The sequence below is a fragment of the Cajanus cajan genome, chromosome 4, assembly GCF_000230855.2.
Source record: "Cajanus cajan strain Asha chromosome 4, NIPB_CcT2T_4, whole genome shotgun sequence".
In the NCBI taxonomy this organism is placed as follows: domain Eukaryota; kingdom Viridiplantae; phylum Streptophyta; class Magnoliopsida; order Fabales; family Fabaceae; genus Cajanus; species Cajanus cajan.
The window spans coordinates 6,636,582-6,759,275 of NC_138520.1; the positions used below are offsets into that span (position 1 = coordinate 6,636,582).

A 122,694-nucleotide genomic window follows, 5' to 3' on the forward strand; every position below is an offset into this window, starting at 1 on the left:
TTGTATATATGTGTTACTTGTATATATTGGATGGGTTGGTTTGGGTGAATCTTAGAGTAAAGGGATCACATTGCCCTATACTCGTGAAAGACAAAAAGGTAGAGAAATTTTTAATTGTATTAATTGAAACGTATTGAAGTACATACAAATAATAGTGGTTTATATACTAAAAAGTAAACCAATATATGTAACTAATTAACTAACACACTAATTAACCCATAAGTCTATAACTAATATCTAACTAGAGCATATATTTCTAAAACTACACTTTTTTTTCTTTTCTTTCACTTCTCCAAATAAATAAGTAAACTTTTTTTTTTTCTATCCATATAAATAATACTGTTCTTTTCTATTTCTTTTTTTTTTCTTCTACTTATTTTATTTCTATCTTTTTTTTTTGTTTTTTTGTTTTTTTGTTTTTTATCTCAATGCTGTTATTATGATCTTTATTGATGATACGTGTGAAAGTTTCAGAGAGAGAAAAGTAAAATGAATTCTGTTCTGTTATTATTTTCTATCAGTCTCTAAAAATGACAGAGAGTGAATTATATAGACAAACAAAGCTTATAAAGGAAGCCACACTCGTAACTAATATGCTGACGTGACAAAGCCACTCAACTTACAACAAAATACAAAACATACAAATAAAGCAATGCTACCTAATACTTTATTACTCCCCCATAAACTTAGGTTGGGACGAACCTAGAACCTTGAGTTTGTCTCTAAAACTGCAGAATTGTACTTTAGAAAGAGGCTTGGTAAGTATATCAGCAACTTGAGCTTGAGTTGGCACATAGGAGACAATTAAAGATTTATTGAGAACTTTTTCTCTAACAAAGAAAATATCAAGTTCCATATGCTTAGTTCTGGAATGAAGAACTGGATTATGGCTGAGAGATATAGTACTCTGATTATCACAGTAAAGAACTGGAGTTGGAATCTGAACTTGTAATTCATTAAGCAAAGATTGAATCCATAAAATTTCAGAAGTAGCCAACGCTAAACTGCGATACTCAACTTCAGCAGTGGAGCGAGCTACAAGAGTCTGCTTCTTAGACCATCATGAAATAAGGTTAGGACCAAAAAATATACAAGCCCCAGATGTAGAGCGTCTATCATCCACGTCAGATGCCCAATTAGAATCTGAAAAACCCTGCAAAGATAGAGGAGCAGTAGTAGAAGCAGATTAAAAATGCAGGCCAAAATCAACAGTTCCACGAAGATATCGCAGAATATGTTTTACAGCACTCCAATGACAAGTAAGAGGTTGTGCCATAAATTGACACACTTTATTAACAACATATCCAATTTCTAGCTGAGTAATAGTAACATATTGAAGAGCACCAACTATGGATCTGTAAGCTACAGGATCATCAAAATAATCAGACCCATACTTTGAAAGCTTAAGTTTGGCTTGTTGAGGAGTAAAGATGCCCTTGGCATTATACATATCAGTTCGCTGCAGAAGATCTCTGATGTACTTAGCTTGATTAAGAATAATAGAACCTGAATTTGTGCGTTTGACTTCAATACCCAGAAAATAATCCAAGTCACCAAGTTGCTTAAGAGCAAAAACACCATTTAGCTTTGAGATAAAAGACTGCACTAGAGAATGAGAATTTTCAGCGACAATTATATCATCAACGTAGATCAACATATAAATGCACACTTGAGATTGCTTGTAAATATGTAAGGAGGGATCACAACGACTTTGAACGAAGCCAAAAACAAGTAACGTTTTAGTCAGCCTATCATACCAAGCTTTAAGCCATAAATGGCTTTATTTAACTTACATACAAGAGTTTTATCTGAAACCTCAAACCCAGGTGGTTGCATCATATAAACATCTTCTTCCAAAAATCCATTAAGGAAAGCATTGTTGATATCAACTTGTTTAATAGGCCAATGATATGTGACAACAAGAGTTAGGATAACTCGAATAGTAATTGGTTTAATGACTGGTGAAAAAGTTTCACTATAGTCAGAACCAAACTTTTGATGAAATCCTTTAGCTACAAGGCGAGCTTTATACTTATTGATAGTTCCATCATGATTTTCCTTTATACAATAAACCCATTTACAACCAATAAGAGTACGGTTAGAAGGTAAGGGAACAAGTTTCCATGTTTGGTTTTTTATTAGAGCATCATATTCAAGAGACATAACAGTTTTCCATGATGGAGATGATAAAGCTTGTTTAAGAGATGTAGGTTCAGCAGTAGTAAGTAAAAGTGTGGGATCCAGTTTAGGTCTAACAATTCCAGACTTGGATATAGTTTGCATAGGATGAACATTGGAGGTTGATGGCGGTAAAGTATGAGCAGAGAGTGGTGACGAACTAGACGATGAGTTTGAAGTAGAAGTAGAGGCAACATCATTAGAGGACAAAACCCCAAGTGGAAAATTAGTGGAACTGTTTGAAACAGATGTAGTAGATGGTATGAGATGTTGATATGGGAAACGCTGCTCATTGAAAATAACATCTTTGGAAATAAACAAAAGACCATTGGTATCAAGACACTTATATCCCTTATGAGAAGAAGAGTATCCCAAGAAAACACATTCTGTTGACCGAAAGTGAAGTTTATTTGTGTTATATGGTGTGAGTAAAGGATAACAAGCACACCCAAACACCTTAATAAAGGTGTAATCCAGATCTTTACTATACAAAACCTGATAGGGAACAATTTTGTTATGAGATAAAGATGGTAATCTGTTAATAAGATATACAGTAGTGTGAAAGACATGATCCCAATATTTCATAGGCAAGAATGCTTGAGAAAGAAGAGTTAATCCCATTTCAATAATATGTCTATGCTTTCTTTCAACAACACCATTTTGATGATGTGTGTGAGGACAGATTAATCTATGAGTTATACCCAAACTGGTTAAAATTTGAGTAAATGGTCGAAATTCACCACCCCAATCAGACTGAAAAGATTTGATTTTATGATTAAATTGAAGTTTAGCCATGGCTTGAAACTGTTTGAATATAGTAAGAGCCTCAGATTTATTTTTAAGAAAATAAATCCATGTAAAGCGACTGTAAGCATCCACAAAAGACATATAGTAATGATATCCCATAGATGAAAGCATAGGTGTTGGTCCCCATAGATCACAAAACAACAATTCCAAAGGAGTGGAATAAACAGTAGTAGAAGGAGAAGAAGGAAGCCTATGAGATTTTCCCATACAACAAGCCACACAAAATTGAACCTCATTTTTATTAGAGACAGGGATTTTACAAAATTTTAGTACATTTTGTAAGACAGAAAAACAAGGATGACCAAGCCTATTGTGCCATAAGGACAATGTAGTGGGAGTGGGTGATTGTACAGTGTCTGAGCAAACTCTAGAAGTACATGTAGTGGATAAAGCAATAGAACTTGAAGGCTTGATTGATAATGGTAGATGTTGTGGTTGACAGCAACTAAAAGACAAATGAGGGAAAGAATAGAGGCCATCAGCAGTGAGATGACCTTCAAGCAAAACAGAGTGATCAACCTGAGATTTAACAAGACAATGAGTTGAATGAAATTCAAAATAAACTTGATTATCATGAGCAAATTTGCTAACACTCACTAAGTTCTTAGTGATATACGAAACATGTAACATATTGTGAAGATGTAAAATAGTGTTTGGATTTTTAGGAGAAGTAAAAGACACCGAACCAACAAATTTTATGGGCAAACCTTTACCATTTCCTAAAAACACATGTTCAGGAGCAGTCAATGGGACCTCTGTAGCAAGATTATTTGGATCAGTGGTAACATGATGAGAAGCTCCTGAATCGACAAGCCAGTTTTGTGACTGTTGTGGAGGAATTACATTAGTAACAAATGCTTGAGGTGATGAGGTAGGAGTAGAAGAAGTAACATTCTGCTGTGGTCGAACATATTGAAAATGATTCTTCATAAAGCCAACAGGATAAGGCTGATAGTTATAATTCATTTGTTGAGGCATGAAGGTTGATTGTTGAGGCATAAAATTTGGATAACTAGGTGCATAAGTCGGATTAAATCTGTGATAACAGTAGGAAGCCTCATGACCAAACTTGTAGCAAACTTGACACTGAATATTTCCTCTACCTGAACGTCCGCCTCTACCACCTCTACGACTAAATCTACCACCTCGACTTGCTTGAAATCCATGAGAGTGTTGAGAAACATCACTTGCAAATTGAGGTGCATTACCGGTTACATTTACCTGAGGTGTAGTATTTGATACTAACACATTCTGTAAAGAAGCTGATTTAGGTAATTTGGATTGTGTTAAATTCAAAGTGGAAACAGAATCAACAATGTCCTTCTGTTTATTAACACGAGATTCTTGAGCTAAAAGCAAGGATTCAACATCATCAAATTCAAACCACTCAAGCTTGCTATTCACTAATGTAACCAAAGATTCATACTCAGTAGGTAAACCATCAAGAAGCGCATCAAGTTTCTTGTAACACCCCAGTTTTTATTTCACTTATTTATTTATTTATTTTAATTGAGGGTATTTTGGTAATTTTATAAAGGTGTTAGGGGTGATTCAGTAGCTTGGAACGGGCTGTTCCGGAATTGGAACGGGCCGTTCCAAACTACCAAATTGTATGTGAGGTAATAGCCCAGAACCGACCGTTCTCAAGATGGAACGGGCCGTTCCGGACTATTAAATATGCTATTAACCCTAAATGGGAACGGGCTTGAAACGGGGTGTTTCCAAAATTATGGCCGTTGTGAGTAATTAATGCACACCAGAACGGGCCGTTCTGGTTTGGGAACGGGCCGTTCTGGATGTGATTTTTACCCATGGTTTAAGAATCCGGAACGGGCCATTCCGGATTTGGAACGGGTCGTTCCGGCGTAGAAGGCCTATAAATAGAGCTGTTTGCCGCTCCCAAAAAGCACACCTCTCATTTCTGATTTCTTTTCTTCTTCTCTCTCTCTTCTTTCCTCTACTTTCTGCTTCAGACCGAGGGGAACCCAACGAGGGAGACCAACCAAATCTAGTGTAGATTCAGCTTCTACATATCCAGGTACGGGGGAAAAAGGGAATTATTTATATATAGAGTTACATGAGGGAATTGGGTAGAGGAAGAATCCCTTAGGATTATGAGTAATTTTATAATTATTTCTGTTTGAAGAATTATTGGTATTATTTGATTCTGTATATATTTAGGACAAAAAATATATGGTTTGTTTGTAAAAATGATGCTCTAGGAGAGAGAACGAAATTATAGAAAAGTGCCTGTAGGTTAGGTTTTGGAAAAATTAGATTATTTCTGTTTGAGGAATTAATTATACCATTAGATTCCGTATGTGTTGAGGATTAGAAATATATTTAAATTGTAAGAATGATGATCTGGGAGAGAGAACGAAATTGTAGAAAAGTGCCTGTGAGCTAGGTTTTGGAACAATTGGAGGTTTTACTGTTTATGCTAAAATTATATTAAATTGCTAATTCTATTGATTATTATATTAATTTATGAATATCATTGTTATATTATTGATTATTTAAATGTGAATTGCTTGATATGTATGAAACCCATTATTTTGGACTTATATGATATGTGTATGGAATTGAACTATGAGATGTTGTGTGGAATGTGAATGAGATTGGTTGTGGTTCTTCACACCTATGACTAGGGGTGAGCACGGCCCGAGATTGTTACATGAGTATCGTGACCTTGGTTAACATGTCAGGGATGAGCACGATCCTAGGTTAGGGGTAACGTGACCTTGGCACAGTGTTATATCAGGGGTGAGCATGGCTCTGGATTGTTATGTGGGTATCGTGACCTTGGTTAACATGTCAAGGGTGAACACGGCCCTGGGATAGGGATAACGTGACCTTGGCACAGTGTTATATCAGGGGTGAGCACGACCTGAGATTGTTAAATGGGTAGCGTGACCTTGGCATAGTATGAAGTGCAAATTAGTGTGATTGAGAATTATGACGTGATGACGATGCATGGTTGATTGAATTACGTTATGTGGAAATATGTATGAATATTAAGTTAATATGTTGTGTTTTCTTATGTGCTATATATATAGATGTTTTCTTTTCTCACCGTACGATTTGTGGATGTTTTAAGTGAGAAAGATCCGGCTTCGAGTGGCATCTAGAATGCCAACAAGTGGAATTGTGGGTATGCTCTAATATTTGTGACATCAGGGCAGAGAATTTTTAGGACATAGATTTTTATATGGTTTTGGAATTGTAATTATTATTTTTAAAAATAATTTGTAAACTCCTGCGTTTCATTTTTATTATTATGGTTATCAAAGAATAATTTTGAAGATTCTCATGTGAACCCTTTTACCACAATTGAAAATTTTATTTTTTAAGTTTTCATTATTACAATATATGTATTGGGGTAGTAAGGGTGTCACATTTCTCTTGTGGTGAAATAGTTTCTCCAATTGAAAGAAGAGAATCAGAGATCGATTTGATGCGAGTGAGAACATGTGAAGCTAATTGATCACCTTTTTTTTATGTTTCGAAGCTTAGAACGTAAATGTCGAGCTTGAGCTTTTGTCTTTGAATGAAAATAATGATGAACTTTCTCCCAAAGTTGCCATGAATATCGACATCCAATAACTTTCAGTAGAATCGACGACGAAAGCGAAGATTGAAGCCATGCAAGAAGTTGATCTTGCAACTCCTAGGCTACGAATGCAGGATTCTCATTATCAGCAAGACGATCTTATTCAGTAAGATAGCGACTTGGAATTTCTGGTGATGCGCAAAAACTATGCAATCTATGCGCGCGAAGAACAGGTTCAATTTGTTGAAGCCAGACAAGATAATTGTCATCTGATAATTTCTCTGTAATCGAAAACGAAAAAGAAGCAAAGTGCAACGAAAGAGATGTGGAAGAGTTAGGTTTTGGGTCGAAAGCCATGTGAGACTTCAGGAAGCTCTAGATACCATGTAAAAGTTTTAGAGAGAGAAAAGTAAAATGAATTCTGTTCTTTTATTATTTTCTATCACTCTCTAAAAATGACAGAGAGTGAATTATATAGACAAACAAAGCTTACAAAGGAAGCCACACTCGTAACTAATATGCTCACGTGACAAAGTCATTCAGCTTACAACAGGATACAAAACATACAAATAAAGCAATGTTACCTAATACTTTATTAATATGAACTCACTTTTCCATCAAATTTATTGGCACCGAAACTGCAGTCATAAAGTCCTTGTCCGATTCGAGAGCAGTCATTACATGTGGTAGAAGGCACAGTTCCAAATCAATGCTTCCCCCTCCCTCTTGACCTGGATATGAACTCACTTTTCCATCAAATTTATTGGCATAGCCACTTCTGACTGCTATTCCTTTACCCATTCCAAATTCATTCCCATACATGTTGAACCTCGGCGAGCAACCCATCAGCACACTGTACGGATCGTACAACTTACCAAATTGAGGTATAAAAGGACGCTCTAGCCATCCTTTCAGCGATTGCATCACCACTTTCTCGTTGTGGTTGGCAACTGCCACGTGTAACTGCCACGCTGCCCATCCTAGATCATTCTCAAGCAATTCTCTTGCTGTCGTTTCTGCGCCCACTACTTGAACTAAGTTCCCAAAGTACTCCTCCGCCATACGCGGTTCCATTCTCGCTCGATTGTTTATGGCCATCTTGCAACTTGTTCTTCCATCGTACGGCATGGAGCGCGCACGAGTTATGGATCTCCATACAAGTGCTGATAGTGACTGGAATGAAGAGATTTTCGTGCTGTTCGACTCTGAGTTCGCCTTTGCTTTCAGTTTCGCTATAGACTCTGCTGAAAAGTGGAAGATTCTCTCCCTCACCAAGGGTGTTTCAAAGTTGCTTATAAACTCGTCATGGTGTTTGTAAGGAAGATTGACTGATCGACCACAGTCATTTGGAAACCAACGGTCGTGTATAGGAGGGTGCGAAATGGGAACATCATGTTCATGTCCTAGGGATTGAGCTTGAAAGATGTGAGACCATGTGCTGAAGAAATTCCAATAAGAAGTGCCATCACCAACAGTGTGGTTCATGGAACAACCTACGAAAACACCATCCACTAGTTCAGTGACTTGGATGGACAACAGCGGCATGGTGTGGCCATCATGGTTCACTGCTTTGTGGTGATCAAAGAATGAGTGAACAATGGGTGGAACATCAATGGGAGAGAGTATATCAGATACAGTCATGTCCAGGGTTGCATGGATGAATCTTGCTCCATCACTATTGTTGCAATCAACAAAAAGGGCATAAGAGGGAGGGTCTTGTGTTTTGTGGGTGACAAGGCGGCCAGACAATGGATAGAAAAGAGAGAGAGTGTGTGAGAGAGAGGTCTTGAGCTTGTTCAGCAGATTCTCTATGAAATCATGTTGATCGCCAAGTGTTGAAGGCTTCTTGTAGAGTAAACCCTTCTGGATATAGTGATGAGACAAGAGAATCATATCCCAAGGTGTTAATTGACATATTTGATTGGATTCTTGGATTGGACGATGTGGCTTCACGAAGCATTCTGAAATGCGTCGAACGGATGGTGTACTCATCATGCAGATACAGTAATGGCTTAGGAATGTAGTATTCACAGTAATTTCTTCTATGTAGTGTGAATGATGACATCGTTACTGTTTGTATAAATATATAATATGGTTGGCATTGCCGTTCCCCGATTATCCCTCCCATTAAGTTTTCTATTTCACATTTGCTTCGAAACTTCTACCCATTTAGAATAGTATGGGAAAGGCATCTAGAGAATAGAATAATGCTTCTTCTTCTACTTTGTGCCGTTAGAAGAAACAAGAGAAGGACGTACGAAGGGAAAAAGAAACAAAGCAAACGCGTCTTTCAGATTTGCTAGGAACCTTCGCTGCATCGGAAATGTAAGGTTTTCGAGAAGTTTTTAATTTAATACTAGTATTATTTAAATATAAAATAATTAAAACCGAATATATTATTTTATATGCATAAATCTTAAAATATTTATCAAAACAAAAATTATAAAACTCATTTCGTTTTTGTTTATACACAAATTTATTTTCTTTTCATTTTAATGGGAACAAATGAAAGAACGTATAATATATAAGGTTAAATGTAACGACCCGCCATGGTCTCTACACTTAGTGGAATCGCACTACTACTAGTGAACTAAGGAAAATATTAAATTGGATAACTCATACATACAGGTATAGATAAGAATAAAAATAACCAAATTCTTTAAATACAAAATAAAATGCCATATATGTACAGTCATCCCAAAAATAATATTTCCTAGTGCCGGTCAAACAGACAAAAATCGTTACCCAAAATGGTAACCCTAACACGAGGATCAAACTCCCCGTCTCGCAGCGGTCACCTCGACTCCAAGCTAGCCCTGATCTGCTCCCATACCAAGTATGATCATCGCAGTTCCACCACATGGAAACAGAAGGGTAAGCTAGAATTCACAAATGAATCATAATAATCTATACTACACAATCGTATTCATAGAGTCACACCATACACTCTATCCAATACTACTCATGCATAAAATAGAATCCACCAATCATGAAGTCAAACACCACACTTCATCATATTAATAATCATGCAATAAATGCATCTCATGACAGATATCAATGCATATCAATCATCTAATGCGTCGTCACGCATACACCTAGGAGATCTCCACAACAATAGAGCTGTATAAGTGACATTCCATCCTACCGAAACCATCCCAACCGTTTTCACGCCCAATGCGCCCGCTCGGTCACAGCTAAACAGGATATATAATCCTCCCTCGGGTTTACTCGGATGATGTCACTTACACAATTGGAAGTCCAGATCCACCGTCAGGTATAGCACAGCTGGGTACGGGCTTACCACGACCTTGGCATGCATTAACCAAGTCAATTGTGGAGTTCGCCCACCGACTATCCACAAGGATCCACGCACCTTCCCGAGTACTTGGTTAAGGGAATAACCCTCGACCTCATACCCCGCTCCAACACTAGCTAAGGACTTAGAGGAGACTCACCCAACCCAGTGGCCTATCTGAGCACCACTCTCCCAAATCCAGTGGCCTCCCAGAGCACCACTCTCATATATCAGTGGTCTATCCAAGCACCACTCTCAAGAGACTCTATGTGAGCTCTTCCAGTTCGAAAATATTTTTCCTCTCCTCAAGTCCTAGGCTAGACTCATGCCATAGGCATCACATGCAATCATGCATCATACATCATAATGGTCTGCCCACCATCATGATCAACAATCATACACATGTCATAAGACATCACATGCAATAATGCATCATACATCATAATGGTCTGCCCACCATTATGATCAACAATCATACTCATATGAACATATACGCATGTCATATCATATTCAAACATTCATACGTATCATCACAAAGCATACATATGAATCACACCTCACCATACATCATATATCATACATACATGATCTAAAACTTTAACTTTAAACATGCATAAGCATCAATTCATTCATAAACTTATTCACGCTCGGCGTAGCCTGAGCTCGCCCAGCCTAATCCCAGCCTGAGAGTCCCAAGACTCATCCACGCCTAGCGCATTCAACCTGCGCCCGACCTAAATTCCAATAACAGAGTTCACAAACTCTCATCCACACCAACAAATCCAGCCACATGCAAACACAAAATACAATGCTTAGACTCCATACAACTTAAATAAACCTAGAATCAACATGCACCCATCTGATGCATCAAATTCACCAGAACCCCCATTTTTCCAAGACTTTGAACAATTAGCGAATTCTCCGATCCAGCCATGGATCCTCAACTTTCATGCATCAATTGAGTTTTTAAACTCACATGCAACTTAAATAACAAACATTCTAGCTTCCCTTACCTGAAGATTGGCTCAGATAGCCAAAGACTGAACAAAAGTATAATTTCCCCTCGAGGCTCAACTCGGAACTTCAGTCCTCCCAAAACAAGCTTTCTAATCTGAATTTCAAGAAAAGTCAGAAGGAGTTAGTGATCTAGAGGAGAAAAGGAGTCAAACAGAGAAATTTGGGAGAGAAAGGAGCTCACTGACCCAGAGACCTTCTCTCTAAAACTTCTCTCTAAAAACTTCAAAACTCCTGAAGGCCCCCAATCCCCTATTTATAGACTTTCGAATTGGCCCAGAACGGCCCGTACCGAATTCGGAACGGCCCGTTCCGAACTCCCAAATCACGCACAAAATTAACGCCCAGAACGGCCGGTTCTAAAATCAGAACGGCCCGTTCCGGAACTCATCCGGAACGGCCCGTTCTCCTTCCCAGAACGGCCCGTTCTCAACTACAATATGTAGTTCAATTCAGTAGCTTGGAACGGCCCGTTCCAGTTTGGGAACGGCCCGTTCTGGGCTACTGAATCAGCCTCTTCTTTTTTTTTTTTTTTTTTTTTTTTTTTTTTTTTTTAACAATGTTACATTAAACATCCTTTTCGTGGTAAATATATAAAACTTCGCTTCAATCTCCTATTTCGTCGACTTTTTCTTCTCTTTTTTTAAAATATGTTAAAATTTATTTTAAATTTTAACTCCGTTGATTTAATAGTATGATAATATTTAAAAAAAAAATAGATTAGTAAAACAGTAGAGGAGATAAGTTTTAACAAATTTATATATATATATAAAAATCAAAATTCAAACGTTTCAAAAAAATAAAAAATTGAAATGAATATTTATATATTTAAGAGGAGCAAAATCAAATGTTTAAAAAAATAAAAATAAATAAAATCAACTTTTTATATATTTACTTAGATAAAAAGATGTTTAATCCTAATACATATTTATGCCGTTAGTTTTTTTTTTTTTTTTTTTTTTTTTGTATCTTCAAATTGCCACTCCCGCCTTTCATGAAAACAAATAAGATGATTTTTTCCCCTTTTTATCATACGAAAGATAGTAGGGATAGTTTAAAAAAATTAAATGTATGATAATATTATTATTGAGAATAAATCCTACATGTACCATGATGTCTCTTGATAATATTTTATTTTTAAAATGTTATACAAAAATTAAGATAACAGCAGTAACTTTTTATACGCGTTAATTTTAATTTATTATTTGCTCATATAAATACACATGGTAAGTAAAAAAAAAAAAAAAAACTTTTTCTTTAGTTTAAAACTTGACGTTTTTAACTAAATAGATTATAAAAAAAACTAATTTATTCAATAAATAAATTTTTTAAAACAAATATTTAACGTGAATTAGGTTACGTCGTCCTTTGACAAGTTGCATAATTTATTTATATCATTGACAAACGTGTTTGAATATTAATATTTTTTTGGTCATGAGTCATGGTCGTATAAAGAAAGACAACAAAATTCATTGATTCAATATCTTTTTGGTCAAATATGTTTGCTTGTAGCGTCTCATCTTTACAAGACAAGTAAAAGATGGCTGGAAACGTCAATAACTTCTTTTCACAATAAAATAATTTTTCTGTGACATATTTAAAATACTTAATTTTAATTTTTTATAGATAATTTGATAAATTAAAAAAAAAAAAGTTTTATAATACAAGTATCTTTTGAACAAAAGAGTTTATAAATATCATAATTATTCTAATGATTCTTTTAATGGACAACTTTGAAATTTTTAATTTTTAGATGATTTGAAAATTAAAATAAAAGTTTTATATTTAGTATTTAAAATTTTAGAGTTTATGAATTAAAATTTAAGGTTTAGTTCAAAAATTTTGTTTTATTGTAATAAAATTATCTTTGTTAAAATTATTTTAGTGACTTTGACTTTATTTTCTTATTATAGATCGATTAAGCATTTTCATATAAATTATTTTAAATAATCTTTTGTTTAAAGTCACCATCATGTTTCATTACATTTTTTTAAAATATATTTTATACTTTAACTTTAAGTCAAACATAATCTTTTAAATTTGATAAATTTTTAGTATTTTTTTAAAATCATTATTAATCTTTATTAGAACGTACTTTCTAACTTTAGTTAATAATTCTATTCTTTACTATCACAAGAATCTCACATAGCTAACATTGTAACAAAAAGGAAGTGCTGCCATATCAAAATAACATTTATGAATAATTCAATAAAATAGAAAGACATTACAAAAATAAAAGATGAACAATTTTTTTAATACAATTAAAATAATAACATCTAAATATAAAATTCCAACTAAATTATATTTCAAAATATACATCTTAAATATATCTAAGAACTTAAAGCGGTTTAAAAAATTAAGAGTTATTTTGATTAATGATAATAGTTATCATTTAAAGAGTATCAAAATGTCGTCATTAATCCTTATTAAATAACTCTTTTTTACTTCTTATATAACAATCTCCTTATCGAACTCAAGTTGATCCGACATAAAAAACAACAACTTTAAAATAGAAAAATACATAACAACAATTAAATCATGAACTACATGACTCTCATGACAAAATTCAAGAAACCACTATAATAATCCTCTCATTGCCAAGCATAAAAAAAATTAATAAAGGTAATTTTCTGCTAAACAAACAAGAAAAGTTGGTCAGAGAATATCAATTATAAAGTGCACAAATTAAAAAACAATTTATATGCATTTAAAGAAAAATCACCTAAAACGTGAGTTTTTTTTTTTATTTTTATGTTGGTTATTTATTTACAACAGTGCAAAAATCATATTGTGGTTTTGAGCCAGGTGTTATGCCTTCGATTATTTCCAAGAGAGACGATGATACTCTAGAAGATGAGATTTGAAAGAACCATGAGACAAAACTCCAAAGAAGTCAATAAATAAATAATGAAAATGTAACTAAAAATAAAAATAAATAGATAATAAAAAATTTCAATTAAGATAAAATTAAAAAAAGTTAAATAAGCTAAAGAGAAAGTGTCGGTAAAAAGACTTTAATTAATAACCTCAATTTTTACGCATGGCAAAATAAGAAAGTCTAATTAAGTAAATTTGTTAGCCAGATTTATATATATATATATATATATATATATATATATATATATATATATATATATATATATATATATATATATATATATATATATATATATATGTGTGTGTGTGTGTGTGTGTGAGACCCCTTCTCTGTTTCTCTCTTCTCCTCTCTCTTACACTCACTCTCAGTCACTTTGCTGTCCACTCTATTCTTCCCTCCTTTTTACTTTCATTTTGCCTCATTCTCTCCTTGTCTTTGGCCTTGTCGGGAACCATTAGGTGGAGGTGCTGAGTAGTAGTGTTGGAAGCTAGCTGAACCGTGCGGAGATTTTCTTCAAGTCTTTTCTTCTCCTTCTCCTCCATTTTCTTCTTCCCGGAGCTCGGATTCTTCACCGAGGTAAGGGAAGTTAGTTTTTGCTGCATTTTGGCTGAAAATGAGTCTAGAGACTCATTTGATTGTTGATGATTGATGATTTGAGCTGAGATGGATGAAAATTGAGTTTTTGGGGTTTTTCGGTTTTGGGTGAAATTTTGGGGTTTTCCCTTGATTCCGGTTGCATGTTGAAAAAGCTTACATTTTTGAACTCTTTGATGAATATGAGAACTTTTTGATGGATTGCATGTGGGTTTGATGGCTGTGTTGGCAGGTTTTGGGGCAAAATTTCAAACTTGATAGGTTGCTGCTAAGCCTCGCGCTGAGCGCGATTCTTCGCGCCGGGCGCGTGACCACCTGGGGGCTCCTTTTTGACAAGCCCGTCGAGCGCAAAGATGTGTGCACCGGGCAAGCTTGAGAAGGTGAGCATCTGGTTGGCCCACACCGGGCGGGTTAGGGATCGCACCGAGCGCGCAGGTAGTATGTTACTTGTTTTTGGGTGGTGGGTGGTTGGGCGCGAGACTCCTTGGGAGTCTCTACCAAGAGGGCGCTGGGCGCAATTCAAATTGCGCTGGGCGCGAGATCAAGGGAAGGTCTCTGCCTTCCCCGCATTGAGCGCGGGCCTAGGCACGCTGAGTGCGTGAGACTCCATGGAGTCTCTGCCTGGCAAGCGCTGGCGTGAGGGGGTCACGCCGGGCGCGAGAAGTCTTGCGCTGGGCGCGCTGGCCCCTGGTGCCCTCTGGATGTGCCGCGCCGGGCGGAACCATGGGTGCGCTGGGCACGCATGAGGATGTTAAATTGATGTGCTATTAGCTGTTAAACTTTGCTGAAATTGCTGAGAGAGGTTGTTTTATGCTGAACTAAGCTGTAATGGATGTTTATGCTGTGCTGACTAGTTGTTATTGCTGAAAAATATGATGTGAAGCTGTGATAGATGTATAATGCTGTGCTGAGCTGGGCTGTTATTGATGATTTTAAATGTTGTATTATAATTGATGAATATTGCTGTGCTCTAGAATGATGAGCTGAGTTGTGAGTAGTAGGCTGTGTTGAATACTACTAGCCGTGCTGTATGCTGATTTGCTGTGCTGTGCCATGAAATGCTGAGTTGTATGTTGTGTTTGGCCACTATGGTGGTGCTGTTCTAGCCGTTATATCGGTGTTGTTATTAGCCACTATCGTGGTGCTGTTATAGCCGCTAAGTCGGTGCTATTATTGCCGCTAAGCGGTGCTGTTATAGCCACTTAAGTGGTGCTGTTATAGTTGCTAAGTCGGTGCTGATATTGCCGCTAAGCAATGCTGATATTGCTGAATTGCTGTGGTGTAGTATAAGATGTGCGGATGTACTGATAGCTGTAGCTGTTTTCTATCATATTGCTGTATATGTATGTTGATTTCTTTACACTAGCTTACCCTTTGTTGTTTCCATGATGTTTGGACTGTGATGATCATACTATGTATGGGAGTAGATCAGGGATAGGTTGGTGGCTGATGGTGAGTCTGTAGGCGGGCAGGCGGAGTCGATCCTTTAGATCTTTTGTTGTTTAGCTACCCAGTAGTGTAGCCTTTGATGTATTTTTACATTTTAACTCTATCCAGACTTGGATCATGTATATGTATATATTCTAGATCCTATATGTATACACTTGTTCCTTTCTGTGTGGTGTTTCTAGTGTGCCGTGCTGTGTGTAGTGACTAGTCGGGTCGTTACAATATATATATGATTAAAAATCTCATAATTATTGTGATGACTTTTTTGTAACTTAAATATTTTAAATTTTTAGAAGATTTGATAAATTTAAAAGAGATTTTATATTATAATTATGTTTTGATAAAAATAAAAATTTACAAATCTCGTAATTATTCTGGCGATTTTTTTTATAAACGACTTATTTAAATTTTTAAGTTTAAAATTTAAGATAATTTGATAAGTTAAAATAAATTTTATATTTAAAGTTTAGGATTTAATGTTTAGAAGTTAATGATTTTATTTTCTTATGATAGAATTATTTTCTAATAAAAAAGATACGTAAATCTCATAATTGTTGGGGTCATTTTTTTTGTGACAGGCATATTTAAAACTTTTAATTTTAATTTTTTAGATAATTTGATAAATTAAAAAAAGTTGTTTTATATTTTAATTTAAGTCAATCATAATATTTTTAATTTTATATATGTTTAGTAAACTTTTTAAAATCATTTTTGTATATCTAATTTATTTTAAATTCTAATTCTAATTATTTATAGGTTTAAATGAGTTTTAAAAAGAAATTGACATGTTTTAAGTAATAAGTATCCATCTTATTAAAAAGTTTTTGTTACATGTCTCAATCTTACTGTAATCATGATTAAAAATTAATATATTTTAAATTTTCAAATAATAAAGATTTTTTAAAATTAATTACTTATATACTAAATAATTTAAAGATTTTATTTATAAATTATAGGTTAATTGATTATAGATTATCTGGTTCTTAAAAAAAATTAAAGCAATAAAACTCTTTTAATCTTTATTAGCACATGATTTCTAACTTTAGTTAGTAATATTTCATTATTTATTATCATAAGAAGCCCGTATAGTTAACACTGTAGAAAAAGGAAGCTTTACCATATCAAAATGACATTCATAAATAATTCAATACAATAAAAAAACATTAAAAAAAAAGAGATTTTGAAAAATATTTTGATAACATTAAAATAATAACACCTAAATATAAAATTTCAACTAAAGTATATTTCAAAATATTCATCTCAACTCTATCTAAGAAGTTACGAGGTCTAATAAGTTAAGCGGTCTTTTTGATAAATGATAATAATTATTTAAAGAGTGTCAAAATGTTGTCATTACTCCTTATTAGGTAACTCTTCTTCCACTTATGCAAAAATTTCCTTACCAAACTTAGGTTGATTTTGTACTAAAAGTAACAACTTAAAATAGAAGAATAACAAATAAATATATACTATTCAAATTGTGACATGCATGAATTGCATGATTCTGTTGACATAAAATTTAAGCAAACACCATAATAATCCTCTCACTAATAAACATAAAAAGAAAATTTTTTTAAAAAAAATTAGGAAAACTTAAACAGAGAATGACAATTATAGAATGCACAAATTAAAAAAAAAAGTGTCCGCATTCAAAGAAAAATCACGTTCAGTGAGTTTTTTTTTTTTTTTTTTTTTTTTTTTTTTTTTTTTTATATTGGTTATCTATTTACAATAATACAAAAATCAAAGTGTGATTTTGAGCCAAATGTTGGTGCAATGCCTCTATTGTTCCCAAGAGAGGTAATGATACTTTAGAAGATGAGGTTTGAAAGAACCATGGGACAAAACACCTAGAAAAGACAACAAATAAATAAATAAAAAATAAAAATATAATTTAAAATAAAGATAAATAGATAATAACAAATTTCAATTAGGATAATATATGTTAAATTATTTTATGTCTCAAATTTATTTTAAAATATAATTCTAATTATTTATGAATTTAGTTATGAAACAAAATATTTCATTTTTATTATAATTTCAATTAAGATTTTAAGAAAATTTTATTTTTAAATTAAAAAATGTTAAAATAAGCTAAGGAAAGTCTAATTTTGTAAATTTGTTAGCCTATTTCATTTATATATATATATATATATATATATATATATATATAACAGATATATGTAACAATTTTTTTAAATATAAATATATATTTTTAAATTATTTTATTTTATTTCTTATGTATTTGTTTAAATCATTGCATTTTAAAGTGGACCGGGTTCAATTTCTAATCGTTACTTTAAGTAAGTGTGGAAAATTGAATGTTTGTTGCTTGATTTTATTGTGAGTGATGATCCATTGATTAAAGACATGACATTGCAAATGAATAAGAAGTTTAGCAAGTATTGACATGAGTATTGTGAGATTATTCTTGCTACTAGAGCCGATTTAAAAAGTAATGTCATTATTTACAAAATTGTCACAACGTCTGTAACGACCCGGCTGGTCACTACACACTGCACAACACACTAGAAACACCACACAGAAAGAAACAGGTGTATACATATAGGGTCTAGAATATATACATATACATGATCCAAATCTGGATAGAGTTAAAGTGTACAGAATACATCAAAAGCTACTACACTAAGTAGTTAAACATCAAAAGATCCTAGAAGATCCACTCCATCTGCCAGCTGCAGACTCACCATCAGCCACCTACCTATCCCTGCTCTGCTCCCATACGTAGTATGATCATCGCAGTCCAAACATCATGGAGACAACAAAGGGTAAGCTAGTGTAAAGAAACAACATACATATATAGCAATATGACAGTAAACAGCTACAACTATCAACACACCAGCACAGCTTATACCACACCACAACATTCAATAATATCAGCACTGCATAGCAGCAATTTCAGCACCACTCTAGTGGCTATAACAGCACCGCATAACAACAATAACAGCACTGCCTTAGCGGCTATAACAGCACCACAATAGTGGCTAATAACAGCACCGACACAGCGGCTAGAACAGCACCACAATAGTGGTCATACACAACATACAACTCAGCTAACACAGCACAACCAAACAGCTCACAGCACAGCACAACAAATCAGCATACAACACAACTAAGTAGTATTCAACACAACTTACTACTCACAACTCAGCTCATCATTCTAAAGCACAGCAATAATATAATTTTAGCATTTAAAATCATCAATAACAACCCAGCTCAGCCCAGTAATATCAGCATCCAGCACATCTAAACAACCTACAGCACAGCAATATCAGCATACAGCAATTAGCAGCTTACGGCTCAGCTAAACTACTTACAGCACAACCTAAACATCCCTAATCAGCAATAACATCTAACAGCACGGCATATTCGTCAATTTCAGCTCAACAGCATAATTCAGCGTTATCAACTAGTTAACACAACAATATTTAACAACTACAGCTCAGCTCAGCATAAAACAACCTCTCTCAGCAATTTCAGCAAAGTTTAACAGCTAATAGGACATCAAGTCAACATCCTTCTACGCGCCCGGCGCACCCATGGTTGCGCCCAGCGCGGCTCAACCAGAGGGCACCAGGGGCCAACGCGCCCAACGCAAGAGTTCCCGCGCCCGGCGTGCCTCAGCAGAGAGCCCAAGACTCTCACGTGCCCGACGCAATTCAAATTGCGCCCAGCGCATACCAGGCAAAGACTCAAAGGAGTCTCACGCGCCCGGCGTGGCCTAACCCGCGCCCAGCGTGGGGAAGGTAGAGACCTACCAAGGTCTCGCACCCGACGCAATTTGCATTGCGCCCAGCGCCCTCTTGGCAGAGACTCCAAAGGAGCCTCCGTGCCCAGCGAGTCTAAACGCGTGCCCAGCGCGGCACCAGAACACCCAAAACAGATCACCATTGATATCGCGCCCGGTGCAGCTCAAGTCACGCCCGGCGGGGGCTAACTAGAGACTCTCATTCTCAAGCTCGCCCGGCGCACACACCTTTGCGCCCGGCGGGCTTGCCTAAATAGAGTCTCCTGGTGGTCACGCGCCCGGCGCGAAGAACAGCGCCCAGCGCGAGGCTCAGCAGCAACACTCTATTTTCGAAAAACTTCACCAAATCCTGCAAAGATAGTCAGAAAACCAGCATGCAATCCAGCCAAGAGTTCCCATTTTCATCAACCATCTCAAAAATCCCAACTTTACCACATTCAGCTACAATCAAGAAAACCTCAAGATTTTCATCAAAACCCCGGAAACCCCGAAAACCCGTTTTCATCAAAACAGCTCAATATTATACAAGACGACGTAAATATCATGATTCAACATGAACATCCCACAGCACAACTCATCATTAATCAGCTCAACAACGAAATTCAGTATTAGCATCATACAGTACGGCTCAGCGTTACATCATTAACAGCATAAACAACATACTTCACAACCCGACTTTTCATCATACAACATTAACAATATTAATCAGCAAAATCAACCACTTTACAACATAAACATGTCCACACCTATAACAACTTATCAACTTAACCTCAACTAGCTTCCCTTACCTGAAGATTGGATCAGGATAGCCAAGAAGCGGAATCCCCTTTCCGAAGCTCAGCCCGGAACTTCAATCCTTCAAAGGTCAGCTTCTCAATCCAGAGCCCTTCTCTCTAGAACCTCTCTCTAAAAAAACCTCTTCCGCTCAACTGCCCACAGCCCCTATTTATAGACATTCCGGAGTGGCCAGAACGGCCTGTACCGAAACCGGAACGGCCCGTTCTGCACCCCCTCAACACGTACAAAAATTACATGCAGAACGGCCCGTTCTGAAATTGGAACGGCCTGTTCTGGAACTCATCCAGAACGGCCCGTACTCCCTTCCATAATGGCCCGTTCTCCCTCCGGAACGGCCCGTTCTCCAACCAGAACGGCCCGTTCTCCCTCCAGAACGGCCCGTTCTCAACTACGACTTTCTGGCCATTTTAATAGCTTGGAACGGCCCGTTCCAGATTGGGAACGACCAGTTCTGGGCTACTAAAACACCAACCTGCTACGTCACAGCGTCACTTTTAAAATCAGCTATCTTATAACCGATTTTAAAACCCCGATTTTAAAAGTGATTTTTGTACAAGTGTTTGGAGCAATTGAGTTTACTTATAAAAATATTGATGCTTCTAATTGTGAACAAAGATTAACCATCTAAAGGAGAAGCTTTATGAATTGTTTGGTGAATATGTGAAATCAAAATCAAGTGAGTCAAATTCTTCAACTTCTCAAATTTATCATCCAATACAACAAGTTTCTTATGTTGAAGACTAACAAGTGATTGATGCCTTTGATATAAGTTAGTTTTTTAATTGAATAAGAATTAGTTTCTTTAAACATGTCACTTTTATTTGATATTTATCATTGAGTATTATTGTGTTTCATCTATTTTTTAATGTCTTAGGAATATGTTGATTATTTGAGGTAACATGCTAATACTAATGAAACTGAATTGGATCTATACTTGGATGAACCCAATCTTGATCCAAATTTTTTTGATAAGCTGGATTTGTTGAGTTATTGGAAGGATTGTCATCCAATCCTTTCCCAAAGGGCTTATGATATTTTGAGCATTCTAATCACTATTGTTACTAGTAAGTCCGCATATAGTCTTGGATCTCGTGTGCTTACCAAGTACCTTTCTACCATTCTTCTTAAAAAATGTTGAGTTACTTATTTTAACTCAAAATTAGGTGCATGATTTTGAAGAATCAGATAATTGTTATTATTTATTAATTACTACTTCATTTTTTAATTTTTTTACCACTTAACTATTTATTGTTATATATGTAGTATTAATTTTAATAAGGTATCATTTTTTCGTAGATGAAGATAAACTTGAGGTTAACCAAGATGAAATTGTTATAAACTTATTTACGTACTCAAGCCTTCAATGAAGTTCAATATCGATAGGCAATCACTTTAATGACAAGGATTTTTTTTAATGTTTTGTTTTGATTATTCAATGTTGGATATTGATGATGAAGTTTAATTTTCATGGACAAACTTTTTAATTAAGTTTAATATTGTATACATGATGCTTATTTTGATAATTTTTTATTTTAGATTGGAAGATATTTTATATTGAATTATATTGAAAATTAAAGTTTTTTGGAAAAAAAATGGTGAGTTGGCAGATTAGCCTGTTTATTAGTTTATCAACCTGTAAGGAATCCAAGCAAGTTGAAAATTTTTAGATAATAATGCATGTGAGTGAGATCGAATCAATCCACTTATAAAATGATTTGAGACGGAACATATCAAATAGGTTAAACCGTGACAATTCTAAATAATATTGAACTACCATCCATCCCATCCCTATTTTGGACTATCAATTTATTTAAAAGTTTTATCTAACAGTTATGGAGAAGGCTTTTGCACGCTAGCTCTTTTCTTAATTTAATTGATACGAGCTTATCAGTTGAAAGTTCAATCATGTTCTCAACATGTGTAGCGGAAATAAAAAGATCTACTTTATGTTAAAATCACACATGATAATTAATAGGATATTTATGAAAGCAAATAAAGTTTACTCAGTTGAAGTCTGAAATTTAAAAATTTTCCTTCAAAACTATGAAGGTCTCACGTATATCCATACCGAGACTAATCTTTGCTTGTCAACCTCTTGACTGAGCAATTTTTTAGCACAGGATATAAGAGAGAAAAGAACCAATTTTCTTATAATTTCTCTGTGTCTCTTTCTCCACAGTGGAGCTGTATATTTATAAATATGTAAACATATCTATTCACTTAGCAACAACTTCCATATCCTATCTTCTAAAAAATAGGAATTATCAAATATCCAAAAGAAATTAGTTTTTTTATCTTTTCTTATCAAAACCACTTTTAACTAGGTCAAAATTCAAATTGAATTTTTCAATTTAAAATTGAAAAACTGACGTGCTTTTCTATTTAATAGAAATAAATACTATTTATATTTTGATGCTAGTCAAAAATATAAAGAAATAATATTTTATTTATAAGAAAAATAATTATTTGATAAAATCAAATTCTTTAATTTAATTATCAAATAATAAATTTTCATGAGCAAAGATTAGAACACTCGTTAGTGTGTGACACTGTAGGTTCAAAACTAAACCGGTAGTAAATTAACTACATTAATTTACTAATCAAGGTTGGTGTCTAGCAACACTCCTTAATGTCCGGATAGTATGAAATAATATTTTTAAGAACCTTTAGAAGATTAACATAAAATTTCCTTCCATCAATTTACAGCTCTAAATTAACTTTAGAATATGGTTTAGTTGTCAAATTCTAATCAGTTAACATATAATGAAAAATACAAGAAAACCCCTTTTTCTTTATTATTTCAATTGCCTTGGCCAATGTCCTTATTTTCATTATAAAGTTCAAACTCATTATCAAGAGTCGATGGATCCCTTCTTGATTAATCATTTAATTCTACAAGAATTTAATTACACGCAATAATCATTCAACTAACACTAGTACAAAAGAGGTATTCCACGTCGGATATTTTGAGTTTTTTACGTCAGAAAAAATACTGACGTAGATGCAGGAGACGTAAATTTACGTCGGTCCTGTAAAACCGACGTAAATTTACGTCGGACATTCCAAAAATCCGACGTAAAAAAGTAGTAAAAAAAACAAAAAAAAAATTAAGAATGCAAGCAGAACGGCCTGTTCTGCTTGCAGAACGACCCGTTCTCCATTCAAAACGGGCCGTTCTGCAAGGAGAACAGGTCGTTCTACAAGGAGAATGGGCCGTTCTGCTTGGAGAACGAGTCGTGCTGCTTGGAGAACGAGTCGTGCTGCAAGCAGAACAGGCCATTCTGCTTCGTAGAACAATGCAAAAGAAAAGGACAACGACCTATACAAATAGAACAACCAAAAAATCGAATAGAACAGATAGCCACAATAACAATGCGAAGCAAAAAAGTATTAACGAAACCTTGATTCATACCTCCTGAGCTGCAACAGTGTGCGAATGAGTAACAAAGAGTTCACCCCTCTGCAAAAGACAAAAAAACGATTTAGTAACAAAGGAGAGGGAGAGGGTTTACAGAGAAAAAAATGAAAAGTGATGAAGAGTGAATGCGCGCAGTGTGCCTCGCGCTCTCTTATTCAAATTTCGCGTCCTTTTTTACGTTGGACTTGGTAGGGTCCGACGTAAAATGTCAAATCTACGTCGGACACAACATACATCTGACGTAGATTTGACTTTTTACATCAGATCATACCAGGTCCGACGTAAAAAAGTTCGCGAAAATTACAAAAATGTCACCGCGTCTTTTTTACATCGGATTTTCGTATTTCTGACATTAAAGAGGTGACGTAAAATCCTAATTTTCCACTAGTGTAATACCTTTAAGGTAATACATAACCATTAGGAATTCTCCTTTATAGAGTCTGTTCAATAGTCATATCCCTATATGCACTATTTATATGAGTAATTTAATAAATGAGATCTATTAATCTCTATCCAATAAAGACTATTACACATATATTGATCTATGTGGATTAATGATATCCTATCCTCAATAATCCTATGATAAAAAACAATTAAAATTAAAAAAGACTTGTTTTTCTCATTATTATAATCTCTATTATAAAAAAGAAGTCTTTAATTTTAGTCAAGGACTTTATGATATTAATTATTTCTCATAATCAATAAACATGAAAATAAAGTACAATCTTATTAATGCATATAAGATAGATTGGATCTTGGGCATACATCTTATTCCCAACAATCTCCCACTTGCCCTAAAGCCAATCTGTCATGTACTTCATTCCAACCTCCCACTTGTGTTTATCAAACTCCTTGATGCCAAGTGCCTTGGTGAATGGATCTGCTGCGTTCTCCTTTCCATATACCATTAAAATCTTGACGTCACCATGTTCAATTCAGGTTGTGTCATGTACACATCTTCCTTTATCTCACCATTAAGAAAAGCTATTTTTACATCCATTTTCCATATTTCATAATCATAGTATGCCGTTATAGCAAGAAGAATCCGAATTGATTTGAGCATCGCCACAAGAGAAAAAGTTTCGTCATAATCTATTCCTTCCTTTTGACGATATCCTTTGGCAACAAGGCGAGCCTTGTAGGTCTCAACCTTTCCATCTGCTCCAATCTTTTTCTTGTAAACCCATTTACAACCTATTGGTTTTATATCTTTTGAAGCTTCAACTAAAGTCCATACTTTGTTGATCTTCATTGATTCCATCTCGGATTCCATGGCTTCACGCCACTTCTCATGGTCCAAGCTTCTTATAGCCCTTTCATAACTATTAGGGTCATCATCACTATGATCAACCTCATATGTCGTGTCATCATGGACTAATAAATTCAATCTATTTGGTGCACGATGTTCACGACTAGACCTTCTAAGAGGCACTTGAATTGTACAATCCCTTTGTACTTCATTAAGAGGTTATTGATCTTGTTCTAAAGTTGGTTCATTAACTTGTTCTTAAACTATAGTTGGTTCTTCAACCAAATTTGTTGAAGAAGGTAACCTTTGCGTTAATTTCAAAACATCAAAGAAAGGTTGCTCATTTTCCATCTCATGTTCTTGAGCATTAGTTGTTTCACTGGCTTCTTGAATCTCATCAAGATCTATTTCCTTACCATTACAGCCTTCTGCAAGAAATTCCCTTTCCAAAAAGGTTGCTCCTCTTGCCACAAACACTTTATGGTCAGAAGGGTGGAAAAAAATAATATCCCATTATTTCTTTAGGATACCCAATGAAACGACACTTTTGTGATCTTGCTTCAAGTTTATCTGTTTGCAATTTCTTAACATAGGCGTGACAACCCCAAACTTTAATATGCTTAAGGTTTGGTTTATGCCCTTTCCATATCTCATATGGTGTTGTTGAGAGTGATTTTGTGGGAACTTTATTCAACAAATATGCCGATGATTCTAATGCGTAACCCCATAAGTTAATTGGAAGATCAGTGAACCCCATGATCGATCTTACCATATCTAATAAGGTCCAATTTCTTCTTTCAGATACACCATTGTGTTGTGGTGTTCCTAGAGGTGTCCACTGTGAGAGAATCCCATTCTCTTTTAGATGATCAAGAAAATCATTACTAAGATATTCTCCTCCTTTATCAGATCTTAACACCTTAACATTCTTACCAGTTTGTTTTTCAACTTCACTACGAAATCTTTTGAACATTTCAAATGATTCGGATTTATGTTTCATGAGATACACAAAACCATATCTAGACATATCATCAATGAAGGTGATAAAATAAGAATATCCACCTTTGGCTTGAATTTTCATAGGCCCACAAACATCTGTATGAATCAATCCTAATAATTCAGAAGCTCTTTCTCCTTTTCCAGTAAATGGAGATTTGGTCATTTTTCCTTTGAGACAAGACTCACAAGTTGTATATGATTCATAATCATACTGATCAAGGTACCCTTCCTTGTGCAACTTGTTAATTCTTTTCTCTCCAATGTGACCAAGCCTACAATGCCAAAGATATGTTTTGTTTACTTGATCATCCCTTTTTCTTTTAACATTAGAAACATGCATAATGGGATTAAGGTTTACATCAGGCAAAACATAAATACCATGTTGGAGATAACCATTCACATATAACTCATCGCCATGATAAATTGAGCAAATGTTATTATTAAAAATAGTAAGAAAACCATGTTTGTCCAACATAGAAATTGAAATAATATTCGAAACAAATTTTGGAATATAATAACAATTGTCTAACACTAGCACTTTCCCAGTAGGCATTATTAACGAAACTGATCCTAAAGCTAAAGCAGCAACATTTTCTCCATTCCCAACTTGAAGATTGACTTCTCCTTTCTTCAACCTTCTAGTTATCTGTAGCCCCTGCAACGTATTACATATGTTAAAGCTACTACCAGTATCTAATACCCACATTGAAGAATCAGTAACAGTTAAAGAGATCATGAAAACATTTTTCATCAATGTCATACCTTGTTTGTTTTCCTTCAGAGAATCAAGATACTTCTTGCAATTCCTCTTCCAGTGTCCCTTTTGTTTGCAATAGAAGCATTCAGCATCACTTTTGTCAACCGTAACTTTCTTACGATTGGGTTTGGTCACACCACCCTTAGCTGCAAAAGGTTTCTTTTTGGGCTTAGTCTTACCTTTACCCTTTTTTTTGTTGGATTTACCAACTACCATCACAATTCCTTTGGATTTTTCAGAGGCAATTTGATTCTCATAATCAATTAATATGTTCAGCATCTCATGCAAATCACAATCCATTTTGTTCATGTTAAAGTTAACAATGAATTGTGAGAACGTCCCAGGGAGTGACTGTAAGATCAAGTCTTGGGATAACTCTTTTCCAAGTTTGCACCCCGACTTCTCAAGCTGTTCTATAAGACTAATCATCTTTAGAACATGGGGTCCTACTTCAGCATTAGCAGTCAATGTGGACCTAAACAAAGTTTTAGACAGCTGGAATCTAGCAGTTCTACTTTGTCCACCATACATCTTCTTAAGATGATTAATAATGTCAACTGGGTCCATGTCCTCATGTTGCCTCTGAAGTTCAGAACTCATATATGCCAAAAGGAGGCATTTGGTGCTCATGTAGTCTTCCAAGTACTTTTTATAAGCATTGGTTGCCTGTTCATCTCCATTAGCAGGTTGAGGTACAAAAGGCTTATCAATCACATCAATAAGCTTTTCATGCATGAGAACGATTCTCAATGTACGGTACCAATCATCAAAGTTGGATCCAACCAACTTTCCATCAGCAAGTATAGAACGAAGTGATATAGTAGACATTTCAAGATATCTAAATAATAAATATGTCAGATCATATTCAAAAATTTCAAATAAAATAAAAATTCTTCCACTGACTATAAAAGCAATTTTAAGAAATTATTATTTCTTCTCATGAAAAATAAATATCTTAAATTTATGAATAAATACTTGGTTGTCAAGTCATTTTTCCATACATCTTTTAAGTCATATAATTTTTATTTTATTTTGTAATATACTAAATAGTCCCCTAGTTGTCAGGTCGCTCCTATTAGTATCCTTAGATTAATTTTATACTCTCCTAGGTTGTCTAGGCACTTAGTATAAATTAATTCCAAATTTGCATCTTATGCAATAATTAATCACAAGTCCCCTGGTTGTCAGGTCGCTTCTATTAGTATCCTTATATTAATTTTATACTCTCCTAGGTTGTCTAGGCACTCAGTATAAATTAATTCCAAATTCGCATCTTATGCAATAATTAATCACAAGTCCCCTGATTGACAGGTCGTACTTAATAATTAATATACACCTAATATACTTTATAAAAGGTTTAAAAAAAATAGAGATCCGAAACTATTCCAAATAATTAATTTGAACTATCAAATTTCTCATAATAAAATATTAACTAATTAATATTTTACGATTCTGAATATGTCATTGAATTGGAAACCCATGAATTTAAAATATGTTAACAAACTGTTTGTTAATTAATTCCTAATCCGTGGAAAGCAATTTCTTAACTCGCAAACGGAAAACATGATATAACAAACATCTTATGTCCCATCTCATATCAATCATACGCTATGTCATTAAATTAATGCCTAATCCATGGAAAGCAAATTTTTAATTTTTAATTCGTAAACAGGGAACATGATATAACAAACATTTTATTATTATTCAATTCGTGAATTCAATGCAGGCATTATGCGAATTGTGTTACATTCACTTGCAGTATTCAATCATAAATAGATGCTACAAAAAATATGCAATTTAGCGACCACCAAAATTGGTCGCTAAATTGCAAAAATCGGTTGCTATTTACCTTAGCGACCGAATTTAATCAGTCGCTAAGCTATTAAGCGACTAAAAAATTTTTGGTCGCTAATTCGGTCGTTAAATGGTTGAAATGATTTTGGTCGCTGAAGTATATGAGACCAAATTAGTGATCGAATAAATTGGTCGCTAAATCGGTCGCTAAATATTTATTTTTTATTTTATTAAATTTTATAGACGTCGCAAATTTGGTCGCTATGAACCACTCATATTTGGCCTCTTAAGGATTTTATTTCACAATACTTAAGTTTTTAGCATGTTATGTCATTAATTACACAATTTTTGGAAACTTCCTAGAAGGTCACTCATCCCTACATTACTCCAAGTCAAGCATGCTTAATTGTGAAGTTCTTATGAGATAAGCTACCGAAAAGCAAATGCATGTTGTTAGTATAAGTAGTACAAATTAATTCATTTAAGTCATCCTCAACTATCCAATCTCATTCTTATATTATTTTTGAATCCTTATCATTTTGGTATATCCGGACCGTTATAAATATATAATAATATATATAATAATTATATTACTAATAATAATAATTATATTATATTTAATTAATCTTTATTTATATATATACTTACTTTTATAATTAACAATCTACTTATTTCTATTTAAAATTAATTTTATGATACAATTTAAATTATTTATTATAAATTTAAAAGTTTAAGTAATAATTTATATATTTTAAAATGAGAAGGGTTACAATAACACTGATATAACTTTTATACTAAGTGTGACACCCTCTACCCCAACATACATATACAGTAATTATAAAAAAAATATATATAATTTTACATAAATAAAAATCAAATTTCCAACTACGTAAGGGTAAAGAGTTTACATTCATAAACTTAACATAGAAGCCTAAGCTTCATCACCAACATCCTCAGCCTCACACTGATGATCACCTGTATAATAGTCACAGCAAAACAACACGAGAAAAGGGAGTGAGAAACATCTCACTCTAGCTCACAGTGTAGAAATGTACGCCGAATAGCCAAACACAAACAAAACAGGTATAATATAGATAAATTAATAATAACATCACACTCATCCAAGACATAAACCATTACTTTATCACATAACATTAAAAATGCATAAGTATGGACACGGACTACATATTATCATGCATGTGGCGCCAGTAAAACATCACATGGCATATTGCCGCTAGCAATACACGAAGAGTAGTCTAGGAGTACATGCCGGGTCACACCCTCTGCGCACTCTCACTAGAAGGATATACTACCAGAGTCTCGTCGGGATAGCTAAGTCGCGCAAGATACATCCCATGCACACAATGGGCGAGACTGGGACTTCCAAACCGAGCTATCCCCAAGGACTAATCCCCAAAGCTTTTACACTAGGGGGTCTTCTCTGGCGGTGTATTCCATATCGTACCCTTAAAACATTTATGCAAATGATGCATGTCAAACAAGACTCTATGCATTAACACATATCACATTTTCATGTCTCATTCCCATATCACATTATCATGTCTCAACATATCTCATCATCACATCTCCACATTATATTTCATCATCACATCTCATCATTACATTCCATCATCACATTCGCATTATCACATCACATTCACAAAGCCTCCACAGAGCACTTTTATTCATATCAGAACTCATCTATTTGCAAAAGTAAACATATATTCATACATCTCATACAACAATGAATACAACAGAACAACCAGAAGCTAAAACAGAAACTATTAGAAATATGTCTGTTTCTCATAGGGTTCCCACAGGAACCCACAGAGCACTTTAATTTATATCAAAACTCATTTATTTATAAAATTAAATACATATTTTTTCATCTCATCAAACAAGAAATATAACAGAAAAATCAGAAATCAAAACAGAAAATATTTCATATTTTGCCTATTTCTCATAGGGTTTCCCGGAGGAACCCATAGAGCACTCTAGATCATATTAAAACATATTTATTTTCAAAATTAACCACATACTCATGCATCACATCCAACAAGGAACACAACAAAGTAATCAGAAGGCAAAATAGAAAACATTCATATTTTGCCCGTTTTCTCATAGGGTTTCCCATAGGAACCCATAGAGATCTCAAGTCATACAATTAATTGCATATAAGAAAAATAATAAGCAAAACAGATACAATTGGGAGAAACCCCTCATACATGAGCATACATAAAAATACAGCAAACACAGGATTGGGGGCTAATCCCACTACCCAGCATACAATCCCACACCCAGAGCAAGGTTTCTCACTCCCCCTTAACTGGATGAGCCACTACTACAAAAATACTATTTAACATCGCCATATTTACATCGGTTCTAAAATAACCGATGTAAATGCTCAACGCGGTGGCAAACTTGTAAATAGATAGAAAATACAAACATATTTACATCGGTTTTGCCTGTAACCGATGTAGAAATGAAATCCAGGGAGTTATTCTACATCGGTTTTGCTTATGACCGATGTAGATATGGGACCCAAATTTTAGTGCTCACTACCCTTTCACTCCAGACGTAAACCTAGCCGCCTCCTCCCACTCCCACTCCCAATCCCTCTCCTCTCCCCCATCCACCAAACCCTAAACCTCATGCTCTCCTCCGGCCTCGCCCCCGACGCTGCCACCGCCGACATCTCCATCCTCCACCTCGAGGGCTTCAAGCCCGATTGCGTCGTGCGGCGGCTCCGAGACGCGAACTCGTCGGTGCGATCCGCGTGCGTGAGTTTCGTCGCGGCATAGTTGCACCACGTCAGCAAGCAGCCGTTAGGTTCGTTCGTGAAGCTGTTGGCGGAGGTGCTGTTCACGGAGCAGGACCAGAACGCGCAGGCTGGCGCGGCGCTGTGTCTCGCCGTCGCGATTGACGGAGCTCTGGATCCCTGCTTGGTGGTGTCGCTGAGCAGCGACGATTGGTCAATGCGGAAGGCCGCGACGGAGGCTCTCATGGTTGTTGCCAATGTGGAGAGGGAGTTCTTGCCGGAGTTCAAGGCTGAGTGTGTGAAGGTTTTTGAATAAATCATATATTCTGGGAAGCATACAAGCATCCTTTTTGTTTTTAGTTATCATATTGTTTCATTCATCAGTGTAAAATATGTATGAATTATACATTTTGCATAAGAATATTGTAACTTTCTTGAGTATATTCTAATCCATGTGCTTTTTACCATAATATCTTCACGTGATACTGGAAAGACAATGGTAAATGCCTCTTTAAGTGAAATAATGACAACATGTGAGAAGATAAATTGGCTACTATCAGAGGGTGAGAAGTGGCTAAAGCCTGATCAGGTGCCTTACTCAATCTTCTTCTTCTTCTTATTTTTCCCTTTGAATTTAGATCTAAAATGCAGTAGATTTATACAGATATTTTTTCTGTCGCAGTTTATTTTATTTTTTTAATGTGTTATTTTTTGGGTTCTAGCACCGAAATTGTAAAATTTTATAATTTTATCATACATTATGCTGATTATTTTAGAAAAGAGAGGCATTTCATTTTTTATACACTGACTTTTTATGGTAAAATTACAAATTTTCTAAATTCACTTTCATGATTACTTTGTTTTTTTGATAAATAAAAAACTTACAGATCCTCTGGAAGAGCAATGCTTCATAAAAGAGCCAGAGTAGAATTTCACCCTCTGGGTGTTATCGGTGCCATTGTGTCATGGAACTATCCTTTCCACAATATTTTTAACCCTATGTTGGCAGCAGTTTTATCTGGAAATGGCATTGTGATTAAGGTATAAAATGACATACATCTGCTATCTGCCTATCTAGAATTGTTCATTCCATGAATGCACCACATTTTTTAAAGAATAGACATTGTTGACTGATGCAAAATGGTGTTTTTCGGCTAGGTGAAGTTTCAACTAATGTGGTTGCACCTCATGGCCCGGATACGGATCAAGTGTCTCCCAATAATTCGCTGGAAGGAATGTCTCCTTTGGAGGATGATTTTGTTCATCATGATTTAGCCTTGTTGGCTGAAGCCATTACACCATATTTTCAGCCATTCTTGAGCAAGAATAATAAGAAAAAGACTGGTTCTAGTGTTTAAACCTACAGCTGCCAAGACCAAATCTAAAGCATCTAAATCAAAATAATTGTTGATGATACTTGATTATGTTTATGATGTTTTTAAATAAATTTTTCAGTACTAACGTGTCACTTATTTTCTAGAAGATTTCATATCTAGTTTTTAATATCCAGCTGGTTGCATTTTCATCTTTGAAGCATGCCTCTGAACCAACTTTTATTTTTCAACTGTTTGCTTTTGCTTGGTGGCAGCTTCTGGGTAGTTTGGCTAAAGAAATTACATGTGTCCTAATGACTCAACCAATCCGGTTTATTCTCTTCATATAACTTTCAGTTTTGTTAAAAAATTTTCTGCACCATATTTATTAATCTTTAATATTAGTATATTGAATTGTTTTAAGCTTATCCAAACTTTTACTGTTGATATTGGCATGAATTTTTTCCAACCCTTTAAAATAGGATTTTGTGATGTAAATATTATTGTATTAATCAATTCAAAATTTTAAACATTAAATTTTTATTCTGGAACATTCGGGGCTTTGCCTTTAAAAAAGTTGCACTTAAATCCTTTTATTTTAAACATAAACCGGATTTTATTTTTATAGCTGAATTGTTAAATGGGAGAGAATTTCTGTTGAACCAAGCTCTAAAGACCTATAGACATTCTGTCATAAGTTATCTAGGGAGCACGAGCTATGCATCTGGCTTCTTCAGAGGTAGTTCTAAATGAAACAGGTGATTAATGTATAACAGTGCCAGAATGCTCCATTTAGTTATTCAATTCTTTAATTGTTGTTCTCATACATTGTAGTTCCTTACTTCCTTTAGCATTGTTTGGCAACACTGTTCTAGCTTTCAAGTCTTACAAGGCTTTGACTCATCTTTGTCTTCATTATGTAGGCTCAATTCAACCTGCAATTCCAATGCCAGCTCATATTTTGCTTAATGCTTTAAAGGAGTCTGTGTTAAGGCGTACATCATTGTATACTATTTATCAGGTATGCAACTTAATTGGAACTGGCTACAAGTTTTGTATTCATATGTCACTGGTAATATGTATATTTTATTATTTTTGGAATATTTTTGTATTGATAAGCTAGAAGCAAGGTTTTAAATTGCAGTCCTAATTTTGTGGCTCTTGATAATTGATATTGTGTGGGACATTGTGGATAAAAGCACTCTCAATTGCTGCTTCGTGCAAAAATCTTATGTTTTGACTGAAATTTCAATTGTGGACTGGTTTACTGCTTTTAAAACCTTGGCTAGAAGTTAATGCTTTTATAGTGAAAAAGGATTGTAGGATAAACACAAGGTAGGCTAGAAGTTATACAAACTCTAATGGTTAAAGAGTTGTTGTTGTTCCAAACAGGAGCACTAGAATTGGTAGTCCAAAATTGATAGTTTGAACCTACTATAGTATGAGTTGTGTATATGAATATAAAAAGTGGTGTTTATAGTAACAGAGAGTTAGAGTAACTTATATAAGATTTTTATGTTTGAATATTATATAAATTATTTATATAATATTTATTTTTCTTTTTCATTGTTTAGTTGCAATGTTATATGTGTAAATTTATCTTTAACATATAATTATTAAATTACCATTATTTATCCTATTTTGCTGATCCATTACCGTTTTTCAATAATTATATATTTGCTTCCATTTAGGCATTGATCTCATCATCATTATTATTATATAGTAATAAGATTGACAACAAATAGTGTCTTGAAGCATTTGATTGTTCGTTAACTGTTGTACTGGTGTTTGAGAGTAGAGTTTCAGGAGCTGTTTGCCCTGCAACTAAGCATGATTTTTTTTAAAAAAAAAAAATCAATCTACATCGGTTCTCAAGAGAACCGATGTAGATTTAAGCTTAAATCTACATCGGTTCCCTGGAGAACCGATGTAGATTTATGCTTAAATCTACATCGGTTTTTCAGAACCGATGTAAAAAACTATACATTTTCTACATCGGTCTATTCTACATCGGTTTTAGAACCGATGTAGATGGCATTAGAGAACCGATGTAGAATGTGCATATTGTAGTAGTGAGCAGAAGACAAAGGTGTGATCTAAGGTCGTTCCTGAGTACTCTTCCTCAGAGCTCTTTGTTTCTCCTTTTTTTTTTCCTAACCCTTCAGAACGCAAATGAGGTAGATAGGATTAACGCAAGCTGACTCCTTAAAATTAATCCATTGGGCTGGGTCAACCCAACCCATTTTCCTTCTCTTCTAACCCACTTCTCTTTTTCTTCAAAATAATTAAATAAAATAAATACATGTATATTATAAAATATTTTTCCTCTATAATAATAATATATTTCTGTTCCAAAATATAATAATATAATTTCAATAACAAAATATCATATAAAATCAACCTTCTCTTAAAACATATAAATATTTATTTAAATATGCTAATAAAAAATACTTATTTAATACGTACAAAATAATTGTCCAAAAAAATAATTATTTAAAACGTACAAAATAATATTCTTCTATAATTATTAAAATAATTATGACCAAATACCATATAATAATAATTATTATTATAATAATAATAATAATAATAATAACTTTATTGAAAACTGGGGTGTTACAATTCTCCCATCCTTTTAAAAATTTCGTCCTCGAAATTACCTGAAGTAAATAAAAATGGATATGTCTCCTGCATTAGACTTTCTAATGTTCCACCTTAGGCTTTTGGAATACTACACACGAGTCCACAACTTCCTCTACTCCTCTCTTCTCCTTAGACCACCACACTTTCGCTACGTCACTCTCATACATCCTCCTAAGGTCCTAATCCATCTAATAGCTCCTAAGTGAATACTAAGAGTACTCTTATTGCCTTTTTCTAAGATCATCTTCCTTAATTCGGGATTATTAGACACATAGATTCTATCCTGAAACCACAAAACACCATCAACTTCCACTCGAAAAGGGCTATCTATACCCTTACCAATCCTCTCCACTTGGTTCACTAAGAAAGGATCTAACTCTTAGGCTCCTCTAATCTCATCCATTAATTCACTAGTCACCTTCGACATACTCAATTCAATGCTTCTAAGGGTAAGCTCACAAATCAAGCTTAAATCTCTAAACTCTTCAATCAAATTTAACCTTTAAATCATCAAAATGATAAATGAAAGATCATCCTACTCAAGGCATCTGTCACCACATTGCCTTTACCTAGATAGCAACTGAGATTAAAATCCTAGTCCTTAAGAAATTTCAACTATCTCCTTTGGTCAAAAGATATTTAAGACTCTAACAATCGCTAAATACCTCAAACTTAGAATCATATAAGTAGTGTCTCCAAATATTAATGTAATATCATAACCACTAACTCATAGATAAGGTAGTTCCTCTCATGAATTATCAATTGCCTAGAACATAAGCTACTGCCTTTCCTTCTCGCATCAACAATGCATCCACATTCATCTTATAAATACTACTATATACCACAAAAGGCTTACTAAAATCCAATAATATTAACACTAGTCAATCTTGCCTTAAGAGTTGGAACTACTCTTATACTTACTATCCCACATAAAGACAATACTCCTCCTAGTGAATGTAGTTAAGGGCAATGCTATCTTAGAAATTCCTTCAATAAATCTCCAATAATAATAAGCTAACCTCATAAAACTCTTATCCTCACTATCTGGTTTAGATATCTCCCCACTTAAACACAACTTCTACCTGAGATAGATCCATGTTTACCTCAACTGGAATTTACAGGAACTAGAAAACTTATCTCATACAATAAAAAAATAATAATAAAATAAAATAAAATAAGATAAAATAAAATAGTAATACTTAGATAACTTAACATACAACCGTCTTGAATATATCTCCACCCTCAACTACAATATGATCATATCACACCCTAAGATCAATCTCACTAACCACACGACATTCACCAATTGATCCCTAAGATCATCTATCCACATATCAACATACATGCATATTAAATCATATTAGAATACCTACTTTAAACCTTCAAATATACCATCCATAAGCATGTACATGAACAACCCTTACCACATAGCATCATACAATCTTAAACAACCTCTCAATCCACATGAAAACACCTCAAAACATCTTAACAAAATCAATTCTTATCCTTGCATTGCCTACTAACCCAAAAACATTATTACAGCCTACTTCTCCTTTCAACAACTATCAAAGAAAATAACACACAGAGAGTTCTACTCATCCAAATGATCTCAAACCTATCTCAAACGAAAGCTAAGAGAATAAGCTACAACTCCTATGAAGACATAAGATTCTAAAAAGATCATCTTCTTAGCTAAAAATCTCAAAAACCGCAGCAGATATACTCAGCGCTTACAGCTAGACCTTTGATCACCAAAGTAGCTATAACTAGAGTTATAGACCTCCGTTTTACCTGATTCCAGTTCCATTGGAAAGATAACGTCCAAGGCTACAACTTTTGTGAAGACCATAAAATCTTAATCTGTCAATATGGTACTCATACTGGAACAACAAGACTGCAGCGAAAATATCCTCTACACCAAACAGCAATAGTATATCAATATATCTAAGCCCACAAAAATACTTCAACCCTTCCAAACTCACACCTCAACTTCATATTCAAGCTTTCCACTACAATCCTAAACCAAAACAACTCACATATTCAGTATAAAAGGCTTAGAAAATAAAATTCACATGCTACCTAAACCATAAAAGGTCAACATGCAACCATCAAACTCTAGAAATCATCAACACTTCAATCACTCCTTAAGAATACCAAAACTCCAATTCTCAACATACATCATCCTTAGATTCAATCGCTACAACTATAGCTTTAAAAAATTTCACCAATCGTAAACTCTTAATACACTAAAAACAATCAATGTCTTACCCAAGTCTAAGGCCTCAATAGTTCCTATAATATTAGCACAATATCTCGTCTACCTCTACTCGCACATATGCTTGCAACACAAGCGATATCACTCAACCACTACTTCTTCCGTAAGCAAGAAGTATCAAACAAATAAGCAATAATAAGAATGAAGAAGAGAGGTCATAATGGTATTAGCTAACACTATCATGACTATCATTCCTCTAATTACAAAATAACAATATCAAACTCAACAATATCAACACAAGAAGAACATCATCATCAAAGCAAAACATCACCATAGTACACAACAAACAAGACACAGTCAGAGTACACAACAGAGTCGTGATAAGTACATAACTCACTGCCGATTGGATCGACCTGCTCTGATACCACTTAATGTGACACCCTCTACCTCAACATACATATACAGTAATTATAAAAAAATATATATAATTTTACATCAATAAAAATCAAATTTCCAACTACGTAAGGGTAAAGAGTTCACATTCATAAACTTAATCCAAATAACATGCCAATAAAATTACAAAGAAATAAGACTGAATTTTCCAAAATAATTTAATAAGAACATTTTAAACAATCCTATCTATGTCCCAATGTCACATGTCCTATCAGAGCAAAACCCAACATAGAAGCCTAAGCTTCATCACCAACATCCTCAGCCTCACACTGATGATCACCTGTATAATAGTCACAACAAAACAACACGAGAAAAGGGAGAAACATCTCACTCTAGCTCACAGTGTAGAAATGTACGCCGAATAGCCAAACACAAACAAAACAGGAATAACATAGATAAATTAATAATAACATCACACTCATCCAAGACATAAACCATCACTTTATCACATAACATTAAAAATGCATAAGTATGGACACGGACTACATATTATCATGCATGTGGCGCCAGTAAAACATCACATGGCATATTGCCGCTAGCAATACACGAAGAGTAGTCTAGGAGTACATGCCGGGTCACACCCTCTGCGCACTCTCACTAGAAGGATATACTACCAGAGTCTCGTCGGGATAGCTAAGCCGCGCAAGATACATCCCATGCACACAATGGGCGAGACTGGGACTTCCAAACCGAGCTATCCCCAAGGACTAATCCCAAAAGCTTTTACACTAGGGGGCCTTCTCTAGCGGTGTATTCCATATCGTACCCTTAAAACATTTATGCAAATGATGCATGTCAAACAAGACTCTATGCATTAACACATATCACATTTTCATGTCTCATTCCCATATCACATTATCATGTCTCAACATATCTCATCATCACATCTCCACATTATATTTCATCATCACATCTCATCATTACATTCCATCATCACATTCGCATTATCACATCATATTCACAAAGCCTCCACAGAGCACTTTTATTCATATCAGAACTCATCTATTTGCAAAATTAAATACATATTTTTTCATCTCATCAAACAAGAAATATAACAGAAAAATCAGAAATCAAAACAGAAAATATTTCATATTTTGCCTATTTCTTATAAGGTTTCCCGGAGGAACCCATAGAGCACTCTAGATCATATTAAAACATATTTATTTTCAAAATTAACCACATACTCATGCATCACATCCAACAAGGAACACAACAAAGTAATCAGAAGGCAAAATAGAAAACATTCATATTTTGCCCGTTTTCTCATAGGGTTTCCCATAGGAACCCATAGAGATCTCAAGTCATACAATTAATTGCATATAAGAAAAATAATAAGCAAAACAGATACAATTGGGAGAAACCCCTCATACATGAGCATACATAAAAATACAGCAAACACAGGATTGAGGGTCAATCCCACTACCCAGCATACAATCCCACACCCAGAGCAAGGTTTCTCACTCCCCCTTACCTGGATGAGCAGAAGACAAAGGTGTGATCTAAGGTCGTTCCTGAGTACTCTTCCTTAGAGCTCTTTGTTTCTCCTTTTTTTTTCCTAACCCTTCAGAACGCAAATGAGGTAGATAGGGTTAACGCAAGCTGACTCCTTAAAATTAATCCATTGGGCTGGGTCAACCCAACCCATTTTCCTTCTCTTCTAACCCACTTCTCTTTTTCTTCAAAATAATTAAATAAAATAAATACATGTATATTATAAAATATTTTTCCTCTATAATAATAATATATTTCTGACCCAAAATATAATAATATAATTTCAATAACAAAATATCATATAAAATCAACCTTCTCTTAAAACATATAAATATTTATTTAAATATGCTAATAAAAAATACTTATTTAATACGTACAAAATAATTGTCCTAAACAATAATTATTTAAAACGTACAAAATAATATTCTTCTATAATTATTAAAATAATTATGACCAAATACCATATAATAATAATTATTATTATTATAATAAATAATAACTTTATTGAAAACTGGGGTGCTACACTAAGTATTACACCGCTCAATAAATTTATATTAAATGTGAATTTTGTAAATCCAATCGATAGATTAAAAGTTCATATCACTTTATATGTTTATATCAATATGTTTGTTAAAATTAAACAAAAACTTAAAAGTAATCAAAGTGCTCATATTTTATTTGAAATGAATATATTACGTCAATTTTGTTTTACAAGAATGAAGTATCAAATCATCTTGAATTCATATAAGATTCTGTATATATGATCCAAGAGTAAAAACTTTCAATCTAATGGTTGAATTTATAAAATTCACATTTAATATAAAGTTATTGAGCGATGTAATACTTACACTACTAGAAAAATTAATATTTGTGACGAATTTTGTGACGGAAAAAATAGCATCGCTAATAGTGACGCATTTTGTGAGGGAATTTTAAGTTTTGTGACGGACTAGAATTTATTGAATTTTGTGACGGATTTTGTGACGGAATATATTCCTTCTCTAAAAATCCGTCACAAAGTTCGTCACTGAATAAAAAAAAAAACATTTGTGACGGATTTTGTGACGGAAAAATTTCTGTCTCTAAAAATCCGTCACAAATTTCATCGCTAAATAAAAAAAAATGCTTGTGACGGATTTTGTGACGGAATGTACTTCGTCTCTAAAAAATCCGTCACAAATTTCGTCACTAAATATAAACAAATTTAGTGACGGATTTTTCCCTCTCAAAATTTCGTCACAAATAGGTTAAAATATTTTGTGAAAAAATTTGTGATGAATTGTTCCCTCTCAAAATATTAAATTTTATTTATGAAACTTTTATATTTAAGAATTATGCATAATTAAAGAAAATATTATAAATATTTTTTTAAAAAATAATAAAATTAAAAATATTTTATTTTATTAAAGGACTGAAAAAATTATGAAATTTATTTGATTAAAAAAAAATTGTCAATTTTGAGCATAAGAAATTAAGACATTCATTAAAAATATTTTAAAAAAAACTTGTGAAATTAAAAAAAAAGAGTATTAATTTAATTTTGGCTTAATTACATTTTTGATCCCTCAAGTATTGTAATTTTGCAATTTTGATCCTAAAGATTTTAATTGGATAATTTTAGTTCCTAAAGAATTGTAATTGTGCAATTTTAGTTCTTTAATTTTTAATTGAACAATTTTAGTCCTCAAATATCATAATTGTGCAATTTGAATGTCTCCCATTAAAAATTTAATAATTTTAAAATTTTAATATATATATATATAATAATTTAAAATTATATAATTATTTACTTATTTAAGTTAACATATACTATAATTTTTATTAATGTAACAAATGATATATATTTATTATTACTAAATAAATAAAATGTATATATTATTAATAATTTAATATTGCTAATAAATTAATATCAATAATATTTTTAGTATATTTATAGATAAACTCATAATTTGATAAATATAACTTAGTATATGTTAATATAATTTTACAAAAATATAAATATACTAGATAAGATATGTATATTTTTAATTAATATACTTATAATTTTGTAAAAGTATATTAATATATAATAAGTTATATTTATCAAATTATGAGTTTATCTATAAATATACTAATAATATTATTGATATTAATTTATCAATAATATTATAAAAATAATAATATATAAATTTTATTTATTTAGTAATAATAAACTATTATACTAATAGAAAATTCGGGATGTTACAATTTGTTATATTAATGAAAATTATAATATACATTGATTTGAATAGACAAATAATATAATTTTAAAATATTGTATATATATATATATGTATGTATATATAGTAAAATTATTAAATTTTTAATGAGAGAGACTAAAATCACACAGTTATGATATTTAATAGACTAAAATTATTCAATTAAAAATTGAAGGACTAAAATTGCACAATTGCAATCTAAAATTACTCAATTAAAATCTTAGGAATCACAGGACCAAAAAGTCTTAACATGGTTCCTCTGCGTATGCAACTTCTTAATCTAATAATCTCCTTCTACGGGCTAGTGTTGTACTTCTATTATTTGTTATCAAGCATTGGTGCCATTGTGATTTGGTGGGTACACGAAGGAAAAAAGCAAAAGAGATTGTGTAGTTAAAATGTGTAGTTACATTTTTTAAATATGAGAGAAGTGGTTTGAACAAAAGAGAGATTTTAGCGAGAGGGTTAGTTAAAATGTGCAGTTACATTTTTTAAATGTGAGAGAAGTGGTTTCAACAAAAGAGACATTGTAGCGAGAGGGGTGTAATTTTTGAACGTAACATTTTTATTTTCCATTTAAGCCCAAGATAGTCATACAATTAAGTAAAAGCATATGCAGTTAAAAAAGGATATAAATGTCTTAAAAATAATGGAAACCAAACTCATGTATTCCCTTTATTTATTGTTATAGATAATGATATAACTAAAATAAAGTATATATAAATAATAAAAATTCATACATTACAAATCACTTATATATATATATATATATATATATATATATATATATGTGTGATTAAATTAAACTTAGATTCATATAGTTAAGAGAAAACTAAAGATTGTGTAAGGCTTAAAAAAGTGTTTAAAAGGATCGACTAATATTTTAAATATAAAATTAATAAAATTTATTTGAAATCATCAACGTTACAAGAAAATTAATAAAATCTATTTATTGAATTATATTTTAAATCATCAACGTTGATAGTAGCTAGCTTTAACAATTTTATCTATATGTGGATAAAAAAATGTTGAAACATATTGATGTTAGTAATATTATTTTTAATCGCTTTGCTTCTAGAACGCTATAAAGAAATTTCACTTTGTGATAATTTCTATATATTTTTTGTTTTATAAGGAATAATAAGTGACATATTTAAGAGCAAATTAAAATATTTTATTGATGATAGATGATAATATAAAAGTATTTTGAATGAAAAATATAATTATATTTTTTTATATTTGTTAAAACGCTATCTTGAATTAAAATTAAGACTTAATCACTTACTTCATCTCTTAATTTATTTATTTGTTTGGATTTGGTATTTTTTTATTATTAATAATCGTTGATTTTTAAAACTAATATAATATAATCTTTTCTATCCAATTAAGTTAGCGTCGTTAACTCTATAATTTCTAGTGATTTTAATTTACACTTGATGTCCATTTTTAACCTCCACTATTAATTTTTTTTTGATTTTAAACCATGTAAGTTTTAATTAGAAATTCAACGAATCATATTAATATTAAAGATTTTAACAAATTATATTATTATTAAACATCCGATAAATAAGGATATATTTTAAGAAATAACTTATTTAAGATATTATATAATAAGTTATTGTATATGTTAGAAACTAAAATAAAATAAAAACATTTATTTAGGCTAGTAAAAAAAAGGAAACACTTGATACCTCTTAATTTTTAAAAAATAAATAAAAAATAAATTAAAATAATAGTTGTGAGTAATTACTTTAAAAAAATATATCAATGATTATTATTATTTTAACGGACCCATTTTGGTGAGTGGAGAGAGCGCCAAAACAAAAATTTTACCCCTCTTTTCTCTCTTCCTAGGTTTCTCTCTTCCTAATTTTAACTCTCTCTTTTTGAAAATTCTAATTCCTCCATTCTCACTCCATCAGGGCAAAGACGGAGACGAATTCGAAGCGGGAGGCGGAGGAGCCAGGTGTGGCCGTACTCTTGCAGCTGGTTCTTGTGGAAGGTTTTGGGGCTTTTCAACTTCTTCACACTGTCCTCCAACATGGCCAGCGCGCCCAAATCCTCCTTACCACCGGAGAGCATCAAACGCGGTTGCTGGGAGCCGGAGCGGCTCGGAACGGGGTAGGCCGAACCGGAACCCGAACCGGAAGGGGAAGTGGTCGTTCTCTTGCGGTGGTTGTACTGCAAAGCTGCCGCTGTGGTTGTAACCCTAGTTACTCTAAGCCACCTCTTGGCTGTACAACACTTACCCTTTTTCTATCTCATTCTTTAAACCCTTTTCTTCATCACTCATTCGCCTCATCTCTAACCTCTTCACAGTAAGTCTTACTTCAGAATTCATCAAATTTCTAACTTTTTACATGGGTCTTCTTTGTTTTTCTTCATTTTTTGTTCTCTTTCAGGACACCCAATTGGATAAAGATTTGATTTTTTGTTATTGGTTTCTTCAATTATCGACCCATCTTATTTAGGGTTTCAGAAGTCAGATTTTTAGGAGTTGCCACCATGTCGGACGATGAAAGGGAGGAGAAGGAGTTGGATCTCTCTTCTCATGAAGTTGTCACCAAATACAAGACTGCGGCTGAGATCGCTAACAATGTGTTTCTCACCCTCTTAATGTCTTTATTTTCTCAAGAATTTTTATTTTTAATTTCGTATCTTGGATGAATTTTTTTTCTGGAATCTTGATGAAGTACACCTTTTTTTTTATTTGCATTTTTGGTTTTATTGATGATTTCATTTTTTTTCACCTTTTATTGTTTGTCTGTTTATGATTTTGCAGAGGCCTTGAAGTTAGTTATTTCAGAATGTAAACCTAAGGCCAAAGCTGTGGACATTTGTGAGAAAGGGGATTCATATATTAGAGTGTAAGGTTTTATTATTTATATATGAAGAAGCATTTTTTTGTGAATTGTGTCTTGCTCGATGCTAATGGTGGGTGGGTGGTGGTGTTTCACTTCTGCTGTCGATTTGGTTTACTGTCGCTTTCTCTCAATGGAATGTGTTTGGTTTATCTGATAATTTTTAGCTTTTTATGGAATTCGACTTTGAAAGAATTGGTGTTGAGAAAGTTGAGTTGTGGTTGGGAATGGTGTTTTAGTCAATTATACTTGCAGTCTGGTTAGATAAATTTCTCCATAAGTATTTCTAGGAGAAGAAAATAAGAACATTACATGAAATGAACTTCTCTAAAAACTAAAATTTGTTTTAAGTTTAAGCTAATTTGTGGAAATTCTCGTGTTAGCTTCTTCCAAATATGATACAAATTTAATTTGTGAAAGATTTATGATACAAATTAAATTTAGTCTTTCTTGATTGCATGAAGCTCTAGTAGTCTTGGCAGGTCTGCGATAGTTCACCTAGACAAAGCACATATTTTAATGGCTCTGTCATGTTTATAAATACATAATCATAGGTAAAATATGGCTTATGCAGCCAAATTGCAGTTGCAGGGTATCTTAAACCACAACATTGTGGTGAAAATTGCAGTTATGGACTTTAATTTCAAATCACAGTTCTTCTATCAATGAAAAAAAATTGTCAAAAGTTCCTACCTATGTCAAATATCCCAGATTCTCAAGTATGGGATAAAATTCCTCGGCCCAAAACAACCTGTTTAAAGAACGCGATAGAAATTGCATAAAAAATGGAAGACAAACAGAATTTATTTATTGATTAAGTGTATCTATACAAAGAAATCCCTGGATATTTGAGTGATCCAGGCCTCTCCCTTGTCTCAATTCTGTTTTCACCAAATGTTCCACGTCAATGTTTTGGATGTTTGAACTTCAAAACTTCATGTTCAACGCAACAAACAGGACCTCTACAGCCCAATTAACTTTCAATCCTACAGTGTCAAACACAATTATGTGAGTGGTGCTGCCTCCATTCTTCTCTTTTGCTTGATTTTCTGCAGTATTTTTGGCCATGAACAGAGCATCTAAACCTCTATAGTTTCATAGGGTGTTTTAAAATTCTTTTTTATTTTCTAATTCTGTTTTAAAATTATTTTTTATTTTCTAATTCTTTTTTAAAATTGTTTTTTTTAATTCTATAACTATTAATTCTGTTGTATTTTTAATTATATTTTATATTACTATTTTTATTGTTTCCTTTTAAATTATAATTTTTAATTCTATTCTTTTTTGTTATATTTTAAATTACATTTCTTCATTCTGTTTTTTAGTTTTCTTACTTAATTAATTATGTTTTTTCATTTTGCTATTCTTGTAATTCTGTTAAACATAATTTCTTTCTGCCATTGGCAGGAAAATTTAGGAAAGCACCAACTGATGTCACTTGAATGTGCTAACCAGGTAGCAAATGAACGGGTAAGGTTTTCCTTCCGATATGATATCCTAGAGTTGAGCTTGAAAGAACTAATAAAGTTCGGTATTTCACATGCCAAATGTCAATGCCTGAATCTTGTTTATGATTCCAAATTTTTCTCTAATTCTTTTTTTCAGAACTAGAATGGCTGGTGTTCCAGGTCCATCACCAAGTTCAGCACCATCAACACCCTCAACTCATACGCCTGGAGATGTGATATCAATGCCTTCTCTGCCTCATAGTGGTAGTTCTTCAAAGTGTATGTCTGAATTTCCCTCACTCCAATGTGAAAGTTTGTAGTCATCTCTTTGAATAGATTAATAGATAATCTGTTGTTCTTATGGTGATAATCTGCTGTGTGATACAGGGCTTGTGTTCGTTGAATAATTTGGTGCAATATTGATATTTAAAGACCCTTTATATTTTGAGAAGGCTTTGTATTTGATGAATAATTAGTCTAGCTTTTGTTTGGATGATTGATTTGAATGATGATTTTCAAAAAAGACAATTTTTATTAAATAAAAAGAGTTTAATACATTACCTAATTCTATTTAGTTTTTTGTTTCAGTGGAATGAAATCAATTATCTAGTTCATTTACTTTCATTTTTATAAATAATTATATAAACTAAATATGTTGTAAATCTGCTATATAAGTAATCTGCTATAGTAAATATGCTATATAGACTAAGTAATTATCTTTAAACTTTCATGTGTTCATAAATATCCTTTTTGTGTATAATATTCTTATAGTTCTTTCCTGATTTCATTTTAGAATTTTCTTAGTGGAAACATTATTTAATCAGTTTGGTGATGGCTTGGATGAAGCTATTCCAGCTACTCTTAGGTCTCAAACATGTGAAGCTGGTGCTGGCATGTTGGAGCAGCCTTTTGCTGCAGGAGGAACCACAACTCAGCTGGAGCTGGATGCAACATGTGGTATGCTTTCTCAGAATATGTCCGATTGAATGTGTCATTTGATTTTTGGCTTTGCTAGTGGGGTGTGGCACGAGGGAGAGGGGTCACTTTGTTGAAAATGAACGAGTCTTTGATTATTTAACTTTGCTACCTCTATAGAAGTTGAGATTTTGGAATTATGTAGATCTGTGTTGTGTAAAAGGAACTAGATTTGGATAATAGAATTATAGAATACTTGTTTGTTAATATTTTTAATTACATGTCAGATGGAATATGGCTATATACTACTATATTGTCACAGTTATTGTTTGAAATTATCTATGAAACAGTACAGAAGGGTAAATTGGATTATGGATTTATAGACTAGATCTTCATTCAATGGGTGCTGTTATGATTGATTTAAGGATTATTTGTGGAATAGAATCTTCTCTTATTTTAGTTATTGAAATGTGACAGAAACTGTTACTTCCAGCATTTAGTTGTTATTAGTGTTTGTGCTAAAGAAAATGTTTTAGTGAGTACTAGAAGTTATTATTGGTTTTAAAATGTTTTAATTAGGATGGACTACACCTTTAGTGATAATAATTTTCTAGAATGACTTATCAATTAATATCAATGCTTAATTTTTAACTGTTAGTCATTGAATAAGGGTGAATGCATTGGAATTACTCATTTATCATGCCCATTGTTCTGGTAATCGATTACAATAAATGGGTAATCGATTACCAGAGAACCCTTTTAAATAAGTAAATTTCGAACATATGATTTTTCAATTGTCTGGTAATCGATTACATGTATAGGTAATCGATTACCAGAGAACCCTTTAAATAAGTAAATTTCGAACATATGATTTTTCAATTGTCTGGTAATCGATTACATGTATAGGTAATCGATTACCAGACTCTTAAAAACAATGGTTTCCTCAAATTTAGTCATAAACAGTTAGTGAGGGATTCATCCCAGTTAGTGACGGATAAAATCCGTCGCAATTTGTGACGGAATTTTGGCGTCGCAAATTGTGACGGATTCTACTTAATTAAAGTCATCACAGTTTGTGACGGATTTAATCCCTCACAAATTGCGAGGGATTTAATCCCTCACAAATTGCGACGGATTTTTATTAATTTCTAAACATTTATTATTAGAAATTAGTGACGGAAATTATACTGTTTGTGATGCCTTAATTCCGTCACTAATTGTGACGGAGAAAATAATCCGTCACTAAATATTTTGTGACGCCAAATTTTGTGACGGAATCATTTCCGTCACAAATTCTGTCACTAATTGATTTGTGACGGATTTTATCAAAATTAGTGAGGGATTTGTTCCCTCTCTAATTTTAATTTTTCTAGTAGTGTTAGTAAAAGTTACACCGATGTTATTATAACCCTTCTCTTTTAAAATATTTTTTTTATAAATTAAATTTTAACATTTTAAATAAATTATTAATTAACTTAATATATTTATTCATCTTAAATCTAAGATATAAAATTCAAAAAATGTATTTATCCTTGTTTTATTTTCTAATTATCAACCATTAATAAAATTCTAATTTAAAATTTAAATATAAAAATTCATTTAAAAATAAAGTTATCATAAGTTAGAAACATATATTATAAATATGGATCAAAATAAATAAGAAATTTTAAAATTCATATACTCTAATTAAAAAACTGCCTAAAAATCCAATCGTAAAAAAAACTACTAAATATTTTTTCACATAAATAACTATTGGTATTAATTATGTAGGAGTGCATATAAATATTTTTTTTAATATAAATTAATGTCTTGCTCTTACAAAAAAAAGAAAATGTGATTGATACTCAACAAAAATATTATCATCACTTTTAAGCAATTTATAAATTTTTTAAAGTTTTACATAGTGACCGAATAGAATTTCGTCGCTAACTTTTACTAATATTTAGCGACCGAATAGAATTTCGTTGCTAATTTTAACTAATATTTAGCAACCGAATAGAATTACATCGTTAATTGTAACAAATATTTAGCGATCGAATTTAATTTTGTCGTAAAAAATCAAAATTTCTTATTTAGAGACCGAATTCAATTCCGTCACTAATTTTAACTAATATTTAGCGATCGAATTTAATTCCGTTGCTTAAAAAATCAAAATTTTTTATTTAGCGACCGAATTAAATTCTGTCGCTAAATTTAACTACTATTTAGCGATCGAATTCAATTCCGTCGCTAATTTTAACTAATATTTAGCGACCGAATTAAATTCTATCGCTAAAAAAAATCAATTTCTAATTTGGCGACTGAAATAGCGACTGAATTCAATTGTCACTAATTTTAACTAATACTTAGCGACCGAATTCAATTCCGTCGCTAAATTTAACTACTATTTAGCAACCGAATTCAATTTCGTCGCTAATTTTAACTATTATTTAGCGACCAAATTAAATTCCATCGCTAAAAAAATCAAAATTTATAATTTAGCGACCGAAATAACGACCAAATTCAATTCAGTCGCTAAATTTAACTACTATTTAGCAACCGAATTAAATTCCGTCGCTAAAAAAAATCAAAATTTATAATTTAGCCACCGAAATAGCGACCGAATTCAATTCTGTGCTAACTTTAACTATTATTTAGCGACCGAATTCAATTTCGTCGCTAATTTTAATTAATATTTAGCGACCGAATTCAATTTCGTTGCAAAAAAAATTCAAAATTTATGATTTAGCGACCGAAATAGAGACCGAATTAAATTATGTCGCTAAAAAAAATAAAAATTTATAATTTAGCGACCGAAATAGCTACCGAATTTAATTCCGTAGCTAAAAAATTAAAATTTCTTATTTAGCGACCGAAGTAGCGACCGATTTTCTAGCGACAACTTATTTTGGTCGCTAAATCGGTCGCTATTTTGATTTTTCATAATGGGTGCTAAATCAGTCTCTATTTAGCGACTAATAAATTTCGATCGCTAATTTCGGTCGCTATTTTGCAATTTTCTAGTAGTGAGAAACTATTCGCAAACACAGAAAAATGAAATTGTTGTATATGCAAATCGTAAAAACAACAATATCACATATAAGGTTTCAAAAATCTATTAACTACTAAGAGTGTAATATATAGCATAAAAACAAGCTCTGATACCAATTGAAAGTTCAATCATGTTCTAAACATGTGTAGCGGAAATAAAAAGATCTACTTTATGCTAAAACCACACATGATAATTAATAGGATATTTATGAAAGCAAATAAAGTTTACCGGGTTGAAGTATGAAATTTAAAAATTTTCCTTCAAAACTATGAAGGTCCCACGTGTATCCACATCGAGACTAATCTTTGCTTGTCAACCTCTTGACTGAGTAATTTTTCAGCAAAGGATATAAGAGAGAAAAGAACTAATTTTCTTATGGTTTCTCTGTATCTCTTTCTCCACAGTGGAGCTGTATATTTATAAATATGTAAACATATCTATTCACTTAGCAACAACTTCTATATCCTATCTTCTAAAAAATAGGAATTATCAAATATCCAAAAGAAATTAGTTTTTATCTTTTCTTATCAAAACCACTTTTGACTAGGTCAAAATTCAAATTGAATCTTTCAATTTAAAATTGAAAAATTGACGTGCTTTTCTATCTTAATAGAAATAAATACTATTTATATTTTGATGCTAGTAAAAAATATAAATAAATAATATTTTATTTATAAGCAAAATAATTATTTAATAAAATCAAATTCTTTAATTTAATTATCAAATAATAAATTTTCTTGAGCAAAGATTAGAACACTCGTTAGTGTGTGACCTTGTAGATTCAAAACTAAACCTGTAGTAAATTAACTACATTAATTTACTAATCAAGGTTGGCGTCTAGCAACACTCCTTAACGTCCGGATAGTATGAAATAATATTTTTAAGAACCTTTAGAAGATTAACATAAAATTTCCTTCCATCATTTTACAGCTCTAAATTAACTTTAGAATATGATTTAATTGTCAAATTCTAATCAGTTAACATATAATGAAAAATACAAGAAAAACCCCTTTTTCTTTATTATTTCAATTGCCTTGGCCAAAGTTCTTATTTTCATTATAAAGCTCAAACTCATTACCAGGAGTCGATAGATCCCTTCTTGATTAATCATTTAATTCTACAAGAATTTAATTACACCCAATAATCATTCAACTAACACCTTTAGGTATTAGGTGTCCGAAATTAAAGTATAATAAATATCTTGTTAATTATTATGATAATCTCAAGTCTAAGGAAATTATATATTTCTTCTTATGAATTTCATGTTGACAAAATTTTAAGGTAATACATAACTATTAGGAATTCTCTTTTATAAAGTCTGTTCAATAGTTATATCCCTATATGCACTATTTATATGAGTAATTTAATAAATGAGATCTATTAATCTCTATCCAATAAAAACTATTAGACATATATTGATTTATGTGAATTAATGATGTCCTATCCTCAATAACATACTTAAATATAATACTAAAATTTATTATATATATAGAGAGAGATATGACATTATTCACTTTCATGTGTTTAAGTTATTGACACAAGAGGGAGTTTGAAAACTATTCAATTTTCAAAGATTCAGTAACCTCCCTTCCCTTATCTTATTTCAATGATGACATGTAGTCAACAACATGGCACATTAGCAAACTAGTAGACAACATTGGACTTGGAAACTGCATTCATGAACTCCTCATCTGATTCGAGCGCGCTCATTGTGTGTGGTAAAAGGCACACTTCCAAATCAATGCTTCCCCCTCCTTCACGACCTGGGTACGATGTTACTTTCCCATCAAATTTGTTGGCATAACCACTTCTAACAGCTATTGCTTTTCCCATTCCAAATTCATTCCCATACACGTTGAACCTGGGCGAGCTACCCATCATCACACAGAAGGGGTCAAAGAAACGACCCCTTTGAGGTACGAAAGGGGATCGTAACCAGTATTGGAGAAATTGCAGCACCACTCCATTGTTATGGTTTGCAACAGCCAAGTGCAACTTCCACGCTGCCCATCCTAGATCCTTCTCAAGCAATTCCCCTGTCGTCGTTTCTGCACTCACTGCATGAATTGAGTTTCCAAAGTATTCCTCAGCCAGAGGCGGTTCCATTCTTGACCGATTGTTGATGGCCATCTTGCAACTTGTTCTTTCCTCGTACGGCACGGACCGCGCACGAGTTATGGATCTCCATACCAGTGCTGATAGTGACTGGAATGAAGAGATTTTCGTGGTGTTCGACTCTGAGTTAGCCTTTGCTTTTAACTTTGCTATTGACTCTGCTGAAAAGTGGAAGATTCTCTCTCTCAGCAAGGGTGCTACAAATCTGCTAATAAACTCGTCATGATGCTTAAAAGGAAGATTAATTGGTGGACTGCAGTCATTTGGAAACCATCGATTGTGAATGGGTTGGTGCAAAATGGGAACATCATATTCATTCCCTTGAGCTTGGGCTTGAAAGATGTGAGACCATGTATTGAAGAAATTCCAATAGGCAGCACCGTCACAAACAGCGTGGTTCATGGAACAACCTATGAAAACACCATCCACTAGTTCAGTGACTTGGATAGTCAACAGCGACATGGTGTGACCATCGTGGTTGACTGCTTTGTGGTGATCAAAGAATGAGTGAAGAATGGGTGGAACATGAACGGGAGAAAGAAGGTCAGATATTGTGATATCCGAAGTTGCATAGATGAATCTTGCTCCATCAGCGTTGTTGCAATCAACAAAAACAACATAAGAGGGAGGGTCTTGAGTTTTGTGGGTGACAAGGCGGCCAGACAATGGATAGAAAAGGGAGAGAGTGTGAGAGAGAGATGTCTTGAGACTGTCCAACAGATTCTCTATGAAATCTTGCTGATTAACAAGTGGCGTAGGCTTCTTGAAGAGGAGACCCTTTTGGATATAATGGGCAGACAACAGAGTAATATCCCAAGGTGTTAAATTGCATATTTGGTTTGGCTCTTGGATGGGACTATGTGGCTTCACGAAAAATTCTGAAACACGTTGAACAACTGGAACCGGGGCACTCATTCTGGAGCTAGTCAGTCACACTCACACAATTTAGATCTGTGTTGCAGTATTTCTTCTGTGAATTCTAAATCAAGGCATAGTTACTCTTTATAAGCAATTAAATGATATGAATAATGCAGTCAATTGCCGTTGCCGTTCCGCAATCTATAATCTGTCCTTCACGTGAAAATTCTCTACCCAAGATTTAGCCATTAGAATAATGCAAATGTCTGACAGAGTGATGAGAAAAAATTATTAAAAATAAAACGGGCAAATGCAAATACAGTAGGGATGGCAAAACGGGCCAACCCGGCCCGTTTTGGCCCGGCCCGCCATTGGCTCGCCAAAAACGGGGCGGGCCGGCCCGGCCCGCCAATGTAAAACGGGCTGGAGATGCTGGCCCGCCCTGCCTAAGGGTGGGCTGGCGGGCTGGCGGGCCAGCCCGCTTACAAAAATAAAAAATAAAAAAAAATGAAAAAAAATTTTATTTTATGGTTAAATAAATTTTTTTTTGCTACAAATAAATAAATATAATCATATGAAATTAAAAATGCATACATATTGTACTTAATATATGTTCAACAAAAACAAATTACAAACTTAAAACAAAATCAAATAGAAATTAGTCCATTTACACCAAAATCAAAACTAAATTATAAACTTACAAATTATTTATACACTAAATTTTTTGATAGTCCACAAACAAGTTTAAATACAATTAATTAACTTTAAATTTTTATTCTAAGAATATTAGAAGCTCTCTTTAAAGAAGATGTCTCTACTTTTTTTCTTAATCATCTTCATCCTCATCTTCTACATCAAAATAAAATAAACATAAAAATAATTAAATTAAAAAATATATATATATGCGGGCCGGCGGGTTGTGGCGGGCCGGCCCGCTATTTGGCCCGGCGGGTTGGCGGGCTTGGCGGGGCGGGCTTGGCGGGTTGGCGGGTTGAAATGCTTGGCCCGGCCCGCCAATTTTTGGCGGGCCAACGGGCCGGCCCGCGGGCCATGGCCCACTTTGCCATCTCTAAAATACAGTGAGTTTCGTGGGTCAGGCTCCTCGAGTAACAATATCATTAAATCAGAACAATTATTTAATTAAATAGATTTTTCTAAAAATATTATCCTATTCATTTAAAAAAAATAAAAAATAAAGTGACTCTTAACTTAAATTTAACGTGTACGACGTTCAAACACGTGGTATAATTTTGTTACCATATTCAAATGGAAGGTCTTGAAATGTTATATTATTATATGTACATAAAAACATTTTTAATTATTAAATAAGATTAGTTCTACTTTTAAATTTAGTTAAATAGAGGTGGGATACGTAGATCCGCTTTTTAACTGGTTGATGGCGAGAGAAGTTAGTGATTTTGTCACCTTTATTTTTAATAACTTTTTATATTACTCATAAAATTATTCAAAATATTATTTATAAATTATAAATATTTAAAGATAATAATTCTCTGTCTTTATGATTGTTCTTGTTACAAATTCCACACTATTTATTTGATCCTCCATTATTTCCTCTTTTGCCATAGTAGCCTCTTTCCTTCCTCTTCCAAACCTACCAAAAACACTACTATTTTTTATTTTTTATTTTGAGATGATAGCATGAGTTTGGATTGAAAAACACTTTCAACTAACTTTTCAACACAAATTAACAACCTTTGCCCATAGAATCTAAGACCCCAACAACTCTTGAACAATCATGATTGACAAGTCCTTGATTTCTTCTATGATAGTCACCATAAGATCAAAATGTTTATTCAAACTAATAAGAATTTTATCAACATTCTTTAATCATCAATTGTATCTCTATGAGAATTCATTTGATTTACCAATTCAAGCAATCTATTGAAGTATTCTTTCAAACTTTCCTTTTCTTTTATTTTTCATTCTCAAAATTTCTTTTAAGAAACTGAAGTTTGATTATCCTCAACTTTGAATCTCCTTAACTCTTGTTGAAGAGTTTGATTATTCTCAATTAATAATAATAATAATAATAATAATAAATATTTCATTTAAAAATTTACACGTTCTACAACATGAACATGTAGTTTGCTCTACCTTCTCTTGTTGTTTGACTCGTAAAGATATATGTTAGTCACTTATGTCATCTTATATATCGTGTAATATAAATTATATAAAAAATTTTACTAAAAAGCTCAGCTCACAAATATTTTTCTAGCAGAGTAAGTATATAACTTTTAATTTTCCAATATGCCTACAAATACAGAAAATAAAAAATCATCTTGAATTATAATAAATAGTATTTTAATCTGTGTATTACACAAATATATTTATTATATATAGTTAAAATTTATAATAAATAATATATATATATATATATATATATATATATATATATTTCATTTAAAATTAGTATACATAAATAGTTTTAAACATATAAATTATATTTGAGATTTATGATAATTAATTTATATTATAAAAGGAAATTATTCTTATTTATTAAATAATTCATTTTAAAATATTAATATTTAATTTATAAATAATTTTGATAAATAAAAAATAAATTAGATAAAAAAAATTTAAAAATCCTTACAAACTCCCTCATCGAAGAAAAATTTTATAAATATTTTCACATAAGATAGATGTTAGTATTTAATATATAGGATCTGATATTAATAATAATAATAATAATAATAATAATAATAATAATAATAATTTATTATGTTATTAGATAATATGAAAATACATAATTTATTGTACTTTCCAATTTTGTTAAGATAAATAAATTTCTTTTCATAAATCTTATTTTATTTTCATTATTATTTTCAAAATTGACTAAAACATCTAGTTCAATTGATATAAACATGTTAGTTCCATTAAATTAAAAATAATTGGCTCATATAAGGATTAATAAAAATTTATCAAACAAATCTAAAATTGATAAATATAATTAATGTTCCATTAGTTTAATAAATAAAAATTATAAAATAAATTATATATATATATATAAATATATACACCAATAACACATGAGATTAATTACTTAAAATACGTTATACCATCTATCTTCGATTATGCTCGTACTACTTTGGGGGTAGATATCGCTTCTTTGAGGAAACATGATTCTATTATTATATATGAATATGATCCCACTATGGGAAACTGATTCAAAAACAACCATATTTTGAAATATTTTTATTTTGTTTAATGATAAATTAATTTTTAATATAAAAATATTTATTTAAAATATATCTAATTATACATATATATTTTAAAATTATATTAATTAAATATGTATATAATAGTTTATCTTAAAAATCAATTCATTTAGATATTATAAAATATTTTATTTTAAACATCAATTAAATAATACTTGCTACTTATAATTTATTTAAATATTTATAAATGAATATTACATTAACTCCATTCATTATTTTAATCCTTGTCTTTAATTTTATTATATATAAAAAATTATTTACCTAATATATTTTGAAATTATTTTCATGAATCTTATTTTATTTCAATTGTTATTTTAAAAGTTAGGCTTAATCATTCAATTCAATTGATATAATCGTGTTAGTTTCATTGTTTAAAAACAATTGACTTATACAAAAATTAGTAAGAATTTGTGAAACAATTATAAAATGAAATATTTTTTAGTAATTTAAAAAAATTATTATCCTTTGATTTTAATTTACTCATAGATGTTCATAGTATTTAACTTATGATATATACACCTCCTTTTTATTACAATTACACCTGCTTTGTTTAAAAAGGCTAAAATTGCTGACAGTAGAGCTCGAATCCACACACATACTTACGTGTAGAAAATCTTAAGTCTTCTCCCTTAACTAATTGGTTAAACCACCCACTGGTTCTTTTTGATCAGTTTTTAATACATCACAACGCGTTTCCTTGCTTTTTTCTCTATCAAATAGAATATGTGACTATTTTAACGAAGTTTTTTTTATTCGCACATTTATTTTAAAGTTTCATGTTGAAATAAAATTCCAACACAAATTAACATATTTTATAACTAATATCTGGTTTTAAACTTAATATGAAAATATTATGATATAACTTGATAAGATTTTAAATTAGTATTTTATTAATGGTTGATAATTAGAAAATAAAACAAGGATAAATATATTTTTTGAATTTTATATCTTAGATTTAAGATGAATAAATATATTAAGTTAATTAATAATTTATTTAAAATGTTAAAATTTAATTTATAAAAATAATATTTTAAAAGAGAAGTGTTATAATAACACAAGTGTAACTTTTACTAAGTATTACATCACTCAATAACTTCATATTAAATGTGAATTTTATAAATTCAACCGTTAGATTGAAAGTTTTTTACTCTTAGATCATGTATACAAAATTTTATATGAATTCAAGATGATTTGATACTTCATTCTAGTAAAATAAAATTGACGTAACATATACATTTCAAAATATATTAAAATATAAACACTTTGATTACCTTCAAGTTGTTGTTCAATTTTAACAAAACTTGATATAAACATATAAAGTGATATGAACTTTCAATTTAACGGTTGGATTTACAAAATTCGCATTTAATATAAAGTTATTGAACAATGTAATACTTAGTAAAAGTTATACCAGTGTTATTATAACCCTTCTCATTTTAAAATATAAAAATTATTATTTAAATTTTTAAATTTATAATAGATAATTTAAATTGTATCATAATATTAATTTTAAATAGAAATAAGTAGATTGTTAATTATAAAAGTAAGTATATATAAATAAAGATTAATTAAATATAATATAATTATTATTGGTAATATAATTATTAAATATATTATTATATTTTATAACGGTTCGGATACACCGAAATGAGAGGGATCCAAAAATAGTATAAGTATGAGATTGTATATTTGAGGATGACTTAAATGAATTAATTTGTACTACCTATACTGACAATATGCATATGTCTTTCTGTAGCTTATCTAATAAGAACTCCACAGTTAAGCGTGCTTCACTTGGAGTAATATAGGGATGGGTGACCTTCTGGGAAGTTTCACAGAAATTGTGTAATTAAGGACAAAACATGCTGACTTGGAGTAATATAGGGATGGGTGACCTTCTGGGAAGTTTCACAGAAATTGTGTAATTAAGGACAAAACATGCTGAAAAGTGAAGTATTGTGAAATAAAATCCTTGAGAGGCCAAATATGAGTATTTCGTAGCGACCAAATTTGCAACGTCTATAAAATTTAATAAAATAAAAAATAAATCTTTAGCGACCGATTTATTCGGTCACTAATTTGGTCCCCATACACATCAGCGACCAAAATCATTGCAACCATTTTGCGAACAAAATTTTCGGTCGCTAAACCAAAATTTTCGATCGCTAAATAGCGACCGAAATTTTTTTGGTCGCTATATAGCTTTGCGACTACTTAAATTTGGTCGCTAATTCGGTTGCTAAAGCAAATAGCGACTGATTTTAGCAATTTAGCGACTGATTTTGGTGGTCGCTAAATCCAATTTTTTTTGTAGTGAGATCAAATTGTTTACTCAAACTAATAACAATTTTATCAACAACTCTTCAATCATCAATTGTATCTCTAAGAGAATTCATTTGATTTACCAATTCAAACAATCTATTGAAATATTCTTTATTCAAACTTTCCTTTTCTTTTATTTTTCATTCTCAAAATCTCTTTAAAGAAACTAAAGTTTGATTATCCTCAACTTTGAATCTCTTTAACTCTTGTTGAAGAGTTTTCGATGCTTCCTTTGCTATTTTTGCTCTTATGATCCTTGGAAATATGACCAATGAGACTCCTTTCTAAATCATCCCAAGAACTCCAACATTTGTGATTTTCTTTTTCTACAATGTTGAGTGTTTGTAGTTGTAGTGACTTGATCTTCATACCCTATTTATATTAACTCTCTGACATCCAAAGAGGTAAACAAAGTCTCCATTTTATAACAAAAAAATCATAATTTTCTCCTTTGAAGAGAAACTTGGACATCGCTATAAATTGTATTGTTAACTATTATAGTGTTGTTTGTGACCATAGTTCTTTATTGTGTTTTGCTACAAGGATCTCCGGCTCTAATACCACTTTGTTGATGGTACTCCAAAGGTGATGTTAATATCTAATACTCAAGGAATTTACTTTCCACATGATTGTGCATAGAAAATTTAAAATAAGAAAGAGATAATTTAAGATTAAATTTTTCTCAATTTTATTATTATTTTTTACAAATTTCATGCAATACATTCATTGACATTTATAGATTAAAAATAACTATTAGAATGATATAACAATTACAAATATAAATAGTCATAATGTTATAACAATACAAATAGTCACATAAATACTACTAAATATAACTTATGAGAGGAGGAATAACATTATATTATAAATAACAATACACACTTATGATAGCATATTACTCAACAAGATTAGACACCGAAACTGCATTCATAAACTCCATGTCTGATTCCAGCTCGCTCATTGTATGTGGCAAAAGGCACACTTCCAAATCAATGCTTCCTCCTCCTTCACGACCCGGGTATGATGTAACTTTCCCATCAAATTTGTTGGCATAGCCACTTCTAACGGCTAATGCTTTTCCCATTCCAAATTCATTCCCATACATGTTGAACCTCGGCGAGCTACTAATCAAGACACAGTACGGGTGACCAATTTGTTGTATCAAAGGAGACTGTAACCACTCTTGGAACGATTGCATCACCAATCTGTCGTTGTAGTTTGTAACAGCCAAGTGCAACTTCCATGCTGCCCATCCTAGTTCATTCTCAAGCAATTCTCCTGATGTCGTTTCAGCACTCACCCTACCAACCGAGTCTCCAAAGTATTCGTGAGGAAGAGGTGGTTCCATTCTTGATCGATTGTTTGTGACTAACTTGCAACTTATTTTCTGATCAAATGGCAAGTGGAGTGCGCGAGTTATGCATCTCCAAACATGTGCTGACAAGGATTGGAATGAAGAGATTTTGGTGGTATTGGACTCCATGTTGGCCTTTGCTTTTAGTTTCGCAATAGACTCTGCTGAAAAGTGGAAGATTCTCTCTCTCAGCAAGGGTGCTTCGAATCTTCTAATAAACTCGTCATGATGTTTAAAAGGAAGATTGATTGGTGGACTGCAATCATTTGGAAACCAGCGATTGTGAATGGGAATGGTGCGAAATGGGAACATTATATTCATTCCCTTGAGCTTGAGCTTGAAAGATCTCAGACCATGTATTGAAGAAATTCCAATAAGAAGTGCCATCGGCAATAGCGTGGTTCATGGAACAACCTAGGAAAACACCATCGACTAGTTCAGTGACTTGGATGGACAAGAGTGGCATGGTGTGACCATCATGGTTGACTGCTTTGTGGTGGTCATGTTAGAAAAATAAATTTAATAAAGCACAAGAAAAAAATAAATATTTAGATTTATCAATAAAACCAATGTCAACAACATAATGAATACCAAAAATTAAAAGCAAAACAATCGGTAACAACTATTTAAAGAGCAATTTAAAATATTAAGTAATAAGTTTAGAATAGCTTGAGTTGAAGAGAGCACTATCTTTAGAGAGAAAAAGTCACAACTGCACTGGTAATTTAGAATCTTATAGTGCGCTCCTCTCCTAAGATACGTCAACTCATTAGACTGTTCGAGTGCAGCGAAAGATCCCCGAACCAAAGAACACTGCTCTAAAATTGTAATTTTGTAGTAGAAAAAATATTGAGGGAGAGATAAAATGAGCTTGCTGTGTAATTTTCTAATCTTTTTCACGTACCAGCAGGGTCTGTATATATAAGCACAATATATTTTACATAAAGGATGTGCACCCCATTTTTTTCAAGTTTTTCCGGTAACAACAAAGGTGTACGTTGTGTGTGGATGTGCACTATTCTTTAGCTAGCTTTTCGGTAACAGCAAAAGTGTACGTGGTGCACTTTGCTAACTAATTAGAAATTGCAGGCTTGGTCAAAGTGAAGAAGGTTATAACAGTTTTTGGTTTTTTTTTTTTTTTTGCAAATTACAAATATTAAATAAAACAAAGATTAATTAAATTAAATATTTAACTTAAATTTTAAATTATAAGATAATTTTTCAACAATCTCCCACTAATTTAAAATTTAAATATGAAAAAGAATGATATATATATATATATATATATATAACTTAAATATTTTAATGGAGCATGATATATTATATTTTCAGTACAAGGAACCTTCCGGGTTTGAGTCTTATACCTAGTGCATATGAACTTCCATCTGAGAGAATATGGAGACATGATTGTCTTGAGCCATATCTCTTTTGACCAAATTTTAGAACATAACACGTATAATAAAGGTGTTCATTTGAGTTCTAATCAGTGGAGCGCATTACGGCCTTGTGTATGTATCTTGTTTCGTGAGTGTCACTAAGAGATTGTCCATATCTCACAGTAGTGGCCCCACCACCACACTCACTTGGTGTACCCTTCCAAGGGTGGTCTATGACACCCACCCCTACAACAATTGTCATTGGGTCCATTAAGAGGTATTTTTAATTTTAACACAATAAATATAAATATTTGAATACCTCAACCTTATTACTGTCACAGTTTACTTTAGAGTACATCTCGCCATAGGAAAGGAACATACAATAATTTTGCAATTTACAAAGGTGAACTTAGTTAACAAACAATTTCGTTATTACTCATTGAACTCCATTTATGGGATTGCCATTTATGTGGAGACGAGTGTCCATTAATATTGTTGCAACTAGATGATGGACTTTAGTCCCATTCCCCTCGACGATATAAGTACTTGTTGACGCATCAACCCTTTTGTGAGTGGATTCGCAAGATTATTTTCAGACCTGATAAAATCAACAGAAATAACACCATGAGTTATCAAATTTCTGATAAATTTGTGTCTTATTTTCAAGTGCCTTCTTTTTCATTAAAGTTTTTGCTAGTAACTTTAGCAATGGCAACTTGACTATCACAATGCATTGAGATTGGAGGTATAAGTTTATTTAATAATGGCAAGTCATATAATAAATTTTTAAGAAATTCAGCCTCACTACTAGCAGTATCTAAGGCAATTATTTCAGCTTCCATAGTAGAACGAGAAATGATGATTTTTTTTGCAGATTTCCAAGCTACTGCACCTCTAGCTAAAGTAAATACATAACCACTAGTAGATTTAGTTTCATCAGAGTCAGAAATCCAATTTGCATCACAAAAACCTTCAATTACCGCAGGATAACATGCATAGTGAATGCCATAATTAATAGTTCCTTTAAGATATCTAAATAACTTTTCTAGAGCAAGCCAATGTGAATGATCAGGATTATGAGTATATCTTCCTAACCTACCAACAACATATGCAATGTCTGGTCTTGAGAAATTAGACAAATGCAACAAGGAACCAATAATTTGAGAATATTTAAGAGGAGTGACACTTTCACCAATATTTTTCTTCAATTTAATACTAGGATCAAAAGGGGTAGAAACTGGATTCACATCAAAATAATTAAACTTTTTTAATATTTTTTCAATATAATGTGATTGTGTCAAAACAATTCCATCATGATTCTTAACCAACTTAATACCTAAAATAACATCAACAAGACCAAGATCCTTCATTTCAAAATTACTAGACAAGAAAGACTTGACATCATTTATAACATGTAGATTACTACCAAAGATTAAGATATCATCCACATAGAGACATAAAATAACACATGAATTATCACCAAATTGTTTCACATAAACACATTTATCACTATTATTAAACTGAAATCCATATGAAGAAACAACTTGATCAAATTTATCATGCCATTGTTTAGGAACCTGTTTTAAACCATACAAGGATTTAACAAGTTTGCAAACTTTATTTTCCATTCCTGGTTCTATAAAACCTTCAGGTTGATTCATGTAAATTTCTTCTTCTAAGTCACCATTTAAGAAGGCAGTTTTTACATCTATTTGATGAATTTCCAAATTAAAAACACAAGCAAGTGCAATTAAAACTCTAATAGTAGTAACTTTAGAAACAGGAGAGTATGTATCAGAGAAATCTATACCTTCTACGTGTTTATAACCAATAACAACAAGTCTTGCCTTAAACTTATCTATAGAGCCACCTGTTCTTAATTTTTTCCGAAAAACCCATTTACAAGCTATACTCTTGCAGCCAGGAGGAAGGTCAGTCAAAAACCAAGTTTTATTGATTTTAAGAGAATTTATTTCATCATTAATAGCTTCTTTCCAAAAAGGTGCATCAATAAATCTCATAGCTTCACTATAAGTTTTAGGATCATTTTCAAGTAAAAAGGAATAAAATTCAGGACCAAAAGCTGTAGCTTTTCTAATTCTTTTACTAATTCTAGGTTCAAAATCCTTGTTAACAGTACTACTAGAAGGTAAAACAGAGCTAGAAGTATCATAAACAGATTTAGACAGTTTACTCTTCAAAGGAAAAATATTTTCAAAGAAAATAACATCTCTAGATTCCATAATTATATTATTAGAAATTTCAGCAACTTCAGAATTAATAACTAAAAATCTATAAGTAGTACTATGTAAAGAATATCCAAAAAAAAACAATCAACTGTCTTGGGACCAATTTTTCTTTTCTCATTAATAGGAATATTCACCTTTGCAAGACACCCCCACACTTTGAGATATTTCAAATTTGGTTTTCTATTTTTCCAAAGTTCATAAGGGGTTTTATCGGAATTTTTATAAGGAATTCTATTCAAAATGTGACATGCAGTAAACAAAGCTTCCCCCCACAAATTATCAGGTAAACCAGAACTTATAAGCATAGCGTTAATCATGTCTAATAAAGTACGATATTTTCTTTCAGCAATTCCATTAGATTGAGGAGCATAGGGAGGAGTGACTTCATGAATAATGCCATGTGTTTCAAAAAATTCACCTATTTCATTAGAAGAATATTCTCCTCCTCTATCAGAACGAAGAACTTTAATACTCTTTTCTAATTGATTTTCAACTTCTGCTTTATAAACCTTGAATTTTTCAAATAACTCACTTTTATGAATAATCAAATATACATAGCAATATTTTGAGAAGTCATCAACAAAGGTAATAAAGTATTTCTTTCCACCACGAGTAATAACACCATTGATATCACATATATCACTATGAATGAGTTCAAGTAAGCAAGTTTCCTTTTGGACAGAATTTTGAAAAGATTTTCTAGGTTGTTTGGCTTGAACACAAACTTCACATTTTTGTTTCAATTCATTAACAGATTTAGGAATAAGATCAAGTGTCATCATTATTTTAATAGAATTCAAGTTAACATGTTGAAGTCTACCATGCCAAATGTCACAACATTCAACATTTGAAACAGAAGATGAAGAAATGCTAGAATTTTTATTAATAAAGGAAGACATGATATTAAGTTTAAATAAACCATCACAAATATATCCTTTCCCAACAAAAGAACCATGTCGAGAAATTACAACTCTATTAGATTCAAAAACAACTTTAAAACTTTGTTGAACTAACAAAGCAGCACTAATCAAATTTTTTCTAATTTCATAAACATGAAAGACTTCATCTAAAACAAGACAATTTCCTGAAGATAATTCTAATTCTACTCGGCCTAGACAAATGACGCGTGCTAGGCTCCCATTCCCCATGCTTACAGTACATGTGCCACATTCCTGATATGAAGAAAATAATTTTTTATCAGCACACACATGAGCATTAGCTCCAGAGTCAATCCACCAATCATTTGAGTTATAAATAAAATTTAACTCTGGCTAGTGACATGATACCTGTTAGATGGGGAATCCGAGCTAGCATTAGCGGTAATAACATTAGCTTGAGGCTGAGACGATGATTTGGGATCAAATGTAATGTCTTTTGGTTGACGACGACGATGAAAACAATCTTTAGCAAAATGATTGTTTCTTCCACAAACAAAGCAGAATGACTCATTTCCTTGAATTTTACTCTTTGGTTTGTAATTGTTATTAAAAGCCTTGTTTTTATTTTTGGAGAAATGAGAGCTTTGACCAAACTTATTATTATTGGAAAAACCAGATTTTTTGAAAATTTTTTGTTTAGGCTTATTAGCGTTTTTCACTAAATGAGCCTTAGCTTGAAAAAGGGGTTTACGAGAATCCTTTTGTGAAATACGATGCTTATCTTCAATTCGCAAGGTAACCAATAAATCAGATAAAGTGAAGTGATCAGGTTTATGCTTAAGGCTTCTTGCAAACTCGGACCAAGAAGGAGGCAATTTAGAAATTAATAAACTAACAAGCATTATGTCAGACAAAGTAATTTCTTTCATTTTCATATCATAAATAATATTTTCAAATTCATGAACTTGGTCAGAGAAAGGTTTTCCATCTTCCATTTGAAAATAAATCATTCTTTCACAAGAGTATTTTCTTAAACCCTTTTCAGCAGAACCATACTTTAGTTCAAGAGTGTCCCATAACTCCAAAGCAATTTTTGTATGACAAAATATTTTATAAATATTATCAGATAGAGCACTCATAATACGACCATGACACTAAATATCTTTATCACTAGAAGAACCAGCTTCAACCAAGGTACAATCAGGACAATTTTCAGATTTTCCATTTAAAATAACAGAAAATAAACTCAACTCTGTAAGCCAAAATTTCATCTGTTGTTGCCAACATAAAAAATTTTCACCATTAAATTTTTCTGGCTTACTACTCAAAGAATTTAAAATGTCCATTGCAGACATGTTGATATTGAACAAGAAAAGAAGTTTTTCTCTCTAAGATTGTTAGAAAAATAAATTTAATAGAGCACAAGAAAAAAAATAAATATTTAGATTTATCAATAAAACCAATATCAACAACACAATAATACCAAAAATTAAAAGCAAAACAATCAGTAACAACTAATTACACACAAAGAACAACTTAGAATATTAAATAATAAGTTTAGAGTAGCTTGAGTTGAAGCACGCTAAACGCTATCTTTAGAGAGAAAATGCCCCCACTGCACTAGTAATTTAGAGTCTTATAGTGCGTTCCTCTCCCAAAATACGTCAACCTGTTAGACCGTTCGAGTGCAGCGAAAGATCCCCGAACCAAAGAACACCGTTCCAAAATTATAATTTTGTAGTAGAAAAAATGTTGAGGGAGAGATAAAATGAGCTTGCTGTGTAATTTTCTAATCTTTTTCACGTATCACGGTCTGTATATATAAGCACAATATATTTTACATAAAGGATGTGCACCCCATTTTTCAAGTTTTTCCGGTAACAACAAAGGTGTACGTTGTGTGTGGATGTGCACTATTCTTTAGCTAGCTTTTCGGTAACAGCAAAAGTGTACGTGGTGCACTTTGCTAACTAATTAGAAATTGCAGGCTTAGTCAAAATGAAGAAGGCCATAACAGTTTTTGGTTTTTTTATTTTTTTGCAAATTATAAATATTAAATAAAACAAAGATTAATTAAATTAAATATTTAACTTAAATTTTAAATTATAAGATAATTTTTCAACAAGTCAATGAAAGAGTGAAGAATGGGTGGAACATCAATGGGAGAGAGTATGTCAGATATGGTCATATCCAACGTTGCATAGATGAATCTAGCTCCATCACTGTTGTTGCAATCAACAGAAACAACATAAGAAGGAGGGTGTTGGGTTTCGTGGGTGACAAGGCGACCAACCAATGGATAGAAGTGGAAGAGGGTGAGAGAAAGAGATTACTTGAGTTTGTCCAACAGATTCTCAATGAAATCATGTTGATGAACAAGTGTTGTTGGTTTCTTGAAGAGTAGACCCTTTTGGATATAGTGTATGGACAATTTAGCAATATCCCAAGCTGTTAGATAGCATGTTTGCTTCGACACTTGGGTTGGATGATGTGGCTTGACGAAGCATTCTGAAATGCGTTGAACGGCAGGGATACTCATTATGCAGATAGTCACACACGATTTAGATTTGTGTTGCAGAGAACATAGAGAAGTAGTATTTAACTATTTCCAATGTGAATTTTGAATCAAGAAATCTTTACCCTTAGCACAAATAAATAATATTATGTTATTAACCACGATACAACAATGCCTGCTGGATACAATAAATAATAGAATAAATTATAGTGACATCAAGTTTTTGAAATTGTATTATCACTTTATTTTTTATGGGTTACACTAACTCTTTTGAGAGTCACAATGTAATGTTTTATAAATAAAGATAATTAAAATAATATGTATAAATGATGTTAGTGTAATATTTCTTAAACAATTAAAAGAGATTATTATAGGATAAAAAAATAAGAGATGTTAATGAAATTTTGTAAAATTTTAGAGATGACCATGTAATTTATTGCGACACCCTTGCTACCCCAACACATAAAGTGTAATAATGTAATTAAATTAAGGAAATAAATTTTTCAACACTGGTAAAAAGGTTTACATTAAAAACCTTCACAAATGTTTTTCAATATTCAAAATGATTGAAAATGAACATTGGAAAATAAAATGTAAGAGTTTACAAATTGTTTTTAAAGTAATAAGTACAACTCCAAATCCATATAAAAATCCATGTCCTAGAAATCCTCTGCCCCGATGTCACAAGATCAGAGCATACCCACAATTCAACCGTTGGCATTCTAGATGTCACTTATAGCCGGATCTTCCTCACTTAAAACATCCACAATTGCACGGTAAGAAAAGAAAATATCTATATGTAAAGAACACAAGGAAAAACACAACATAATCTCATCAATTATTGGAGTCTTTACAAACATATTCATACATTCTAATTCTATCAATCATGCATCATATTCACGTCACAATTTCACAATTACACCAGCCTATCACAAATCTTGCAATTAACACTATGTCAATGGTCACGCTAACTCAAGGTCGTGCCACTCTAGACATAAGTGATACGTATTAAATGTCTCACTCATCCCACACCATGCCAAGGGCACGCTCGTCCTTGTAGCATCACTTACTCAAGGTTCGTCTCACTACAAGAAAAAGTTAAATTTCTCACGGACAAAAATCCGTCGGAAATTTCCCACAGATTTAGATCCGTGGGAAATTTTTGACGGAATTTTAAATGATGGAATTTCCGACGGAATTTCCGACGAATTTAAATCCGTCTGAAATTTCTGACGAAATTTCCCACGGATTTAAATCCGTCTGAAATTTCTGAGAGAATTTCCCACGGATTTAAATCCGTCTAAAATTTCTGAACAGAATTTTCCACGGATTTAAATCCGTCTGAAATTCCTGAACAGAGTTTCCCACGGATTTAAATCCGTCTAAAATTTCTGAACAGAGTTTCCCACGGATTTAAATCCGTTTGAAATTTTTGAATAGAATTTCCCACGGATTTAAACCCGTCTGAAATTTCTGAACAGTTTCCCACGAATTTAAATCCGTCTGAAATTTCTGAACAGAATTTCCCACGGATTTAAATCCGTATGAAATTATTAAATAAAATTTAAGGCAATTATTTTTCAAATGCAACCAATCCTAATCGCATCGATACACACAACAATGCACTATATAATTCATTATTATATGGGTGTTTTCAAAATATAAATAAGATAAATATAAATCAAAGTGTGTGAGGTATGACTTATATTATATTACCTATATATAATTATATGTTTAGGTTATTATAAATTATAAACTAATTAGCATAAATGTGTTTGTTTTACTTAAAATACTAACACATGACGTCCAAATTTAAGAATACCATATCTTTTCTTTAATTATTAAAAATCACTCATCTCTTTGAAAATAACGTTATTAATTAAATAAAGTTAAATTATGTTATGCAAATATCATATATATGTATCTATCATTTATTTCTAAATTACATCCAATACTATGCATGTCATTTTATGAAAACTTTCATTGATCTTCAATTTTGAAAATAAGATTTTTTTCAATTCATTTTCAAAATTATTACTTAAATTTAATATATTTTTTAAATCACAGTGTGCATGATATTTAAAATAAATTTCAAAAAAGTTGAAATAATGAAATAAAAGATCAAATCTCATTTAATTAATGATATTTGTATTAATAAATTATTTTCTCTTATTAGTATATAAATAGTATTATCTTTATGTTCCACTTAAATAAATAAATAAGAAAATTAATACTCACTTAAAAATTTGAGAAGAGATATACGTATGACGTTATTGAGAAAAACTTCAAGTAGGGGTTAATGGAATTTTTTCTAGATTAAATCTTCTTTATTTAAAACTTAAAACATTAACGTTTAAAATAATTACGCTAAATAATTATTTTTGTTCCTAATAACTGATTAATTTAAAAATCTCTCTTTAAGTTGTAGTAATTTCTTAAATTTACATTTTATTGATTTCTGAATTTTATATTTAAGTAAATTAGTAAAATACAAAGTAACGAGTATAAATATGAGTATTTAAAACTTCAATGAATCTATATATAGAAAGTAGAGATAAAGACAGAGAAAATGAATGGAAGAAAAATAGTTAAATATATAGTTGTTTGATTATCTATAGTAATAGATAAAGGGAAATATATGTCATCTTGTAACTGATTTTGTCTAAAAAATAATAGATAATCATACCCTTAACTGATTTTTATTTTATATATTCTAATTTTATTTGTAATAATATGATTATATATTTAAATAGTTTAATTTTAATAATTTTTTAAGTATATTTTTGTCTTTTCACTTAAAATATTTGAATTTCTATATTTTAATTTGAATTTTTTTTTAAGTATATTTTTGTCTTTTTGTCTTAAATTTTTGAATTTCTATATTTTAATTTTAATAATATTTTATTTCTATTATTTATTAATTCTTTTATTTTTTAATGTTTTATAACATTATTAAAATTTTATAATTTTATTTATAATTTTATCTTACTTTTTATTTTATAAATATAATTTGGATTATTCATTTTATAATTAAATTTTTTTATGAGTTTACATTCTAAGAATGTATTAAAACCCCTCAATCTTTGATTATTAGATAGCAACAACATGAATATTCTGATTATTAGACATTATGTTATAATTCTATTGATCGTACTATATGTTATTTTTAAATTTGAACTCCTAAACTTTATTTGTTATGTATGACATTTTATTTTGTATGAATGAAATTGTTTTGATTTACATAATTATAATTAATTTAATATTTTTAAATAGGATAATTATTTAATACAATTTTTGAATTAAAAAAAAATTTCACAGAATTTCCCACGGATTTCCCACGGACAAATCCATGGGAAATTACCCACGGATTAGTCCGTGGGAAATTACTCACGGATTAGTCCGTGGGAAATTACCTACGGATAAATCCGTGGGAAATTCTGTGAATTTTTTTCTTAATTCAAAATTATATTAAATAATTATCCTATTTAAAGATATTAAATCAATTATAATTATGTAAATCAAAACAAGATCATTCATAAAGATTGAGGGGATTCAATACATTTTTATAATGTAAACTCATAAAAGATTTTAAAAAAATTAATTTAATTATAAAATGAATAATCCAAATTATATTTATAAAATAAAAAGTAAGATAAAATTAGAGAGATTAAAATTATAAAATTTTAATAATGTTATAAAACATTAAAAAAGAAAAGAATTAATAAATAATAGAAATAAAAATTTATTAAAATTACAATATAGAAATTCAAAAATTTAAGACAAAAAGACAAAAATATACTTAAAAAATAATTTAAATTAAAATATAGAAATTCAAATATTTTAAGTGAAAAGACAAAAATATACTTAAAAAATTATTAAAATTAAACTATTTAAATATATAACCATATTATTACAAATAAAATTAGAATATATAAAAGAAAAATCAGTTAAGGGTATGATTATCTATTATTTTTTAGACAAAATTAGTTACAAGATGACGTATAACTTTATATTAAATGTGAATTTTATAAATTCAACCGTTAAATTAAAAATCTTTTACTCTTAAATCATATATACAAAATGTTATATTAATCAAAGATGATTTCTTATAAAACAAAATTAAATCTGTTGGAAAATTTATATTTTCAATGAGAAAATTTTTGTAGGAAAAACTATATTATTGATAAATATTTCAGACAAATTTATATTTGTCGAAAAATGTAAGAACTGGTTTTAAATTTGATATGAAAATATTATGATATTATTAGATAAGATTTTAAGTTAGTATTTTATTAATGGTTGATAATTAAAAAATAAAACAAGGATAAATATATTTTTTGAATTTTATATGTTTGATTTAAGATAACTTACAAAATAACTCTTGGTAAAGTTATTCCGCTCAATAACTCATGGTGTGTGTTGAATTTTATCGATCCAATTAATTGTTAAATTAAAAGTTATTAAATTTTACTAATAATTAATATAAAAAATTAATTAGTTTTGAAATAAATTATTTGCTAATTAACAATATAATTGAAACATTAATTATTTTAAATTATTTAACTAGAATCTTATTGACAATTTACTATATGATCTTAATATTTTTGTATAACTAATATCTGGTTTTAAATTTGATATGAGTGTAACATCCCAAATTTTATTCAATGAAAAGAAATATTTTTTTTATGTATTTATTATGTGAATAAGTATTTATTTATGTATTTTACTATTTACGTATACGTATTTTTACTATTTATGTACACATATTTTTACTATTTATGTATACGTATTTTACTATTTACGAATACGTATGTATGAATAGTATTTTACTATGCAATTGCACAGTGAAGGGCGGCTGAAACGTGGGCTGCGGATTCTTTACGTTTCAAAATTTTAATTAATTTAAATATAATAATGAATAGTGCATAGTGCATAGTAATTTATAATATTATTTTAATGAATAGTGCATAGTGCATAGTAACTTCAAAAATTCTATAAATAGGGGCCTAAGGTTTTGAAAATTTAGAATTCTAGAGAGAAGGAAATTCTGGAGAAATAGAGAGAGAAAGTAAGAGAGAGAGAAGGAGAAAGAAAAGGAGGTTCTGCTCTAGTGCCTTGTTTAAGGAGAAAGAGGAAGAGATTCTGCCCTAATTCCGATTCCTTTTAAGGAAAGATAGAGAGGAGGAGATTCTGCCCAAATTTCTGTAAACCCAGGTAAGGGGGGAGTGGGAAACCTCGCTTGGGGGTGTGGGAATAATTGTTAAATAGTTTGTTTGTTGGATTGGCTCCCGATCCCTTGCCTGTTGTTTATTTCTTTGAATATGTATTATTGATGTGTTTTGTTTTATATCTTATTTATTTACATATTAGAATCTGTTATTTGAATGGAAGGCTAAGCCTCCTAAGTATTTATAAATTTGTAATCTATTATTTAAATGGAAGGCTGAGCCTCCTTATTATCTTATATTACCTTTTAAGCTTCCTACTTTACTTAAAAGATCTTAATATATTATTATTGAAAAATATGATACCTAAGCAACCTCTGGACTGTTGGATTGTTGGACTGTTGGACTGTTGGACTGTTTGGACTGTTGGACTGTTTGGACTGTTGGACTATTGGACTATTAAATTGGATTATTGAAATAATTCTTAATTATGAAATATGAATATGATATGTGTAACATGCTAAAGGTTGAGTCTGTGAATGTATGACATGCATCATATGCACATATTACTCCAGGTGTGCCGCTGAGGCCGCATACCCACGACTAACAAGGTGTACCTTTGGGTCACCCACGATATGCTAACGAGGTGTATGAACACCAATGATAGGTGTACCTTAGGGTCACCGACAATTGTATAGGTGTGCCTTCGGGTCACCAATGATGATATGTGAACTTCCGTATGACGCCACATGCATACATTAGTGAGTCAAGTCAAGAAAATCATTATACATAAGCATATATGTGAGATTGATTATATATGTGAATTATATTGCGTGTGTGTGTGCTATTTAACTTTTATTTCTATATCTGCAACTGAGTGAGAAGTTTCTCACTCCCTTGTCATTTTTGTGTATATTTAAATTATGATGCAGATAATTAGCATGAGGCTGAGGATGTTGGTGGTGAAGCTTAGGCTTCTGTTTGGGTTTCGCTCTGATAGGATGTGACATCGGGATTAGCTAGACTTATTGTTAAATTATTATTATTTTTCTTTTGTAATTTTTATGTTATTTATGTTGAAAGTGTGTATTTTTGTCATATTATAATTTTACTAAAAGATTATAAGTTAATTCCTAACTAGGAGGCCCTGCCACCTTTACTGGGATTAATCTATAATCTTTATTTTATTATTTCTTGACAATTTGATACTTACAGTTGAAAATTATGAATGTGCATCTTTTACCCAATGATACTTGAGATAATTATTTTATATTAGACTAAGAAAGAATTTATATATAGATGGTTTATATCTATTGTAATTATGTTGGGGTAGAGGGTGTTACATTTAGTGGTATCAAAGCAAGTCGATTTTATCAACCGTGTGTGTTATGTGCTTATCATGACTCTGTTGTGTACTCTGACTATGTCTTGTTTGTTGTGTACTATGATGATGATGTTCGTCCTGTGTTGATATTGTTGAGTTTGAGATTGTTAAGTTAGTTTGTAATCAGAGGAATGATAATCATGATAGTGTTAGCCAACTCGAATTATTAGAACCTTGGATGGGAGGTGATATATTGAGTGTACTAAAAGTTTATGATTGGTGAAGTTTCTGACATCTATAGTTATAGCAGGTTGAATCTAAAGGTGGTTGTCTCTTTGGTGAGAGATCGAAATGATGTTAATTCCCTTAAGTGTTATTATTGGTATGTTAATTATTTATGGTTTAGGTAGCATGTGAGTTGTTTTGATTGAGAAAAGTAAGGAGAGACTTGAATGAGAAATTAAGTAGTGAATTTGGAAAAAGTTGAGGTATTTTGTGGCATTAGATATATTGATACATTATTGCTATTTGGTGTCGAAAATATTTTCATTATAGTTTGTTATGATAGTATGAGTATTATATTGACAAAATTTATATTTTGAGGTCTTTATGAAGAATATGGCTTTAGATATTATCTTTTCAATAGAACTAGGATAAGATGAAACAAAAATCTAGAACTTCAAGTTATGACTGCCTTGGTGATTAGAAATTTAGTAAGCACTGAATTTATTAGTGGTGATATTTGAATCTTTAGCTAACGAGATGATCTCTTGGAAATCTTATGTCTTCATAAAGAGTTGTAGCTTATTCACTTAACTTTCGTTTGAGATAGGTTTGAAATCACTTGGATGAATACAACTCTGTGTGTCAGGCAGATATATGCTATCATGATATTTTGAGTTGTTAGGCATAAAAATAGATTTAAATATGATATTTTGAGGTTTTGTATTTGATAGGTCTATTAAAATGATATAATGCAAAGTAGTAAAAGTTGGTTCTTGTACATGTTATAGGATGTAAGCAATGATCAATTCATACATGCTTAGGAATGATATTTATGAAAAAGGTATTCTAATATGATTTGATATACATGTATGTAGAAATAAGAATAGATGACTTTATGGATCAATCAGTGGAGGGTTGTGATAATAAAATGTTTTTGACCTTAGGATGTGAGATGATCATATTAGAGTATAGATTTAAACTAGATTGTCTAAGTATGAATTTGGATTGTATGAGGTGAGTATTTTAGACCATGAAATTTCTTGCGGAGGAAGATCTACCTAAGTTGTGCTTAAGTGAGAGATACTTGAGTCAATTAGTAAAATCAGGAGTCTTGTTTGATAGTTTATATGAAAATTCAGTGAGTAATTTTTTTTTAACAGCTGTTCATGGTTTAAACTGCTCTCACTATAAAAATTGCTTTTGCCTTCGTTTCTTTGGTTATTAAGATGTTTCAGTTCACTAGGTTGTTTCTTGCCTACCCTTGGAATCAACCGTAAGGATAATCTATATCAGGAATTCTTGAACCTATGTATATTTTTAACTACCCAAATCATTTCGTTGCTTACTTCTTTGAATTACTTACTATTACCTTTGATTGAATTGACTAGAAAGGAGTTACATTAGTATGGGATAACAATTGAGGAAGTAGTTTTCAAACTCTTAAGGAAAGATTGACTAGTGTTAATATTACTAGATTTTAGTAAGATTATTGTGATATATAAATATGTCTCTGAAAATAGGTTTAGGAAGAATATTGTGGCAAGAAGAAAAGATAGTAGCTTATGTTTCTAAGAAATTGAAAATTCATGAGAGAAATTACCTTACCTATAACCTTGTTAGCGACTTTGTCATTTATACTAAGATTTGGAGACACTAACTATATGATTCTATGGTTGAGGTATTTAGTGATCATAAGAACCTTAAATATCTTTTGACCAAAGGGGTTGAATACGAGATAAAAGAAATAGTTGAAATTTCTTAAGGAGTAAAATTTTGATCTTATTATTTGGCTAAAGCCATTGTGGTGATTGATGTTTTGAGGAAATCTTTATCTTTCATTATGATTAGAGAGATGAATCTTTTTGGCTCAAATTAGAAATTTAAGTTTGGATTATAAGGTTACTTCTAGTATTGTGAGATTAAGTATGAATAACGAATGGATTGTTGAAGAAAATTATAGGAGCATAATTAGTTGATTTATTTTGGTAACAAGTTATAAGGCTATAGGTTAAGGTGATGGATATGATTATGACTTGGGTGAAGATGAAATGGTGAAACTAGAGAACTGATATGGATATCGAGTGTACATTATGCTTAGGTACCTGATCTTTAGAATTGATCATAGAAGAGTTTGAATTGGTTGTAGATAGAGTAGTAAAATTAGTGATCTGATATGTGTATCTAATGCTTAGGTGTTGATGTTGTGGCAAATATCTGGAATACAATGATAACCAAATTATTATTTTGATGATTTAAGGATTGAATTTGATTGCAGAATTTAGAAACTTATGCTTGATGTGTAAGATTACCCTAGTAGCATTGAATTATTTATGTTGGAAGTAACTATCAGATTAATAGATGAGATTAGAGGAACTAGGAGTTAGATCCTTTATTAGTGACCCAAATAAGCAAAAGATTAGAAAGGACACAGTTGGATGTTTAGTTATAAAACTTGAAAGGACATAAGAGTACTCTTAACATTTATTTAGGAGTTACTAAAATGTATCAGAGTGGCGCAGGGGAAGCGTGATGGTCTAATATGGAAAGAGAAGTAGAGAACTTGAATCAAGGTATGGAGAGTGAGTTTAAATTTAGAGTGGATGGAGTTTTGAGATTTAAGGATAAGTTGGGCATTCCTAGTGTGCTAGAATTTAATAAAGCAATCCTAGAAGAAGGTCATAAGAGTATCTTTAGTATCCATTCAGAAACTACTAAGATGTACCAAAATCTTAAGAAGATATTTTGTGACCTAAGATGAAGAGAGGAGTAAAGCAATTGTATATTTATGGTTAGCATACTAGAAGTTTTTAAGAATCTTGTAGCACTTAGATGCTCCATTTTGGAAGTAAGATGGTGAATAGATAGACCCTAGTGTAAGATTTGTCTAAGACGCTTAAGAAATTGATTTTGTTTGTGTTTAAGTGGATAAATTCGTCAAGATCTTTCCCTAAGCAAAATCCTTTGAGGAAGTTGATAAAAGTTGTACATCAACAAGGTAGTGATGTTGCATAAGAATTAGAAGTAAGAATGCGAAGAGTTTACCATTGCAAAAATTTCGGGGACGAAATTTCTAAAAGGAGGGGAGAATTGTAACATCCCAAATTTTATTCAATGAAAAGAAATATTTTTTTTATGTATTTATTATGTGAATAAGTATTTATTTATGTATTTTACTATTTACGTATACGTATTTTTACTATTTATGTACACATATTTTTACTATTTATGTATACGTATTTTACTATTTACGAATACGTATGTATGAATAGTATTTTACTATGCAATTGCACAGTGAAGGGCGGCTGAAACGTGGGCTGCGGATTCTTTACGTTTCAAAATTTTAATTAATTTAAATATAATAATGAATAGTGCATAGTGCATAGTAATTTATAATATTATTTTAATGAATAGTGCATAGTGCATAGTAACTTCAAAAATTCTATAAATAAGGGCCTAAGGTTTTGAAAATTTAGAATTCTAGAGAGAATGAAATTCTGGAGAAATAGAGAGAGAAAGTAAGAGAGAGAGAAGGAGAAAGAAAAGGAGGTTCTGCTCTAGTGCCTTGTTTAAGGAGAAAGAGGAAGAGATTCTGCCCTAATTCCGATTCCTTTTAAGGAAAGATAGAGAGGAGGAGATTCTGCCCAAATTTCTGTAAACCCAGGTAAGGGGGGAGTGGGAAACCTCGCTTGGGGGTGTGGGAATAATTGTTAAATAGTTTGTTTGTTGGATTGGCTCCCGATCCCTTGCCTGTTGTTTATTTCTTTGAATATGTATTATTGATGTGTTTTGTTTTATATCTTATTTATTTACATATTAGAATCTGTTATTTGAATGGAAGGCTAAGCCTCCTAAGTATTTATAAATTTGTAATCTATTATTTAAATGGAAGGCTGAGCCTCCTTATTATCTTATATTACCTTTTAAGCTTCCTACTTTACTTAAAAGATCTTAATATATTATTATTGAAAAATATGATACCTAAGCAACCTCTGGACTGTTGGATTGTTGGACTGTTGGACTGTTGGACTGTTTGGACTGTTGGACTGTTTGGACTGTTGGACTATTGGACTATTAAATTGGATTATTGAAATAATTCTTAATTATGAAATATGAATATGATATGTGTAACATGCTAAAGGTTGAGTCTGTGAATGTATGACATGCATCATATGCACATATTACTCCAGGTGTGCCGCTGAGGCCGCATACCCACGACTAACAAGGTGTACCTTTGGGTCACCCACGATATGCTAACGAGGTGTATGAACACCAATGATAGGTGTACCTTAGGGTCACCGACAATTGTATAGGTGTGCCTTCGGGTCACCAATGATGATATGTGAACTTCCGTATGGCGCCACATGCATACATTAGTGAGTCAAGTCAAGAAAATCATTATACATAAGCATATATGTGAGATTGATTATATATGTGAATTATATTGCGTGTGTGTGTGCTATTTAACTTTTATTTCTATATCTGCAACTGAGTGAGAAGTTTCTCACTCCCTTGTCATTTTTGTGTATATTTAAATTATGATGCAGATAATTAGCATGAGGCTGAGGATGTTGGTGGTGAAGCTTAGGCTTCTGTTTGGGTTTCGCTCTGATAGGATGTGACATCGGGATTAGCTAGACTTATTGTTAAATTATTATTATTTTTCTTTTGTAATTTTTATGTTATTTATGTTGAAAGTGTGTATTTTTGTCATATTATAATTTTACTAAAAGATTATAAGTTAATTCCTAACTAGGAGGCCCTGCCACCTTTACTGGGATTAATCTATAATCTTTATTTTATTATTTCTTGACAATTTGATACTTACAGTTGAAAATTATGAATGTGCATCTTTTACCCAATGATACTTGAGATAATTATTTTATATTAGACTAAGAAAGAATTTATATATAGATGGTTTATATCTATTGTAATTATGTTGGGGTAGAGGGTGTTACAATGAGAATATTATATATAATTAGATAAGATTTTAAGTTAGTATTTTATTAATAGTTGATAATTAGAAAAAGAAACAAGGATAAATACATTTTTTGAATTTTATATGTTTGATTTAAGGTAAATAAATATATTAAATTAATTAATAATTTATTTAAAATATTAAAATTTAATTTATAAGTATGTAATAAATAAATCTTTATAATTTTATAAATTATATTATCATTATAAATTATAAAATTAAATAATTTAAATTATAATTTTAAATAAAAATAAGTAAATATTACTTATAAAAGTAAGTAGATATAAATAAATAATAATTAAATATATTATTATTATTATTATTATTAATTATTATTATTTGTAATATAAAATTATTATATATTATTATTATAGTACAAATATGAGATTGTATATTTGAGGATGACTTAAATGAATTAATTTGTACAAGTTATACTGACAACATACATATATATTTCGGTAGCTTACTCATCAGAACTTCACAGTTAAGCGTGCTTAAGCTGGAGTAGTACTGGGATGGGTGACCTTCTGGGAAGTTTCCCAGAAATTGCACAAGTAAGGATAAAACACGCTAAATAATGAAATATCGTGAAATAGAACCCTTGAGAGGCCAAATATGAAGGTTGTTACATTAATAAATTTATTAAAATTAAAAAAAAATTATAATTTTCGACGAAAAATTCTTTCAGGGTAATTTTCCATAGATAAATCCGTGGTTCAGGGTAATTTTCCATAGATAAATCCGTGGGAAATTTCCCACGGATATATCCGTGGGTAAATCCGTGGGTAATTACTCACGGATAAATCCGTGGGAAAATCCGTCGGAAAGTTACCCACGGATAAAAATTCGTCGGTAAATATTTCAGACGAGCAATTTACCGACGGATTAGTGTCCGTCGGTAATCCGTCGAAAATGCACTATTACCCACAGATTTTTGGCATTTCCCACGGATTTTGGTCGTCTGTAATAGCGAATTTTCTTGTAGTGTCTCATCCCTGGTCATATGTGTGAGGAACCACAATAACATCACAATCACAATCATCACAAATCTTACTATGTCAAGGTCACGCTACCCTTTAGCCTAGGGTCGTGCTCACCCCTGACATCACATTGTGTCAAGGTCACGCTACCCTTTTAGTAGCCTAGGGTCGTGCTCACCCCTGACATAACATTATGCCAAGGTCACACTACCCTTTTAACAGTCTAGGGCCGTGCTCACCCCTGGTCATCAGTATGAGGATCCACAACCACATCTCATTCACATTCCACACATCTCATTTCATAACTCAAATTCATATCACATACACAATTCCATATCACATACACAACAGATAAGTCCAACAAAATAAGGGTTTACACACCCCTCAAGCAATTCACATCTAGATCATCAATTCTTAACAAGTAATATATAACAATAACATTCATAAATTAATATAATAATCAATGAAATTACCAATTTAATATAATCTTAACATAAATGGTAAAACCCCCAATTATTCCAAAATCATCATTCTTACAAATTATTAGCATATTTCTAATCCTCAGCACATACAGAATCTAATGGGATCATCAATTCTTCAAACAGAAATAATTATAAAATTACTCATAGTCTTAAGGGACTCTTCCTCTACCCAATTCCCCCATGTAACTCTACATACAAATAATCTCCTTTTCCCCCGTACCTGGATAAACAGCAGTTGAAACTAAAACAGAGATCTCTTGATCTCCTCCTCTAAGTGTCCCTCGATCTTCAGAGAGTGTAGAAGGGAAAGAAGAGAATGTAGAAGGGAAAGAAGAGAATGTAGAAGAAAGAAATCATAACTGAAAGAAGTCAGAACTGAAAAAAAAAATATCATTTTAGGAGTGCCAAAGCACTCAATTTATAGGCATCAGGATTCGTGGAACGGCCCGTTCTGAAATCTCACGTCATGTGTAAAATTCACATTCAGAACGATCCGTTCTCAAACCAGAACGACCCGTTCTGGGGTTTGCATTAAAAACTCTCAACGGTTATACTTTGTAACGGCCGTTCTGAAATCAGAATAGCCCGTTCTTAATAAGGTTCAAAGGCCATTTCTGAACGGCCCGTTCCAGTTGGGAACGGCCCGTTCTCAACTAAGAATCATAGACAAAATTTAATGGTTTAGAACGTCCCGTTCCAAATCCAGAACGGCCCGTTCCGAGCTTCCAAAAGTATGTATATTTAATAATTTGGAACGCCCATTCCAATTTTGAAACGGCGCATTCCGAGCTACTAAATCACCTTAATTAGGCTCTTGACCCAGTAAAAATTGGGCATTTACATTTATTCTAAATAATATTATGCAATTAACCACGATATAACTGCCGGTAAGTATGATAAATAAATAAAACCATATTATATGTTATGTTTTGATATTGAGAGCGAATAGAACTGAAAAATTTTACCTATAATACAATGTGCTGACTACTGGGAACCTGTCTGTCTGTCATGTAGTTCACAATGGAGCAGTAAAGAATTTGTACTGTAACCATTATAATAATGGTACTATAATAGAAATGTATTGTTTTAATAATTTTAATTAAATTTTATTTAAAACATAAAATTATATAAAATATAATAACACACAAATATTATTTTAATATGTTAATAAGTTTTATTTTAAAATTTGAAAATAATAAATAAATTTTATAATCTGTACGGTAAATATTTATCATTATTTATGATAATATTTAATTTTTTTTATTAATTTAAATATAATATGACTAGTAGATTATCTTGTCTCTGAAAATAAATTTTATAATCAATACAATAAATATTTCTTATTTATGATTCTAATTAATCTTTTATTAATTTAAATATGAACACTACATAATACATCCTTAAGAACTAAAATTATCTACCAATCATATTACATTTAAATTAATAAAAAATTAAATGTTATCATAATGCAGAATGGTGGAGGGCTAGCTCACAAGAACCTTCATCTGTCAACATCATCCTTATTTTATTTCGGCTTTTGCTAATTAAATAATTAAAAGGGTTTTCTCGTTCTAATCAAGGACAAGGAATATGAATGACAATGGCTTGCTCGGCTCATTAATAATAAAAATAAAACATTGTTATATCCTCGAAACAAATTTTGAAAGATTAATATTAACATCTTTTAATAAATTTATTATAAAATAATTATTTAATTTAATATTTTATTATTTAAATTAATTTTTTAATAATTTGAAATAACTTATAAAAAATAAAAGATTGTTATATCCTCTGAAATAAATTTCAAAACAGTCGCTAAAAAATTAAAATATTAATATCTTTCAACAAATTCATTACAAAATAATTATTTAATTTAATATTGTATTGTTTAAATTAATTTTTTAATAATTCGAAACCATTCATTCATTCGGAGGATCAGCATTTTTCATAAAAATATTGTGCGTAGCCACCAAGTTTAGTGGACGCCACGATAGACTGCCATAAAAGTAATTAATTTAAGGTCAAAAGTTTTGGTTAAAAATACAATTCAAGTCAACGATGTATATTGTATTTGTAAGCATAAAAAAAAATGGTTTTTGTTAACTGTTTCTATGACATGACTCAATAGTTCAGTGTATGTTATTATGCAGGTAAAAAATGGCTAACAACATACTTAGCATTTCAGTCAACATAGACAGCTATGCACAAGGCCCGCCCTAAATCTTTAAGCATATAGATGAATCAAATAAATGATACTCTTAATTTTTTTAAGTATAAATCACTTCACCCATTATTTCATATTTTTGGGTCGTAAATATCTACTAAATATGTTAGTTTTTATTAATAAATATATTTTTAGGTCGTAATATCTAATAAATTATATTCATTAGGTTATTCATATTCACCATTTTTAAATAAAATTTTGAGCATTTATTATTTTTCTCCAGTTCATCATTTTCAAAAAATTTAGCTTTAAAATCTAGATTATCTATATTTACATTATTTTAAAGAAAAATTATAAGATGTTTAACAAAATATTCATCAAGAACATCCTTTTGAAAATCAATATTAATTTCAATTTGTTTTTTTTTTCTATTTTAGATAACTAGAAAGTTATTTTCTATGCAACATATTCAAATTCAAATAATTAGAAAAATATAGACAAAAAGAACTAAATTATAATACATGATTCAAATTATAAGTCTTTGATAAGTAAATGATAATGAGATGAAATAATAGTACTTCATTATCTATTTTTAAACCTTCATCTTGAACATAAAGATCAGAATTAAAAGAATAGAGAGAGAGAATTAAGGAATTATATATATATATATATATATATATATATATATATATATATATATATTATGTGTGTGTAAAAGAAAAGAGAAAAAATTTAAGATAATTTTTATTTATTAATAAGAGAAATATAGAATAAGAAAATTAAAGAAAATAAATCAATAATATATTATATTATATATTAATTTTTTATATTTAATATTATCAATTTATTTTTCTAAAATAATAAATATATTTTAATTAATAAATAAAATAATCACATATTAATTGATTAATTATTATTGATTAATTTAATTTTATAATAATATTTTTATACAATTTAATTTATATAAATCATATTTTATATTTATATACATTAAAAAAAATTGATGCCCTCTAAAAATAGGCTGCCCACCCTAACCGTGGTTTGAGCCGCCACCGGCGATACAATGAATCTAATATTACATTAGTTGTTAAAGTTGTAAATTTATAATGGCATTTCTGCATCATATTCGAAAAAGATGGGTAGAGTTAGGAATGGCAAAAATATTCGTACTCGCAGGTATCTGCAGGTAAAATCCGCTATAGATAATAAATAAATAGACTAATTGGGTACCCGTGAATAATGGGAATGAATAATATTTTAGCCGTTTATTAAAAATTGAAACTTTGTAAAATTAACTTCTAAGTGAGCTCTAGAAAAGGAATTTCGTAAAGGGAGGTTTGAAACCCTTTGAGGGAACTTCAAGTATAAATCAAGAGTGAATTATCATCATCATCATCTACTTGAAGATATTGGCTAAGTAATTTGGTTTGATTCACTTACTCTTATTTGTTTTGTACTATAGGTGAAATATTTCCTTCATTTTTTTGTGTATAGTAGATAAATTCCTTAAGTAGGTTTCTCAAGAAAGAAAGAAAAAAGAGTTTGGATGCTACAAGAAAGTGTTTTTTGGTATGCAATAAGCAGTTTCTTTAATGATGTAGGAGTAAATTGCATGTGATATTATGATCGTAAATCTTTTGACATTAATGATTAGTGAAAATTTCAATCAAGTTAATTGAAAACTAGATGTAGGTCACAAGTGGATGTGGCTGAATCAGTATAGAATATTGTACAATTTTCTCTTATTCTTACACTTGTTTTTACATTATTGCAAATCTAATAGCATGTTGAGTAATATGTGTTATAATTTATAAACAATGCATGTAGAATAATTAGATTCTAATAAATGCACATTATCAAGAACCTTCAACATAACATCTCACATAGGTCGAAAATCAATTTGAATCATTAGAAAGTTTTTGTCAAAGAAAATTGAATTTTTTTTTGTAAAATCCAATTCACCCCTCTCTTGGATCAACTATCTTTTCTAACACATAGCAAGTGAGGCCCCCTTCCATTTTCTTTTTCCCAACTCTCTTCTTCCTCACTCAAGAGCTCTCATTTTTCCTTTTCTTTCTTTTCCTTGTGGCTGATTTCTCTCCTTGTGGTGGCTTTGGTTGGAAGGTGCTGAACCGTAAGGCTGGGACTTGCTGTGATTTCGGACGTTCCTTTTCTTCCTCCTCTTTCGTTCGAGCTCTTTTTCATCTCCTTCTCCATTCCTTCTTCCCAAAGCTCGGAATCCTTGCATCGAGGTAAGGGAAGTTAGTTATTTGTTTGTGCTAGCTGTTTGGAAGTGAGCTAGAAACTCACATGATGATTAATTGTTGCGGATTGATGGCTGAGATTGACAAAAATGGATTTTTCTGGGGTTTCGGGGTTTGGGTGAAAATTTGGAGATTTTCCTTGTTTGTTGTTGCATGTATGAAAAGCTGGTGTTTTTGAGCTCTTTGATGAAAATAGGAATGCTTGGCTGGATTGCATGTGTATTTTCTGTTAAGTTTCGCAGGTTTTGGTGAAATTTTCGTAGCAGGTAAGGGTTCCCATTTGAATTCGCGTCGGGCGCGACTTGAAATGGGCAATTTCTGGGTGAATCGCGCTGGGCGCGATGAGGACAGCACTGGGCGCAATAGAATTTGCAGGTCTTTGGTTGAGAATTTCTCCGGGCGCGAACTTAACGCGCCGAGCGCGAATTTGTGTTTCAGAATTTGACTTTATAGTCTTCATAAAAGTTGTAGCCTTGGATGTTAGCTTTCCAATGGCACTGGAATCACTCAAAAAAGAGTTTTAGAACTCCAGATATGACCGTTTTAGTGAAGAGGGGTCAGGCTGCCAGCTTTACCTATAGCTGTTGCGGTTTTTAGAATATTTAACAAGGTAGATGAATGAATTAAGACTTGGTGTCTTCATGAGAGTTGTAGGAAATTTGATTATCTTTCATATGAGATAAGGATGAGCATGGTAGGAGTGGTATAACTCATGATGTGCTGTTTTCTGTGAAGGTTGCCATTTCACATTTAGTGATTTGGTTAGGTTGAAAGTTGTTCTAAGTACTTAGGTTGATTGGTGTTGTTTGGGTGGGTAATTTGACAAGATAGATGAGTTGTAAATAAGAGGATTGGGTCGTATTATGTGTTGAACATGTCGTACATTGTGAAATTGTTGATCATGCTATTTTATGTTGTTGATGATGAAATGCTACGTTGTAATGGATATATATGTATATTGTCGTGCTGAGCTGAGTTGTGAGTAGTAAGTTGTGTTGTATACTACCTAGCTGTACTGAATGCTGATTTTGATGTGCTGCGCTGAGCGCGGCCCTTGTCGCGCTGGGCGTGAGACTCCTTGGGAGTCTCTGCCTTGTGGGCGCCAGGCGCAATTGGTATTGCGCCAGGCGCGAGAGAGCCTTGAACTCTCTGGTTGGGTCCCGCCGGGCGCGGGCGTGCTTGCGTTGGGCGTGCTGGCCCCCTGGTGCTCTCTGGTTGCACTGCGCTGGGCGCAACCACGAGTGCGCCGAGCGCGGAGATGTAACTTCACTAATGGATGTTAGAGGTTGTTTATGTTGAGTTCAAGTAAAAGCTGTTGATTATAATTTGATGACTTGTGGATAACACTACTTGTTGATGTTGAGTTGTGCCAGTTGTAAATTGTTGTAAGTTGCTATGTTGAGTTGTATCAGTTGTAAATTATTGTAAGTTGATATGTTGTGTTGTATCAGTTGTATGCTGTCGTAAGTTGATTTTGTTGAGCTATATCAGTTGAATACTGTTGTGAGTTGATATGTTGAGTTGTACAGTTGTGTTATACTATGTGTTGATATTGGATGTTGTAGGCCGAAAGGCTGAGGTGTTGTAGGAGATCTCCGAGGTGATATGCGTGACGACGCATTGTGTGCTTATTGCTGATTACGCTGTAAGATCGATGAGTTGTGTGCTGATGATGTGAGATGTGTGCTGTTATGGCTAAATGATGTGGTACTTTAAATGAATTTTGTTAAGTTGATTGATGTGTTGATTTGTTGTGCTGATAGGGGTAGCTGTTTACTATTCATATATTTATATATATGTATGTTATTTCTTTTCACTAGCTTACCCTTTGTTGTTTCCATGTGGTTTGGACTGCGATGATCATACTATGTATGGCAGAGCAGGGTTAGGCGGGTGGCTAGTGGTGAGTCTGCATCTGGCAGGCGGAGCTGGATCCTTGTTGATGCTTTGTTGTTTTCAGCTACTTGGTGTAGCCGTTGATAATATATTTTTTTTTGTACACTCTAACTCTAGTCGGATAGGGACTTTGTATATATTTATATTCTAGACCCTATATTTATATACTTGTCCTTTCTGTCTGGCGTTTCCAGTGTACAGTGGTGTGTGTAGTGACCAGTCGGGTCGTTACATAGCACATGCATAAAGTACATAAAATATGAAGGCTCTCATGATCTATGTTATACCAATGGTCATTTAGACAACTTTTCAACAATAGGTATATTAAGATCGATTTCATACACACCCTTGCAAATCGACCTTTATTCATGTTTAAAATATCGAGGTCAACTCTGATGGGTTTCCCAACTAACAATGGTATAGTGAGGTGGATGAGAAGTATAGTGAGGTGGACATTCTCATCGTAGAAAACTATCTTAGACTAGGAAAGCAAATCCATACAAGATTTTTCTCCACTTTTGCTTTCATACCATAAATTATAAATGTGATTTAACAAACTGTAAAATTATATTTATTAATTAAAATAATCATATTTATTCAATTGAAATTAATTATGAGTCGATTATTAACAAGGGTAAAACCTTTTAATAAAATAATATTATATTTTAGAGCACCCAATAAAACATAAAATTATCTATAAAAGTCAATTATATTTATTTAGTTATTAAATTAAATTCTAAAAGTTGACAAGGAGATTAACTTTTGAAAATTATGTTATATATTTTACTTTAGTACTCTCACAAGAATACTTAAGAAGTAATTATATTTTTTCATGTTGTATAATAATAATATAATTGAAGTAATTACATATATTGTAGTGTGTTTTACTTTGTAAATATTGCAGTAATAATAATTACTAAATGATATTCTTTTTTTTCCTCTATAAAATAATAGTAAATAATTACAAAAGCAAAAGTGTTGGTTGGACAACATTTCAAAATTCATGGAGAAATCAATTTTTAAAGATCATCTTATTGCCCTTTATTAATTATAGAAATTAGAAAATCGAAATAAAATCCTTATAATTCTCTCCATAATATAAGTTTAAATTTAGTAGGTCTAATAAAAATAAATCAATTAAAATACGTAAAAGTTTTCATCAATCGCTATCAGAAAAAAAATGCATATACAAATACACATTAATCTATTTTACATAACATGTATTACACGAATAAATTTGGATATAATATATCAGTATAAAGTTATTAAATGTTTTTAGAAAAAAATTAAGGGAAAATTGTATTGACTTTTCCTCGGGTCTTAATCACACACCTTAGTTATAGTTTTTAAGTGAACATTAATATCTCTTATTTATTTATTTAAATGGCATATACAACCCCTTATATTAAATAATATCATTTGTCACTATTAATAGAAAATAAGTTATTAATATAAGTGACGACAATTAAATGACATTTGATCTCATAATTTTAAGTTCCAAATTATAATTAAATATCATGTGTGTTGATTTAAAAATATACCAACTTTAATAAACAATTTCAAAGAGAAAACTGAGAAATTATTATTTTTCAAATTGAAGAATAATGAAAATTTTCTTAAAGAAATCATAACATTATTTTGTAATTCGAAAATAAAGGAGAAACATGTATATGATTAATAAAATATGAATTAAATTTTTTTTTCCATTTTCTTACTTTTTAAAAAAACAATAACATTATTAGTAATAAAAATATCTATATATTCTCCATTTGGAACCAGACAGGGAAATACGTGGAATTATCCTATTGTGCCTCTTCTACGGTGATACACACGAGACGAAGTTCAGTACTTTTCATAAATTTTTTTTTTTCATATGTATAAATATTATACCAGATTAATCTTCTGATATATTATTTCTGGGTTTAAAAAATATTGCCTTGTTCCCCCCCGCCCTCTCTCTTTTGTTTTTAATTCTCCTAACCATAAACAAAGGAAACATGGGAAATTAAAGTTAGCATGAAACAGCGTAAAAGGGTGAAATCTACTCGTTTTCTTTTTTTCAATGAAGAAATGTTACATAGAGTATAGAAGAGAAACGAAAAAGGTACTCCAAGAAGTGTTAGTACTATACTACAAGTCTACAACTAATCCTACAAAGAGACAGAAACATAAATGTGACTATCCTGTAAATTAATCAAGGATAGAGATTGACTTGAGTCTATCAATTGTTTTGTCTCTCAAGGTATTTATCATCTCGTCAACTTTGATCCTGAAAGCATTTGGTTCCTCAAGCAGATGTAATACCTCAGGCTGGTCCAAGTCTAAAAGCATACCAGTAACCCTTCCTGTTGTGGTTGAGTCATGCACCAGATTTTCTACTAACGGGTATAAAGCATCACCAAGGATCTATAAAACACAACCATTCATTCACAAGAGAGTAGGTATCACAATTTCCTACTGCATGTGTAAATGAAACAAACAGCTCTTACCTGTCTCTGCATTTCAGGACTAGCATTGGCAAGGGCCGTGACCAAGCTCTGAAAGGGCATTGCCTGTCCACCCGTGCCATAAGCCACCGGACCATGAGCATGATGATAGACAAAGGGTCCCCTTGGAAGCATCTGAAAACCACAGCAATAACTGTTCTTATAACGTGTATATGAGTCTAACTCACTTTACAAAATAATATAAGGTGTTTTCTCTAATCGAATATATTATTTTGTTCCTCTTCCTCTCGTTGACATTGGACATGGCAAATACAAGGGGTTAACAAAGAAAAACAGTACAGAATCAACCAAGGTGTGCATAATAAGACCTGTTGTTGCACCAATGGTTGAAGTGGCATTGGAGCACCTGCTCCTCCGTGTCCTCCTGGCTCCTGACCAACTAGTCTCATTCCAGGAACACAATGCTGCTGGTAACCAAATTCACCCTGTAATCAAGGTCAAATGTTCATCTAATATTGCATTGCAACATTAGTAATGCAAGAGGAACAGAATACAACACAACCAACTCAAACATTAAAACTTCAAATGTAGGTACGCTGTTGTAGGCCCTGTGAATGAGTAAAAACTTAAAACTAACTGAACCGTGGAGAATTCACAAGATTATTCTAGGACATGATAACATCAAACTCAAAAATGAAAAAAAAAAAAAAACATAAACAAATTGTTTTGAATTACTTGACGTGGTATGATGAATGGAGGTGTTTGCCCGTACAAATATTCTTCGCCCATCGAATTTCAAAGAGAAAACTGAGAAATTATTATTTTTTAAATTGAAGAATAATGAAAATTTTCTTAAAGAAATCATAACATTATTCGTAATTCAAAAATAAAGGAGAAACATGTATATGATAATAAAATACGAATTATTTTTTTTTTTGTTTTCTTACTTTTTAAAAAAACAATAACATTATTAGTAATTCAAAAATAATAAAGAAACATGTATATGATTATTAAAATATAAATTAAATATTATTTTTTTTCTCATTTTCTTACCATATGATACTATTTTAAAGGTGATGAATGATTTTTAAATGTGTCATTTAAACACATGAGAGAAAAAGTGAGTGCAATTTTCCAAAAATAAAAAAATAAAAAATAAAAATAACCCGTAGAACAGGTCAACCAACTAATCGGTACATAAATAGTTACACCCTTATTTTCATTAGGGCATCCGCCTAGAGCGGGTATTTTTTTTTAAATATATATATATATATATGTATATATATATATATATATATATATATATATAAGTATAAACCAAAAAATATTCGTTCCTTGATAAATTCTTGGAAAAGAATTTGTCTATAAATGCTTCCGTTTCTTGATAGTTATGTCATACCAACCAGTGTTTGAACCTATCATTGCATTGAATACTCAAGAAAAAAAAAATAAAGAAATTAACAAAGATAGCAATGGCGCATGCAAACTCAAGAAGTTTCCGGTGCAAACCACTGGCAGCAGACCAACACCGCTATGTATGTCGGCGATCTTCACCGCAACGTCACCAAATGCCAGTTCTACAATCTCTTCAACCAGATTGGCAAAGTTTCTTCCGTTAAGATATGCAAGAACATGTTAACCAGAGAATCTCTCGGTTACGGCTACGTCAATTTCACTGACCCGCTCATCGGTTACTTTCTTTTTACATTCGTACCATTATTCTCGTTTCTTTCTTGCTTATCACTATTTTAACCTTTGTTACAATCATGCAGCGGATAAAGCAATATAAGAACTGAATTTCTCTCCGCTGAATGGTAAACCTATTAGGATAATGCACTCTAACCGGGACCCTAGCGTTCGGAACAATTATGAAGCTAATCTTTTTGTGAAGGTGACCCTTTTGTTCATTCTTGAACCTTTTTTGTATGATCAAGGAACTTTGAAACTTTCTTGTTGAATCTTGATTGGTGGTGCGAAATTTGAATTAGGCAGTGGATCACAAGGGTTTTTGGGATATGTTTTCGCCCTTTGGGACTATTGTTTCTAAAAAGACTGCGACAGATGATTCTAGCGAGTCAAAAGGCTATGGTTTTGTGCAATTTGAGAGTGAACAATCTGCTAAAAACACAACTTACATGCTAAGCGGCACCATGATGAATGGTAAACAGGTGTATGTGGGTCCTTTAATTTCGTGCGGAAGGAGAGTAGAGGGAGTACTAGTGCTCCAAGTTGCGACAACTTTAGCAATGTCTATGTGAAAAGCCTGTCCAACTCAACTACGGGTAATGACTTGAGGAGAATTTTTGGAGAATATGGAGCTATTACAAGTGCTGTAGTGATGACAAATTCAGAAGGTGTACCGAAATGTTTTGGTTTCGTCAATTTTGCAAGGGCAGACGATACCGCTAAAGTCGTGGGGGAACTAAATGGAAAGAGATTTGATGGTAAAGAGTGATATGTTGGAAAAGCCATGAGAAAACCTGAAAGGCTGCTTGAATTGAAAGAAAAATACGGGGGGAGTAAGGAGGAGAGTGGTACAAACTTGTATGTAAAGAACTTGAACGATTGTATTGGTGATGTAAACTCAAGGAACTGTTTTTTCAATTTGGTATGATAACCTCGTGCAAGGTGTGAGTATGGTCTTTTTCGTCCAACCCTCATCTTTAATACGTAAAATGTGTTTCTTTTTATCTTTGTACGTAAAATGTGTTTCTTTTCCCTTATCCGCATGTTATGTGAGATGAAAAAGGAATTAGTAGAGGATCAGGATTTGTTGCATTTTCGACTCACATGGAAGCAATTCAGGCTGTAAGTATAAAATTGACAAGAAACTTTGTTGCTCGTATACAACATATTGACACTTTGTAGCTTGCTATGATGAACGGTACAATCGTTGCGGGCAAACCTCTCTATGTTTCCTTTGCAGAGAGAAAAGCAAGGTTGCAGGTTATATACCAGGCGACAATAGGCCAACTATAAATTTTATTAATACATTGTGGTCATTTTTAAGATTAAAATTTTCTATCATTAGGTCCATAATTAATTGTATAAGATATGGAAGTGACTCCTAAGATATATCTAAGACACATTGGAAACATTATAAGATACCGTTGTTGATAATATGATATATTATTTTTGGGTTTAAAAAGTATTGCCTGTCCACCCGTGCCATAAGCCACCGGACCATGGGCATGATGATAGACATCAGGTCCCCTTGGAAGCATCTGAAAACCACAGCAATAACTGTTCTTATAACGTGTATGTCTAACTCACTTTACAAAATCATATAAGGATTGTTTTCTCTAATTGAATATATTATTTTGTTCCTCTCACTCTCGTTGACATTGGACATGGCAAATACAAGGAGCTAACAAGGAAAAACAGTGCAAAAATCAACCAAGGTGTGCGTAATAAGACCTGTTGTTGCACCAATGGTTGCTGTGGCATTGGAGCACCTGCTCCTCCGTGTCCTCGTGTGTCCTGGCTCCTGACCAACTAGTCTCATTCCAGGAACACAATGCTGCTGGTAACCAAATCCATCCTGTAATCAAGGTCAAATGTTCATCTAACATTGCATTGCAACATTAGTAATGCAAGAGGAACAGAATACAACACAACCAACTCAAACATTAAAACTTCAAATGTAGGTACGCTGTTGTAGGCCCTGTGAATGAGTAAAAACTTAAAACTAACTGAACCGTGGAGAATTCACAAGATTATTCTAGGACATGATAACATCAAACTCAAAAATGAAAAAAAAAAAAAAAAAACATAAATAAATTGTTTTAAATTACTTGACGTGGAGGTATGATGAATGGAGGTGTTTGCCCGTACAAATATTCTTCCCCCATCGAGTGAGACCCCAGAGGGAATGGTAGCAGTCGAGGTGCAAGTGCAACATGAGGGGCCTCATTTGTGAAAAGTTTTGCTGCATGAAAAAAATTACCATATGTATATAATAAGTTAATTCATTCGACTCAATACATATAAAAAAAATATTTATATACCTCATGTTATGAACAATCCTATTTTATAGTTTTCAATGTGTCTGCGATGATATCTTAGGAGAGTGACTTCCATATCTTATACAATTAATTATGGACCTAATGATAGAAATTTCTGATCTTAAAGAAGACCACAATGTATTAATAAAATTTATAGTTGGCCTATTGTTGCATGTATATTACCTGCAACCTTGCTTTTCTCTCTGCTTTTCTCTCTGCAAAGGAAACATAGAGAGGTTTGCCCGCAACGATTGAACCGCTCATCACAGCAATCTACAAAGTATCAACATGTTGTATATGAGCAATAAAGTTTCTTCTGAATTATTAAAGGATAGTCCCCAACAGTATTATACTTACAGCCTGAATTGCTTCCCTCTGCTTCGAAAATGCAACAAATCCTGATCCTCTACTAAAGCCTTTTTCATCTTGCATAACCTGCGGATAAGGGAAAAGAAACACATTTTACGTACAAAGATAAAAAGAAACACACTTTTAGAAGATGAAGATTGGACGAAAAAGACCATACTCACCTTGCACGAGGTTATCGTACCAAATTTTAAGAACAGGTCCTTGAGTTCTGCATCACCAATAGAATCGTTCAAGTTCTTTACATACAAGTTTGCAGCACTCTCCTTCTCACTTCCCCCGTATTTTTCTTTCAATTCAAGCAGCCTTTCAGATTTTTTCATGGCTTTTCCAACATACCACTCTTTACCATCAAATGTCTTTCCATTTAGTTCCCCCACGGCTTTAGCGGCATCGTCTGCACTTGCAAAATTGATGAAACCAAAACATTTCGATACACCTTCTGAATTTTTCATCACTACAGCACTTGTAATAGCTCCATACTCTCCAAAAATTCTCTTCAAGTCATCAGCCGTAGTTGAAATGGACTGGCTTTTCACATAGACGTTGGTAAACTTGTCGCCACTTGCAGCACTCGTACTCTCTCTATTCTCCTTCCGCACGAAAGGACCCACGTACACCTGTTTACCATTCATCATGGTACCATTTAACGTGTAAGTTGCGCTTTTAGCAGATTGTTCAGTCTCGAACTGCACAAAACCAAATCCTTTTGACTCGCCAGAATCATCTGTTGCAATCTTGTAAGAAACAATAGTCCCAAAGGGAGAAAACATATCCCGTAAAGCCTTGTGATCCACTGCCTTATCCAAATTCTGCACCACCAATCAAAAGATTCAATAAGCAAGTTTCAAAGTTCGTTGATCATACAGAAAGGTTCAAGAATGAACAAAAGTGTCACCTTTACAAAAAGATTAGCTGCATCATTGTTCCACCCGGTTACAATTCATATTATTCTAATAGGTTTACCATACAACGGAGTGAAATTCAGCTCTTCTATCGCTTTATCCGCTGCATGATTGTAACAAAGTTCAGAATAGTGATAAGCAAGAAAGAAACGAGAATAATGGTATGAATGTAAAAAGAAAGTAACCGATGAGTGGGTCAGAGAAATTGACGTAGCCCTAACCGAGAGATTCTCCGGTTAAGTTGTTCTCGCATATCTTAACGGAAGAAACATTGCCAATCTGGTTGAAGAGATTGTAGAGCTCGTCTTTGGTGACGTTGCGGTGAAGATCGCCGACATACAAAGCGGTGTTGGTCTGCAGCCGGTGGTTTGCACCGGAAACTTCTTGAGTTTGCGCCATTGCTATCTTTGTTAATTTCTTTATTTTTTTTTGCTTGAGTATTCAATGCAATGATAGGTTCAAACACAGCTTGATATGAATTAACTTTCAGAAACTGAAGCATTTATAAGCAAATTCTATTCAGATAAACGGATTTTTTTGGGTTTATATATATTTTTTGACTAAACCCGCTTCGGTGAGGCTGTGGCGGTAACGGAAATAAGGTGTAGCTATTTATGAACTAATAATACATGTCTTTAAAATTTGCTTTCTAGAATTGTATTTTTCAATTTTAATAACATAATTATTATATATGTCTTATGCAGCTCACTAATGACTTTCCGAAAATGTAGTACTTGAGGACTAATTATCTTTCTTATGTTAAATAGCGTTGGAGGGTTTTGAGAGCGATGCCGCCAGGTTTTATATTTTGGGAGTTGCTACGGTACCCTCAAAGATCGAGGGATTTCAATATATTTTTCTATGTAAACTCATAAAAAATTTTAAAAAAATTAATTTAATTATAAAATGAATAATCTAAATTATACTTATAAAATAAAAAGTAAGATAAAATTATAAAAATTAAAATTATAAGATTTCAATAATATTATAAAATATTAAAAAAAAGAAAAATTAATAAATAGTAAAAATAAAAAATTATTAAAATTACAATATAGAAATTCAAAAATTTATGACAAAAAGACAAAAAAAATACTTAAAAAATTATTAAAATTAAAATATAGAAATTCAAAAAATTTAAGTGAAAAAATAAAAATATACTTAAAAAATTATTAAAATTAAATTATTTAAATATATAATAATATTATTGCAAATAAATTAGAATATATAAAATAAAAAATAAAATAACTAAATAATTTAAAAATTGAAAGAATAAAATATTATAAATATTATTTAAATAAATTATTAAAAATATAAAATATTAAAAACTGTACCGGTACCCTCTCAAATAAGATGGGTACCATAGAATTTCTCTTATATTTTTGGTGAAAATGTTGAAGAAACCCCTTGTCTGCAGCATAAATACATTGATCAAGAGACATGGCAACAGTTATGATAAAGCTAACTCAAGCAAGACTTTATGGTAAGTTAATAATTTTACGACTTAAACCATTTTTTTACATATGTATTATTATTAATAATTAATTCTGTGTTTGTCTTATGCATAGGCAAGCATAGAAGCTACAAAAGAATAATGTATACTAACACACTATCTCATGGGGATATAATAATATTAAAAAGCTTGTTCTTTTACATGTAATTGTTAAAATGTGATACAAACTTTTAGAATAAGCTAGATTATTCTAGAAAAATACATAAGTATATGCTATTAACTACTAGATATAAATTCTATAATAATGTAAATAATTACATATAGATAGAAAACTCTAAAATAGATATTTCTAGAATCTTCTACATAAAACATAAATGGTAGTGTTGAGGCCTATAAATAGGTCATGTACCCAACATTTGTGATTAAGCAACTAATAAGTCATTTTCACTACTTAAATCTATTCCAACTATTCTTCTAAGCTAGTTTTCCTCTCAACTAAGCCTATCATTGTAAATTTGCCTCCCCATTCTTTCTACCGATCAAATAAGTTTTTACTATTTGATAATTCATAAACTAACAGTGGTACCAGAGCTACATTCGGTCATCTACTGGGCGTAGAAATATTACCTCACTACTTCCAAAAAAATATTTCCCAATATTCTACCCACTTTCAAAAAAACAAATTCTAATCCATGGCTAACACCATTCAACCATCATCTATCCCTATTCCTATTTTTAATGGTGAAAATTATGATTTTTGGAGTACAAAAAATGAAGACATATTTCACCTTCCAAGATTTATGCGACACGATAGAAGAAGGATTTTCTACTCCAGAAGACACTTCATCCCTTACTGCGGCTCAAAAAAAGGAGTTGAAAGAGAATAAACAAAAGAATTCAAAGGCGCTATTTATTTTGCAACAAGCTGTGATCGACACAATTTTTTCGAGAATAATGGGTGCAAACAACAGCCAAAGAAGCACGGACTACGTTGTAGGAGGAGTTTGAAGGAAGTGAAAAGGTACGTGGCGTAAAATTACAAACTCTACGACGTAACTTTGAATTGTTAAATATGAAAGAATTTGAGACCGTAAAGGACTACTATTCTAAGATAAAAGAAATAGTTAACCAAATGAAAGTGTACAGGGAAAATATTCTTGACAAGAAAATTGTGGAAAAAATTATAATTAGTGTTCCCCGTAAATATGATCCAATTGTGACAACGATTGAACAAAAAAAAGATCTATCTACCTTATCAGTAACAGAGTTGATGGGGTCACTTGAAGCTTATGAGCAAAGGTTGAATAGGCATGATGAGGACTCAACTAAAAATGCCTTTCAATCAAAGCTCAAATTACAATCTCAAACTAAAGAAAAAAGGAATAATGAAGAAACTTCTAGAAATAAAGAGAATTCTAAAAATTTCTCTAGAAATTATCAAAATGAATATCCTCCATGTAGCATTTACAAGAGGACAAATCATGCCGAGAAAGACTGTCGATATCGTGGAAAGCCACAATGCTGCCACTACAAAAAAAGTTAAGACATGTGGAGAAGTATTACCGCAACAAAAATAAGCATAAAGCAAACTTTGTTGAAGAGAAAGAAGGTGAGCAACATCTTTTCTATGCTAGCCAAGATTCCAATAGTGAAACAAGTGGAAGTTGGTACTTAGATAGCGGTTGTAGCAATCATATGGCCAAAGATGCAAGCATCTTCAAGGATATTGATGAATTCGTCAAAGTGAAAGTCTGAATGCGGAACGACATTGTTGTTGAATCAAAAGGCAAAGGCACAGTTATGGTGGAGACGAAGAAAGATACGAGACTTATTACTGATGTTCTACTAGTTCCCAATCTCAAAGAAAATCTCTTGAACATTGGTCAAATGATGGAGAAAGGTTATACTCTCCATTTCGAAGGAGACACATGTAAAATATATGACAATAAAAAACTAGAGATTGGACGAGTAAAAATGGAAAAAAGGAATAGAAGTTTCCCTATAAGCTTGAGACAAGGCCCTAACATTACCATGAAAGCAAAAGTAGACGACTCATGGCTTTGGCATCAAAGATTTGGCCACTTTAATACACATGCCTTAAAGTTATTATATCAACAAAATATGATGATAGATCTCCCATGCCTAAAACAGAATAGTGAAGCTTGTGAAAGATGTCTCCTTGGCAAGCAACACCGACTGCCGTTTTCAACAGGCAAAGCATGGAGAGCAAAGGACTTGTTGGAGCTGATCCATACAGATATATATGGACCAATGCGGACGTCGTCACTCCATAACAACATGTATTTCATTCTCTTCATAGATATGATTTTTCGAGAATGACTTGGGTCTACTTCATAAAAGCAAAATCAAAAGTCTTTAGTATTTTCAAGAAGTTTAAGACCCTTGTCGAAAAGCAAAATGGCAAACAAATAGAAGTACTTAGAAGTGATCGTGGCAAAGAATACAATTCCCGTGAGTTTAATAAATTCTGCGAAGATGAAGGCATTGAGCGACAACTTATAGTTTCATATTCTCCACAACAAAATGGAGTATCTGAAAGGAAAAATTACACAGTAATGGAGATGGCCAGATCAATGCTCAAGGAGAAAGGATTTACCAAACACGTTTTGGGCTGAAGCAATTTATACTACTATCTACATACTTAATAGATGCCCAACTAAGGTAGTCTAAGATAAGACTCTTATTGAAGCTTGGAGCAGAAAAAAACCATCAACAAAGCACCTAAGGGTATTTGGATCTATTTGCTACATACACGTTCTAGAAGAGAAAAGGCACAAGCTAGAAGACAAGACAGTACGAGATATCTTCCTTAGATATAGCACACAGTCAAAAGGCTACCAAGTCTACAACTTGCAAACCAAGAAGCTAATTATTAGCCAAGATATTGAAGTTGATGAAAATGCGGCTTGGAATTGGAATGGAGAAAGTAGAGAAAACCATTCATATATCAATTCAGCAACCAGAAGAAGAAACAGCAGAAGTCCCAGGTGAGCCTCATTCTCCTCCACAACAACAAACTCCATCACCAGAGTCTACTCCAAGACGAGTTAGATCCTTGGTGGATATATATGAAACCTGCAACTTGGCCATACTTGAACCTGAAAGCTTTGAAGCAACATCAAAGCAACAAGTATGGGTCAAGGCTATGGAAGAAAAGATAAAAATAATTGAGAAAAATAACACATGAGATCTAGTAGACTATCCAAAAGACAAAGATATCATCGGGGTAAAATGGGTTTATAAGACAAAGCTCAATCCAAACGGCACCATACAAAAGCACAAGGCAAGGTTGGTAGCTAAGGGTTATTCACAACAACCTGAAGTTGACTATAATGAGACATTTGCCCCAGTAGCACGCCTAGATACAATTAGAGCTCTAATAACTTTTACAGCACAAAAAGGGTGGAATATTTACCAGTTAGGGCAATGAAGACAAAGTACTAAGGCTTAGAAAAACTTTATATGGTTTGAAGCAAGCTCCTCAGGCATGGTATAGCAGAATAAATCAATACTTCATTGATCATGGATTTAGGAAGAGTAAGAATGAGCCAACACTATACATCAAGACCCAAGGTCAGTATGACACTCTCATCGTCTCCTTGTATGTAGATGATCTTATCTACACAAGGAACAATATGAAGATGATGACAGAATTCAAAGAAGACATGATGTAGACATTTGAAATGACGAACCTTGGCTTGATGAACTACTTCCTTGGTATAGAGGTAAGTCAAAAGAAGAAAGGGATATTCATTTGTCAAAAGAAATACACTGAAGTTCTCTTGAAGAAGTTCAAGATGAGTGGTTGCAAGACTGTCACTACTCCACTTGTGATAAAGGAGAAGCTACAAAAAGATGATGGAGCACCAGATGCTGATGCATCTCACTACAAAAGTTTGATTGGAAGCTTACTATATTTAACAGCCACATGACCAGACATAATGTATGCTATAAGTCTTTTATCAAGGTTTATGCAAAGCCCAAGCCAAATTCACTTTGGAGCAACTAAAAGAATTCTAAGATATCTACAAGGCACGAAGGAGTTTGGTATTTAGTACAAAACAATGACCAACTCAAGTTTCCTTGGATACACCGACAGTGATTGGGTAGGATCGGTAGATGATATGAAGAGCACCTCTAGTTATGTCTTCTCACTTGGATCAGGAATATTTTCTTGGGCATCAAAAAAGCAAGCAACAGTTGCATAATCAACCGCAGAGGCAGAATATGTTGCAGCAGCTAAAGCTACAAGTCAAGCAATTCGGCTACGAAGAATACGTGCAGAAATGGGAGAACAACAAGATGGGCCTACTACAATCTATTGCGATAATAAATCAGCAATAACAATGACAAAAAATCCAGTACATCATAGCAGGACAAAACACACTGCAATTAAATATCACTTTATCAAAGAAGCAGAAACAACTAAAGAAATCAAGATGGAGTATTGTAAGACCGAAGAGCAAGTTACTGACATATTCACAAAGGCACTGTCGAGAAGTAGATTCGAACAGTTTCGCACTATGATAGGAGTTAGAGAAATTTGTATCAAGGAAGAGTGTTAAAATGTGATACAAACTTCTAGAATAAGCTAGATTATTCTAGAAAAATACATAAGTATATGCTAGTAACTACTTGATACAAATTCTATAATAATGTAGATAATTACATATAGATAAAAAAAAACTCTATAGAATAGATATCTCTAGAATTTTCTACATAAAACATGAATGGTAGTGTTGAAGCCTATAAATAGGCCATGTACCCAATATTTGTGATTAAGCAACTAGTAAGTCATTTCCACTACTCAAATCTATTTCAACTATTCTTCTAAGCTAGTTTTCCTCTCAACTAAACCTATCATTATAAATTTGCCTCCCCAATATTCTTTCTACAAATCAAATAAGTTTTTACTATTTGATAATTCATAAACTAACAGTGATGGATCAAAGGTTGGTCTTGTTCCTCACTCATTCATCATGTCAAATGGAAAAAGGCTCGGTAAAAGAAGTTCGTAGAGTACACATTTAAGGAAAATAAAAAATTGAAAACAGTTTCAAAATCTTTTAATTATATATGTTCAGGTGATTTCTCATGATTATTTCACCTCTGTTAAGGGAAATATAAATTATCTCATTTCATTAATGACTCGTAGTCAAGAACATGGCACATTAGCAAACTAGTAGACAACATTGGACTTGGAAACTGCATTCATGAACTCCTCATCTGACTCATGAACTCGTACCCTTGAACAATCATGATTGATAAGTCATTGATTTCTTCTATGACAGCCACTATAAGATCAAATTTTTTACTCAAACTAATAACAATTTTATCAACAATTCTTCAATCATCAATTGTATCTCTAAGAGAATTCATTTGATTTATCAATTCAAGCAATCTATTGAAGTATTCTTTATTCAAACTTTCCTTTTCTTTCATTTTTCATTCTCAAAATCTCTTTAAAGAAACTGGAGTTTGATTATCCTCAACTTTGAATCTCCTTAACTCTTGTTGAAGAGTTTCCCATGCTTCCTTTGCTATTTTTGCTCTCATGATCCTTGGAAATATGGCCAATGAGTCTCCTTTCTAAATCATCCCAAGAACTCCAACATTTGTGATTTTCTTTTTCTACAAATGTTGAGTGTTTGTAGTTGTAGTGGCTTGATCTTCATACCCTATTTATATTAACTCTCCGACATCCAAAGAGGTAAACAAAGTCTCCATTTTATAACAAAAAAATCATAATTTTCTCCTTTGCATAGGAACTTGGACATTGCTATAAATTGTATTGTTAACTATTATAGTGTTGTTTGTGACCATAGTTCTTTATTGTGTTTTGCTACGGAACTTGGACATTGCTATAAATTGTATTGTTAACTATTATAGTGTTGTTTGTGACCATAGTTCTTTATTGTGTTTTGCTACAAGGATCTACAACTCTAATACCACTTTGTTAGTTGTACTCCAAAGGTGATGTTAATATCTAATATTCAAGAAATTTACTTTCTACATGATTGTGTATAAAAAATTTAAAATAAGAAAGAGATAATTTAAGATTGAATTTTTCTCAATTTTTTTTATTTTTTTTTACACATTTCATACCATATATTCATAGACATTTATAGATTAAAAATTACAATTAGAATAATATAACAATTACAAATGTAAATAGTCATAATGTTATAACAATACAAATGTAAATAGTCACATAAATACTACTAAATATAACTTATGAGAGGAGGAATAACATTATATTATAATAACAATTCACACTTATGATAGCATATTACTCAACAAGATTAGACACCGAAACTGCATTCATAAACTCCATGTCTGATTCCAGCTCGCTCATTGTATGTGGCAAAAGGCACACTTCCAAATCAATGCTTCCTCCTCCTTCACGACCTGGGTATGATGTTACTTTCCCATCAAATTTGTTGGCATAGCCACTTCTAACGGCTAATGCTTTTCCCATTCCAAATTCATTCCCATACATGTTGAACCTCGGCGAGCTACTAATCAAGACACAGTACGGGTGACCAATTTGTTGTATCAAAGGAGACCGTAACCACTCTTGGAACGATTGCATCACCAATCTGTCGTTGTAGTTTGTAACAGCCAAGTGCAACTTCCATGCTGCCCATCCTAGTTCATTCTCAAGCAATTCTCCTGACGTCGTTTCAGCACTCACCCTACCAACCGAGTTTCCAAAGTATTCGTGAGGAAGAGGTGGTTCCATTCTTGATCGATTGTTTGTGACTAACTTGCAACTTATTTTCTGATCAAATGGCAAGTGGAGTGCGCGAGTTATGCATCTCCAAACATGTGCTGACAAGGATTGGAATGAAGAGATTTTGGTGGTATTGGACTCCATGTTGGCCTTTGCTTTTAGTTTCGCAATAGACTCTGCTGAAAAGTGGAAGATTCTCTCTCTCAGCAAGGGTGCTTCGAATCTTCTAATAAACTCGTCATGATGTTTAAAAGGAAGATTGATTGGTGGACTGCAATCATTTGGAAACCAGCGATTGTGAATGGGATGGTGCGAAATGGGAACATTATATTCATTCCCTTGAGCTTGAGCTTGAAAGATCTCAGACCATGTATTGAAGAAATTCCAATAAGAAGTGCCATCGCCAATAGCGTGGTTCATGGAACAACCTAGGAAAACACCATCGACTAGTTCAGTGACTTGGATGGACAAGAGTGGCATGGTGTGACCATCATGGTTGACTGCTTTGTGGTGGTCAATGAAAGAGTGAAGAATGGGTGGAACATCAATGGGAGAGAGTATGTCAGATATGGTCATATCCAACGTTGCATAGATGAATCTAGCTCCATCACTGTTGTTGCAATCAACAGAAACAGCATAAGAAGGAGGGTGTTGGGTTTTGTGGGTGACAAGGCGACCAGCCAATGGATAGAAGTGGAAGAGGGTGAGAGAAAGAGATTGCTTGAGTTTGTCCAACAGATTCTCAATGAAATCATGTTGATGAACAAGTGTTGCTGGTTTCTTGAAGAGTAGACCCTTTTGGATATAGTGTATGGACAATTTAGCAATATCCCAAGCTGTTAGATAGCATGTTTGCTTCGACACTTGGGTTGGATGATGTGGCTTGACGAAGCATTCTGAAATGCGTTGAACGGCAGGGATACTCATTATGCAGATAGTCACACACGATTTAGATTTGTGTTGCAGAGAACATAGAGAAGTAGTATTTAACTATTTCCATTGTGAACTTTGAATCAAGAAATCTTTACCCTTAGCACAAATAAATAATATTATGTTATTAACCACGATACAACAACGCCAGCTGGATACAATAAATAATAAATAATAGAATAAATTATAGTGACATCAAGTTTTTGAAATTGTATTATCACTTTATTTTTTATGGGTTACACTAACTTCTCTTTTGAGAGTCACAATGTAATGTTTTATAAATAAAGAGAATTAAAATAATATGTATAAATGATGTTAGTGTAATATTTCTTAAACAATTAAAAGAGATTATTATAGGATAAAAAAATAAGAGATGTTAATGAAATTTTGTAAAATTTTAGAGATGACCATGTAATTTATTCTAAATAATATTATGCAATTAACCACGATATAACTGCCGGTAAGTATGATAAATAAATAAAACCATATTATATGTTATGTTTTGATATTGAGAGCGAATAGAACTAAAAACTTTTACCTATAATACAATGTGCTGAGTGCTGACTACTGGGAACCTGTCTGTCTGTCATGTAGTTCATAGTGGAGCAGTAAAGAATTTGTACTGTAACCATTATAATAATGGTACTATAATAGAAATGTATTATTTTAATAATTTTAATTAAATTTTATTTAAAACATAAAAATTATATAAAATATAATAAAACATAAATATTATTTTAATATGTTAATACAGTTTTATTTTAAAATTTGAAAATAATAAATAAATTTTATAATCTGTACGGTAAATATTTATCATTATTTATGATAATATTTAATTTTTTTTATTAATTTAAATATAATATGACTAGTAGATTATCTTGTCTCTGAAAATAAATTTTATAATCAATACAATAAATATTTCTTATTTATGATTCTATTTAATCTTTTATTAATTTAAATATGAACACTACATAATACATCCTTAAGAACTAAAATTATCTACCAATCATATTACATTTAAATTAATAAAAAATTAAATGTTATCATAATGCAGAATGGTGGAGGGCTAGCTCACAAGAACCTTCATCTGTCAACATCATCCTTATTTTATTTCGGCTTTTGCTAATTAAATAATTAAAAGGGTTTTCTCGTTCTAATCAAGGACAAGGAATATGAATGACAATGGCTTGCTCGGCTCATTAATAATAAAAATAAAACATTGTTATATCCTCGAAACAAATTTTGAAAGATTAATATTAACATCTTTTAATAAATTTATTATAAAATAATTATTTAATTTAATATTTTATTATTTAAATTAATTTTTTAATAATTTGAAATAACTTATAAAAAATAAAAGATTGTTATATCCTCTGAAATAAATTTCAAAACAGTCGCTAAAAAATTAAAATATTAATATCTTTCAACAAATTCATTACAAAATAATTATTTAATTTAATATTGTATTGTTTAAATTAATTTTTTAATAATTCGAAACCATTCATTCATTCGGAGGATCAGCATTTTTCATAAAAATATTGTGCGTAGCCACCAAGTTTAGTGGACGCCACGATAGACTGCCATAAAAGTAATTAATTTAAGGTCAAAAGTTTTGGTTAAAAATACAATTCAAGTCAACGATGTATATTGTATTTGTAAGCATAAAAAAAAATGGTTTTTGTTAACTGTTTCTATGACATGACTCAATAGTTCAGTGTATGTTATTATGCAGGTAAAAAATGGCTAACAACATACTTAGCATTTCAGTCAACATAGACAGCTATGCACAAGGCCCGCCCTAAATCTTTAAGCATATAGATGAATCAAATAAATGATACTCTTAATTTTTTTAAGTATAAATCACTTCACCCATTATTTCATATTTTTGGGTCGTAAATATCTACTAAATATGTTAGTTTTATTAATATATATATTTTTAGGTCGTAAATATCTAATAAATTATATTCATTAGGTTATTCATATTCACCATTTTTAAATAAAATTTTGAGCATTTATTATTTTTCTCCAATTCATCATTTTCAAAATTTTTAGCTTTAAAATCTAGATTATCTATATTTACATTATTTTAAAGAAAAATTATAAGATGTTTAACAAAATATTCATCAAGAACATCCTTTTGAGAATCAATATTAATTTCAATTTATTTTTTTTTTTTTTCTATTTTAGATAACTAGAAAGTTATTTGCTATGCAACATATTCAAATTCAAATAATTAGAAAAATATAGACAAAAAGAACTAAATTATAATACATGATTCAAATTATAAGTCTTTGATGAGTAAATGATAATGAGATGAAATAATAGTACTTCATTATCTATTTTTAAACCTTCATCTTGAACATAAAGATCAAAATTAAAAGAATAGAGAGAGAGAGAATTAAGGAATTATATATATATATATATATATATATATATATATATATATATATTATGTGTGTGTAAAAGAAAAGAGAAAAAATTTAAGATAATTTTTATTTATTAATAAGAGAAATATAGAATAAGAAAATTAAAGAAAATAAATCAATAATATATTATATTATATATTAATTTTTATATTTAATATTATCAATTTATTTTTCTAAAATTATAAATATATTTTAATTAATACATAAATTAATCACATATTAATTGATTAATTATTACTGATTAATTTAATTTTATAATAATATTTTTATATAATTTAATTTATATAAATCATATTTTATATTTATATACATTAAAAAAATTGATGTCCTCTAAAAATAGGTTGCCCACCCTAACCGTGTTTTTGATCCGCCATCGGCGATACAACGAATCTAATATTACATTAGTCGTTAAAGTTGTAAATTTATAATGGCGTTTCTGCATCATATCCGAAAAAGATGGGTGGAGTTAGGGATGACAAAAATATTCGCACTCGCAGGTATCTGTAAGTAAAATCTACTATGGATAATAAATAGATAGGCTAATTGGGTACCCGCGAATAATGGGGATGGATAATATTTTTATTATTATTTCAACAGAATTAACGTTAAATACAAGTTCAAAATTAACATTGAAATTTTATTTTTAATATTTCAATGACATTAAATATATAAACTTAAAATTATTTGTAATATAATTTTTTTAATTTCTTAAAAAATTAATAAATATTCATGGATATCTGTGAGTATTCAAGAAATTCATGGATACCTGCTCAATAGATACCCGTGTGAATATGGAGTGGGTATGGGACCAATTTTCATTCAACAAGACGGAGACGAATTTACTATTACCCGCCCTCATAAAGCCTCATTGCCATCCCTAGGTGGAGTATCACTGTTCTTCTATTTAATTTCACCATTTGATATATCATTACTATATATATGGTAATATAACATTAATGATACCACAAAATAATGCTTAAAATAATGACAAGGTCCACAAAGCACCAATGCGGAAAATTAACCTTGTGACCGCCTCAATCGTCACACAAAATTATATTTTCCTTGTTCTCTTCAATTAAAAAGTTATACTTCAGTAATATACATATAATAGATAAAGAATGATTTAAACGATATCGGTATAATTTTTACTAAGTATTATACTATTCAATCACTTTATATTAAATGTGAATTTTATAAATTTAATTGTTAGATTGAAAGTTCATATCACTTTATATGTTTATATCAACTTTTGTTAAAATTAAATAACAACTTGAAGGCAATCAAATTGTTCATATTTTATTATATTTTGAAATATATATATTACGTCAATTTTGTTTTATAAGAATGAAGTATTAAATCATCTTTGATTAATATAAAATTTTGTTTATATGATTTAAGAGTAAAAAACTTTCAATTTAACGGTTGGATTTATAAAATTCACATTTAATATAAAATTATTAAGCAGTGTAATACTTAGTAAAAGTTATACCGGTGTCGTTTGAACCCTCTTCATATATATATAAGAAAAATGCATACAAAAAGTTATATTTCCGATGAAAAAAAAATTCATAGGAAAAGTTATATTACCGATGGATACAAATCTGTTAAAAAATCACTACTAGAATTTCTTATTACATGTGACTTTTCTTGTGAATTTTTATGAAAAATTCGCAAGAAACGTTGTTCCTATAAATTTTACTGCGAAATTTTATCTGCAGGTAATACTTTCGTGGATAATATATTTTTGCGAATTTTAAAATTCGCAGGAAAGTTTCCTGCAAATTTTTCGCAAAAAATTCTGCAGGAATATTTTTTATGAAAAAAAATTAAAGAAATTACTATAAATTCTATCAATAATTTTTTAACTTTCAAATGCTCACAATGAATTCATCCGAAGCATTTATTTTCATGCCTCTATGTGATAGATAATCTTTTAAATTCTAAGATTGTAGATTATAAGCCTAACACTCAACCATACAAATCAACTTATAAGGTAAGTGTTGCCCCAACTTATATACTCTTTAATTGTTTTATTTTCAATCGATGTGGGACTTGAAGTTTTTTTTAAAATATTAAACTTATAAATTTAAATATTTTTTTATTTTTCCTGCAAATTAAAATTTGTAGGAAAATCCGCAAGAAAAGTTACTTGCAAAATATTTCTACCATTTAGTAAACATTAATTACGAATTTATTTTTGCAAGAAAATCTACAAGAAACAAAATAAAATTCTTACAATATTTTCTGCAAATTTTTACCATGGAAAGAATTTTCTATGATCATTAAAATTGTAGCAAAATTTGTAAGAAATATTTGTAAATTATTTTTCAAAAATAAATTCACAAATAAATTCTGCGAATATTTTTTTGCAAGAAAATGACATTTTTCTAGTAGTGAATTTATATTTCTGACAGATTTTACTGATGGATAATTTTTTATGAGTATAAATCTGTCAAAAAATTTATATTTCCAATGGAAAAAATATTGTAAGAAAAGTTATATTACCGATGAAATATTTTTGATGAATTTATATTTGACGAAATTGTAAGAATTTATGACAAATGTTTTTGACAGTTACTTAAGTCAAAATTTTTCGACAAAATGTTACTAACGAATAATAGTTCGTCAAAAATTTGATCTGTCAAAAATGTTTAATAATCTATCAGAAATTGTATTCATCAGAAATATATTTAATATTCTATTCGGTAACAATAAAAATGATTAAGATTGACAATCATATATTAAAAAAGATCAATAAAATTTTAAATATATATATATTCCAATAAATTTTTATCTAAAAAAGACTAATAAATTATATATATATATATATATATATATATAGAGAGAGAGAGAGAGAGACAGAGACAGAGAGAGAGAGGTAGGGATGGCTATGGTATCCCGTGGGGGGCGGTAATAGTAAACTCGTCCCCGCCCTGCTGGATGAAAATTGGCCTCATATCCATCCCATACCCGCACGAGTATCCGTTAAGCGGGTATCCATGAATTTCTTGAATAACCGTGGATATCCATGGATATTTATAAATTTCTTAAGAAATTAAAAAAATTATATTACAAATATATTTAAGATTATATTTAATGTCATTGAAATATTAAAAATAAAAATTTGATGTTAATTTTGAACTTGTAATTAACGTTAATTTTGTTGAAATAATAATAAAATGAACTTGAAGCTGTGCAGACTATGGCGAGTGAAACTGTACGGTGTTGGTGAATGAGGAATGATGTTGTGAAACCTTGCATTGCGTAAAAATGTGCAGTGAGAACTTTGAAAATGTGATGACTAATGTGTGGGTTGTGCAACTATGAAAAGAAAATAAGATGAGAGAGTGTAGTTTTAGGGTTATGTGGTACAAGGATAATTAAGATATTTAAAAAATGTTATTAAACGGGTACCCACAGATATGAATACCATCATACCCACTCCCGCCCCGTTTATAAACGGGTAAAAAATTATCTATCCCCATTATCCACGGGTAACCAATTAGCCTACTCATTCATTATCCGTAACGGATTTTACCTACATATACTTGTGGGTGCGGGTATTTTTGTCATCCCTAGAGAGGGGAGGAATCAAATGACTCACAAAGTAACTCTTGGTAAAGTTACTCTGCTCAATAATTCATGGTGTATGTTAAATTTCAACGATCAAACTGTTAAATTAAAATTTATTAAATTTTACTAATAATTAATATAGAAAAAAATTGATTAACTTTGGAATAAATTATTTGCTAACAATATAGTTGAAAAATTAATTATTTTAAACTATTTAACTAGAATCTTATTGACAATTTACTATATGATCTTGATATTTTTGTATAACTAATATCTTATTTTAAATTTGATATGAAAATATTATGATATAATTAGATAAGATTTTAAATTAGCATTTTATTAATGATTGATAATTAGAAAATAAAATAAGGATAAATACAATTTTTAAATTTTATATCTTAGATTTAAGATAAATAAATATATCAAGTTAATTAATAATTTATTTAAAATGTTAAAATTTAATTTATAACTATGTAATAAATAAATATTTATAATTTTATAAATTATATTATCATTATAAATTATAAAAATAATATTTTAAAATATATAAATTATTATTTAAAATTTAAATTTACAATAAATAATTTAAGTTTTACCACAATATTAATTCTAAATAGAAATAAGTAGATTGCTAATTATAAAAATATGTATATGTACAAATAAAGATTAATTAAATATAATATAATTATTATTATTAGTTAATATAATTAGAATATATATTATTATAATTTTTATAATAGTCCGAACACATCGGAATGAGAGGGATCGAGAGATTAAATTATTTTCGACGGATTTTTTTTTCAACGCCCCTTTTTCTTACGGATGCAAATCCGTCGAAAATCTATCAGAAATTCTCTTTTTCTGATTGATATTCCTTTTTAACGATAGATTATGTCCGTAAAAAATTTGCGTTTTTTTTGTAGTAATTTGGGTGAATTTTATCCAAACAAATTGAATAAATATAGTAGGTTTTGTAGTTTATTTCTTTTATATTTTCTTATCAACATTTCAATAGTTAAATTATGATTATTTGAAAATAAATCATTTCTTACATCAATTATATGATTGTTAAGTTGACTACATAGAGGAAGAACATCTCGAAATATTAGAGGAGCAAAAGCTTTGTTAGTATGGTAATATGTTGTCTTTTTTTATTATATTCTACAACAAAGTATCATCCCCTTATTTCTTATTTTGTCCCAATATTATTTTTCACATGACTATCCATAAAAAATGACCAAAGGTATGAGGAAGAAAAATGAGTAATTTGTTGATCAATATAATATCTATTTGAGAAATCATTTGCAATATGTTTTTTTATTTACATATGCTTGTTTATAATTTTTTATGTGTGAACAAATACACAATTGAATTATAAATTAAAAGAGAATTCAATAGTTTTTAATTAGGTACTAAATTTAGAGATTAAATAATCAGTAACCAGCCATAACAATTTGTTTAAAGAGGTAAAAATTTATCATTTCATTTTGTTAAAATGGCTCCATTTAATTTTATTTTCTTAGATATGTATATGTTTACTTTTTGAATGTGAAAGCAAAATGAATATTTTATTCCATGTATATTGATATTAATGTTTTGTAATTTTATTAAAATAGAGTTACAATGGAATATAAAAGGTTAAATTTTTTTAAAAAATTTAATTTGATGTATACTAAATTTGAAAATATTTATTATTTCCATTTAAATTTAATAAATTCAAATTGTATAGTATGTTAAATCTTTCAATGATATTTTCAAAAAAAAATTATATAGAAAAACCTTTCACTTTAACCAAAGAAATAAGAAAATAAAATATTTAAGAATCAATTTGTTGTTTAAGATGTTGTGTCTTTTGAATATTGTTCAATTATGTAAAATTAAAATTGTATTTCAATTTTTTACAAAATTTAGTGGATCTAAATTTTAATTACATTCGTGTTGATTTAGGTTGATTGAATTTGGATTATATTTTAAATCGTGAAAATTTTATTGTAAGGATTGAAATCTTGAATTGATATATTTTTTATTAATTTACAATTTTGCATTTTTCAATTACAATCATTATTTTGTTATCCAAAATCCCCTTGCTAACAAATTGTGTGATAATTTTTGATTTGATTGACTTGTGTCTTTGAAAAGAATGATATAGGTTATTCCCTATATTACAAATCTAAGAGGAAAATTTAGTAAATAGTGATTCAGCAACGCTATTGGTTTTTCATTTTCTATTTGTAGTAATTTAAATTTTTCTTTAAATTTTTAGTACTCAAGAGTGATCATGTGAGAGTTTGCTAGAAGAGTTTCATAAGACATCTTCTCTTAATGTCTAGGTATTTTACTCTCATATTAAATGACCTCTTTGTTTTCTTCTTGGACAAGTATTTTGAACATATCCTTCTTTTTGCGAAAGCTCCCCAGACTTCCTTTCTTCTTGGCATGTTCTTAAACTTCTTGGACATGAGAGATATCACATAATTCGTGGAGTTTTTAGAACTTTAATCAAAAATACTATGCTCAAACTCAACCTTCAAAGCTTTGCCCTTATCCCTCATTTTGTTGCTTTAACCAATCTTTAGAGCAAAAAAATCATTTTCTTTGAGATGTATTTAGATGGACTTCATGGACTCTAAAGGCTTCTAAGAATTCATCCAGTGTAAGAGTTTTAAGGTCATGAGCTTCTGTAACACCCAGTTTTTTTTAAAAAGATGGCATTTTCGTAATTTTAATAAAGGAATAAGGGTATTTCTGGGTTTCAGAACGGGCCGTTCCAAAAGAAAGAATATGCTTGTTTTTAAAGACCCAGAACGGGCCGTTCTGGTATAGAGAACGGGCCGTTCTGGAAGCAGTACGGGCCGTTCTACTGAGATTGAGAACGGGCCGTTCTGGTTTCAGAACGGACCGTTCTGCTTTTTGGGAACGGGCGTTCTGATTTTGGAACGGGCCGTTTTAGTTGAAAAATTTGCCCATGTTTGAAGGATCCGGAACGGGCCGTTCCGGGTGCGTCAGATTGCCTATAAATAGGGCCAAGGGGGGTGAAAATTTTATACTGAGCAAGAAGTGATAATCTTAGAGAGAGAAAGAGGAGAGAGAGAGAGAGAAAGAAAGAAAGAAAGAAAGAGAGGGAAGAAAGAGAGAATCCAGAGGAGGAGGCCCTGCCCAAGTTCCAGCTCCTGCTTATCCAGGTAAGGGGGGAGTGAGAACCTCGCTCGGGAGTGTGGGGATAATTGTTGGATAGTTGTTTGTCGGATTGGCCCCCAATCCCTTGCCGTTGTTCTGTTTGATTTTCTATTTACTCTACTTTGTTCTTTGTTGAAGGTGTCGTTGTTCTGTTTGATTTTCTATTTACTCTATTTTGTTCTTTGTTGAAGGTGCCGTTGTTATGTTTGATTTTCTATTTGCTCTACTTTGTTTTTGTTGAAGGTGTCGTTGTTCTGTCTAATTTTCTATTTATTCTACTTTGTTCTTTGTGGAAAGTAATAAATGAATATGAAGTTAATGATATAAATAAATAAGTTTTAATATTAACAAGAATGCTCTCTGTGAATACCTGTGCGGACCTTATGAGGAGTATTGATGACATGACCTTGTGAAATATGGACAAAAGACATGAGACCTAAGAATGAACTATATTGAGACAAGTTATGATTATGAGAATATGAAGAATAATGACATGATGTATTAAATGAAATTCTGTAATGAGTTAAATGTTGAGTCCATGAGATTATGAATTTATGACATGCATCATTTGCATATATTACTCCAGGTGTGCCGCTGAGGCCGCATACGCACGATGTAACATGCTAATAAGGTGTACTGTATGGTCACCCACGATGTAATATGCTAATAAGGTGTACCGTATGGTCACCCACGATGTAATAAGGTGTACCTTATGGTCACCCACGATGTAAGATGCTAACAAGGTGTACCTTAGGGTCACCAACGATGTAACATGCTAACAAGGTGTACCTTAGGGTCACCAGTGATGTAACCAGGTGTACCTTAGGGTCACCAACGATGAATTGTGAATCTTCCGTATGGCACCACATGCATGCATTTATGAGTCGAGTCCATGACATCATTGCATGATAAATGAGTATATATGTGATATTGATGATGTATGTGTATTGTTTATATGTGACTTATATTTGTTGTGTGTGTGTGGGTGCTATCTAACCTTTATTTCTGCACCTGAAACTGAGTGAGATGTTTCTCACTCCCTTGTTGTTTTTGTATATGTTTAAATTATGTTGCAGGTAATCAGCATCATGAGGATGTTGGTAATGAGACTTAAGGCTTCAATTGGGCGTGCTCTGATAGGATGTGACATCGGGCATAGCTAGGCTTGTTTTTTTTGGGATGTTATTATTTTAAAAGTTTTAATTTTCTCTTCCTTTGTAATTTTGAACGTTCTTGAGAAAAGACCAAAATGTATATCTTTGTCATACTATTTTATTACATGATTTGAAAGTGATATATTAATTCCTAACTAGGAGGCACTGCCACCTTTACTGGAATTAATATATATTCTCCTTTATATGATTTCTTGAGCTTAATACTTATCTTTGACTTTTTTTTTATGATTGATGAGTTACGAATGTGAATCTTCTACCTTATGAGATTTGAAGCAGTTGTTTTATACATGAAATATGTTATTAAACTATGAAAGATTTTATTTACTCAAAAAGAAAAAGAAATTATTGTTTACATTTATTGTGTATTAACGTTGGGGTAGAGGGTGTCACAGCTTCTAATATAGTAGTGACCTTAGGTTAACAAATCTTTGGAAGATTATCCAAGATCTTGAGATTGTTCTAAGATATAGAGAACTGAGTTCCTAGGGATTTTAGCTCATTAAGAATAGTTTGAAATCTTTAAAACATTTCATCAATGATTTTGTTCTCTTTCATAAGGAAAAATTCATAGTTTCTTTGATTAGTAGCAACTCGTCAACTAAGCCTAACATCTTTAGTGCTCTCATGAGTTACCCTGATGGCTTTTCACATTTCTTAGGCAATTTCGTAGTTGCAAAACTTGTTGTCACTACAAGAAAAATTGTTATTATCTATTGAATATTACCTACAGAATTTTTTCCATAGATAATATTTAGTTATCTACGAAATATTACCTACGGAATTTTTTTCGTAGATAAGTTTTAGTTATCTTTGGAATATTACGTACAAATTTTTTTTCATAGATAACCCACGAAAGTTGTTATCTCCGAAAAATTTCATAAGTAATGTTACCTACGGAATTTTCTATAGATAACCCACGAAAGGTGTTATCTACGGAATTTTTCATAGGTAACGTTACCTATGAAATTTTCCGTAAATAACCCACGAAAGTTGTTAGCTATGGAATTTTTCATAAGTAACGTTACCTACGGAATTTTTCATAAATAACACACGAATAATAATAATAATAATAATAATAATAATAAGTTTCATGTGTTATCTACGGAAAATTCCGTAGGTAACATTACTTATGGAATATTTCGTGGATAACCCACGAATAATAATAATAATAATAATAATAATAATAAGTCTCGTGTGTTATCTACGGAAATTTCTGTAGGTAACGTTGTAGACCCCTAAAATTGTCCGGGTCGGAAATAAAGCTTGAAGACTCTCGAAGACTGAAGGATAATCAGCCAGAAGGACTCCTGGAAAGCCCTAGGAGGGTTCTCTGTAGGTCTAGAGGTCTTAGAATAGCTAAAAATAAGGAAGTGGAGGGAAAAAGCCCAATACGGCCGTACTGAACTTAATACGGCCGTATTGAAGCTTCAATACGGCCGTACTGAAGTCAGTACGACCGTATTGACACTTCAATACGACCGCTGCGAACTCAATACGGGCGTATTGAAATTTCTGACTTTCAATACGACCGTATTGAACTCCAATACGACCGTATTGAAGTTCAAAAATTTCAATACGGCCGTATTGGCCCTGTAGGCCGTACTGCGCCTATTCCCTATAAATATGACGTCAATTGGACGTCATTCGACACTTTTACACACAGTTTTGACTCCCTCCTTGAGTATTCTGGGGTTTTTGAGCAGTGTTCTGCCCTAGAAATCTCTCTGGGAGTCGATCCGACGAAGTTCTTGAGCCCCGAGTCATTTTGCTTGAGGATCGAACCTAGTCGAGGGGAAATCTCTTTGATTCCCTTAGTTAAAATTTTGTTCTAGGAGAGCGAGGAGCGGGCTTGTAGAGCGAGGGAACGCCAAAACGCTTCCCAATTCATTTTTATAAAAGCACGCTTCAAGAGGTTTCCCTTCAATCCTTCCTTTTACTGCTTTCTGTGTGAATATTTAAACTGTCATCATGTAGATAGTCAATTTATAATTGCTTAGAATAAATAGGGGTAATTTAGTAATTTTATACTGTTCTGTTAAAAATAATCTGTCATAGGGAACCCGAAAGGGGCGCTGTGGGGTGCTAACACCTTCCCCACGCGTAACCGACTCCCTTACCCAACTCTGGTTGTAGTGGCCAAAGTTGATTTTTAAATCAATTGCCTTATCCCTTTTTCCAATGTTTTGAGTAAAACATTGGTGGCGACTCCACGAACCCTCCTTTTATGAAAACCACTAATCCATGGAGGGTCCCGCTTGGGATTAATATGGATTAGTGAGCCTTTTAATAAAATTGCTCGTTTGACGAGGTCTCAGTTTGAGAATAAGTCATTCTAGCAATCCACATTTTTCAAACAAATAAACGAGTCCAACCATCCTTCGCGAATGCCGAAAGCCCGTTTCGGGCCGGTGGCGACAGATGGCGACTCCGCTGGGGAAGCCTCGAGAGTCAGTCCCATTTAGTGACAGATTATTTTTAACAAATAATAGTTAAAATTACTTTATTACCCCTCACTTGTATGATAACATGTTTATCTATTTGGCTTTAATAACTGTTGTATTTTTAAATTTACGCAATTGTTTGAAATAAAAACTGCACACGAACCTTTGCACACAACAGTTCCCTCTATACCCGGGGGCATGAGTGATTAACCATAGGGAGTGGATGTTAGTACGGCCGGTTGTCGAAGGGGTCTATAGGTGCCCGTAGACCGTTGTCGGAAAGCATCACTCAAGGTGATAACCATGAACTTAAGTCCGACGGTGCGTTGGAACTTTCCATCGACCTACGACGAGAGGAATTGGGTCCCTATAATGGGGGCACCTTGGGGGCCTTTGACCAAGTGAGAACAGTTAGATCCTCCTTGAATATGCACTTTTCTGCAGGAGACCCCTACCTCGTGATTCGCTCGTGACTGTTCGTGGATGAGTGAATTGTTTGTGTAAATGCTTATGTGCAATTGTTTGTGCATTAATAAATAACCTCGTGATAAGGTCTAAAAAATAATCCCCATGCATAAAAAACCATGACATGAGAGGAAAGACCATGTGTGAAAATATAATAAAAGTGAGAAGCATGTACATCATTACCAATAAGACATCATGCATCCTCATGAAAACATACATTTTAGGATCACCAATACCTCTTGACATGAGTGAAAGAGACCCATGACTATAGAGATTCTCCGTTGGGGAGAAATCATAGATAAAGAAGGGTGGTAAACTTCCGTCTTAAAAAGGCAGCGCCTTAAAGATGGAGGTTTATCAAGCTCATGTTAAAGAGTGTATTCATTCCATAAAATAAACTAACTAAAACATTCATTTTAGAAAGTGGCTGGTCATCTCTCTGTCCTTACGCGCGCACGGAAAATCAAGAAAATGGAAGCATTGGAGGAGCAAAACAAAAAGCTCACAACCGAGCTTTCACAGCTTAAGGAGCAGATGGCGCAAATGATGGAGCTCATGCGTCATCACAACATCCATGATTCTCATCATAGTGATCATGGGTCCCATCATGAGGGAGAGGAGGAAGAGCATGAAAAAGATCCTCCAAACGCCGTACCCCTTGGGGCAGGACTTATAATAAAAGAGCCCGAGGTATCAAAGGAACAATTCCATGCCCTCGAGGGTCGGCTAAGGGCTATGGAAGGGCACGACTTTGACATTAAGGATGCCGCCGACATGTGTTTAGTGAGGGACATTCAATTCCCTCCTAAATTTAAAGTGCCAGATTTCCCAAAATACGTGGGATCGACTTGCCCTAAAAGTCATCTCACCATGTATTGTCGCAAGATGGCTGCATATGCCACAAATGAAAAGCTCTTGATCCACTGCTTTCAAGAGAGCTTAGCTGAAACTGCACTTAACTGGTATATGCAGCTAGATGGAAATCTAGTACACACATGGAAGCAGTTGGCCGACGCTTTCCTCAAGCGCTACAAATACAACATCGACCTAACACCCGATAGGTCTGATCTTCAAGCCTTGAGTAAAAAGAACGATGAATCCTTCAAGGCGTACGCCCAACGTTGGAGGGAGTTGGCGGCACAGATAGAGCCCCCGCTGTCGGATAAGGAGACGGTGTCCTTATTCATCAACTCGTTGACTGGTCCCTATTACGATAAGATGATAGGGAACACAACGACACTCTTCTCGGACATCATCACCATAGGAGAAAGGGTGGAACAAGGACTTAAAAGTGGGAAGCTGGTTAAGCCTTCCCAATCATATGAAGCTAAGAAGGCCTTTGGGAAGAAGAAGGAAGGAGGAGTCAACGCTGTAACCATTGCTCCGTCTTCTTCCGCTTCGAAGTCAGGCAAATCGCAAAACAACTCTGTGAAGAAGTTTGATAGACTTCCGACCACTTATAGCGATCTCCTGCCGAAGCTAGTAGAGGCGCGTCTTATAGCTTACATTCCACCAAAGAAGGTGAATCCACCCTACCCCGATTGGTACAATCCACAAGACAAATGTCTATACCACTCGGGGGCACAAGGGCATTCAACGGAGAACTGCCGAGCTCTCAAGTATAAGGTCCAAGACCTTATCGACGCTGGGTGGGTCACTTTCGATTCGACGGCGCCCGACGTGAGCAAGAATCCTCTACCGCAGCAGGAGTAGAGAGAAGGGCAAGCCATGATAGGGCCCCTCCACATTTTTTTTTTCTTTTAGGGACTCATGATCAGTACCCGAGATCATGAGGACCTTTTCATGTAAATAAAGGGTTTTGTACAGTTTTACACTCATATGTCAATAAAAAGGCATTTTTCACGCATTATTCTCTCATTTTGTTCTATTCTCTCTCTCTCATTAATAAACTCTAAACCTAAACAGAACCAATAAATAATTATGTCTGTGATTGCTCGCTCTGACCGGGATCTGAAAGCCGAGGGTGAATGGGTTGAGTTGGACAGTGATGAGGAGACCATCTCTCCGGATCTGCAAAGACTGCTAGATCAAGAAGCTCGTCTACTCCAACCGAATCAAGAAGAATTGGAGACCGTGAACTTGGGGCAGGGTCAAGAATTGAAAGAGGTCAATATTGGGACCCGTATCAGTGATGGAATAAAAACGCAATTAATTCAATTATTGAGGGAATACAAGGACGTATTTGCATGGTCGTACCATGATATGCCCGGGTTGGACTCCAACATTGTCGAACACAAGTTGCCCTTAAAAGAGGGGTTTCGACCTATTAAGCAAAAGCTTCGACGAATCAAGCCCGAGTGGTCGTTAAAGATTAAGGAGGAGGTAGAAAAACAATTGGACGCGGGATTCTTGGTTGTATCCCAGTATCCCGAATGGCTTGCTAACATTGTGCCAGTCGTCAAAAAGAATGGGAAGGTCAGAGTGTGTGTTGATTATAGGGATTTGAATCGTGCCAGCCCAAAGGACGATTTTCCCTTGCCACATATTGATACACTCGTGGATCACACCGCCACAAACACACTCTATTCCTTTATGGATGGATACTCGGGGTATAATCAAATCAAGATGAATATAGAAGACCGCGAGAAAACTTCTTTCATTACACCCTGGGGAACTTTCTGCTACAGGGTGATGCCTTTTGGACTTAAAAATGCGGGTGCCACCTACCAACGAGCGATGGTGACTCTATTCCACGATATGATCCACAAAGAAATTGAAGTATACGTGGATGACATGATCGCAAAGTCAAAAGACGAAATGGACCACATCCAATATTTGAGAAAATTATTCAATCGGCTTCGCAAGTATCAGCTTAAGCTAAACCCGGCTAAGTGTACTTTCGGAGTTCGGTCGGGTAAGCTTCTTGGGTTCATCGTCAGTGAAAAAGGCATAGAGGTGGACCCCGATAAAGTAAAGGCAATAATGGAAATGCCTCCTCCTAAAACTGAGAAAGAAATTAGAGGATTCCTCGGCAGGGTGAACTACGTCGCAAGGTTCATCGCACAGTTGACTGACACGTGCAAACCGATATTCAAGCTGTTGCGCAAGAATCATTCCGAAACTTGGGATGAGAATTGTCAACGAGCTTTTGACAAGGTCAAACAGTGCTTGGCCAATCCACCAGTATTGGTGCCACCTGTCGAGGGAAGGCCATTAATCCTCTATCTGACAGTGCTTGATGAGTCCATGGGAGCCGTGCTAGGGCAACAGGACGAAACTGGAAAGAAAGAACGAGCCATCTACTACCTGAGCAAAAAGTTCCTTGATTATGAAACCCGCTACACGCCATTAGAAAAGACTTGCTGTGCGTTAGCGTGGGCAACACAAAGGCTCAGGCAGTACATGATAAGGCATACTACTTGGTTGGTTTCCAAAATGGACCCAATTAAGTACGTGTTCGACAAACCAATAATCACTGGGAAGATTGCCCGATGGCAAGTGCTATTATCAGAATTTGACATCATACATGTCACACAAAAGGCCATCAAGGGTAGTACCTTAGCTGATTACCTAGCACACGGGCCGACCAATGACTATCAATCCCTTCAGGATGATTTCCCCGATGAACATGTAATGAGTATACAACATGAAGATCCTAAGGACGATGCGTGGACCATGTATTTTGATGGAGCCTCCAACATGCTTGGACAGGGGATCGGGACAGTGTTAATCTCCCCACAAGGAAAGCATATCCCTCTAACAGCAAGACTCAATTTCGACTGTACAAATAATATGGCCGAATACGAGGCTTGCGCGTTAGGAATCCAAGCGGCTATCAATAATGGTATCCTCAAACTCAAAGTATTTGGAGATTCGGCTTTAGTCATCCATCAGCTACGAGGAGACTGGGAAGTCCGAAATCCTAAACTGATACCATATGTTGAGCATATCAAAGATTTGACACAATTCTTCCAAAGTGTCATCTTTGAATACATTCCAAGGGAGGAGAATCAGTTCGCTGACGCCCTTGCTACACTATCATCGATGTTCGCCTTGGATAAGGAGCATGAAATGCCCATCATCAATATCCGGCGGCACGATAAGCAAGCGTTTTGCCTACTGATAGATGAAGCTGTTGACGATCATCCATGGTTCCATGACATCAAACAATATCTGTCAAAAGGGGAATATCCTGATATGGCCAGCGATAATGATAAAAAGCATATCCGAAGAAGGGCCATGGGATTTCTGTTGATTGGAGAAACCCTCTACAAAAAGAATTATGACTCGGTCTTGTTGAGATGTATAGACCAAGTCGAAGCTCAAAATATAATCAAAGAAATACATGAGGGGGTTTTTGGTACCCATATTCCCGGGCCTGCAATGGCTAAGAAAATCCTCAGAGCAGGATATTATTGGTCGACCATTGAAAAGGATTGTTACCAATACGTCCGGAAATGCCACAAGTGTCAAGCATATGCCGACAATATTCATGTCCCACCAACGCCACTCAATGTTCTGGCTTCACCATGGCCATTTGCAATGTGGGGCATGGATGTTATTGGACCCATCGAGCCAAAAGCATCCAATGGACATAGGTTCATCCTTGTGGCCATTGACTATTTCACTAAATGGGTAGAAGCGGCATCGTATGCTCATGTGACCCGAAAGGTGGTAACATCCTTCATAAGGAAGAACATCATATGCAGATACGGTATTCCCGATAAGATCATCACTGATAATGGATCCAATTTGAACAATAAGATGGTGGAAGAATTGTGCAAAGAGTTCAAAATTCAGCACCATAACTCTTCCCCATATCGACCAAAGATGAATGGGGCAGTTGAGGCAGCCAATAAGAATATCAAGAAGATAGTACAAAAGATGGTTGTCTCATTCAAAGACTGGCATGAGATGTTACCCTTCGCTCTCCATGGTTATAGGACTTCAGTACGTACATCCACAGGAGCTACTCCATTCTCCCTTGTTTATGGAATGGAGGCAGTTCTGCCGGTTGAAGTCGAGATACCGTCTCTGAGAGTAATCATGGAAGCAAAACTTTCCGAGGCAGAATGGGTTCAAAGTCGATACAACCAATTGAACCTTATCGAAGAAAAACGACTGAACGCCATATGCCATGGTCAAGCCTACCAAAGGAAGATCAAAAAGGCTTTCGACAAAAAAGTCCATCCTCGAACCTACCATGAGGGAGAGCTGGTAATGAAGAAATTGCTACCAGCTCAAAAGGACAAGATCGGAAAGTGGGCCCCAAATTACGAAGGACCATATGTGGTGAAGCGAGCTTTCTCCGGAGGAGCATTGATTCTCACAGACATGGACGGAGAAGAACTTCGATACCCAGTCAACGCTGACGTGGTAAAGAAGTATTATGCTTGAAGACGTTGCTTGCATCAGCCCGTTAGGATGAAAACCCAAAAAGGGCATCCTAGGCAAAAGTTAGGGCAAAACAAAAAGCCCGCCAGTACAAGGGTACTAGGCAAAACAAAGGCAAAATTATCCCCGCTAGGACACGTCCTAGGCAAAAATTAGGGGCAAAAGAATAAGATGCAAAAAGTAAAGCAAGCAACGATCACTTGAACCGAAAACCGAAAGGCGGTTCAAGTGATAATCTTCTAGAAGCAAGCGTCTTGCAGTATCTACACTCCTGGCTCAGGCATCTCACCCAAAACGATTAGGGGAACGAGAAAAGCGGCAATTACAGATATAATTGTTTAAGCCAAAAATGTATAGCCTACCTTGGCCAGCCATTCTTCAGAAATTCCTTTCGTAAATCTTTCTGTATGAACATTTGTGAATATCAATAAAATATCCATTTGTTTCTTTTCTCTCTTGACCATGTGATTATGCCTTTGAGTTGGTTTTTCTAAAAATTGTACGAAACTCTTAATAATCGCCAATAAAAGAAAATTGGAGGGGTTCCCGTAAAATCCATAATCTCCTGCATAAAGGCTCACAAAAAATACTCCCTCGCGTCAATGACAGAAAGTCCTCCAAGAAGAAGAGGATAGGGAGAGCCACTCACTTTTCTAAATAAATGAACAAAAATAAAAAATTGAATTGCATTTGTGCATCACACACACATTAGTTGCACATTCGAAGACCTTATCATGAGGCAACTGCATAAAATAGGAAAATAGAAAATTGCTTGTGTATGACAGCAGCAAGCAAAATACAAAGATTCAGAAAATCCAACAATCAGTTTGCACAGAATAACTGAGCCTGGAGAGGCTTGCCGAAACAATACTCCTCATCCCCCGCATCAAAGGATAACTGAGCCTGGAGAGGCTCGCAGAAATAATACTCCCCA

General features: G+C 32.2%; 5 protein-coding genes and 3 pseudogenes across 22 annotated transcripts; 2 read left to right on the forward strand and 6 right to left on the reverse strand.

The window, feature by feature from the left end:
* Positions 1–6,945: 6,945 nt before the first annotated feature.
* LOC109818523 (putative acetyltransferase At3g50280) lies at positions 6,946–8,665 on the reverse strand. The gene has a single exon (XM_020384011.3). The coding sequence runs from the start codon at positions 8,528–8,530 to the stop codon at positions 7,142–7,144; it is 1,389 nt and encodes a 462-aa protein (XP_020239600.1). The 5' UTR covers positions 8,531–8,665; the 3' UTR covers positions 6,946–7,141.
* Positions 8,666–31,082: 22,417 nt separating this feature from the next.
* Positions 31,083–47,186, forward strand: LOC145957587 (uncharacterized). 16 transcript variants are annotated; one of them, XM_083074019.1, is made up of 10 exons: positions 31,089–31,896; positions 32,195–32,348; positions 32,466–33,378; positions 33,544–33,641; positions 43,582–43,977; positions 44,062–44,257; positions 44,442–44,526; positions 45,928–45,990; positions 46,126–46,247; positions 46,356–47,186. In XM_083074019.1, the coding sequence occupies exons 3-5, from the start codon at positions 33,339–33,341 to the stop codon at positions 43,864–43,866; spliced, it is 423 nt and encodes a 140-aa protein (XP_082930145.1). In that variant the 5' UTR covers positions 31,089–31,896; positions 32,195–32,348; positions 32,466–33,338; the 3' UTR covers positions 43,867–43,977; positions 44,062–44,257; positions 44,442–44,526; positions 45,928–45,990; positions 46,126–46,247; positions 46,356–47,186. The 16 variants fall into 16 exon arrangements, with proteins under 16 accessions (XP_082930155.1, XP_082930153.1, XP_082930145.1 ...); XM_083074018.1 differs by having other exon boundaries at positions 44,131–44,257; XM_083074021.1 differs by having other exon boundaries at positions 31,089–31,611; positions 31,801–31,896; positions 43,582–44,257.
* Positions 47,187–51,325: 4,139 nt separating this feature from the next.
* LOC109793872 (putative acetyltransferase At3g50280) lies at positions 51,326–53,006 on the reverse strand. The gene has a single exon (XM_020353340.3). The coding sequence runs from the start codon at positions 52,942–52,944 to the stop codon at positions 51,559–51,561; it is 1,386 nt and encodes a 461-aa protein (XP_020208929.1). The 5' UTR covers positions 52,945–53,006; the 3' UTR covers positions 51,326–51,558.
* Positions 53,007–59,221: 6,215 nt separating this feature from the next.
* Positions 59,222–66,899, reverse strand: LOC109793871 (putative acetyltransferase At3g50280; annotated as a pseudogene).
* A 21,420-nt stretch (positions 66,900–88,319) lies between these two features.
* Positions 88,320–89,528, reverse strand: MPC (maternally expressed pab C-terminal). Its single transcript, XM_083073337.1, has 4 exons — positions 89,475–89,528; positions 89,108–89,224; positions 88,782–88,913; positions 88,320–88,698 (listed from the first exon to the last, which is right to left on the reverse strand). The coding sequence occupies exons 1-4, from the start codon at positions 89,526–89,528 to the stop codon at positions 88,483–88,485; spliced, it is 519 nt and encodes a 172-aa protein (XP_082929463.1). The 3' UTR covers positions 88,320–88,482.
* A 536-nt stretch (positions 89,529–90,064) lies between these two features.
* Positions 90,065–91,974, forward strand: LOC114915485 (polyadenylate-binding protein 2-like; annotated as a pseudogene). The gene is made up of 3 exons (XR_014433626.1): positions 90,065–90,429; positions 90,512–90,630; positions 90,728–91,974. The product of XR_014433626.1 is annotated as a polyadenylate-binding protein 2-like (transcript).
* Positions 91,492–94,610, reverse strand: LOC109793054 (polyadenylate-binding protein 2-like; annotated as a pseudogene). Its single transcript, XR_014433539.1, has 9 exons — positions 94,200–94,610; positions 94,008–94,117; positions 93,274–93,921; positions 93,101–93,178; positions 92,927–93,016; positions 92,534–92,667; positions 92,137–92,280; positions 91,895–91,963; positions 91,492–91,545 (listed from the first exon to the last, which is right to left on the reverse strand). The product of XR_014433539.1 is annotated as a polyadenylate-binding protein 2-like (transcript).
* A 7,041-nt stretch (positions 94,611–101,651) lies between these two features.
* On the reverse strand, positions 101,652–103,238 carry LOC109793053 (putative acetyltransferase At3g50280). Its single transcript, XM_020352524.3, has one exon. The coding sequence runs from the start codon at positions 103,143–103,145 to the stop codon at positions 101,775–101,777; it is 1,371 nt and encodes a 456-aa protein (XP_020208113.1). The 5' UTR covers positions 103,146–103,238; the 3' UTR covers positions 101,652–101,774.
* Between the last annotated feature and the right edge of the window lie 19,456 nt (positions 103,239–122,694).

What these genes read in the sequence shown, in the direction of transcription:
- LOC109818523 (XM_020384011.3), bottom strand. Translation starts at nt 8,530, where the DNA reads ATGATGAGTACACCATCCGTTCGACGCATTTCAGAATGCTTCGTGAAG.
- LOC145957587 (XM_083074017.1), top strand. Translation starts at nt 33,339, where the DNA reads ATGCATCTGGCTTCTTCAGAGGTAGTTCTAAATGAAACAG. An exon ending in GGTAGTTCTAAATGAAACAG is followed by an intron (nt 33,379 to 33,543) that starts GTGATTAATGTA and finishes TTCATTATGTAG; the next exon opens with GCTCAATTCAACCTGCAATT. An exon ending in CATTGTATACTATTTATCAG is followed by an intron (nt 33,642 to 43,581) that starts GTATGCAACTTA and finishes TCACTCCATCAG; the next exon opens with GGCAAAGACGGAGACGAATT.
- LOC109793872 (XM_020353340.3), bottom strand. Translation starts at nt 52,944, where the DNA reads ATGAGTGCCCCGGTTCCAGTTGTTCAACGTGTTTCAGAATTTTTCGTG.
- MPC (XM_083073337.1), bottom strand. Translation starts at nt 89,528, where the DNA reads ATGGGCGAAGAATATTTGTACGGGCAAACACCTCCATTCATCATACCA. An exon ending in AACCATTGGTGCAACAACAG is followed by an intron (nt 88,914 to 89,107) that starts GTCTTATTATGC and finishes TGTGGTTTTCAG; the next exon opens with ATGCTTCCAAGGGGACCCTT. An exon ending in GTCCTGAAATGCAGAGACAG is followed by an intron (nt 88,699 to 88,781) that starts GTAAGAGCTGTT and finishes TGTGTTTTATAG; the next exon opens with ATCCTTGGTGATGCTTTATA.
- LOC109793053 (XM_020352524.3), bottom strand. Translation starts at nt 103,145, where the DNA reads ATGAGTATCCCTGCCGTTCAACGCATTTCAGAATGCTTCGTCAAGCCA.